This window comes from Loxodonta africana, chromosome 1 (assembly GCF_030014295.1).
Source record: "Loxodonta africana isolate mLoxAfr1 chromosome 1, mLoxAfr1.hap2, whole genome shotgun sequence".
NCBI classification, from domain to species: Eukaryota; Metazoa; Chordata; class Mammalia; order Proboscidea; family Elephantidae; genus Loxodonta; species Loxodonta africana.
In genome coordinates, this window is record NC_087342.1 from 198,815,817 (window position 1) to 198,959,995 (window position 144,179).

A 144,179-nucleotide genomic window follows, 5' to 3' on the forward strand; every position below is an offset into this window, starting at 1 on the left:
AATGCTTGAGAGATGGCCTTTGATTTTCCAGATGTCAGTCACTCCTTACACTCAGCTCTCAGAATATCCTAGGTGTGACTCTATTATGCATATTGACTTGGGTTTTATTTTTTTGTTTGTCCTACTCTTCCCCCTCTTCCACATGACTAAGAGACATCGAGGGAAGTATTCTTTTATTTCTCTTTGTAGTCCCAAGGCCTATGGTTTAGCATACTTGGAGGCCAAAATATTGAATTGAAGGATTCATTACTAAATGGATGAATGAATTAGTCAGTATAAATGGAGAGCATCCCAAGTTAACTACTTTAAAGTGGACAACATCCACTTTATATATGTGAAATATTCAGTCTCATTATTTACATTTGCATATATCCATGTGGTTTTTGTGGGTTATATCCATGTAATCAAAATTGAGCTGAAAATTAACTGGTTTTGTATAAATTTTCTTGGTCACTAGAATAAACCCCAGGTATTGCAAAGCCTCAGTTGAAAGCCAGTGCTTACCTCGCGACAGGCAAGTCTTACTTTACTATACACTGTGGTTTTCCCAAGTGATGAGCAAGGATATGTAAAAGTTGTAGAATCAAAGGTGCAAAACACAAACAAAAACCACCAAGAATTATAGCCTACTATTTTTTTTTATTTGTGCCCTAGTTCAAAAAACAAGGCTTATTGAACTATTTCAGACTGCAATAAAATATTTGATATTTGCTAACCTTGGTGGTGTAGTGGTTAAGAGCTACTGCTGCTAACCAAAAGGCTGGCAGTTTGAATCCACTCCTTGGAAACTCTACGGGGCAGTTCTACTCTATCCTATAGGGTCGCTATGAGTCAGAATCGACTGGAAGGCAATGGGTTTGTTTTTAATCAAGTATCAGGAGTCCGGTGGCACAAGTGGTCAGCTGTGGTGGATAATCAAAAGGTTGCTGGTTCTAACCCAGCCAGCCACTCTGCAGAACAAAAGTCCTGCCAATCTGCTTCCATTAAGGTAACCACCAAGAAAACCCTGTGGAGCTGTTCTACTCTGCAGCACATGGGATTGCCATATGTCAGGGGCCACTGGATCACAGGTAACAACTGAGTATAAGGGTCAACCTCAGGACAGAACAACACCCATACTTTGAAATTTTCAATATGGAAAGTCTAAAAGAATATGCAGACATATTAAAACAAACTAAACCAGTTGCGGTCACGTAGATCCTGACTCATGGCGACCCCATGTGTGTCAGAGTATCACTGTGCCCCACAGAGTTCGCAGAGGCCGATTTTTCCAAAGTAGATCACCTGGTCTTTTTCTTAAGCACCTATGAGTGGACTCGAAATTCCAACCTTTTGTTTAGCAGTGACAAAAACCACACAAAACTGTGGAAAACTAAATATCCATTATACGTGCGCATGTGTGTAGGTGCTTGTAAAACCATGTATTTTAAGGTTGACTATTCCCCTTTCAGGGCAGGGTAGGTAATGGGTACCAGAGCTTTGAGGAACTCTTGTATGTACATACCTAGGAGAAAAAGAAAATCGCCTCCTCCCCCACCCCCCACTTGACCTTACGGTTCATTTCCAATTCCATCCAGACAACACCCAGGTCCGTCCCAGAACTCCACTCTCGACTGGTCTCCCGCCTTTTAGAAGCTGGAACAGCATCCCGCGGCTGCATCCTTCCCCTTCTCCTCCTCGCCACTTTATTTTGGGGCCACATGATCTCATGCCCTCTGCAGACCACACTCTGCAAGTCCAGTCCAGTCCAGTTCAGCCCGCGCTGCAAGGCCACGCAGGGCGATTCCTGCAATGTGCGCACGGCGGGAGGGGAAGGCTTTGGGTGAAGTAAAGACACGCCCACGTCAAGGACCAAAATAACCAACACGCAGAGTGCCCGAAATCAGACAGGAAGGCAAATAATCCGGGGCGTTGAGTTGCTCTCCCCTCACTTTTGCGCTGGGCGGCGGGAAAGGAGCCAAGGGTCGGCCGGGAGGGGCTCGCGCGGCACGGTGGCGGGGCGGGGCGAGGCGGCGCGGAGCATATTAAAGGCGACGGCGGCGGCAAGGCCAGAGGGACACGATGCAGCGCGACGGCTGCGCAGGGGGCGGGAGCCACAGTGGCGGCGGCGAGGGCTGGCGCGGCCCGGGGGAGGACTCGGCGGGGAACCGCCGCGACGCGAGGCGCAGCAGCCCCGCCGAGACGGCCGGGGATCCGCCGGCGGCCGCGTCCTTGCTGGCCCCGATGGACGTGGGGGAGGAACCGCTGGAGAAGGCGGCGCGCGCCCGCACGGCGAAGGACCCCAACACCTACAAAGTGCTCTCGCTGGTAGGTCGGGCCGGCCCGGCGCCCGGGGAGGGCGGGAGGCGGCGGCCACCTCCTGCCGCGCTGAGCGCGGTCAGCACCTCGGGCCCGGAGAGAGGCAAGCTTTGCCACCTCTTGGCCCGCTCTCTCCCTCCGCTGCAGGCTCATCACCACTGTGCCTGCTTTCCCCCAGCGGAATAGTGTGTCACTCGTTCGCGTTACTCTTGTTTGTATGAAATCGGGCTGTTAAAAATTGCGATCTTTAGAAATACAACTTAAAAAAAAAAAAACTACTCTTTTTTTGTCCAGAGCGTGGAGGGTTTTTAGAGGGAAAAATGACCAACCCGAAAGCAGTGTTTTAGCTTTTTTGGGTGGCTCTGGGTGTCGTGCTGATGACTTGACTTTTATTGACTGATTACAGTTTTAAAAATTTAACAGCTCATTAAGTTTTGTTAGGTACATTAGAAGGCACTTTTTCGATTGGCTTAGTTTAGGAATTTCTTTGTAGCTGTCCAGAAATTCCATCAATACTCACATAATGTAAATGTGAAGAAGCGTTTATGATTCTTTGCCCACTCTTTCAACCGCAGGCTAGGGTTATTTATTGCTAACGAATCTACCTATTATTCCTCTGTTATGACGGTTGCAGGAACCACAGTCAACTTTGTGAAATATCGGCGATGTTTTTCATTCTAAATCTGTGGAGCAGAGTACTGGACCGAATCAGAAGACCTGGGTTCTTGATTTCATGGCCATTATTAATTTCATGGCTATAATTAATTAGCCTACATAACTCAGTTTCCTCAAACCTCGCTTTCTTCTGTGGTAAAATAGGGACAGCAGCAGCTCCATTACATATGACAAAGGGTTATTGTAAGCATCAAGTGGAACAATGCATGTGGGAAAGTCATTGAAAACTGCAGGGAGACGAAGTTATTTTGACTGTATTGAAGTCACAGATTTCTAAGTATATATATAAAAAAAAAGTATAGCACACCCTAAAATATATTGTCAATTAAATATGAGTGAACAATACTGTGTAAAGAATATTTTTTTCTGTTTTTTTAGATTTCTCCTTTTGTAAGTATTTTCATTTTCCCTATATTTTGGAGGTGTTATAAGATCAATCAAGGATGGTTGTTGTTAGTTGCCATCAGGGCTTCAAACTGGGTCTTTTTGGCTCAAACCCGTGATGAGAATTTGCATTTTGAACAAGTTCCCAGGTGATGGTAATGCTGCTGATTAGGGACCAACTCTGAGAATCACTCAAAAAAAGCAAACTAAACTTCTTGCCATCGAGTTGATTCTGACTCATAGTGACCTTATAGGACAGAGTAGAACGGCCACGTAGGGTTTCCAAGGTGGTAAATCCTTATGAAAGCAGACTGCCACATCTTTCTCTGCAGAGTGGCTGGTGGGTTCGAACCCCCAACTTTTTGGTTAAGAGCTGAGCGATAAAGCACTGTACCACCAAGTATTCTTACTAGTAGAGCAGTGGTTCTCAAAATTTTTTATACATGAGAATCACCTGGGGATCTTGTTAAAATGTAAATTCTGATTCAGCACAGTGGTTAAGAGCTTAGCTGCTAACCAAAAGGTCAGGAGTTCAAATCCACTAGCTGTTCCTTGGAAACTCCATGGGGCAGTTCTACTCTGTCCTTAAGGGTCGCTATGTGTCCAAATCAGGTCTTTGGACCACAGGTTTTTGGTTTGGTTATATCTGGGTGGAAATGCAAATACTCAGCAGGGGTTTAAGTTGGCACGAACTAGTTAGAAGCCCCATTCCAAATAGCCTCTTTCCTTTCATACATGCTTTCTAATATCAGTGTTCTAGCCTTGTTGAATCACTTGTAGGGGAACAATCCCAACTCACTAGTATAAAATGCGCTTGACCAGCACAGGTCAAGCAGAGGACAAAGCAGCTGCTGTGAGCCCACCTGAAGCAAGAAGTGTCAAATGGAAGCCTGCATCTATGAGGAGTAATTTTACTAAAAAAAGAAAAAAAGGAACAGAGGAAGGGAGAAAAAAAGAAACTGAATCAGATCAAGTTTCTAGATCCACGACCAATTTACTGAAAATACAGAGGACAGAGGAACAGGTTAAATGACACTGTAAGGTTGAAACCAGCAAAATTCAGACTGTGGGAAATCATATATAACAACCAACCAAGTTTCAGCTAATAAATAGCAAGGAAAAAAATAGAGATGGAGGAAAACTCTAGCTTAATAGCCTTCAAAGACGTATCAACCAATAATATGTGTGAATCTTAATTGAATCTTGATTCAGATTCAATTAGAAATGCGAATACCAGCATGGTGCAATAGGTTTTCTTTTATATGGCCTTTCTGATCCTGTGTTCGTAATTTCTGCAAAATGGTTGGTCAACTGCAATCTTGCAAAGAAGTTATCAGTTTACTATCCACATAAGCAGTTAAAAGGGACTGGTCATTTTACTATCTGCATGAGAGACTTGCAAATCCAACCAGTGGAATTGGTCTGTTAGGACCCACCAGTTTAGGAAAGCCATGCTCTGAAATTGACAAGGAGTTTCCCAATATAAATGGCCAGTCTCAGAGGGTTTTTTGAGGACCTCCTGATCAACAAGAGCCTTAGCAAGCACACATCCTTTGGACCCAGAATCCCTGTGCTGAGAACTTCCTAAACCCAAATAAGAGAGCCATCATAAGGGTCAAGGGCTGTGACACTGAGCTGATAACACTAAAGACCAAGAAAGATGGTGGCAAGCACAGCAGAGCAAGCAAGCACAACACTACTGCAAACACAGCAGTACTGTGTAGCAGAGAAATGGCAACAACGGTACAGGTGGCAGTGGTACAAGCAGCAGGACCCATGAGGACCCATGAGACCAGCAGACTGTGGTGGTGAGTGAGTCAGCCCATAGAGCAGAGCTGGGTACCTCCAGCCAGGAGGTCACCAACAGAGCAGAGGCTTGGGCATACACTGTACAGCTGTTGCTCATAAAAGTTTTGCCTGGAGAGCTGTTGTAATGCCATCCTCACCTTGGTTTTGGCCCAGGGTTGTCCTGAAGCCACTAGTTGACAGCTGGACTAGCAAGTACCGGGGGCCAGACCCATCCAAGGAAAGTCACAGAGAAAAACAGAGAGGATCCACAGCCATGCCACACTCACCCGACACAAACTGATGATGCACCTGCTGAGAGAGAAAGAGACATCTGCTGACACTTGGTCCATGGCATGCCCACTCAGTGACACAAAAATGGACATGGGTAACTTGGGAAGGTTGAGCCGGTCCCGTTTTAGACATAAGTGGGTTCCTCTTCTATGATGCTAAGCGGGTACTTATAGGGGTGTTGGGGACTCATTCACCTCAAGTCTTTTCCTGTTGTTTATTGTTTGTTTTCTATAAGTAATCTGTTCTTGTTTGCTGTTTACCTTCTATAAATAATAACAACAGCTTTCAGTTGCCAACACTGTGTGCTTGTGTGTGCAACCCAAACAGATAGGATAGTAGAGTCCTCATCCCAGCAGTCTTATTGCTGCTTGTCATTTTGAGGCAACAGCTTAACCAGCAATTGGATATTTGATGATATTAAGAAACTGGTCTTCAGCAACTAGAAAGGTTAGATAGGAAGCTTAGAGGGCAGTGGGTTTATGTTAATGTGGGCGGATCATTTCAGAAAAGGAGGGTGAGAATGACTGTACAACTTGAAAAACATAATCAACGTCAGTAAATTGTATATGTAGAAATTGTTGGATTGATGGATGTTCCGCTGTGTATATTTTCGACAACAAAATTAATTATATAAAAAAAAAATGGTCTTAAAAATTTCAAATGTGATGATGATATTGCAGTTATGTTTACAAAAGAGTGCTTCTATAGAAACATAAGTGATGAAATTAAAAAAAAAACAAACCTTATAAATAACCTGTAAATATGGTATATCTGTGAGCTGCTGGGATATAACACTAGGCTTCAGGGAACCTGGAAATCTGTTTATGAGCAATGAGTCATGAAGTCTAGGAGGGAACTAGAAAGAACTTCCTTCCACCTGTTACTGAGGGCCTAGCATGCCAGACACTGATTAATGGAATTCATGAACTATGACTCTTGAGAGTGACCCAAAGGTCAGTCTTCATAAAGGGATAGGTGGATAATGAATGACTAGGACTCCGAACTGGTTCGTTTCAGTTCATTCCAGTGTTTTACTAGTGGTTCTCAAAATTGGTCCCTAACCAGCAGTATTAGCATTGCCTGAGAAATAGTTAAAAACCATTGCCTTTGAGTCAATTCTGACTCATAGCGACCCTACAGGACAGAGTAGAACTGCCCCATAGGGTTTTCCAGGGAGTGCCTGGTGGTTCGAACTGCTGACCTTTTGGTTAGCTGCCGTAGCACTTAACCACTATGCCACCAGGGTTTCCGAGAAATTGTTAGAAATGCAAATTCTCAGCAGGGGTTCTAAATCTAAGAGATGGTATTATCCCCTTGTGGCACAGTGGTTAAAATGATCTGCTGCTAACTGAAAGGTCAGCGGTTCAAACCTGTCAGCGGTTGAAACCCACCAGCGTTTCAAACCCGTCGGTGGCTCTATGGTAGTCTGCTTCCATAGGGATTTACAGCCTCAGAAACCCTACGGGGTCACTATAAGCCAGAATTAACTCCACGGCAGTGGGTTAGTTAAAAGTAAGCCTAAGGTTCAGAGTGCCCCAAACCACGTAATGTTTGTATCTCAAGATATTTTTTGCATCATATATCACTTTATTGAGTCTAGAACACATAATATTGATGAGAACTTTTTTTTTTTAGTTTTTGTCTGAGGTTTTCTTTTTTTTTTTCTTAATGGAAAATCTTAGCTTTTTCAACATGATCAGTTAAATTATTTAGTATCAGCACCTTCAAGTGTTTAGCACATTATGAGGTATTCAGTAATTATACATTGAATCTCTATGTCACTCCAATGTAAAATCATTTCAAAAGATGCCTAAGGTGTTGAGAAGTTTACCATTTGCTAAATTCAGTTTTCAAATCATTCCTATTCATTTACCTCAAGGTCCTCAATAAGTATCAGTAAAGGTGTGCTTTTGGAGTGGGCATTGCAGCCTTTGACTCCTGCAGTCAGCTGTTTGAATAGCATTCTTTTAGATTCTGATGATGTAAATCTGGGAATTCAACACAGAAGCGTCCTAGAACCGACTTCCACAAGTAGGACTATCTTAGTCACCTAGTGCTGCCGTAACAGAAATACCACAGGTGGATGGCTTTAACAATGAGAAATGTATTTTCTCACAGTTTAGTAGGTTACAAGTCCAAATTCAGAGCACCGGCTCCAGGGGAAGGCTTTCTCTCTCTGTTGGCTCTGGAGGAAGGTCCTTGTCCTCGGTTTTCCCCTGGTCGAGGGGCTTCTCAGGCACAGGGACCCTGGGTCCAAAGGACACACTCTGCTCCCTGAGCTGCATTCTTGGTAGTATGAGGTCCCCCAACTCTCTGCTGGCTTCCGTTTCCTTTTATCCCTTGAGAGAGAAAAGGTGGTACAGGCCACACCCCAGGGAAACTCCCTTTACGTTGGTTCAAGGAGGTGACCTGAGTAAGGGTGGTGTTACAATCCCACCCTAATCCTTTTACCATAAAATTAAAATCACAAAATGGAGGACAACCACACAATACTGGGAATCATGGCCTAACCAAGTTGATACATATTTTTTGGGGACACAATTCAATCCATGACAAGGACAATCGGGAATATTTTATAATTCCATTAGGTGGATTTTTTTGCTGTTGTAGCACATATTAGAAAGAATGCTTTAAGTCTTTTGATGGAATACTGTAGAACATTAATATTTAAGTAAACACCAAACTCATTTGCTATGTCAGTGAAACTGTTATTTAATGATTTAATGACTAAACTGGGAGTGACCCTCTACCTCTTCCTTATTCTTCTTTTACCTGCTTCAGTACACTCCTTTCCCCAGACCTTTCCCAAATGATATGCTTCCTAAAGGAAGTGTCTCGAAAATGAACTTAACGATTGTCATCAAAGAGTCTGGAACATGTCTTCTTGAGAGAGGTGGCAATTATGCGATTTCTTTTTCAGGTTAAACAGCAGCTTTTCATAAAGCTGAAGTAGTGGATTGGACTAACTGCCTCCTGGGATTGGGATTAGGGCAGGTTTACTTTTTTTTACCACTGAGGTGGTCCTCAGCCACACAGGTTTTTTTTTTTTTTTTTGCCTCCAAATCTACAAGGGTAAGTCTAAGAATTGCCTTGCAGAAAGATAATAAATCACTGGAAACATGATAGCTACACTTTTTTTCTGAAATTTTCTGTTAAACCTAATTCATGTAGGCCTGTCAGAGTAGACGAAGATGAGAAGATCCTACCTTGCCCTTGCTTCTCTGCTGTATAGTGTTTAATCCTGGGGGAAGACTGGCAGGCTGTGTTTTAGAGGCTTTTGATCCTGGGCTCTGGAAATGCTCATGCCTAGGAATACCAGAGTGTGGAAAACACCAAGGGGGTAAAATACAAAGATTGTTCTCTATATGCATAAGTAGATATGTTCAATGCAGGATGCCTTTCCTTGGCTGCAAATGAGGTGTTGGAATAAAATGTAGACGTATACTGTGGCTGGACTTGCCAATTTATTTGAAATGTCCTTGTTCCCTGGCATAGTTTTAAAGAAGTGGGAAATTTTCAACCATATTGCAATACAGCTCTTTAGTTGTTATTAGTTGCCATAGAGTCAGTTCCAACTCATAGCCACCCAGTCCACAACAGAACAAAACACTGCCACATTCTGTGCCATCCTCACAATTGTTGCTATGCTTGAGCCCATTGTTGCTATGCTTGAGCCCACTGTTGCAACGACTGTGTCAGTTCATCTTGTTGAGGGTCTTTCTCTTTTTCACTGAGCCTCTACTTTACCAAGCATGATGTCCTTCTCCAGGGACTGATCCCTCCTGACAACATGTCCAAGGTATGTGAGACACAGTCTCGCCACGCTTGCTTCCAAGGAACATTCTGGTTTTACTTCTTCCAAGACAGATTTGTTCATTCTTTTGGCAATCCATGGTATATTTGGTATTCTTTGCCAACACCACAATTCAAAGACGTCAATTCTTCTGTCTTCCTTATTCATTGTCCAGCTTTCGCATGCATATGAGGTGATTGAAAACTCCATGGCTTGGGTCAGGTGCATCTTAGTTTTCAAGGTGACATCTTTGCTTTTCAACACTTTAAAAAGGTCCTTTGCAGCAGATTTGCCCAATTCAATGCGTTTTTTGATTTCTTGACTGCTGCTTCCATGGCTGGTGATTGTGGATGCAAGTAAAATGAAATCCTTGACAACCTCAATCTTTTCTCCATTTATCATGGTGTTGCTCATTGGTCCAGTTGTGAGGATTTTCGTTTTCTTTATGTTGAGGTGTAATCCATACTGAAGGCTGTGGTCTTTGGTCTTCATCGGTAAGTGCTTCAAGTCCTCTTCACTTTCAGCAAGCAATGTTGTGTCATCTGCATAACGCAGGTTGTTAATGAGCCTTCCTCCAATCCTGATGCCCCGTTCTTCTTCATATAGTCCAGCTTCTCAGATTATTTGCTCAGCCTTCAGATTGAATAGGTATGGTGAAAAGTTAGAACCCTGATGCAAACTTTTTCTGACTTTAAACCATGCGGTATACCCTTGTTCTATTTGAATGGCTGCCTCTTGATCCATGTACAGATTCTACATGAACACAATTAAGTGTTTTGGAATTCCCATTCTTTGCAATGTTATTCATAATTTGTTGTGATTACGTGGTTGAATGCCTTTGCATAGTCAGTAAAACACTGGTAAACATCCTTCTGGTATTCTCTGCTTTCAGTCAGGATCCAGCTGACATCAGCAATGATATCCCTGGTTCCACGTACTCTTCTAAATCCAGCTTGAATTTCTGGCGGTTCCCTGTTGATACACTGCTGTAGCCACTTTTGAATGATCTTCAGCAAAACGTTGCTTGTATGGGATATTAATGATATTGTTCAATAATTTCCACATTTGGTTGGATCACCTTTCTTGGGAATAGGCATAAATATGGATCTCTTCCAGTTGGTTGGCCAGTTCCCTAGTTAGTGCTGCTAGAGAATTATTTTGTGTGTTTGTGAGCCTCTGCTGTACTTATGAATATGTATACCTACCTATGTATGTATAAAAGGGTTTTGTGTGTGGGTACTTGTCATTGAAGACTACTATCAGCTTTTGATGAAAGATTTTTTTGAAAAAGGCAGAAGTTGGCCATGTTTATATGAAATTCGGGTGGCAACCCATTATCTTATTTCTAGAATATAGCATGGAAAATATTCCAGATAGCCCTTTGCCCTTAATCAGACTTGGGACTGACATTGCTGTTTGGTTTATAAAATTTAATATTTGTCCAGCCAGAGTTAAGTATTTTATTTCAAAATAGTTAAAGCACGCTAGAGGCCAGAGAAGTCTCCTGTTTTTCCCTTATGATGTTTGTCTGACATGTTCTAATAAAATGCATCAATGATTTCTAGGAACCCAAAGTACTGTTGTGGTCACTGCTGGACCTGCTGTAGTGCTGACACTCAGTGCCAGCTTTTGGTTGAATGAATGAATGAGCTGCATTTTTAGTTAGATTGAGTCACACTTTGACTTGGAAAAGGCAAGATGGGAAGATTGCATCCACAACCACAGACCCATATGGCCAGTTGAAGGTTAGGAATCCAAATTGGATGCACTAATAGAGATGACACTTGAGTATAAATTCAGGCCTAAGATCAAAACTGCGGTATCTGCTTATAGGGAGATGGAAGAGGTAATGAACTATTGCAGAAAGTTCCCAATTAGTGCCAGCATGCCTAAGAAGAGGCCAAACAGGGCCTCCGTCACAACTAGAATTCAGGATCAGGAATCCAGCCACTGAGTACACTTAGTGGATCAGAGTGTAGCCACTGGGTACAATCAGGAATCTAGTCACTCAGGGACAAACAACCCAAGTGTGGCCATCCTGCAGGTACGAATGAGAGTCTCCTTCACTCACTAAAGTCCTCTTCTGTTTTAGTGACTTTGCTTTCACACTCCAAATACAGACAGTCCTTGTAACTCTTGTAGGGAACTGTTTTCTCCAGTACTGCGTTCTATTACAGTAAAGCCTGTGAATGATGTAAGGCAGAAACCTGTCAGAGAAGGAAAACTCAAATATTTTCCTCTGATAGCGATAGAGAAGTGGTAAGACTGCACAATGTCAAAGGTGGAAAACTTGTGAGACTCGGAAAAATGAGTCCCACAGAGTTCCAGTTCTCACAGGTTTCACTGTATGTCTTTTATTCTGCCTCAGGTCATGTTCTGGTCTTTTCTCTAGTTCATCATTTATATCTCAGTTATTCCCACTCCAAGCAGTCCCTTTCTCACACAGTTACCCTTTTAAACCCTTTCTTTCTATTCTGCTTGTTCACTTAACTCTGGCCACTTAGTTTTGCCATCTCCTGCTGTCACTGCCCTGGTGGTGCAATGGGTAAGCACTTGGCTGCTGACTGAAAGAATAGCAGTTTGAATTCACCCAGCAGCTGTGTGGGAGAAAGATATGGCAATCTGCTTCTGTAAAGATTACAGCCCAGAAAACCCAATGGGGCAGTTCTCCTCTGTCACATGGGGTTGCTATGAGCTGAAGTCAACTTGTCAGCACCTCACTGTATTCTAATCATGACTCAAGAGAATCTATAGCTGCATAAGAGACCTTATGCACTCTGTATAATAAAGAACCATTGACCTTCTTAGATTCTTTATGGAAATTTTTATCTAAAAGCTTCTCATCTTTCTCCATTTAACTCTTTTTTTCCCTCAGGCATCAATATTAAAGGTAGATGAAAATTGTTTTGTATTCAGTTTTTTGTTTTTGAGTTTGATGAATACCATTGTAAAATATTTCTGTGATAAAAAAAATAGCATATGTATTTCATCCATATTATGGACTTTATGGGAGCCCTGGTGGCACAGTAGTTAAGAGCTCAGCTATTAAAGAAAAGGTCAGCAGTTCGAATCTACCAGCTGCTCCTTGGAAACACTATTAGCAGTTCTGCACTGTCCTATAGGGTCACTATGAGTCAGAATCAACTTGGTGGCAACTGGTTTGGTTTGGTTTGGTATGGTATGGGCTTTATAGATAAGCCAAAGAACTTAATCACAATTCATAATATTTTTTTGCTAAGGGAAGAGTCATTTCAAGTTCCAAACAACTTAGGAACAAATAAGGTTTTGGAATACAACTTGTAATTAAAGGTTTGACTTTGGTTAAAATTAACATGCCTCCATCAACTGTAAAATATTCCCCAAACATCAAAAACAAGACAAACAAGAAGTCTTAGTAAGTCAGCTGAAGGTAGAACAGAGATTACTCTTCTGAACCTAAATCCTATGCAACAAGAACTGATACTCAGAACACTGACTCAACACGAAGATTCTTTGCATCAATTAAGATATAAGTACGTATTTACCAAGAAAGTGTAATAATACATTTAGGAGAGCTTTTTGAAAGAGTGACCAGAATGTTCAGTTAAATATTAACTAGATACTATATTCCCTGAGAATTTTAGTTATCTGAGGTTCAAGCAGAAGAATTAAAACAACATCTACTATGCTTTATTTTCTACTCCTTTGCTTTTTGGAAGAAGATTTGGTAGAAAAGGTGGTAAAAGTTTACATGATTGTAAGCAGTCACACAGCACTTTGCAGTTTTATAAAGCATTTTCCCACATAGCTTACCTGATCTTCAAGAACTCTGAAATAGGAAAGCATGGTGACATTCAGTCTTACTTTATAGATAAGGAAACTGAGGCTCAGAGGGGTTCAATCAAGTTTCTCAAACATTAGCATGCATAAGAATCACCTGAGGACTTGTTAGAGCTATAGATTCCTGGGCTCCAATCCCAGAGAAAGGAGCCCTGGTGACTCAGTGGTTAAGACTCAGTTCCTAACCAAAAGGTCAGTGGTTTGAACCCACCAGCTATTCATGGGAGAAAATTGTGGCAGTTTGCTTCTGTAAAGATTACAGCCTTGGCCTTGGAAACTGTATGGGGCAGTTTTACCATGTCCTATAACCAAGAGGTTGGCAGTTCGAATCCGCCAGGTGCTCCTTGGAAACCCTATCGGGCAGTTCTACTCTGTCCTGAAGGGTCGCTATGAGTCAGAATCGACTCGAGGGCAGTTGGTTGGTATAGGGTTGCTATGAGTTGGAATTGACTCAGCAACAATGGGTTTGGTTTTTAATCCCAGAGGTTATGATTTAGAAGATGTGGAATAGAACCAATAAATTTACATTTTTCACAAACATCTGAGGTCATTCGGAAGTAGGTAGTTCGTTTACCGCACTTTGAGAAGCAGTGGGTTAAATTTATAGATAAAAGTCACACCATTAGTAAGTAGGAAACGGTGATAACTGAAATTTAGGATTTTTAACTACAGATTTTTATTCTGGACTAATGCCATCCCATCCATTTTCCTTCTCCATGATGACTAAATGTTACATTCTGATTCACCAAGCTTGGCATGCCATTGGGTTTCCATTTCTCCTTTGCCCACTCCAATATAAAAAATACATAATTTGAACCAAAAATATTTCTAGTGGAGTGACACCAGAGATCACATATATAAATCAGATATAATATGTGTCTTTTGGTAGTTCAATAATTTCCCTGGTGGAAGCCCAAAATAGTGTACTTTTTTTTTTCCTCTCAGTGTGAAGTCAGTATGTTGTAATTGTGAGCTTCTAAAAAAAAAAAAAAATTTTTTTTTTTTTTTTTAACGTAGGCAGCCATGGGAAAGTGGCTTTCTTCTTCTTAATTGAGGTTTTCTTCTTGCTGCATTTTTAAAAGTAATAGAATAGAGAAATAGGGAGTCATGATAGGAAGGTCATTTTGGAGGGAGTGAATTTTTTCAAGTATATCTCAAATTAATGAATCGATAATTTTCTCCCCCTGTGTTAGGATTTTACACGTTGAACTGGCAAACATTCTGTCACAGGTGTGATTTAGGAGTCTTAAAGATCATTTTATTTTGGTTTTCAGGAGAGTATTCCTGAGAAAGTAGCTTATCCCCAAGACTGCTTCTTTTCCCTTGGAAAGCTTTTTGGCATTAAGAAGCATCTGGGGCCTTAATTCGCCACTTGGGGACTTGTGGTCGCTTACAGAGGGAGAACTGAACAGAATCTCAAGTAGTTTTTTATGATGCTATTATGCAGCAAAATGAACACAACTATCATTATGAGATTTTTGTTCCCAATGCAGTCCCATATTGTTTCTGAGTATCTTTAAGTGATTTTGGATTAAAAAAAAAAAAAAATGTTCATAAGCAAAATACAACATGGGTAGAACAAAGCTTCAGCCAAACTCTTTTAAGATACCAGTTCTCAGAGTAAGGTCTGTGGATACCTGGGAGACTCTTAGGTTCCTTTCAGGGGGAATGTGGAGCCGAAACTATTTTAATAACAATACTAAGATCTTGGGTGGGTTCAAACCACTCACTTTCAAGCAGCCAAGTGCTGAACTATTTGTGCTGCCAGAGCTCCACGGGAGAAAGAGCTGGCGATCTGCTTCTGTAAAGATTATAGCCAAGAAAACCCAATGGGAAAGTTCTGTTTGTCTCATGGAGTCACTATAAGTCAAAACTGACTTGTCTGCATCCATCAATAACAACCCTAAGATACGTCGACATTACACTGATGATATAAAAACAATGGTGGGTAAAACTGTTGATGTCTTACCAGGAATCAAGGCAGTGGCATTAAACTCTGCAAGTCGCCATGCACTTAGAATTAAAAAAAGCTAGTTTCACTAAAAGAACATTCTTTTTTATTTTTTTAATTGACCTTTAGAGGAAGATTTACAGAACAAATTAGTTTCTCATCAAACCGTTAGTACACACGTTGTTGTATGACAATGGTTAAGAACCCCACGACATGTCAACACTCTCTCTTCTCAACCCTGGGTTCCCTATTACCAACTTTCCTGTTCCCTACTGCCTTCCAGTCCCTGCCCCAGGGCTGGCATACCCTTTAGTCTTCTTTTGTTAAAAGAACATTCTTGGCAAAGCAGATATTATTAAACTCAACCCTGATTACTCACCTTTTAATATTCTGAGTGACAAAATTGGAAGTATACGAATATAGCATATCAGCCGCCTACTGAAGTACCATTTTCTTAAGAAAAAGCAGTTGTGTGAATGTTTGAATTATTAGCTGAAGTAGCTGGGTTTTTGTTTGTTTGCGCGGAACACTATTTTTATTTGAAAGAATGGCTGACAAACTGTGGTTAATCAGACTTACAGATTTGGCACATATTTTTTCAAAAATGAATGATGTCACCTTGTCACTTTAAGGAAAACAAATGAAGGTGTCTGTTGCTTATGATAAAATCTGAGCTTTCAAGAAAAAATTAGCTAGAAAACTTGTATCTGCCATTGTGAGCTTAACAGCTTCATAATCCTTAAAGATTTTTCCAGTGAAACAGGTGGAGATATTAATGTGATTTTTTGGTATTGTGAGATGACTTGTGTCAGCATTTGGAAGATAGGCATAACTCAGTGAACCAATATTTTCCAGATGACCAGTGATGTTGCAAAATTGTGCTTGGGTATAAGTTTCCATTCACAATGCAAGGAAGACTAATGGATTTTAATAAAAGAGTATAAAAAGTTCAATAATACAGTTTTAAATTTCGTGTTGCAGTCTACCTTTAAGGAACTACCGCTTGTCAAATTTTGGTGTAGTCTTAAAGAAGAATGTCCACAATTACCTGAAATTGGAGTCTAAAGCAATTTTTAAGAGTATAAAAGGACCTTGAGACTACAATTGTGTCTTTATTTTTGTATGGTATTTTATAGATTTTAAAATACTTCTACACCTACCACCTCTTTTGATCCAAATCACAGTTCTGCCATTATCCTCACATTAGCAATGAAAACATCATGGTTCAGAGAAATTTTGCAGAATTTCCAAGATCATTAAAACTAATAATTCTGTTAATCTCATCACTATAGTTTATCACAGCATAGCTTTGAAGTTAGATTTGCCTCAAGTCCTGGTACTGTTGCTTAGCTGTCTGAACATAGACAAATAACTTGTTTCTTGAGTATCAGCTTTTACAACTATAAAACAGATGACAAAGACCGTATTAGAGGCTTCTTGGGAGAATTAGTTTAGATAATGTATGTTGGTATTGGGTGCTGTCTAGTTGATTCCAACTCTTAACAACCCTATTTGACAGAGTAGAACTGCACCATAGACTTTTCTCGGTTGTAATCTTTACGGAAGCGGATCACGAAGTTTTTCGCTTGTGGGGCTGCTGAGTGGATTTGAACCACCAACCTTTCAGCTAGCAGCCGAGTATTTAATTGTGGTGCCCCTAGGGCTCCTTAGATAATATATATAAAAGCTTATCATGGTGTTATATAGTGTGTGCTGAATAAGTAGTCATTTTTCTTGTTATTTGTGGTAAACTTTAGTGTAACTGAATTTTTTTTTCTCCTACTCAGAAGATTATATCCCTGCTAATCACACTGTGGTTTGCAGACCAGAAGTACCACCATCATCCCATGGGAACTTGTAAGAAATACAGATTCTTGGGCCCCATCTCAGCCTACCAAACCAGAATCTGCATTCTCTCAAGATCTGCAAGGGATTTGTCTGCACGTTAAAGTTTGAGAAGCAGTATTGCTTAAGGCTATGAGGTGGTACAGAGTTCCAGTCAACCTTTTCTCTGCCATTGACTTCATATACGATATGATTAAAAAAAAAAATTACTAAATGTTCCTCAGTAACCTCAACTGTAGTGGCTTTGGGCTGAAATAGTGGTACTGCTGCTTGTGTTTAGCCCTTTTCCTTCCTTAGACTCAGAAGTACATTAATAAAAGCCTTATTGCTCTTGTTAAGTATACAGAACATTACATATTTGTTACCTCCCTTCACCTGTACGGTTTCTGCCTTTCAGATGCTTATCTGTGCTCTCATTTTTTTTTTTCTTTCACTGTAATTGCCTTTACCTTAGTCTGCCTCAGCTTGTCCTTTAATTGCTTTTTATTGCTCTCAGCTATGCCAGTCTTCTGTCTTTGCAGTAATCTGATACTGTTCAGGTACTATTTCTAATCCAGCTATTTATCAGTCAGACTGTCACTGCAGATTGTCTACATCACACATCAATAGAACTCATCAATTCAAAGTTTCCACTCCTGCACCTTCTCCACAATCAACAATATACTTGACACAAAACCAAAACAAAGGAGTCTTATTCCAGGGCCTTTTCAGGTGCTGTTGAATCAGGTTACATGTCCTTGGCACAGAGTTTATTCCATAATACTTCATCGTCCAAACACATTGGCTTCCTACAAACTGCCACCCATCATCATGTAAGAATCTTCCAGAGACTAGCAAACAGGTGAGTGAAATATATTCAGGTGGGAAAAGTGTGGGTTAAGGAGCTGGAGGAATAGACTATGTTGATTTTATCTGTTCTTGGATTAACCAGGGAAAAAAGTACAGAACAACCTTACTTATACACTATTTATTTACCTTAATAAGCAACTAAAAGAAAGTAAGTGTGAAGAATGTTGACATATAAAGGAACATATATACATTTGTCATCTCTTAAAAACTTTCAAAGAAAAAGAAACATTGATCTTTCTGGAAGATTCAGGCAAAGGTCTTGAGAGACAGACAGTCAGGTGAAGAGTCCTAAAGTTGGAGCCACAGGAATTATTTGCCTTGTGACCTTTGAACAATCAGTTCCCTTCTCTGGCTTTCAGTTTCCTTTTCAGAGGATTGAATAAGGTGTGTGTAAAAAAAGCATGGTAGTGGTGTCTGACCTCCTCTACTTCACAAGGAGGAAGGAGAATCAAGATCAACAGTCAACGTTAATTCCTATGAGGCAGAGAGATCAGACATACCTACTCTGTCTCCAACCTTTCTACCAATTCTAATACCATCCATCCCTCCCATGGTACTCTACTCCTCTGCTAGGTTTGATAATTCGTTGCAGTGGCCACACAGAACTCACAGACAATACTCACGAGTATAGGGTTTATTTGGGAAATAACAGGTTACAATTTAGGATCACAAACAATTCAGGATACAGTTCTTCGATCAGGACAGCCTCTTCTCAGCCATGCTGACAGACAGGCCTCTCTTGGCCCCTCAGCCAGGCCTTTGCCCTGCTCAGACAAGTGTTATGTATCTCTTTAGCTCCACTGATAAGTGCCCAGATATACTCCACTCTTCTAGTTAGCCTTGGCCCAAAGGCGCTCAGCTGTCACTCAATAGGTCTTTGAGCCTAGCTCTGCCAGGTGATTGGAAGCACCCTACTCCACCAGCAAGCCTCCTGCCCAAAGGTGCTCAGCTCTCTTGCTCCATGGGCTGGGAAGCATACCACGCCTTCTCCTGCTGGTCTTCTGTTTCTGCTGCCTCTGCTGCCACTGTTTGTCTGCCTGTACTTCTTGCTGTCTCCAGAATTATAGTTCTCTCTGCCTGCTGGGTCTAGGAGGTCTCAGCACAGGGATCTCAGGTCCACTCCTAGCTCTTCTGTCTGGTGGTATGAGGTCCCCCCTTCCTGCCTTTGGAATGACTCATTTTAAGCCTAGCGCGGTGGCAAAACTGACCAATCCTCTTGATAGGTTCCATACTCTCACCTTCTTTGCATAGTCCCACCTCCACTAGAATGCTGTGCACCTTATTGGTATTATTACTAAGCCTTCTAATCCCCTTGGTGGATCACAAGCACCTTATTTGCATAGTCCACCCAATCTTTTCGTGGGAGTTAGCCAAGTTTTGGTGGGAGTTGGCTAAGACCATGGCTAGAAAGGCCATATAAAAATTATCTGTCATACCACAGTGTGCTTAAAATATTTGTTTAGATAGCTTACAATATTTTCTGCTTGTTTTAAAAATACTACACATTGCAGAAAATAAAACCAAAGAAGGGTGAAGAAGAAAATAAAATTTGTTTCTTATTATCTGCTATTGCTGTTCATTCTGTTGTACATAGGGTTGCTGTGAGTCAGAACTAACAACAAGAACATTTTTTTAAATTTCTTTCTAGGACTTTTCTGTGTGTGTATCACTTATTTTTTAACAAACATGGGATCATGCTGATATAGTGATACAGTGTTCTATATCTTTTTTGGAATCCCTGGGTAATGCAAATGCTTAACACTCTTGGCTGCTAACCAAAAGGTTGGAGGTTTGAATCCACCCAGAGGCACCTTGGAAGAAAGGGCTGGTCATCTACTTCCAAAAAATCAACCATCGAAAACCTTATGGAGCACAATCCTACTCTGACACACAAGGGGTTGCCATGATTCGGAATCGACTCAATGGGAATTGGTCTGCTATATCCTTTTATGATTTTACATTCCATTATAGGATTTTACCATTGCTAGACAGCTTTCACTGTGCCTTTCATGAATAGGATTTTAAGATTTTTATTTTAGTACTCTTTTTACCCTTATTCCAAGGGGTAATCTTTGAAACCATCCCTACTGGTACCTTGTATGTATAATCAGCCCCCAGGAATTTTTTGATGTTTTTTAGGTCACACTTTCTGTTTTATTTGTCATTGCTCAGCTCCATCTCCATGTCTAAACCTTTTTATTATAGTTAGATTATTAGTTTTCCTAAAATAATGACATCACAGCATTGTGGTCCTGCTCAGAATTTTCCAGAGATGGCCATGACATAGGTGGGAAGATGTGTACTCCTAAGCCCAACCCCTTTTTTAGCCTGTTTTCTCATCACTTGATAATAGCAGACCTTATCATTTGAGGGCTTAACATCCATTCATAGACATCCTGAAGGCCAGTAACATGTATGTGTAGCCATCTACTGGTTAATATTTGTCAAGCACTTGAGTGGAGCCTTGCACATAGTAAGTGCTATATGTTTATTAAATACATGCCTTTATTGAGAGTTTACTATTTATCACACCCTGTGCTAAGCGCTTTGTCTCCTTTAACCCTTTCATGTCCTGTGGCATATATACACCAGTGTTACATTTTCTGCCATTGGCGGTTTATTGGCAGGCATTTGAGCCACTTCAGAACATTCTGATGTCGTGGCAGATACTGGTTCAACTGACTAAAAAACAATGAAGTTGGTCTGCCCCACATTTGAGCATTGAGAGCCATTTGTATGAGGGGATGCTTCCCAGAGGAGTGACTGTGTGAAACTTTTGTGTCTTTTGGCTTCCGTACAGTAAGATAAGGCTTGCAAGTATGTTTGCTATTTCTTTTGTGTTACTAGGAAAGTATGGTTACTGGCATTCAGAAGTATTTAAGCAAATGAGTTATTTTTTGGGAAAAAACAGTGATTCACTTCCTGGACCATGGGACTGGTAGGTCCTGCACGTGTGGTGTGCTTCGTGGAACATGGTACCGATATGGCCCACTCTAAATCAAACTGATAACAATTATGTGCAGCAAGTACAGTGTTTATTTAGTATTTTGTGTGTGTGTTTATGTATTTTTGGGAAATTGAGTAAGATATTTTATGGCTCAAGTGTAACCAGGAAGTGCGATGCACCATCAGACCGATATGTCCCCTGCATGTGATGTGCTTTACGGAACATGGGACTGATATATCTTGCTGTCAGTTGGTACCTCATTAAAAAAAAAAGAAAAAACTACCAACAAATATTGATTCAGCATCCATTCCATTAGTGAAAAAACAGCATCACCAAAAAAAATTAATTACCCATGAAAGGGTTAATTGGCACAATTCTATGAGATAGAAAGGAACAAAGCTGTTGGCTGCTGAGTGACCCTGGTCAGGCACCTACACCCCAGTGGGTCTCTGTGGTTCTGTATGGCGGGTGCAACAGCTTGTCTGCCAACTGGCAGTTCAGGTCCACCCAGAGGAGCCTCAGAAGAAAGACCTGGCAATCTACATCTGAAATATCAGCCATTGAAAACCCTGTGGAGCACAGTCCTACACATGGGGTTGCCATAGATCAGAATTGACTCAGCAGCAACTGGTTTGGCTTGTTTTTTTATATCCTTTATAACAAGGCAGTTCAGAGGGCTAACGTAAGTTCCAGTCACCTTCTGTTCTTATGGTATCTTGCCAATTTAGATTGTTAACAAAGGGGTTCAAGATGCGTATCCCACTCATATGTTCCGTCTATGCTGAAATGTACCTTCCATTACAGTTAGCTCAGATGTGTACTGTTTCTCAGATACATTTTGCACAGGTTATTTCTGTTCTATATATTAGGGGTGATCTTTTCACTTCTCTTTATTTCACCCAACACCAGGCATCTCTGGGATATAACTCAATTCATCCTCCCACACAAAACATTCCTCAGCTGCCCCTTGGCCTGACCTGCCCTATCCCCGAACCACTCAGTTACCACTTTATCATACGGAGATTGTAAGAGTCAATGGTTAGAGGCCAGACTCTGAACCAGACTGCTGGGGTTTGAATCCAGTCTTTGTCACTAGCTGCTATGTGACTTTGGGCAAGTCACTAAACTTCTCTATGCCTTAGTTTCCTCAGTTGTAAATTGGGGATAATAATAGTAGCTAGCTCATAGGTTTGTTATGAGGGTTAAATCAACAAATACTTGTAAACTAATTAGAAGAGTGCCTGATAGGTAGTAGATACTAGCTTAGGGTTAATTATTATTTTTATGGTTAGCAATTTATTCAACAAATATTTAAAGAGTTCCTACTGTGAGCACAGAGCCATGGTGGCACGGTGGTTATGAGCTATGGCGAGCTGTGACTGACTGCTAACCAAAATATTGGCAGTTCAAATCTACCAGGAGCTCCTTGGAAACCCTATGGAGCATCTCTACTCTGTCCTGTAGGGTTGCTATGAGTCAAAGTTGACTTGACGGCCACAAGTTTGGTTTTTTTGACTGTGAGCACAGTCCTTCGCTAGAGCCTGAGGGCTAAATGGTTGGGGGGTGAAGAGGGGCAAAGACTTACTTTCTCTTCTCATGGACCGTCTCCATGGGGACCAGATATTTATCAAAGAATCACACAAGGATATCTCAAGTTGCAGCTGTGAGCTGCACACAAGGCTGTGAGAGATTGCTGTCAAGTCGATTCTGACTCACAGTGACCCTATAGGACAGAGTAGAACTTCTCCCTAGGGCTTCCAAGCCTGTAATCTTTACAGAACCAGACTGCCCTATCTTTCTCCCATGGAGCAGCTGGTGGGTTTGAACCAAAGACCTTTCCGTTAGCAGTGGAGCACTTAACTGCTGTGACAGAGTAATGAGGGGGTATTGACCTTGTCCTGGAGGTCTGAGAAAGCATCCCTGAGGAAGTGAGAGGCAAGCAGAAGAGAATTCTGAGGGGAGCAAGCAGCATGAGCAAAGACTGTGGGGGGTGGGAGGTAGCATGGTCAACCCCAGAACAGCCAGAAGGTGAGAAGGCCAGGGTGGCTGGAATGCAGAGAGCTGGGTGGTGTGTGATGCCTGCAGAGACTGGAAAGGCCCGTCAGAAACCGTGCCCAGGCAGGGGCTTGCAGACCAGTTTAGGGACTTTTGGTTTTGTTTTAAGAGCAATTGGAAATCACAGAAGTCTTTTTCTTTTCTTTTTTTCGTGGCGCGATCTGATGTACATTTTGGAAAGCCCATTTTAGCTTTAATGGCAGGAACCAATTGAAGGGGCAGGATGGGTACAAAAAAAAAAAAAAAAAAAAGGATGGGTGTACCTAGAAAAATCACACTGTCTTTTTTTCCTTTATTTAATAGACTTGATTTTTTAGAAGAGGTTTAGGTTTAAAGAGAAATCGTGTAGAAAATACAGAGTTCCCGTATGCCTCCTTAGCCCCTTGCACAGTTTCTCCTACCATTAATATCTTGCATTCGTGGGGTACATTTGTTTCAGTTGATGAGCCAATATTGGTACATTATTATAAACTAAAGTCCATAGCTTACATTAGGGTTCAGTCTTTGTGTTGTACAGTCCTGTGGACTAGGTTTTTTTTTTAACTTAACCATTTCATAGCTATTTTTTCTTTTGTACTAGCTTTTAAGTTCTTAGAACTGCTCTGTCGAATACAGTAGCCACTAGCCAGGCATGGCTGTTTAAAATTAAAATTCATATTAATTAAAGTTAAATAAAATTATAGATTTAGTTCCTCAGTCACACTAGCTGCATTTCAAGTTCTCAACAGCTGTATGTGGGTAGTTGCTACTGTACTGGACAGCACAGATATATAGAACATTTTTATCCTCTTAGAAACTTGCATTGGATAGCTTGTTAGATGCTATTAAGTCACTTCCTACTCATAGCGACTGCATATATAACAGAACGAAAAGTTGCCCAGTCCTGCGCCATCCTCACAATTGTTGTTGCTATGTTTGAGCCCATTACTGCAGCCACTGTGTCCATCTATCTCGTTGAGGGTCTTCCTTTTTTTCACTGACCTTCTACTTTACCCTGATAGCAAAGTGGTTAAGAGCTATGGTTGCTAACCAAAAGATTGGCGGTTTGAATGCCCTGAGTGCTCCTTGGAAACCCTGTGGGGCAGTTCTGCTTTGTCCTATGGGGTCTCTATGAGTCAGAATCGACTCAACAGCAGCAGGTTTGTTTTTTTGTTTTTTTTGGTTTTCTTTACTTTACCTAGCGCGATTGGATAAGTAGGATGTCTTAAAGCCAGGATATCATAGTATTTTCTGTTTTTATAGTTTTTTCTGCATCTGTTGATGAAAATGTACATAGCATTTGTTCAAGAAACCTTTGCTAAATGAACAAAAAGGGCTAAGTTGTGAATATTCTTATAAATATAATTTTAAGATTCCTTATCCAAATGAGTAAGTGTAATTACATCAACTTAAACCTAAACATATGTATTAAAAGGTGACATATTTCTAAGATTATGTTCCCTACCAAATTATAAACCCATGTATCCATTACCAGTTTTTTTGAATTCTGTCTTTAAGTTGCAACTATAATGGTGATTGAGTAACCACTGACAGAAAGTAAATGTTTGTATCTCCCTGTTATCCCATTTCTTGTCCTCAGGAAGAATTGCTAAAAATCCCCTGTAGACTTGTCTTTTGTTATCTGTTTCCACTGAATCCATTTTTCAAGAATAAATACAATGTGCTTTAATCACTATGTTCCAAAAATTATTTCAGAAAAAATGAAGTAGAAACAAATCCTACAAACATAACTGCACACAAGGTTCTTTCCACCTTTTGTTTTTCCTGTCTGACCTACTACCTGCCTAGGCAAGATACCTGCCTAGGCGAGAAATACCATGTCTTTTGGATAAGACCCATGGGGCTTTACCTTTTAGTCCATCTCTTTTGTCTTGTGCCTGAGGGTAGGAAGGGCTGTCCTGTGCAATAAATAGAGTGCTTTTCCTTCCCTTTCTGTCATATGAGCTTAACTAATACACACGCACACACGTACACATGTATCTAAAATCACTGAATACTACTTTTGCAGGTAGAAAGTGGGCTTTTGATTAAATACTCTGGTTTTATAGTATCAAGAATAGTGGTGAACCTATAGGGAAAAAAAGAAAGATGAAGAAATAGGGCAAGAAGAATCTAAAAGCCTGAAGCTTGTAGTGCCAGAAAGTACTAAACCAAATCCAGACACTTTGCCATTGAGTCGATTCCAGCTCGTAGCGACCCTATAGGACAGAGGGTTTGAACCACTGACCTTTCAGTTAGCAGCTGAGCACTTAACCACTGTGTTACCGGGGCTCCTTGCCAGAAAGTAAGGAAGTACAAAATACACACAGTTTTTTTCATTTTCTAACTTAGAAAGTGGACTTACATAAACCTTTGTTCCTAAACTCTGTTCTTTTACCAAAGGAAGAATAGTATGCACCATACCACTCCCATCTCCATGCCGTTGTCTTTATGAGCTATTTTGCAGTCATTTCCCTTCTTCCGTGTAGAAATGAAGAACCAGGCCATTACCTCTGAATGAGGCAGGCCAGTCTTGCATTTTAGGCAGTGCCAACTCTTAGATCCTTCTTTGACCATTTAAGGTGAAAATTATTTAGGAATAAAAACTGGGAAAAAGAGAAAGAAGAGCATTTTCACCCATTTGGTTCTGGAGGCCATTGCGGTTCGTACTATTAATATGATAAATTGATCTCTCTCCAGCATCTGTTCATCTGATTTACAAACTCAAAAGTCTCTTGTGGTTTTTGTTGGCCAGGAATTCGGGAAAGGCTTGGCTAGGCGCATCTGGTTCAAGGTCTGTCATGCAGTTGCAGCCAGATGGTGGCTGGAGTTAGAACAGCAGGGGGATGGAGCAGGGGAATGAATGGTCTCCATTCATGGGATAGTTTGGGCTTCCTCATAGTGTGGTAACCTTAGAGCAAACTGCTTCCATTGGGCTGAAGGTTTTAAAAGCGATTATTACAGTGTTAGATCTACCTAATTTTAAAATAATTGCATTGTATTTTATATTGTTTGGATTTACCATACTGTGTTATATTTACTCAGTCACTTATTAACAGATATTTAGGTTATTTGCAAGTTTTTGCTATTAGAAACAGTGTTGCACTAAATAAATCTCTTTTGTGTGCATACCTTTGTGTATTTATGTCAACATTCTATCAGGTAAATAGTAGAGTTGGAACTGCAGGACTAGAGGATATGAGTATTTTAAATTTCCCTGGATTCATCTAAATGACCTTTTAGCAAGGTGTATCAACTTATATTTCCATGAAAACGGTATGAAATTGCCTGTTTTTCTTTACTCCTTTGTCAACACTTGAAATTATCAATCTTTTTAATGTTTATCAATTTATTGGCTAGAGAAAAAAGGGACTCTTCTGATTTGCAATTGTTTGATTTTTAATGGAGGTGAATATCATATTTTTACTAGCTGTTTTTATTTCCTTAGCTGGTTTATTTTAATGTTTTAAAAATATGAGGTTTTTTTTTGCTTGATTTTTATGCATGTATATCTGTTATAGAAATTAATCTTTTGTCATATGTTGAAAATGTTTCATCCCAGTTTAACTCTCCTTCATTCTCCTTCCTGATTTTACTTGTAATAGGTTTCCTTTTTTTTGACAGAAATTCCTAATTTTCATGGACTCAAATTTATCAACTTTTCCACTATAATTTCTAGATTTTGTGCTGTGTTTGTAAAGGTGTCCACCACCTCAAAATTATAAAAAATATTTGCCCATATTTCCTTCTGGTTATTTCATTTTATACCTTTAAATATCTATTCTGTCATTTTACATCATCATTAGGCAAGAGAGAGAAATATAGTTTACAGATCCTTTCTTCAAGGTCTCTTTTGTCAGTTGATTAATTTTTTTAAGAGGTTGATTTAAATCAAAAGATTTTTTTTTTGGAAGCCACAAAATAGTAAATTATCGCTAAGGCTCATTGTACTATTTTGCTATATTAGCAGTCCTATGGAAGACAGAAGACGGGTAAATAAACCATCAGACCAAGAACAGAAGTGTGGAAATTTAAAAATTCTGCGATCACTCATGGGCACAATGAATTTGTGGGCATGAATCTAGTCTTTAGTAGCATAAGGCTGTTTATGACTAATTACGCTGCATTCCTTTTAAGAGCAATACTGCTTTATAGCTGAGGTGTTTTCTGTCACTCAGCTTGTTAATTGGGTGTTTTTCATCTCAAGTTTCAGTGGGGGTATACAGGTCATGAAGCAAAAGTTGTGATCAAAGTTGGGCTTTTACTGAAAACATTACTTTAAACTACTAGGTGGGTGTTTTGTTCTTTGACCTTTAACTTTAGAGAGAAGTAGTTTGTGGAAGCATTTGGTAAGATCAGGGAAAAGTGATTCACTCACTCAGGCAGAAGTTGTAAGTACCGAATATTCTTTCCTTTGAAAATGCTTGACATTTATTGATGTAAAAATAGGTAGACATGATCAGAAAGTGAGATGAAAATCCCTACCCTGGGTAAATCCATTCTCTGGAGGGTCCCCGGAGTGATTCTAAATATGAAGGATATGGAGCCAGGTGAGTTCCTGATACTCTTCCTGTTTAGCCTGGGGAAGTAAGGCTCTAGGGCTGGTATTTTAGGTACTTCTCACGGGAGGGCTAATAATTTATCCTAACAGCCTTTGTTGAACCAAGAATCTTTATATGTACTTATTTGGGTCATAGGACTTAAGAGAGGCAGGTGCAGGATATGATGTTGGAAAGGAGCCAAGTGAAGTGAGGGTCAATTATCAGGGGGAAGTGGCTTCATAGATATTTTAGATTTGCTGGGGACCATAGCACATATCCAGTCTAACCCTTCATTTTACCAGTGAAGGAACTATGTAGATAACGGGACTTTCTCAAGACCACAAAGCTCCAAATGTCACATACATCTTAATTTGGAGATAAAGGAATGAGAATTATTGGTCTCTTTGTAATTAGGCCCTCAATTTTGTCATACTTGTATTTTTAGTTGAAATGTCCATAATTTTAGTGATTTCTTCACAGTTTAATTGGTAGAGTACTAACACTGTGCTTTTTTTAAACTGGCTTTTTATTTTAATATTTCACTTTAACCTTTTTCTTAGTCATCTAGTGCTGCTATAACAGAAGTACCACAAGTAGATAGCCTCAACAAAGAGAAGTGTATTCTCTCACAGTCTAGTAGGCTAGAAGTCCAAATTCAGGGTGTTAGCTTCAGGGGAAGGCTTTCTCTCTCAGCTCTGGAGGAAGGTCCTTGTCATCAATGTTCCCCTGGACTAGGAGTTTTTCCATGCAGTAATCCCAGGTCCAAAGGACATGCTCCGCTCCTGGTAATGCTTTCTTGGTGGTATGAGGTACCCCACTCTCTGCTTGTTTCCCTTTCCTTTTATCTCTCGTAAAATAAAAGGTAGTGCAGGCCACACCCAGGGAAGCTCCTTTACATTGGATCAGAGATGTGACCTGAGCAAGGGTGTTACATCCCACCCTAATCCTCTTTAACCACAGGCAGGGATTATGATTTATAACATACAGGAAAATTATAAAATGGTGGATAACCACGCAATACTGGGAATCATGGCCTAATGAAGTTGACATATTTTTGGGAGACACAATTCAATCCATGACAACCTTCCTTTCAAAAAGTTGTTTTGCAATTATTATTATCAACTCCCGTGGGTTACTAATGTGAACTTTCTTTGAATCTTTCCTTCAAATGCTTAGTTACCAGAATAATTCATTGACAACCGGGAAAGCTATGAAATGGCTGTTTTCTTAAATATCAAAGGTGCCAGAAAACCTTTTTTTGGATAACAATCTGATAGTTTTATGTGCCCAAGGGCCTAGTTCAGTCAAGATGGTACTGTTGTTATTCAAAATATTTGTTTTGCTTTTTTTTTCCCCCCATTATCAGCCACTCTTAACAGATTTTTATTAGGGTGGGGGGATTGTGTTCTCTCTTTCATGTACATAGTGTCATACCCGAATGTTGTAAATGATACAACTGCTATTATCTTTCTTTCTCACTTAAGAAAAAGTTAAAAGCCCAGAGACCTTACGTGACACCTGGGGAACAGTTAAGAGAGCCAGTATTTAAATTAATAATTTAAGGACTTCTGTTTGTGTCTTACTTATACGATTTCCCTTCATTTCTCTTCTGTTCTTTTGAATTAAAGATAGGAGAGAAAGAAGAATGTAAATATCCCGAAGGAGACTATATGGCTTTTCAATGTGAATATAGTCCTCTTTATTCACAACTATTGTTCACTTCAGTGAAGTCCATTAAACTCTGCCTGCTACTGGTTTTTCCCATTTACACTAGATTCATATTGCTATTTCTGACACAAATTAGAAGCAAGGACTGTTTGAAATGGTGTATGCATCCGGCAATTCCACTAATCATTATTGTTAAAAATGTGTTGATGGTGGATTCTTGGAAAGTCAAACAAAGCAGCTGTGGTATATCTTTGAAGCTTGTTTTTGTGGACTTCTGTCTTAACATCTCTCATTTTAAAGCCAATACTTTTCTTTGTATGTTGGTGGAACTGCTGTGCTGGCATTCACAGAGCAGGGGTTCCTTTTATGCACAGGAGTAGGAGTCCCTCTTAGGAAAAGTGCTGTGGCTTGTGATCTTAGCTTGCTTGGAACTCACACGCAGAGCTCCTAGAAGTGGTTCAGCAGCCAGGCCTAAGCAGGTAGTGACAAGTTCCTCCTCACACACATGGATCTTTGCAGAGCCAAAGGAAACACTGGTGTTCCCCTTCTGTTACGTTGCCTTAGCCTTCTGATTGCCGCTCCTAGTACTCTTACAAGCAGTAATTTGATAATAAACAGATCCTGTCCGCCAAAAACAAGAGTGAATTCACTAGCTGCTTTTGAAGTTTTCTGTGTCATTTTGTGTGTGTATTTTAATAAATTTCTAGTTATCGTTTAAAACTTTATAAAATTAGGTTTCCTCTTCTAGCACGTTTCTATCATTTGGTCTTCAATTATGCTAGCTATGCATTGATGTGTATTCACGTAATAATTTCTGTGAATCTTAAACTGAAACTTCTTAATGAGATAATAGGAGTCCCTGGATAGTACAAACAGTTAATGTTCTCACTCAGCCGCTAACCAAAAGGTGGGAGATTTGAGTCCACCCAAAGATGCCTCGGAAGAAAGGCCTGAAGATCTATTTCAGAAAGACCAGTTATTGAAAACCCGGTGGCGCACAGTTCTACTCTGATACACATAGGATTTCCATGAATTGGAAACGCCTTGACAGCAACTGGTTTTATTTTTAATGAGATAATAAGCATTAGTATTTCCATGATTGCTGAAGCTGACATCAATATGAAGATAAAGGCCATTCTGCTGTATGACAGTTATCATATTAGACTTTTCCCTGGCACAGTTATTTCTCTTATTGAATTTGTTGAAATTGAGGACTGGAGAGGCAGTGATATAAAAGATGTATTGTTGAGACTTATTATAAATCAGAAACAAAGTTTTGAAGTCACAATTTAATTCTGTTAGAAATTGTGCATGCTTACGTACTTTGTATGCTATGTATTGTGAATTTATACCTATATTAAAAAGTACAGTTTGTCAGGGATATATCTATTGTGTATTTGTGGTATATTTCCCGTATATACAGCCATATGCAAGGTGATTTTACTTTACTATCTGAAGCTGTGAAGGTGGTCTGAAATTCAAAGATTCTCCAAGGCCCCTGACAGAAGCAGACATTAATCTTTTCTGCAGAAGACACCTTTATCTTAGGCTCAAAGAATCCTGACAATTTTTAACATCAATGAACAGAACACAGTTTAAAAAAAAAAAAAGCACACAAGGAAAAATGACACCATAAGCAAAAAAACAGCAGAAACATCGCACAGCAGAAGCAGACAAGCAAAGACTTCAGGTAATGGCATTGCCAGATAAAGGTTATAAAAGTTTTTACTGTTTTTTGAACAAAATACAGAAGAGAGAATTAGTGAATTAGAAGAAGGATAATTTCTGTGCTACATGCTAGATAATTTCTTCTGACCTATCCTTACAGCTCATGAATTTTGTCTTCAACTGTCTCTTCTGCTCTTAAGCCTAATCACTGAGTTAATTTCATTCACTTTATTTTTCCTTTCCAGAAATTTTGTTTGGCTCTTTTGAAAACTTGCTGGGTCACTTTTCGTAGTTTACTGTTTTCTGCTAATATTCCAGAACACTTAATTGTGCTCATGAGGAACCTTTACATAGATCAAGAGGCAGCTGTTCGGACAGAACAAGGGGATACTGATTGGTTTAAAGTCAGGAAAGGTGTGCGTCAGAGTTGCATGCTTTCACCATACCTATTCAATCTGTATGCTGAGCAAATAATCCGAGAAGCTGGACTATACGAAGAAGAACGGGGCATCAGGATTGGAGAAAGACTTATTAACAACCTTCATTATGCAGATGACACAACCTTGCTTGCTGAAAGTGAAGAGGACTTGAAGCACTTACTAATGAAGATCAAAGACCACAGCCTTCGGTATGGATTGCACCTCAACATAAAGAAAACAAAAATCCTCACAAGTGGATCAATGAGCAACATCATGATAAACGGAGAAAAGATTGAGGTTGTCAAGGATTTCATTTTCCTTGGATCCACAATCAACAGCCATGGAAGCAGCAGTCAAGAAATCAAAAGACACATTGCACTGGGTAAATCTGCTGCAAAGGACCTCTTTAAAGCATTGAAAAGCAAAGATGTCACCTTGTAGACTAAGGTGCGCCTGACCCAAGCCATGGTATTTTCAATCACATCATATGCTTGTGAAAGCTGGACAATGAATAAGGAAGACCAAAGAAGAATTGATGTGTTTGAATTGTGCTGTTGGTTAAGAGTATTGAATATACCATGGACTGCCAAAAGAACGAACAAATCTGTCTTGGAAGCAGTACAGCCAGAATGCTCCTTAAAGGAAGGATGGTGAGACTGCGTCTTACATACTTTGGACATGTTGTTGGGAGGGATCAGTCCCTAGAGAAGGACATCATGCTTTGCAGAGTACAGGGTCAGCGGAAAAGAGGAAGAACCTCAATGAGGTGGATCGACACAGTGGCTGCAACAATGAGCTCAGGTATAACAACGATCGTAAGGATGGCGCAGGACCGGGCACTGTTTCGTTCTGTTGTGCATAGGGTTGCTATGAGTCGGAACCGACTCGAAGGCATCTAACAACAACAACAATAGCTAATATTATTCATCCTTACTTATTTTTTATTTGGGTACTGTTTGAAGAAAAGAGAATTTTCTAGAACTGATCAGAGACCCCAATTTTCAGATTCAAGAAAGTCCCTGAATCTTAAGCAGAATAAATAAAAGAAGTATACACCTACAAACAACAGAATAAAACTGCAAGGCAAAGATAATGATAAAAATCTTAAAAGGTATTAGAAAAAAATAAGACTAGTTTCCTTAAAAAGTATGACAGGCTAGCAGCTGAATTCTCAATAGCAATAATTAAAGGATAAGATAATGCTATGATATCTTCACTGTGCAGAAAGAAAATAATTGCCAAACTGGGACTGTATTCTGAGCAGAAATACCCTTCAAAAATGAGAACAAAATCAAGATGTGTGTAGACTAACAAATACTGAGAGTCTGCCATCAAAAAAATATTAAAAGATGCAGTTTAGACAGAAAGAAACTGATTCTAGATGAAAGGTGAGATGTAAGAAAGAAAAAGTAATCATAAAGTGGCTATGTATTTTGGTAATTCTAAATGAACTTATGAAACAACAATAATGTCTTAAGGGTTTTAAAAGTTAGAATAAAAATGACATTAAAAGAGAAGAAAGTTGAAAAACAATAAACTAAGCATCCATATCAACAACTTAGGAAAAAAAAATAATAGAAAATTTAGAAAGTCGAAAGAAGGAGAAAATAAAAATAAGACCAGAAATTACTGAAATGAAAAGTAAGCATACAAAAGAGAGGAATGACAAAGCAAAAAGTAGGTTCTTTGAAAAGATAAGATTGCTCTTTGTGGTCCTGATTAAGAAAAAAAGAAAGAAGGGACAAATAATATTAAGAATTAAAAAGGAATAGAATTACAGATGCTGCAGACATTAAAAAGATAACAAGGGACTACTATAAACAACTTTATACCAATATATTTGAAAATGTAGATGAAATTAAAAATTCTAAGAAAAATACAGTTTTTGAAAACTAACTCAAGAAAAACTGAAAATCTGAGTAATTCTATAACTAGTGAAGAGATTGAACTAGAAACCAATAAACTTCCTCTACAGACCTCTCTAGACCCAGATAGTTTCACCAGTTAGTTTTACAAACCTACAAGGAAAATATAACCCCAGTTGTCTACATTCATCCTGCTCATTTTAGGAGGTTAGCATAGCCTTTCTCTGTAAGAACTTCTTTTTGTTGTTATTGTTCTAGAATTTAGCAATCATATGAATAAACCCAAAACCAAACCCACCGCTGTCAAGTCAATTCCGACTCATAGCAACCCCATGGGACAAAGTAGAATTGCCTCATAGAGTTTCCAAGGAGCACCTGGTGGATTTGAACTGCTGACCTTTTTGGTTAGCAGCCATAGCTCTTAACCACTATGCCACCAGGGTTGCCATCATATGAATAAGTATGAGTTTTCTTTGATTTATTATTCTGGGCATTTGATAATGGGGTTTTTCAGTGTGAAGACTTGTATGTTCCTTCAGCTCTGGAAAATTTTCTGGTATTATTTCTTTGATAGTTTCTTTCCTATCATTTTTTTCTCTTTTTGGTTCTCCTGTTAGTAAGAGGTTGTGCTTCCTAATTATTTTTTTACCTCTCATATATTAATTTTATTTTTTTTTTGGTGTTTTATGTTCTAGAAGATTTTCTGAATTCTACTTTTTAATTTTATGTTTTTAATTCCAGTAACCCTGTTTATAATATACAAGAAAACAAGAGTTCTGATTTATACTATTTTTTTTTCCCCATAACATCTTGTTCTTGATTTATGGATACAATGCTTTCTTGAATCCTATTGAGAATACTGTGTAGAGGTTGGTTTGTTTTTAATATTCTTTCTCTTCCCCGCAAGGTCTTTTTTCCCTCTCTGTTCATGTTATACTTTTTCTCTTTGTTGATCTCATACTGTAGCTTGCATCAAATGTCTGGTGAATCATAGCTGATCATTTATATTTAAGAATGATGGGTTAAATAGGTTGAATAGAGCTTTGAGTATTCAGGAAGAATTTGTTTATTGGACACTTTAAAGTAAGTAGGCAAGGGAGGGAGCTTTCTCTTATGCTGAGAAGCTCTAAAATGCCCAAATGAGGAAGAATTTATTTTGGGATACTTATACCCATTAGTGTCCATAGTACTCCTGTATACTAATTCCAAAAATACAGAAGTCCATTGTGGAAACTTCAGAAAATAAAGGTAAATACCAAGTAAATAGCAAAAATTACTTAAAATCTCATCAGCCAGTGTTTTATGTTACACATCATATATATTTTATTTATATTTGTTATATATATAATATATAAATATACTTATATTTTATTTATGGAATATATATGGTATGTAACATAAAACTGGGAGCATACTGCCAATGCTGCTTTATAATTTGCTGTTTTTACTCAACGATATGTCATTTTCCCATGTCATTAATTTAAATTATCATTAAATTAATTTAAATTATCATTGTTACTGGGTGTGTAGTGTTCAGCTATATTTTCTTTAGCCATTTTACTATTGTTGAACATATATATATGTATGTCTACTTTTTATACTATTATAAATAATACTGCAATGTACATATATCTAAATATTCATATTCAATTTTTTACTTTGGGATAAACTAGAAGTATAATTTTTTAGTCAAAGAATATGCATATTTTAAGGTGTTTCTTCAGAGTTTATCTACAGCTTTTTATACCCAAAGTGTTTGGATCAGTCTATGGCTACACTTTGTTAAGTATGCAACATAAATCTGTAGTAATCTCTAATATATAAGTTGGTGCTTACATGGCTCCTCTTTTCAGTAGCATGGGATCGAAAGCCACTGCATAGATATAACTAAAATGTCCAGTACATCATTCGTTGCAAAATAATATCTTGCCTTTCTATTACATCTTTCTGACAGATTTTTCTTTATCACTGTGTGCTTTTCAACTATTGTTGCTAACAGATTTCTGCAGAATTTAAACCAAAGTTATGAGAGAAAAATGTCAGTACACTGGTTTATGGCATTTCTTTTTTTAACAGCAAATAAAAGAATGACCTGTAGTTTGATTAAACGTTGATGAGGTTATATTTTCCTTTGGAAAAACCTATACTAGGCTCAGTCCTCTTAGTGAGCTAAATATTCCTAATCAAAAAAACCAAGCCCGTTGCTGTCGAGTCAATTCTGACTCATAGTGACCCTACAGGACAGAGTAGAACTGCCCCATAGGGTTTCCAGGGAGTGCCTGGTGGTTCGAACTGCTGACCTTTTGGTTAGCAGCCATAGCACTTAACTGCTATGCCACCAGAGTTTCCAGTATCCCTAATAGGAGCTGTCATTTACTATGCCCAAGTCACCCACTTATCTAGCCACTTCTGTACATTATGCCCCATACTCATGTCAACTTTGTGAGGAGAGTATTATCACCACCTTATAGATGGAAGCGAGGCTTATTGCGGATATGTGATGTTCCCAGGTCATACAGCTGTTGGTTGTCCAGAAATCACTAGAATGTAAGGCCCATGAGAGCAGGGACTGAAATCTTATGTTCATTATTGTATCCCAGCACTAGATAGCGCTTGACATGTGGTAGGCTCTCAAGAAATATTTGTTGAATGCTGAATAAATGCATTAACAGAGTTGGGATTTGGACCCTTATCATTTTGAATCTGAAGTTCTTCCCACTAGACAGATGTCAGCACCTTCAGGGTTTTAGTGTTTCACTTAGAGGTTGAGGGGTTTGCCCCTAAGTCATGTGCTTGTTCAGTGCTTGGTGTCTCTTGTCTCTCTTTTCATTTGATTGGTTATATAAGAGACTTCACCTAAAATTTCCCTGCAGTTTGGGGGAACTCCTTCAAGTCAAACGTAACTAAATGATACTCAGTGTGTCAGCAGCCTGCATGAGTGAATTTAGGAACTTCTTTTTTTTTTTTTAGAAAAGGTTCTAACTCCTACTTTGAACTTCGGAATGCTTAAAAGTTCATCAAGAACCTGAGTCTCCCTTTCAATCTGTTGTGGAAGTTTCTAACCATTGGTTTTATTGTATTAAAATCTAACCCCCATCCTTTAGGAAGGAAAATCCCTCAAGACTCCCAAAACTGCATTGGTCTGAGTTCTCGCAATGTTTTTCAGGAAACGTGCAGCTTTGGTTAAAGGTCAGAGGCCTGATAGACAATGTGGTCAGCTAGTTCATCTCCACATCGGATGGATTTTATGTTCTGTTATATTTGAATACCGAGGTCGATTCAGCAATCTATCATTTCCTATTTTTTTAAGTGTATATTTATTGTAAAACCCACCAAAACCAAACCCACTGCCGTCGAGTCGATTCCGACTCTTAGCGTCCCTATAGCACAGAGTAGAACTGCCCCATAGAGTTTCCAAGGAGCGCCTGGAGGATTTGAACTGCTAAAGTTTTGGTTAGCAGCCGTAGCACTTAACTACTATGCCACCACTGTTTCCATATTTATTGTAAGCATCCTTTATCTGTAGCACAAAAGTACCTAACGTTTTGATGCCTTTGTAGTATTCAGACTGACTTTGTCAACTCATGTGAAGAAAAGCAGAGGATTTATGGCATTCCCCAAAATTATGTTTAATTAAATCACAGCATACTGGTTTTCAATTCAGTGATTATTTGTTTAATGTCTGCTATGCTGGACATGGAGACTTCAGAGATGAATAAGTAAATCCAAGCCTCCCTGGAACTCAGTCAAATGAGAGACAGACAAATAAACAAATCCAATGAAGCATAGTCAAAAACTGTCATCTTTTGGGGTGTGGAAAGATTTAGAGGAGTACAGAGCATCCCTTGGGAGAAGAGAGGCAGGCAAGTTCAAGCCCTGGTTTCTCACTTGGACTCATACCACAGCCTTCCACATGTTGCCAAAGGGATCTTTCTAGAATTTATAAATTCAGCCTTATCACTTCCATATTTAACTGCCTCAGTAGCTCCCCACTTGGCTGCTTGTAAGACCTCAGTCCCCTCCCTTCATTCTGGCCCATTCCTTTTACTCACTGCCACATAATAACTTTGTGGTCTTTGGCAAGTTACTCATCTCTCTGTGGCTCAGATTCTTTAATTGGGTTAATCAGGGTCAATCATAGTTGACCTATTTCATAACGTTGTTCCGAGAGTTAAATGATTTACATCAGCTCTTAGAAAAGTGTCTAGCACTTAGTGAGTGCTATGTAAGTGATTGCTATTATTGTTGTTATTCTCTCTTTCCCAGACTGGAGTCTTCCCTGGCTTTGCATGAAGCACCATTACATTTATTGCCATTACTAAGTGGCTTAATACTTAGGTTGTCTCTCACTATTCCATATCTTTGTCATCAACAAATGGCATCATTCCAGGGTTGCCATTGTCCTTATTAAATTCTGAGATTAGGGCTTTCACCACAGAATCTTTTTTTTTTTTTTTTTAATTTCTCACAAATTTAATATCGTGCATATTACAGACACTCAAACATTTGCTTATTGATTGAGGGGGAAATCCCTTTTTCTCCACATTTCTCTTTAGGAAATGCTTCGTTTTTGTTTCTCTGTAAAGGCTTTGTAACCATTCTCTCCTTTTTCTGCTCTCCACTGTGCTGTTAGCACGTTGACATTTTTTACAAATTTCTGATGTAGCTCTTGTGCAGTTCCATTGTAATCATTTATTTGGATGTCTATCCCCTTCTCTGCTCTCTATAAGAGCAGAGGTTGCTTCATTTGTATCTATGGCCTTTTCCACAGGAATTGTACACAGATAACACTCGTATTTGAGTGAATGTTTGATAAAGAACCACACACATTACTTTAATGTCACAGTATTTGAGGGAATTGGTGAGAAAAAAAAAATAAGTCATTTCTTTGTATCTATTTCTTTTGGCTCACTAAATATCTGTCATGGATTGAATTGTGCCCCCTTTAGTAAGTGTATCGATTTGGCTAGGCTATGATTCCCAGTATTATGTGATTGTCTACCATTTACTAGACTGTGAGAGAGTAAATTCCTCTTTGTTAAAGTCATCCACTTGTGGTATTTCTGTTATAGCCACACTGGATAACCAAGACAATGTCTAAGAAAGAGCTAAGGTTTTGAGGATTCTGACTAAACAGGAAATCCCAAATAAATACTCTTTTTAAGTAGAAGGAAAATAGCCCAACAATTTTTGTTTTCCTTATATGTCTCCTAGCTTCATGTTTTCAAAGGTAAATTTTTTTTTTTTATAATTTCAGGAAAATACCAAAATATGACAAATAGCTAAATTGTTATCAGAGTTAAAAATGGGTCGTGGCTTTTGACATTTCCAAACTAAACTACCCTGAGAAGAAAATTCAAACTGAATTAAGTTTCACAGCTCTGAAAATTGTTTAAGAGAAATTTTCCACTAAAGATTATTCTGATTGGGTGTTTTGTAATGTACTAGTAGATATATGAAATTTCATTTTTTCATGGGTGTGATTATAGATGAGAAATGATTGTTTCTATTGTCATACTTTTGTTTTGGACAGAGTAGAACTGCCCTATCAGGTTTCCCAGGAGTGGCTGAGTGGATTTGAACTGCTGACCTTTTAGTTAGCAGCCAAGCTCTTAACCACTGCACCACCAGGGCTCCTTACGTTATCTTATAGAAGGCTGTTGTTGTTAGTTGCCATCGAGTCCATTCTGACTCATGGCGATGCTATGTGTGCTTAGTAGAACTGCTCCATAGGGTTTTCAAGGCTCTGACCTTTTGGAAGCCTGGCCTGTTCAAACCACCAACATTCAGCTAGTAGTTGAGCACCTAACCGTTTGTGCCGCCCAGAGACTCCTTATAAAGGGTCAATCTAAGTAACACCATTTATCAGTGAAGAGGGAAATAAAATCGGCTTGCCTCTTCAGCTGCTTAAGAAGAACATAAAGAGCTTCATATATTATGTGTGTTAAACCAATGGTTACCATTTAAATACTTGTTTACCACCAAATCTTTACATAGTTTTTCTTAAGATGAAACTTATTTGTGACTACCCCTTGGGAACTTATTTGTGACGTGAGAACTGTTAACATGTTCTGTTTTATATTTATTCAGAATAGTAAAGTTACTGGTACTACACCTTCATGACTGAGTGTCTTACAGTAGTGAGGGAATAACCGTTTTTAAGTCAATGTATTTCAGAATATGAATAAACTTCTCTTATTGTGATTTTCATTTAATAGTAAAAGATTAACTCTGATGACTGCACTAGAACTTTTGCATCTTCTTACTTCCAGTAAGTATGTTAAGTCAGTTTCAGGTTTCCACTTTTGGCTTCATTTCCATTCCAAGAGATACAATGGAGGCAGGAGAGAAGTGTGAGCGGGACATATCTCTTTATCTGGCCTACTGATCCATACCTTCATCTTGCTTCCATTCCTCTTTGCATTTTCTTTGATCCAGCCAAAATATTCATTATTATTCATCTGACACAGTCCCTGTGCCTTCCGTCCTGAGTCTCTCTTTATGCCGTCCTTCTTCCGAGAAGTTTGCTCTGCTCTCACCTATCTCCCCTTCCTCCAACTGCCTGCGAATATCATACTGTCGTTCCTCTTTTCAGAGCCCAGCCCGAAGACTTTTCTTTGTGAAGTTCTTTCTGATCTCCCTCTCCCAACTGCCTCAACCAGGGACACTTTCTCCTTCCTCTAAACAACTATAGCACTTTGCAACTGCTTCCTAGAACCTATCAGATATGAGCCATGCATGCTGTTATGGTCACCTTCTCTCACAAAAATAAACCTTTCTGCAGTATCTCTGACTCACTTTCTTCAAAGTATAACATAGCCTTCGTGCATAGTTGGCACTGAATGTGTATTTTGTTGAATTGCCTTGGGAAGTGACATTCCTGAGGGCTATAAAGAAAACGTCATCCCACCAAAAATTAATGAGTACTGTTTCATGGATTATTCTGCTTCTTTGTCATCTAACTCAAAAATGAGAGTTGAGTCATTCTTTTAACAGTCGCACCTATAGCTAGGGGGTAGAGGAAATAATCAGGAGATCTTAAGAGGTAGAAAGACAGAAGTGTGGAGAAAGAAAAATTGCAAAATATTAGAGCTGGAAAGATGGTTAGAAAGCCATATAATGCCACTCTTTACTTTTATAGATGAATAAACTGATACCTAGAAAGCTCAAGTGTCTTGCTCCCATTACACAGCCAGTTAATGGTAAAATTGGAGCTTGTTATCTGGTTGCCTAGGAGGACATGGTTGCATTCATGTTTAGGTATGTATAGTTAAACACTGTTAAAATAGGCTTATGATACTCTTATATTGCCTTTAGTGATTTCGCAAATTGGAAATTTTGAGTCTATAAATAGATTTTCCTCTCTCCTTTCCTTAGTTTTTACAGTTTATCTGACTGATTCATTTACATTAACTAGGAAAATTCTGCAACCTTAACCCTCAAACCCTCCTTTCCTTAGTGTTTACAGTTTATCTGACTGGTTCATTAACTAGGAAAATTCTGGCAACCTTAACCCTCAATAGTATAGAATCATTTGCTAACATTTAAGTGAACTTTTTATTGACATGTAACATGTTGTTAGGTGCCGCCGAGTTGATTCCAACTCACAGCGACCCCGTGTGCAATGGAATGAACCACTGCCCGGTCCTCCTCCATCCTCATAATCATTGTTATGCTTGAGCCCATTGTTGCAGCCACTGCATCAGTCCATCTCCTTGAGGGTCTTCCTATTTTTCGCTGACACTCTGCTTTACCAAGCATGATGCCCTTCTCCAGGGACTTATCCCACCTGATAACATGTTCAAAGTATGTGAGACATAGTCTCGTCATCCTTGCTTCTAAAGGGCATTCTGGTTGTACTTCTTCTAAGACAGATTTGTTCGTTCTTTTGACAGTCCATGGTATATTCAGTATTCTTCACCAGCACCACAATTCAGAGGCGTTAATTCTTCTTCCTTATTCATCGTACAGCTTTCTCATGCATATGAGTCGATTGAAAACACCATGGCCGCGGTCAGGCGCACCTTAGTGTTCAAGGTGATATCTTTGCTTTTGAACACTTTAAAGAGGTCTTTTGCAGCAGATTTGCCTAATCCAATGTGTCTTTTGACTTCTTGACTGCTGCTTCCATGGCTGTTGATTGTGGACCCAAATAAAAAGAAATCCTTGACAACTTCAGTCTTTTCTTCATTTATCAAGATGTTGCTTATTAGTCCATTTGTGAGGATTTTTGTTTTCTTTATGTTAGAGTGTAATCCATACTGAAGGCCATGGTCTTTGATCTTCATCAGTAAGTGCTTCAAGTCCTCTTCACTTTCAGCAAGCAAAGTTGTGTCATCTACCTACACAAAAGTGTATAAAATTATAAGGCTACGGCTTGATGAATTTTCACAAAGTGAGCACATCTGTGTGACCCACACCCAGATCAGGAAATAACAACACCAGCAAGTCTAGAAACATTTGAAGAAATAAAAAGATTTTGAAGCTATATAATTTTTTTTTTCTCTCCACAGGTATTGTCGGTCTGTGTGTTAACGACAATCCTTGGTTGTATATTTGGGTTGAAACCAAGCTGTGCCAAAGAAGGTAATTAACATAGTGCGTAGTAGGTGTGTGGGAGCCCTAGTGGCCGAGCGGTTAAGCACGCAGCTGCTAACTGAAAGATCAGTGGTTCAAATCCATTAGCCGCTCTGTGGGAGAAAGATGTGACAGTCTGCTTCTGTAAAGATTTGCAGCCTTGGAAGCCCTGTGAGGGCACTTCTACTCTGTCCTGTAGGGTGGCTATGAATCAGAATCAACTCCACAGCAACAGGCTTGGTTTTGTTTTGTAGAGGAGTGTGTGTGTGTGTGTGTGTGTGCGTGCGTGTGTGTGGAGTAGGGGTTCTGTGTGCTGATACTCAGCCATCTTCAGAATGGGATTGAGATAAGCATCATCCAGTTATCCTATGCGTACTCCATAGATATTGCAAATTTGATATAGGCTTGAGCTTTCTTTTTCTTCTTGTAGCTCTTGTATTAGGAGTCCTGGGTGGTGCAAATGTAAACGGTTAATGTGCTCGGCTGCTAACTAAAAGGTTGGAAGTTCGAGTCCACCCAGAGGCACCTCGGAAGAAAGTCCTGCTGATCTACTTCTGAAAAATCAGCCATTGAAAAATCCTACAGAACACAATTCTACTCTGACACTTATGGGTCGCCATGAGTCGGAATCAACTTGACTGGAACTGGTAGCTCTTGTATTGTTTTAGCCATATAAAATATTATTTACTTGAAAAACTTCATTCCAAAACAAGGAAGGACCATAACAAACAAATTAATTCATTAAATTAAATTAAGAACAAACAAACAAGCAAACATGGCCGACAGGTCCTGGCACTGTGCTCCTGGAACCCTCCCCCACTGATTTCCTCCAGGGTACTCCTTCCCCCAAGGAGTTAATTGCAGAAGCAGCCCTGGAGGTTACTAGGTGACCTATTAGCATCCCTGGGCAACCAGAAACTTATCATTAAGTGCTCATAAGGCTTTTTGAGTTGTGGGCATTGGTGGTTTAAAGCAATACTGGTGTTATTAAACTCCTAGACATTTGTAAGTTTATATTGAGTCCAGAAATCTATCCAGCATTGATGAGATAATAGAAATAATAAAAGTCTGAATCACAGTGAATTGGAGTGGCCATTATGTTTACTCTGAGGTCATTATTTTTCTTTTCTAGCGAAGGCACAGATGGTTTTCCTAGGAAATTCAGTTTTGAAAATTAAATTTTTCTCGTTTAACTATTCTGTAATTGTAATATTAGTAAACATTTTTGGCAACTATTAAGCTACCATTTATTGTTAAAAATGAATGAAATATAGTAGTTTTATGTATTTAGTCAGAAATCTGTTCAGAGCAAGTGTATCTAAGTTTGATAAGATTAAGAAGTTACAAACTTTGGTGTTCAATTACATAGTCTTTTGGCATGAAATAATTCACCCTGAGTTCAATTTGACATTTAAAAAATAAAACTGGAGGATTAAAAACAGCAATTTGTAATTTAAATCTGGCATAAAGATGCATGGTAACTAGTTTATAAAATTACAAGGTGCATATTAATGAGTTCCAAATAATAGGTGTTATTCTAATAGCTTTTTTCCCCGGGTCAAGAAAGTTAGTATTTCTAACCCTAGAGATTCTTGTTTGTCACCCATGTTCTTATAATTGCCTGACTTTCCCAATGCCAAATGAGAGTTAAATTCCGTGGCAGTGTCTTGTTGGGCCAGGAGACCACTGAAGTGAGAACTAAGATTATTCCTTTTTTTTTTTTTTCTGTTGGACTTTCATTATTTTAGGCATAGATTTTTTTTTTTTTAGTCTCACCAGCTTGATTTTCTAATAATGCAATAAAAACCTAGCTTATTCAAGCTATCTAGTAAAGAGCTGCAACAGTTCAATTTTTGTTTTTAATGAAATTATTTTTCTTCTGTATCTACCATATAACAAAAATTATCAATTACCAACTATACTCCAAGTACCTTGCTAGGTACTAGGGATATAGTACACTGGGCAAAATTCACATGAGGTCTTTGTTCTTAAGAATTTTATAGTCGATGGCACTGGGTTAGTGTGAAACAAGGCTATTAAAATCAGTTACAAATGGAATTAATTGATGAGGGGAAGGACAAGATTTTATAACAGCTTAAAAAAAAAGGAAAACAGAGAAGGGGTTAGTAAAGGCTTTTCAGAGGGAGCTGGCTCAATCTGAAGGTGAACTGAAGCTGGCTGAATCTGAAGGTGAATCCAACCAACTGGAACATGCTGGTTGGGTTCTTTGTACCAAGACGGAGAAGGAGATAAGTCAAGTGCTCATTCGCTTTGTGAAATATTCATAGATAGTCACCTTTTCAGTCTTTGCCCACATTTTGAAATTTTAGAGAACTCCACAGCTGCTGAAGCCAACCCTTTCATAACAGAAAATATTCAGAACAAATTCTTAATTCTGACTTTTCTTTACCATTCCACAGATATTTAAGTCTTATCATACCTAGTACAGTTTGTAATAAAAATTGTCTTTTTTCTAACACAAGAGATAAAAATTACAAACTCAGTACGTGAGATTATTTTCTGGTCGTGTCACTTTCTACGTGTATTTGTGAAAAGATTCTTATTTTCTAAAGTAGTATTTGAATGCTGTCTATAGCTAACTTAGGTGTATTAGTTGATGATTGCCTTGTAAATATATAATGATTAGAAACATCTAACTCACTGCTCACTATTTTCAGTGAAAAGTTGCAAAGGTCGCTGCTTTGAGAGGACATTTGGGAACTGTCGCTGTGATGTTGCCTGCGTTGGCCTTGGGAACTGCTGTCTAGATTACCAGGAAACATGTATAGAACCAGGTAATGATCAGGAAAACAGATGGAGTCATGGCCAGAAGGAAAAGATTAAAACAAAATTCTGCAACTTTTAGGCATGTGATTTAGCTAATTCATTTGAGATTTTTTTTTTTAATTTAGCAAGCACACATTTTAACCGTAGTCTTTATATTTCAAACGGTTGCTTAGAGAAGAAATGTCAAATATTTTGCCTTCCTTAAGCATTTTATAGGTAGCAAAATTGTACCTTTTTTTTAACATATGCTGAAAGCCTTGATATTCTAACTGGTATTTGAACTAAGTTCTAAAAGGCTGCTTGATTTACATGAATGTTTTTATTAGTCTTTTAATATTGAATATGGAGGCCCTGGCTGGAGGAAATGGTAAACATGCTCGGCTGCTAACAGAAAGGTGAATGGCTCAAATCCACCCCGAGATGGCTCAGAGGAAAGATCTGATGATCTACTTCTGAAAAATCAACCACTGAAAACCCTGCAGAGCACAGTTCTGCTCTGATACGCATGGGGTCACCATGAGTCGAAATCAACTCAATGGCAGCTAGTAAAACTGGCGATATTGATTATAGGCAAGAGTTCTTAAGTGTTCACATAAACTTTAAAACAAAACCATCAGAGTCTGAAAATTTTCTCAGGACTTTTCTGCAGTGACCTGGAATAATATTTAAATGAGAATCAAACAGATTTAAAATAAAATTCCAGAACCCCGAAAATGGCTAGTGGAAGAAGCCAAGGTCTACATATGAATTATATAACAATAACTATGTGTGTCCAAGTTTTAAAACTATGATATTCTGGGCTTTAGTGAAATAACAACTGTTGATGCCTGCATGGTCCATGTCTGTTAGTTCAGATTAACCTCTGTGGTGACAGATTCTGGGAGTAACTGAGAGTTAGGATGTCATTCATTGCTTCCCATGGATCATGCTCCCGAAGATAGCAATTATGTGTTAAATTTGAACCATAAGATGTATTTTGTTTGGTATTTGTTTCTAGAACATATATGGACTTGCAACAAATTCAGGTGTGGTGAGAAAAGGTTGCCGAGAAGCCGTTGCTCCTGTTCAGACGACTGCAGGGACAAGGGCGACTGCTGCATCAACTACAGCTCTGTGTGTCAAGGTCAAGTTTCCATGGCGTCTTCCTGGGCTTTACCATACATGCTATTGTTTATATTAGGGGTCATATTTATTGGCCAACTATATTAGTCAAGAAATATTTTTAAAAACTTTTTTATTGAAGAAAATTTCACAGACCTGACTAGAGAGACTGAGGCAATGAACCTCGTACCCATCACCCAGCCTAATAATTACTAGGTGTACATGACCAATATTGTCTTATCTGCTGTAGTCATTCACTCTTTTTCCACCATCCCTCATGTTATTTTGCTAATAGCTGCATATTTGACGCTATATTTATGGAAAGATCACTTTTCCAGCCCTGGCTTACGTCTATGTCGTATGCGCCCTCATAGTACATAAGGATCATATCTGCCATGTGTTGAGAGAGTGGATGTGAAATTACTTCAAAAGATTATAGGATATTATGTAAGCTGGTGTTATTGTGTTGTCTTGTCCAGGTGTACAGGGTTCCTTGAAATTCCTTGACAGAACCTGGCCATATCTGAGGGGGAACTAAAATATCAAAGGTTTAATACTAGAAGATTTTGCTGAGTAGATAGGAGGAGGGTTGTAAATTTTGGTTGAAAACATTAAGACTTTGAAAATTGAAAAAGATACTTTCTGGTTCTAACAAATACCATAGTGTTTTTCTGTCTTATATACTCGTTTTTTCCTTCCTCATATCAACTGTTATTTTGAAACAGACTAGCTCCCTTTATTATATTTCCCTAGTATCGTGTCCAGTGTTATCTGTTTATCTGTTAACACATTTTGTTTTTGGAGTCTGTCTTTAATGTGTATCACAAACGTGGGCTTTGGCTTAGATGCTGTTGTTACTGTTATATGTGCTCAGCTTGTTTCATTTCTTGAAAATATTTTAGGTAAGAAAAGTTGGGCAGAAGAAACATGTGAGAGCATTAATGAGCCACAGTGTCCAGCAGGGTAAGATTATATTCTGAGATTAATTTTATAAGAAGTACTTTCATTTTCTCCTGCCACATTGAGAAGATAAAAATAATAACCAATCTTGATTCATTAATCATTATTTTTAGTCAGGTTTGTGCTTGGCACTGGTGGTATAGAGATGATTATGATACAATCCCTACTCTGGAAACTAAAGTTAAAAAGAGAGATCATACATATTGAGTATTTAGTATCACGAGTTTAGGTGGAAGTATTTGTATCTTCCTTCCACCTTTCTGGAAACCGTAGTGGGTGTAGTGGTTAAGTACTACGGCTGCTAACCAAAAAGTCAGCAGTTTGAATCCACCAGGTGCTCCCTGAAAACCCTATGGGGCAGTTGTATTCTGTCCTGTAGGGTTGCTGAGTTTAAATCTACTCGATGGCAACGAGTTTGATTTTGGCTTGGTTCCACCTTTCTGAGAAGGAAGTAGGGATCTTCACTTTCATTTGTAGTTTTGAGAATTGAACTTGCAGCAAATTAAAGCTTCTTTTTATTTTTTATATTTTTGTTCATTTGTTATAATTTTTTTGGATAATCACAATGTGAAAGTATGTTACATAATTTTTATAACTTGTGTATTTTTCCTTTTGTTCTTAAAATATTTCACACCGTATCTTACATAGGAAGTATTTCGTGCAGTACTAACAAAAAAGTTTGTTTGGAATTTAAAGGATGGGAATTTATATGAAGGTCCCAGGTGTGTTTACCTTTGTTCCATCAGAGGTCTTCTATCTCAGATAATTTTAATTATTAAAACTTTAGAAATATATTTTTTCCTCTTTAAAATAATGATTTTCTAAACTATAAAACTTTTTAAAGCTGTCTTTTAGCTTATTTATGTGTGTAATTTAGATTAACTATATAAAATGTTTATTTTTCTCTCCGTTTTGGATGGGAGAGTACCTCTTTGGCATAAAACAATAACAGCAGCAGCAACAACTAAACCCAAATGAAAACAAATTTTAACAGAAGAGCCTTTTTTCAAGGGGGACTTCTCGTGGAGCCTAAACTGTCTTAAGTGTGAAGTTTACTGGAAATCTTAGACCTAGTGAATTTTGAATCTTTCTTTGTCTTTTAAACATTAACTTTTTTTTTCCAGTCATAGTATTGAATCTTTTAGTGAAAAATATAATTCCTCCTCACTTTTCAAGAAGGTCATGATTTAGAACTTGAAATTATTATACCAGTATATTCACCTGAATTGCTTTTATATTTCCTGTTTACTGAATATAAATAAGTTTATACAAACATGGACCATTGAGACTAGAAGCTACTATTTCTGCAGAGTCTCCCAAAGGAGCTGTATTACCAGTACTTAATGGAAATTTTAGAAACATTTTTGTTGGGTTGTTTTTGTGTTTGTGTGAGGGTAAGATGGGAGGAGGTACAGTTGAAAAAGACAAGGAGAGGCAAATATTTACATTCAAGTTTTAAATTATCAGGTAAACTTTGAGCATAACGTTTTTCTCATGATTATCTAATGACGTACAACTTTCCCACTGTCTACCAGCTATCACTAGAAGCTGCAGAATTTCTGGACCATGGCTGTTTTGGTGTAACCATGTAGCAGTTATCCATAGCTGTTCTCTTTCGTTGAGTTCATTATCATACTTTCTTTTTCTTTTTGCCTCTTTCTTTGCTTTTCCACACAGTACACATTAACTGTTTTTTTTGTGTGTGTGTGTGTGAACCCTTACTGTTTTTTCATTTCTAGCTTTGGATCATTTATTTGTTTTTTATATATTTAAATGTGATTTTAGTAACTCTCTCTCAAACTTCTCTATTAAATATTAATATCTTGAATATATTAAACTTATAACTTTTATATAATTTATGAAATATGAGATGCCATTTATTAGATTAGAGACAATTGATACTAGAAACTGATTGTTTAAAACAAATTTATGAGAAAAAAACACAATTTAGACAATGCCGTTTATTAGCATTTGTTTTCCTATGAATTGGCAAAACATTATCATTTACAATGTAGTAGCAAAATACACTGTTCTGGCTTTTGGAATGGCAGGAACCATGAATGACATGCTTTATATGGTGACTATCAAAATGGTATGAGTGCTTAATAAGTATTATTTGGTAAAATGTGAGGCCCTGGTGGTACAGTGGTTAAGAGTTTGGTTGCTAACCAAAAGGTCAGCAGTTTGAACCCACCAACTGCTCCCTGGAAACCCTGTGGGGCAGTTCTGGTCTGTCTTGTAGGGTCGCTATGAGTCGGAATCGACTCAATGGCAATGAGTTTAGTTTTTTGTACTTTATATACATGTAATGTAAAAGCATGCATATGAATATAAATTCATGTAAAATATCCTTTCTGAATATGCTTGCTGATTTTGTTAGTTTACTTTAGATTATGTACCAGTCTCAGTGGAAAATCTTTACTGGACCTGTGTGAAAGAAAGAGAAATTCTTCCTTGGATGTGTCTCTTTTTTTCTTCCAAAAAAAAATTTTTTTTTTTCTTCCTCATTACCTAGGTTTGAAATGCCTCCTACCCTTCTATTTTCTTTGGATGGTTTCAGAGCAGAATATTTACACACTTGGGGTGGACTTCTTCCTGTTATTAGCAAACTAAGTGAGTAACTTCAGAGTTTACTATTGGTCTGTGATGGTTTCAATGACCTAGACTAGGGAGACAGTCCTTTTTGGAAAAGTACTGGCAGAATTGAACTGTTTTACCAAACTACCCTGTTGCAACCCTATAGTTGAACCTGATAATAAGGAAATAGTCTTTAATATTGTAATTACTCTGAAGCTGTTTTTTAAATACCTCTTTTTTTTTAAGATAATACAGTTATCTTAGGATTTTTGTTTTTTGGCTATGTATATATATTTTTACTCTTTCTTACAATTTTGATTCTTCAAGAAAAATCATTTATTTATAAGTATTCTGTTTTAAAAATACGATTTCAAAAACTTAAAGGCGTTTTTGATGTGATACTAATACTATAGTCATAGAATACTTGCCTGCTAGTTATTACAGTATCATTCTAATTTCTTTATCTCAAAGCCTTTATTGAATTTTCTGTTCTTGATACAGTAGTGTTCTTTTCCTAGTATTCATGCCAAAGTTTAAAATTACATTAACAATCACCATTATGAATATCAGTTGTACAATCATTGTTATTCAAAGAGGACAAAATCATATATGAATGTAAAAACTATAGAAATTTAAGAACTAGTTTTTAATTATTTTCGTGACCACAGACTTAATCCTCTGCCTGAAAGAAAACAGGTTTTATAAGTAATCGTTTAACATAAAAAATGGGTAGCAAACAACTTGGATGGGCAAGGCTCTGTCCTTAGCAGCCGTGTACATGGGTTTTAAAGTTTGAATTCAGCCATTTGTTACCATTCAGAGGAAAGCTTGTCTCACTCCATCCTGAGTTCGGAATTAAGGATGTTTAGGTACCTATATATGTGGGTTATATGAAGTTTAAGAGAAGTCAATACACAATGAACTTAAGCCCTTGCTTTGGGTAATTAGGGAATGTAGCCTGTAATTTTGAACTGTTAGGAAGGCCAAACCAAATCCCTTGCCGTCCAGTGGATTCTGACTTGTAGTGACCATATAAGACAGAATAGAACTGCCCCATAGGGTTTCAAGGCTGTTATCTTTACGGAAGCACACTGCCACATCTTTCTCCTGTGGAGTGCCTGGTGGGTTCTAACTGTTGACCTTTCAGTTAGCAACTGAGTGCTTAACCACTGTGCCACCAGGGCTCCTTGTTATAAAGGCAGTGATATATATATATATATATATATATATATATATATATATATATATATATATATATATATATATATATATATATATATACATGCCAGCCCAAGGAACATATTTTTTAGGCAATGAGGTATTGAATTGCTGGGATCATTAGTGATGTGTTCCTTCCTCAATAGTAGCGGCAGGAGAAGAGTAGCCTGACAGCATGGCTAAATCAGCAGGACATAGGAACAGTCTGCCTTCTGTGCTTACTCTAAATTGAAGCCAAAGATGCCTTTTGTTTTTGAAACAGTGATGACTTTATCCAGGTGTTGCTCGTTCTAGATTTATGGTCTGGAACACTATCACCCCAGCAACTGCTTCACCCTTGTGTTAATTTTGCAGTTTTTTTTTTTTTAAACTATTTTTTGTAATTTAGGTGGTTAAGCAGTTGGCTGCTAACTAAAAAGTCAGTGGTTCAAACCCACCAGGCGCCCTATGGCAGAAAGATGTGGCGGTCTGCTTCTGTAAAGATTTTACAGTCTTGGAAAACCTGTGGGGCAGTTCTACGCTGTCCTATAGGGTCACTGTGAGTTGGAATTTACTCAGTGGCAATGAGTTTGGTTTGGGTTTGTTGTAAATTTAGGTATGTGACCATCAAATAGTATCAAAAGGTATCTAGCAAGCATTGTTATTACAACTTGTCCATCTTGACCTTGATGTTCTTGTTAAGTATGAGGTGATAGGTTAATTGGCTTAATTATTTTGTTAAAAGTCATTCTGACCGACAGTGAATACTTCTTTAATATCGAATTTGAATTCACAATGTTGTTTTATAAATTACCTTGAATTTTTATATGGTTATAAATCCCTCTTGGGCTAATAACATAGTTTTGCAAGATTTAGACTTCTGTGCTACTAAAGCTAAATGAGTTAACAGATTCTCAGATGTATTTAATAACAATATTTTTTTGTCCCCCTAGAAAACTGTGGAACATACACTAAAAACATGAGACCAGCATATCCAACAAAAACTTTTCCCAATCACTACAGCATTGTCACAGTAAGCTATACATTTCAACTTTTCTGTGTTTGTAGAGGACTCCCTAGGTGCTGCAAATGGTTAAGCACTCAGCTGCTAGCTGAAAAGTTGGCAGTTCAAACATACTCAGAGGCCTCTTCAAAGGCAGACCTGGTAATCTGCTTCCAAAGAGTCACACCCTTGAAAACCCTATGGAGCAGCTCTACTCTGCACACATGGGGTCGCCATGAGTTGAAATTGACTTAATAGCAACTAACAACACAACATGTTCATAGAATGAGATGTAACTAACATTTCTAGAGGGAATAATTAGGTTTCAGATCAGAAAAAGTATCTTCCTTTCCAATGTGTAGTGATGTGAGGAGACCTAGGTTCTGATCTTTGCTCTGCCACTAACTAGCTGTGACCTTGGAAAGTCACTTAACCTTCTATGGCTCAGTTTTCTCATTTTTGAAAGGAGGTAAACTAAAGATCCCTAAAATGGCTTCTTGGTTTGTTTTAGTTTTAAGAATCTCTGAATCTCGTGTCCTGTTTTTTTCTCACTTGTTTTATAGCTTTCTTCATCTGAGCCAAAAACCTGTCCCAGGCTCACGTGCTTTCCAGTCGTCTTTCGGTCATCTGAAGCAAGCCACTATGCCTGGCTGCACATAGGATTACAGCCCTGTTTTTGTTTCAGTCACAGTTTCCAGATTTAATTTGAATCCAGGAAAAAGACTTTATTAAGCCTAGTGCTGAAGCCAGAAAATTAGTACTTTAGCTTATATTGATCCAAGCTAGTCTCAGACCCAACCAAAAAGGAGTTCGTTCTGCAGAAATGCTTTATCCAGCGATGAAAAAAAGATGTCTTTTTTTTTTTTTCTCCAAAATTTGGAAGGTTGCCTATTCATATAGACTTTCACCCATGCCATTGCCAATCTATTTTCTCCTGTTACATAATTTAGAACACAAATACTACGTAATCTTTTGAGTAGTTGTGTTTAAATAATGCTCTTTGCTCTTCTCTCCTTAAACTTCACTGTCATTACTTGTAGCTGCTGTTCTCAGTTCCTCTTTGACCATTTTTTTATTCTGTGACTTCATATTAAAAAAAAAATTCATAACTTGCATAAAACCTGTTATTTTATATTTTTTAGGGACTTTATCCAGAATCACATGGCATAATTGACAATAAAATGTACGATCCCAAAATGAATGCTTCCTTTGCACTTAAAAGTAAAGAGAAATTTAATCCTGAGTGGTACAAAGGAGAACCAGTGAGTTCTTTGTTTGTTGGTTTTAGCTCTTAAAATGGTTTCTTTTATTATTTTCATTAAACTACCGGATTCCGGGGCTTTTAATAACCTAGCTCACTTACTGTGTCTATGGCTATCCTTTTATAAATGGAGACGAATGCTGCTAAGTCTTAGGTACAGTTTGTAGGTGTGTGTCATTAGAATGGTTCATTTCAGAGCTGGGCTGGGGTTGTGCTGAGCCATTTTTCTTTTCTGCTCCGTTTCCCTTTGTATTAGTAGCATATAGCAGTAGTCTAGGGAGAATAGTTTTAGTCTGCAGGAGGCTAATTTGTTTCTAGAGGAGGTAAGCCTTGATTTCATTTGTGTGTGTTAACTCAGAAGGTTCTCTGTCATTGTGTTTAGATGTATTATCCTTTTTATTTTTTAAAGCTGCCACAATAATTATATAGGGACTATTTGGGTAGTCTTGATATTCATCTTAGAATGAAAAAGAGCATAAAGCTTAAGACTGTAGGTTATAAATTCCAAACCTCAGCTCTGACACTTAGAACTGTGTGACTGAGCAAATTATTCTCTCTGTGCCTCAGTTTTCTCATATCTACACTGTAAATAATACTATTGACTACCTCATAGGGTTACTGTGAGGATTATGTAAGTTGATAAGGTAGGATGCTTAGAGGAATACCATTTATTATACTGTGCTTGGCAATAATAAGTGCTTAATTAAGCGAGTTGCATAAGCACAAATGTCAGTTAATTAAAGACACGTGTTTTGTGAATTTTTCTTTTTTCAAGGAAACCTACTAATTAGTGGTATAACTCTAGAAGTGACAGGAGTTGCCAACTGACTTATATCCATCTTTTTTAGATTAATCTCTGATTATTTAATTTATTTTTGCTGCTGTTCAAAAGTCATTCCTTCTGACTTGACTATCGTAGTCTAACTGCTCAAACTTATTAACATTAAGAACATTCTGTCACTTGAAAGGAGTGTATTGGTATTGGATGAACACACATTTTCCTAAGAGATGAATGGTTGTATTTAATTTAGTGACTTTCCTTCCTTGTCTTCCCCAGATCTGGCTCACAGCTAAGTATCAAGGCCTCAAATCTGGCACGTTTTTTTGGCCAGGATCAGATGTGCAAATTCATGGAATTCTCCCAGACATCTATAAAATATACAATGGGTATGTGTACATGTACTTTTTCCAGGGGATCTATCATGTAGACCTGCTTATTTTTATCTCACCTTCTCCCTTTTATCAAGTGATTTGTTGGCTGAAAAGTGAAAACTGTCAGAATAAGAGCTCAAAGAGTTTTGGATAGATTACAGACACTAAAACTGGACAAGTGTTCTCTAGAGGTTTTCTGGAAAGCTCTGACAACATGCTGGGGCTTGTGTTCTGATCTTTGGGCAGAAATAAAGAATGACATCCTGATAAAGAAGAGGACTGAGAAGGAGGCATGTCATATTTTAACCCTAGGAAGAAAAAGATAAGCTAAGAGAAAGAGCAGGTAGAAGTATTTAAGAGGACAAAATTACTTTAATAAATATGTTTTCTAATGTGAGAAACTGATTAAAATAATAACCTGCTTATGATATTCAAAATCCATGATGTATTACTAAACATACGTGTGTGTGTGTGTATAAGACTCCCTTTGGCTAATTTTAATAAGACCATAAAATAATTTTATTTATTTTATACTTCGAAATTCCCATTGCAAAATAATTTCTCTTACAACAATGTGTTTGGGGGAGGAGGGAACAGAAAAGATCATAAATACCAGAAAATCAATGCATAGCAATTTTCCTTGGTAATCTTATGCTATTATTTAGTCTCAACAGTCCCATGAGCAGAGTATAGTGCCTCTTCTCCACCTTATTATTTTCCTTTTTTTAAATTCTCTGGATGCTAAAAAAAAGGTTTTATGTGCCATGCAGTATTCTAAAAAATCCCGTTGCCATCGAGTCGATCCCAACTCATAGCAACCCTATAGGACAGAGTAGAACTGCCCCATAGGGTTCCAAGGAGCACCTGGTGGATTCGAACTGCTGACCTTTTGGTTAGCAGCCATAGCTCTTAACCACTACGCCACCAGGGTTTCCATGCAGTATACTAACCAAACCCACTGCCCTCGAGTCGATTCCGACTCATAGTGACCCTATAGGACAGAGTAGAACTGCACCATAGAGTTTCCAAGGAGCACCTGGTGGATTTGAACTGCTGACCTCTTGGTTAGCAGCCATAGCACTTAGCCGCTATGCCACCAGGGTTTCCTGCAGTATATTAAGGTATGGTAAATTCAAAAATTAGTGATATATGGTCTCAGCCTCTCAAGGTCTGTTAGGGAACACAGCTAACTAAACTTGGGCAGATAACTCTGATGGAAGTGTGTAAACAAAGATCTGTGCCCAGAGGAAGGTGTAGTTAATTTGCTGAGGAAGCGTGGTTTGGGGAGATGTCTGCTCATCAGGGACTACTTCCCGATTTTACTATGAGCCATCGATGGATGAGTTCTTCATGAAGTATCCCTCATGAAGTATTAACACATGGGTTATTCATGTGGTATGCAATGGGTGTTCTCAGGTACATGAGAATGTCCTAAAGTATAGTATAGGAAGCAATTTTTAAAACTTGTTTCCAAGTTTTATGTGTGAAGCTTAACTTTTGTTTCTACGTTGGGATAAGAAATCTAATTTTGCAAATAAAACTCTTACACTGCTTCAATACAGTTGATGCACTGAATTGCTTTTAGTTTCTCTTAATGCTATTTTCAGTAAGAAAAGCATTAATGTTTTAAATACAAACCAACAGTTGTCACAGATTTGTTTTATTTTGTTTATCCTTAATTTTAGTTCTGTACCATTTGAAGAGAGAATTTTAGCTGTTCTTAAGTGGCTGCAGCTTCCTAAAGACGAAAGGTATGTAGATAATTAATTTCTAACTTAAATACTCTGTGGTCTTCTGGAAATTACACAATATTTTAAAAGACTACAAGACTTTTACTATCACCTATGGTATTTTATGTCCGAATGAAATCCTTTGTGAACTATTTATTACAGCTACCTTTTGAAGAGTTTCAAACTTCTGAATTAGTTTCTGAAGCTCTGGTGGCCCAGTGGTTAAGTGCTATGGCTGCTAACCAAAAGATCGGCAGTTCGAATCCACCAGTTGCACCTTGGAAACCCTATGGGGCAGTTCTACTCTGTCCTATAGGATGGCTATGAGTCCTTACCTCAGTGTTGTAAAATTTTTAGTTACTATCAATTGTTGAATTATTCTTTCCATTCTGTTTTTCAATGTGTTCGTAAAATATTACATTTTGATACTGTTTGATTTAGACCACACTTTTACACTCTGTATTTAGAAGAACCAGATTCTTCAGGTCATTCATATGGACCAGTCAGCAGTGAAGTAAGTACATTTTTATCAATAATTATTCCATTAAACCTGGTATCATATAACTGAATCCTGCTTTGAAGCAGGTTTCTAGACCATTCTATAAGATTCCATGATTTCTAGAAAGAGCGAATGTTAAGCACAGTTTTACTAATCCAAAGGATATACTTTAATCAAAATAAGGGCGAAGAGATTATTTTGTTTTCACTTTCCACATTGCTAAATCGAACTGATGGTGGATTAAATTCTCTGTATTTTCTATACTATCCTATTTCTCTTATGCATTCCATAGCCCTCTACCTTAGCCTAAAAATGAAATGCTTTTGGAGAATTCTATTTCTATTTTATTCTAGATCTATTATCCACTCCATGTTTCCCTACCTTAGCCTAAAATATAAATGCTTTTTGAGAATTTTGTAAATGGAATTTTGTAAGACTCCAAATTTCTGTGAAAACATAAGGTAATGTGTCAAATAGCCAAAAGATACTCCTATGAAATCTCCTCCTCCGGAAGCATGTCTCTGACCATTGGAGACCACGCTTACAACAGAGCTTGAGCATCAAAGCATTGGAGATTTTATCAAAAACATAGAGAAATTCATATAATCATTGTTTTATTGAGTTCTTACTAGAAAACTAGAGCTAGAAAAAAAAATTCATGGACTAATGTTCTCAGGGTAATATTTTGTTTGACCTGATATTCCTCCAGAAATTTGGCCAACTCCTGACTATGTAATCTGCATAATACTTTAGAACAGCAAATAATGCTTTCGATTTTCTTGTTTGTGGCCATATTTTTTTATTTTTTATTTTTTATATTGAAGCACAGGAAGCATCAGAACAGAGAATGGTTTGGCTTCTTTCCTCTTCTAAGCTGACTTTCCTTCTAACTTAACATTTTGCCTATGACCTAGATATGAAAAGAAACAATAAGTAAGGATCTATGAATATTGTTGGTTAAAATGAAAAGGAGAAGAGGTATTGCCAGGGTCCCTAATCTTAGAATCCTTGTCTGGTTATCTTTAGCCCCAAATATTACAAGGGATATAAGACTAGCAAACTAAGTGAGTTCTAGAAAAATAGTCTCACTTCCAAATTCCTGTCATGATACTCTCCTATCCTATGATCCCAGGCTACATGGTTTGTGACCTCCAGAACTCTAACATTGGTTATAAACTAGAGCCTGGCCTGGCCTGTCTACTATGAGCCCTGTTTTGCAGGTACTACTTGGTCTAAAAGGACATTGTGTTTGTGTAGGGTCAGCGAAAAAGAGGGAAACCCTCAATGAGATACATTGACACAATTAGCCACAACATATCAAAAGATCATGAAGATGGTACAGGACCAGGCAGTGTTTTGTCCTTTGACACAAAATGTGATCATAAGTTGGAGCCAAATGGATGGCAACTAACAACAATTTGGTCTAAAATAGTAGCATAAGCAGGAGAGAGAAGAGAGAAAAAGTATGCTCGTTTTTCTCACTTGAATCCCAAAACCTGTTGCCGTCAATTCTGACTCATAGTGACCCTATAGGATAGGGTAGAACTGCCCCATAGGGTTTCTAATGCTGTAAATTTTGCAGAAGAGATTGCCACATCTTTCTTCTGCAGAGCAGCTAGCAAGTTTGAACCACCAACCTTTCGGTTAGCAGCCAAGTGCTTAACCACTGTGCCACCAGGACTCCTTTTTTGAATCCAAAACAGCTGGCTAAACCATCTTCCTGTTGTTTCCTTTGATGTACCCTAGATTTGCCTCCTTTAAAGAGTGCGTACTGCATGGTCGCCATTACCTCAAGTAAAAGAAAGCGAAGAGAGAGACAAGTTATCTATTTTTACACTTTGTGTTTTTTTTTCCATCAAAATATATCTCCCACAAGTCTGATGCAGCTAGAAGCGCCATTGTGCCCTTGATTCGACTCTGTTCTTTAAACAGGCATGCTCTTTCCTAAAGGTGGGATGGGGAAGATGTGGGGCCAGCAATGTGGCTGTGTCATAATTGGTCAAAGGGAAAAGATTTTTGTAGCTGTTATCTTGGTTTGAACAATCGGTCAGCTGCCGGTGTAATTTTTTATCCCTTCATTAAAGTCACTGACAAAAAGGAGCCCTGGTGGTGCAGTGCTTAAGTGCTCAGCTGCTAACTGAAAGGCCGGCTGTTTGTACCCACCAGCAGCTCCATGGAAGAAAGATGTGGCAGTCTGCTTCCATAAAGAGTACAGCCTTGGAAACCCTCTGGGGGCAGTTCTACTCTGTCCTATAGGGTTGCTATTAGTGGGAACCAACTGGACAGCAATGGGTTAACTCTGACATTTAAGACCTATGTCAACATCAATTTGGCTACAATTGAATTCTAAGAATAATTTTGAAAAACAGTTATCTGGTGAGAATCAGTACAATAACATTGCAGGGATGTTTTCCATCCACGGAGTCTAGGCTTTATGATGTGCTTTCTTTGTCTTATTTTGATGTTTTGGACCTGTATGTAAACACTTGTTGTTAGGTGCCGTTGAGTCAGTTCTGACTCATAGAGACTCTTACTTACTCTTACTCCGTACAATTTTGGCACTATTTATCATTCCGGTTCACCTATTTTATGGCTTTTTCCTGTTATTGTTTGGTATCAGGTCATACATGTTTCAAAATCAGTGCTGCCTTTTCTAATTCACTAAAGATTTTCCAAGGTACCTGCTTCCGGACTCGTCTTTATTCAAGTTTGAACCAGTTACTTTTCAAATCATGTTCGATTTATGGACTCTGTTAAACTCCAGTATGACTGACACATCAAAACTCAGCTTGTCTTAACACTTAAAATTTCCCGTTCATGTTGCTTGGTTATCTTTGAGTAAGACTGTATTGGAACAGATTATTTCCTATTTCAGTGTGATCCACTGACTATTACTTGAAGATTAATCAGATTTGACACGTTAAAGAAAACACATGCAGAATTGCACATGAATTTTCCTCAGGTGGTTTTGAAGAGAGAGAGGAAAAGATAAATGCCAGAAAACTGATTTGCAAAACCATTCGCTTTCTCTGTCCTTGTGATATTTATATGCAGAATACACGTGGTTTGAAAGGAGATACTGGCCTGTACTTACAGGAGTTCTAATTTAAGAAATTAAGTACATAGAACTGTCAGAGGCATTTCATGAATAATTTAATGTTTTTGAAAATTAGGAAACATTTTGTCTACATAGTAAACATACTGTATCAGAAAGCACAAGAAAAAATTATAGAAAATGAAGTCATAATTAAATTAGGTATACATTCATTTCTGTCCCAACATGCTGGATTTGAGAGAGTGTTATTTCTGTATAAGTTGAGTCTGGTTTCAGTAGTAGCATTCTGAGACCTCAGGAAGGGAGAGCTAATCAGATCAGATAACATTATTCCCGAGAGTTAAGATTGAGCATATACAGAATTTGGGCCTTTTCGTTTGTTAATGATCAGCAGTTATTTTATGCCCCTCATGTCTTAACTGACCTATCTTAGCCCAGTGTGAATGAGTTCACCATAGTATTCACACCCACTGAACTTTTTTTCTTTTTTAACAGATAACTTTACATAGAAATAACCATTAGCGTGGAAGACATCACATGAGATTGCTTCTGTTTCTTAGGTCATCAAAGCATTGCAGAGAGTCGACAACATGGTCGGCATGCTGATGGATGGTCTGAAGGAGCTGGACTTGCATAGATGCCTGAACTTCATTCTCATCTCAGATCATGGTACTTTGAATTTGCATCATGTACCTGTCTGGTTAAATGGTACCACTTCCCCACCCCCAACAAACAAAAAGAACAGGTTTATTTGATTATTGTTTCGTTATCCCCTCTGAATGGTGTAGTTAATTCTCTCCAGTGTAATGTAATTACATTGTTCTTTTCAATATAGTGTAATTATGTTGGAAAGAATTTACATACAAAATTACATATAAAATTAGATGTAATGTATTTACATTCTTATAAAATATAATTTCATTTAAAATAGAACCTTGTAGAAGCCTTTAGGAAAAATTCCATAAACTATAAAATACAAAGGAAACACAGAATTCACCTAAGAGCTTACCAACCACAATGAACCTATCTTCTTATTTGGGAAAGGCTTATACCAGGAATTTGAATCGTTTAGAAAAAATTTTTTTTCGAAATTGTATTTTGATAAATCTAACTATTTTAGATTTATTTTGAACAGACTATTGTACACCTCTTCAATTCTTTTAGGATAATAAATCTAACTTTAAAGGCAGTATATATTAATTTTGACACTATTTGGTTTTCATTTTACTTACGGTAATCTTTGTAACACATGTCCGTGTGCAGCTTTGAGACTACGGAAGTGCTGGGTATACAACAAAGTAGAACGAAGGTTCTTATTCCGTTTCTTTGTTTGTTGTAGTAGTCTCCTTCAGAAATCATTACTGATAGCTTTTTCCAGAAGTAGTCCTAACAAGTTATATCCCAAAAAAGCTCTACTCCTGGAATGAGACTGGAAGTATTTATTCTCCCAGCTATTTTCCTAGGTGATTTGGGGAAATATTCAGTCTTTGGGCTTTTATATTAGTCTAAAACTATGATAAGACATGTGTCCTCACTCATATACATATGTTGTCATTTATAAATAAAAAGCATTAAGTTAATTTTGAGTGGAGGAAAGGGAAAAGGTTTTGAAAAAGATAAAAGATCTAGGTGAAAATCTGTGTCTTACTTATTAGGTGCTTATCTAGCATAAGCGCTGAACACATGTCTTTTGGATTAAATTCTGGAAGGTAAAAGCAATTCTGTTCTACATGTTAAATTTTTTACTTAAAGTTGTAACATGTTTTGGGATTTTTCCTCTAGGTATGGAACAAGGCAGTTGTAAGAAATATATATACCTGAATAAATATTTGGGGGATGTTAAAAACGTTAAAGTTATTTACGGACCTGCAGCTCGATTGAGACCCTCTGATGTCCCAGATAAATACTATTCATGTAAGTAAATCTTACCCTAACTTTGAACATGATTACCTTCAGGATACACTTCTCTAAATCATTATGTCTGTAAGCTAAAGGGAATCAGTTAAATTTAATTTCCTCTTCATGATTAAATCTTCATCCAAGGGGATTTTATGGGATTGGATGTGAGGATACGAGTCAAACCACTTATCTATTTGTTATTTATGGGCTCAGCATCATACTTGATAAGCCTAGTAAAATTTTATGTTGTAACGTATATTTTACTTGTTTTAGGTTCAAGATTACTTGTGCTAGGAAAACAGATCTGAGGAAAATTCAGCTATGTTTTATTCAAGTTTGATGAGTTGATGACACACCTTTAAAATAACTTACAGCTGTTTTAGAATAATACTCTGTTAGAAGGAGGAAAGTTGGCAGAGATGATTAGTTCTATAAGCAATTGATTCTTGTCTTCAGAAATGACTTCCTGATGCCATTCCAAAAAACAAAAACAATGTATCTTTTAAACAGGGAAGAAGAAATTTCACATTTTCCGTGACCACAGGTGGACTCCAAACTGCCAAGATTTTTTAAAATTATTCATCCTTTTTCTTTTATTTTTATTGTGCTTTAAGTGAAAATTTACGAATCAAGTCACCCTCTCATACAAAAATTTATATACACCTTGCTGTGTATTCCTAGTTGCTCTCCCCCTAATGAGACAGCACACTCCTTCTCTTCATCCTATATTCCCGTGTCCATTCAGCCCCCTCTGCCTTCTCATCTCCTCTCCAGACAGGAGCTGCCCACATAGTCTCAAGTGTCTGCTTGAGCCAAGAAGCTCACTCCTCACCAGTATCATTTTCTGTCTTATATTCCAGTCCAATCCCTGTCTGAAGAGTTGGCTTTGAGAATGGTTCCAGTCTTGGGCTAAGAGAAGGTCTGGGAACCATGACTTTCAGGGTCCTTCTGGTCTCAGTCAGACCATTAAGTCTGGTCTTTTTATGAGAATTTGAGGTCTGCATCCCACTGCTCTCCTGCCCCATCAGGGATTCTCTGTTGTGTTCCCTGTCAGGGCAGTCATTGGTTGTAGCTGGGCACCATCTAGTTCTTCTGGTCTCAGGCTGATGTAGTCTCTGATTTAGATGGCCCTTTCTGTCTCTTGGGCTCATAAATACATTGTGTCTTTGGTGTTCTTCATTCTTCTTTGCTCCAGGTGGGTTGAGACCAATTGATGTATGTTAGATGGCCACTTGCTAGTGTTTACGACTCCAGATGCCGCTCACCAAAGTGAGATGCAGAATGTTTTCTTAATAGATTTTATTATGCCAGTTGACCTAGATGTCCCCTGAAACCATGGTCCCAGGACCCCCGCCCCTACTACTCTGGCCTTCAAAGCATTCGGTTTATTCAGGAAACTTCTTTGCTTTTGGTTTAGTCCAGTTGTGCTGACCTCTCCTGTATTGTGTGTTGTCTTTCCCTTCACCTAAAATAGTTCTTAACTACTATCTAATTAGTAAATACTCCTTTCCCTCCCTCCCTCCCTCCCCCCTCTCATAACCATCAAAGAATATTTTCTTCTGTGTTTAAACTATTTCTTGACTTCTTATAATAGTGGTCTCATACAATATTTCTCCTTTTGTAACTGACTTATTTCACTCAGCATAATGCCTTCCAGATCTCTCCATGTTATGAAATGTTTCATGGATTCATCACTGTTCTTAATCGATGCATAGTATTCCATTGTGTGAATATACCATAACTTATTTATCCATTCATCTGTTGATAGACACCTTAGTTGTTTCCATCTTTTTGCTTTTGTAAACAGTGCTGCAATGAACATGGGTGTGCATGTATCTGTTTGTCGTAAAGGCTCTTATTTCTCTAGGATATATTCCTAAGAGTGGGATTGCTGGATCGTATCATAGTTCTATATCTAGCTTTTTAAGAAAGTGCCAAATTGATTTCCAAAGTGGTTGTACCATTTTACATTCCCATCAGCAGTGTATAAGTGTTCCAGTCTCTCCACAACCTCTCCAATATTTATTATTTTGTGTTTTTTTGATTAATGCCAGCCTTGCTGGAGTGAGATGGAAACTCACTGTAGTTTTAATTTGCATTTCTGTGCTGACTAATGATTGTGAGCCTTTCCTCATCTTCATTCTTTTTCAAATAAAGCCAATTTTAATAATTATTCCCACCTCTGCTACCCCTCTTTTTGAGTACCACCCTCGGTAAATTTCAGATAAAAAAAAAATACTTAGGGTAAATCTTGTTTATCTTTTTGTTGCAATTAACTTTGAAACAGAAGGAGAAAATAGTTTTTCACAACAGTTACCAGGATTGTTTTAGGTTTGGGCGCTGCAGTTCTATACATTTTAATAGATGCTACTGAGTGTTCATGAGAAGAAATAGACTTTACCACAGGGAAGTGGTTATGCACATATGTTAGCATAGTGATACAAAGCGCAGGCTTCAGATGCACAATGACAAGTTTTAATTAGTTTTTTTCTTTTTCTTTAATTTATAAAAGTAGTACCTGATTGTTATAAAATTTATCTATTACAAAAACTATAGAGGCAATGGCAATCCCCAGACATGTTTGGGATAGAAGTGCCTAAGCTTTAGCCACTGTCTTACCTCAATTAGGCCCTTAAAACCAAAAACCAAACCCATTGCCATCAAGTTGATTCCAACTCATAACAAACCTTTGGGACAGAGTAGAGCGGCCTCGTAGGGTTTCCAAGGCTGTAAATCTTTGCCGAAGCAGATTGCCACATCTTTCTCCTATAGAGTGACTGTTGAGTTCAAACTGCTGACCTTTTGGTTAGCAGCTCAGTGCTTAACCACTGCACCACCAGGGGTCCTTAATTAGGACCTTAGGTTTCCCAAATAAAAAAAAAAGCTGTGTATCAACAGCCACTTATCTTCATAAAAAAAAATATATGTATATATAATATGAATATATATTCTTTTGTCTGGATAATTTTCTCAAATTTGTGTAAAATGTGGCTAAAAGTCTTTAGATAATTGAACTGTTATTATTTTGCATTGCAAAGTACACTAAGTAAAACTGTGGGCTTGCTATTTAAATTTAGTTTTAAAACTAGCCTCCTTGCTCTTACTTCTCAGTTCCCATGTGCCCTTCTTATCTGGAAATTCTGGAACTATCATAGAATATTGCAATATATAAAGTAAAAAAGTAGAAGTTTCCCATCTTAAGCACCCCTCCTTCACAACCCCGTTCACTTTTCTTGAGACAACCACTGTTAAGTTTGGGATGTGTCTTTCCAGGTGTTTTCTGTGCGTATGTAAAACACATTTTTATTTTTAACCAGTGAAATCATTAAATCTAGATAAATAGATGGATAGCTGGGTAAATATTTTGGGTGGATGGACAGATGGATGGATGGATGGATAGGCAGATAGCCAGATGAATGGAAGGATGGTTAGACAGTTGGTTAGAGGGCTAGATGGACAGATATGTAGATGAACAGATGGTTGGACAGATGTTCTGTAACTTGCCTTTTTTTCGAACAATATGACACTATTTCCTGGATATCACTGCAGTGTGGTACCTTAAGACCTGGTTCATTCCTTTCAATGGCTAATATATAATGATTTAAATGAGCTGTTTGAAACCTGCTTTGGTATTTAAATATAGGGTTTGAGTTTAACTTAGCATCTTTTGTTATTTTAATTTCTAATTAGAGCATACTGTCAACTCTTCATTCTTATGTTTGTTCCCCTTCAGTTAATTATGAAAGCGTTGCCAGAAACCTCTCTGTGAGTATTCTTATTTTGCCATTATCAAATTATTGTTGGTTTCATATATATATTTTAAAAAAAGTTCTTGAGTATCTGTTTTGGGGATTGTAGGATTAAAATTTTTGAGTTTTACGACAACATTTGGAGTCCTGGTGGTGCAGTGGTTAAGAGCTCGGCTACTAAGCAAAAGGTTGGCTGTTCGAATCCACCAGCCACTCCCTGGAAACCATATGGGGCAGTTCTACTATGTCCTGTAGGGTCACTGAGTTGGAATCAACTTTACGGCAACCAGTTTTGGGGGGCAACATTTTAATTTTAATGCTCTATCGTTCTTAAAGATCTTTAAGGACATATCCCAAAAGAAAATATTTATTGGCATTGTAAAATTTGTGTTACATAAAATTTTTTTTAATAGAAGAAATGCATAGCTGTACCTCTATAAACACTATTAGCATTTTGATTTATTTCCTTCCAGTCTTTTTTTTTTTTGCCTATTTTTTAAAATAAGATTTTTGTTTTCCTGCTGAATTATCTATGCTACATTTTTTTACTTCATACATTTTTAGTATTGAAGGAAATTCTTAGAATGGTAGTTATAAGAGTGTTTGCAAGTAGGATCATCAGTAACTTGAATATAATCTATCGACACAGTCTGAGAGTCCTGGAGCTTTTATGCAGTTATAATGATGACTTCCTGTAAAAATTTTTAATTTTTTTTTTTATAAAAATTCAATTTGTACATTATGTAAGTAATAAGAGCTCATAGTTATTTTTACATCTGTGACCTGTTGGGCATGTTGATAAAATGTTTGTGAGAGAGAAGTTTAGAAAATATATACATTTTTGTAAAAATGTTTCTCTACAAATGCCTCTTTGTCTTTCACGATTTCAGTGCCGGGAACCAAATCAGCACTTCAAACCTTACTTAAAACAATTCCTACCCAAGCGTTTGCACTTTGCCAAAAGCAACAGGATTGAGCCTTTAACATTCTATTTGGATCCTCAGTGGCAACTTGCATTGTAAGTTCTGACATTCTTCGAGGTAAACATAGCCTAATCTATTAGTAATTGAGGGAGACAGTTGGACCCTTCCTAGCAATGTGAAATCTGCACAAATGTGATTCTCTTTACTCTAACCTGGGATTTCTCAACTTCAGCCTATTTACATTTTGGGCCAGATAATTATTTGTCAGGGAGGCTGTCCTGTGCATTGTGGGATATTTGACAGAATCTCTGGCTTCTACCCACTAGATGAAGGTAGCAACCTCCTCCATTTGTGACAACCAAAAATGCCTTTAGACATTGCCAAATGTCTCCTGAAGCACAGAAGAGCGTTGCCCTCACCGGAAAACCATTCTTCTGTCCTGTGACATAGTGATTTTTTTTTTCTTATGCACCATATTTATGTGTTACCACTTGTCATTGTATCCTTTCTGTACATTACAGCTATGTCTAATAATACCTTCAAAATACTACTTCCAAAGTCCAGCAAATAATTGGCAAAAAATGCTTCACTTTATAATAATGAGCAATTATCTTCATTATATACACAGTCTTTTTTTTCCCATTCTCCTTATACTAATCTATCAGTAAACTTTAATTTATTGCTGTGTTTGGTAAATTATTTGGGTGGTTAATATTAATATCTCATCTCAAAACCTGATCATTAACTTTTGATGGTTGCCAGAAGGAAATTATGGTAAATGTCCCTGTGAAACAGAAACTGTACCGTGAACCAGAATTCAGTCAAAAGAAATGCACTGTCTCTGCTTTTGCTGGGAACTGTGTTTTTAGTGGTTGGAAGAAGAATGAGAAAGAAAGATCAGTCCTTACCCCTCATGGAGAGCATCTTAGGCTGGGTTCTCTAGAGAAGCAAAACCACTAAAGCGTATAAATATGTATAGAGAGAAATTTATATCAAGGAAACTGCTCACGTGATTGGAAAGGCTGGAACATCCCAAGTCTATGGACCAGGATAGAGGCTTCTCCTGACTCATGTAGTCACAGGGGCTGGCGAACCCAAGATCGGCAGGTTGGAGAGCAGGGCTCTTGTTCGCGGGTTGTGAAGATCAACAAATCCCAAGATTGGCAGGAAAGACTGCAAGGCTTCTCCTGATTCATGTAGCTGCAGAGGCTGGTGAACCCAAGATCAGCAGGTTGGTGAGCAGGGCTCTTGCTTACAGGCTGTGAAGATGGACAGATCCCAAGATTGGCAGATAAGCTGCTAGCTCAAGTCCCGAGAATTGGAGGTCAGATGAATAGGAGGCAGCTGCAGGATCCAGAGAGGGCAAAAGCCAGAATGTCCACTTATATCTGGATGAAGGCCACATGTCCAGGGAAATACCCTTTCAACTGATTGGTTGCTCACAGCACATCCCATCATGAGGGTGATCACGTGTAAACACCGAGCATCATGGCCCAGCCAAGCTGACACACAATCTTAACTTTCACAGAGAGTGAATATGTCAAGAATATCTGCTATGTTCCAAGCATTTCCATAGGCTATTTATTTTTTACAAACAACCCAACATGACAAAATTGAAACCAGGAGGGGATCGTTAAATTATCTAATTGCCTAATAATTAAATTGACTAATTGCAACTAGTAAATAACAATGAGAGTTCAAAACCAGTTCTGACTCAGTGCTAGTGGTTTTCTCCCTCTATACCACTAGCACTGTGTCAACTATAGTTGATTTGTCTAATAAATAAAATATAGAGGTAACCCCTTAATACTTTCTAAAGCCAGGTACTTTTATTTACCTTTTTGTTGGTTTGTTTAACAAAATAGTTATTTATGCATTACTAGTGGATATAATTTCATGGTTATCAATTATGTCTTCTGAATGGACTTTACATTGTTAATTGATATATGTCAAAATTAGGAATCCTTCAGAAAGGAAATACTGTGGAGGCGGATTTCATGGCTCTGATAACTTATTTTCAAATATGCAAGTGAGTAAATTTATACTTTTTAAAAAAATGATATGTAAAGTTTTAGACTTAAAAATACAGACTATGATTTTATTCTTTGAGTATAAATTAATGAAGCATATACCTTCATAGGGTTTCTTTTCTTTGGACATTAAAGCAATAGAATTTTTGTTAAATTTTATATTCATGTTTCCCAAATAAGGAGCCCTGGTGACCCAGTAGTTAACACACTTGGCTGCTAATCTAAAAGTCAGTGGTTTGAACCCATCAGCTGCTCCATGGGAGAAAGATATGGCAGTCTGCTTCCATAAAGATTTACAGCCTTGGAAACCCTATGGGGGGCAGTTCTACTCTGTCCTATAGGGTCACTATGAGTCTGAATTGACTCGAGGGCAGTGGGTTTGGTTTGGGTTTCCTGAACATGTGACTTGTAACATACTTCTGAATAAATTAATAATTATGTCGTACATATTTGTGCTCCATTATGATGAATATTGATTGCTCCACAGTAAATGAAAGCCAGTGACTTAATAGTTGAGAAGATATCACACCTATGTCCTGAAAGAAGATAATAGCTTACATTTACATAACAATTTAAATTTTTCAAATTACATTCACAGTAATAATCTAATTCGACCCCTACAAGTACTGTATGAAGTGGACAAGGTGAAATTTATATCCCATTTCATTAATGCAAAAAGATTTTGTCATCCATTCTGTTGTGAGTGTCAAGTCAAGAACTCTAGTAAAGCTAAGAGAAAGATCCTAGATTTCCTGTGAGTCCGAATTGACTTGACGGCACACAACCATAACAATAGTATCTGTAACAGGGTTTAAACAATAGCCTACAAAGTACATTGGTCATAGTAGTTTTCTCTTTATCTCAATATAACAAGTATATATATATATATATATATATATATGTATATGTATATGTTATGTGCGTATGTATGTATACACATAATTTTAGACCAACTAAATATGTAACTGAAATTGACTGATAAATTGTTACTTTTGGGCAAATCTAGGCCATTTTTATTGGTTATGGACCTGGATTCAAGCATGGCATTGAAGTTGATCCCTTTGAAAATATTGAACTCTACAACCTAATGTGTGGTAAGTGTGAACAGAAGACTTTTATCATTTCTGAAAACAGAGGTGGAATAGGATTATCACATGGTGGGCCCCTTGTGGAGACAGCAATGAGGACAGATCCTCACATTTTCACCTTTCTTCTTCCTAACGTAGAGTCACTGAAAAAACACTCAAAACGTATCTTATTACTTATCTGTTTCTCGTACTAGACTGCAGACTACTCAAGTACAACACCTACAGCTTGTATGGTGGTCTGTATGTCGCCAGGGCCTAGCACTATGTCAGGCCCTGGGTTTAATTATGACAATTGAGTCAGAGCAGTAGAGAAAACCAGAGAAAAATGTTTGGGTGGAGCAAAAGGTGGACAAAGCAGGTGAAACATCTGGTAACAACAATAGCGTGACTAGGATGGCAATGTCAGGGTTGTAGAAATGTAGGAGGACCCATTAGGAATATTCTCAGCTTACTCTGTTTGGCTGGTACTGATATGGAGAATATACAAAGCCATAAATATGTCCTAAATATAATTCTTTTAGTGGGAGCCTATGTACTTTAAATGAATTAATATACCCTAAAGCACTTTTTTTTTAGCACTTAAATCAGTGTCTGCAACATAGTAAGTGCTTTGGTTCATGAATGCTTCCTTTTATTATTATTAAGAGCACAGGCTTTAGACACAGACAAACCTGGTTTTGAATCCTAGGGCAAGGCACTGATTACTCACATGCGAAATCTTCTTTTTTTTTTTTTTTTCCATTCCCACTCCTTCCCTCCCTTGTAATCATCAAAGATTGTTTCTTTTTGTATATAAACCTTTTCATGAGTTTTTACAGTAGTGGTCTCATACAGTATTTGGTCTTTTGCGACTGACTTATTTCACTTAGCATAATGTCTTCCAGATGCATCCATGTTATGTGATGCTTCACAGATTCATCGTTGTTCTTTAGCGTTGCTTAATACTCCATTGTATGTATGTACCACCGTTTGTTTATCCATTTATCTGTTGATGGGCATTTAGGTTGTTTCCACCTTTTTGCTGTTATGAACAGTGCTGCAGTGAACATGGGTGTACATGTATCTATTCATGTGACAATTCTTATTTCTCTGGGATATATTTCTAGGAGTGGGGCTGCTGGATCATATGGTATTTCTATATCTAGCTTTCTAAGGAAGCACCATATTGTTTTCCAAAATGGTTGTATCATTTTGCATTCCCACCAGCAGTACATAAGAGGTCCTATCTCTCCGCAGTGTCTCCAACATTCGTTATTTTGTTTTATTGATTCATGCCAGTAATGCCGGGGGGTGAGATGGTATCTCATTGTGGTTTTGATTTGCATTTCTCTGATGGCTAGAGATCGTGAGCATTTCCTCATGTGTCTCTTGGCTGCTTGAATGTCTTCTTTGGTGAAGTGTCTATTCATTTCCTTTGTTCATCTTTTAATTGGATTATTTATCTTTTTGTTGTAGAGGTGTTAGATTTTCTTGTAGATTTTAGAGATTAGACCTTTGTCTGATTTGTAATAGCGAAAAATTTTTTCCCAGTCTGTAGGTTCTCTTTTTATTCTTTTGGTGAAGTTTTTTCATGAGCATAAGTGTTTAATTTTGAGAAGATTCCAGTTATCTAGCTTATTCTTTAGAGCTTGTGTGTTGTTAGTTGTGATTTGTATCCTGTTAATGCCGTGTATTAGGGCCTCTAGCATTGATCCTATTTTTTCTTCTATGAACTTCATAGTTTTTGGCTTTATATTTAGGTCTTTGATCCATTTTGAGTTAGTTTTTGTATATGGTGTGAGGTATGGGCCCTGTTTCATTTTTTTTGCAGATGGACATCCAGTTTTGCCAGCACCATTTGTTAAAAAAGACTGTCTTTTCCCCTATTTGGTGTACTTTGGGCCCTTTTGAAGATCAGGTGAACGTAGGTGGATGGATTTACATCTGGGTTCTCAATTCTGTTCCATTGGTCAACGTATCTGTCATTGTACCAGTACCAGGCTGTTTTGACTACCGTAGCTGTATAGTAGGTTCTGAGGTCATGTAGTGTGAGTCCTCCTACTTTATTCTTCTTTTTCAGTAATGCTTTAATTATCCAGGGCCTCTACCCTTTCCATATAAAGTTAATGATAAGTTTTTCCATCTCTTCAAAGAATGTTGTTGGTATTTGGATCGGTATTGCATTGTATTTGTAAATCGCTTTGGGTAGAATTGTCATTTTCACAGTATTGAATCCACCTATCTGTGAGCGTGGTATGTATTTCCATTTATGTAGCTCTCTTTTGGTTTCTTGCAGTAGTGTTTTGTAGTTTTCTTTTGTATAGGTCTTTTACATCCCCGGTTAGATTTATTCCGAAGTATTTTATTTTTTTTAGGGGCTATGGTATTGTTTTCCTGATTTCCTTTCCATTGTTCTCTTTATTGGTGTATAGGAATCCAACTGATTTTTGTATGTTATCTTGTATGCTGCTACTCTGCCGAATCTATCAGTTCCAGTAGTTTTCTCGTGGAGTCTTTTGAATTTTCTTAGCATCATATCATCCACAAATAGGGACAGTTTAACTTCTTCATTACCAATTTAGATGCCCTTTATTTCCGTTTCTTGCCTTATTGCTCTAGCTAAGACTTCCAACACAATGTTAAATAGGAGTGGTGATAAGGGGCATCCTTGTCTTGGTCCTGTTCTCAAGGGGAATGTTTTCAGCCTCTATCCGTTGAGAACGATGTTGGCCATTGGTTTTGCATAGATGCCCTTTATTATGTTGAGAAATTTCCCTTCTATACCTATTTTATTGAGAGTTTTTATCAGGAATGGGTGTCGAACTTCATTGAATGCCTTTTCCGCGCTGATTGAGATGATCATGTGATTCTTTTCCTTCCTTTTATTTATGTGGTGGATTATGTTGACTGGTTTTCTAATGTTGAAGCATCCTTGCATATCTGGAATGAATCCTATTTGGTCATGGTGCATTATTTTTTTGATATGATGCTGAATTCTATTGGTTAAATATTTTGTTGAGAATTTTTGCATCTATATTCATGAGAGATATTGGTTTGTAATTTTCTTTTTTTTGTGTGTCGTTTCTTTGCCTGGTTTTGGTATCAGGGTTATGCTGGCTTCATAGAATGAGTTTGGAAGTATCGCTTCCTTTTCTATGTTCTGAAATAGTTTGAATAGTACTGGTGTAAGCTCTTCTCTGAATGTTTGGTAGAATTCTCCAGTGAAGCCATCTGGGCCAGGGCATTTTTTGGCTGGGGTTTTTTTTTAATTACCTTTTTCAGGCTCTTCTCTTGTTACAGGACTGTTCAGATTTTCAAAGTCATTTTGTGTTAGTTGGAAACCCTGGTGATGTAGTGGTTAAGTGCTATGGCTGCTAACCAAAAGGTCAGCAGTTCAAATCCACCAGGAACTCCTTGGAAACTCTACAGGGCAGTTCTACTCTGTCCTATAGGGTCGCTATGAGTCGGAACTGACTCGATGGCAGTGGGTTTGGTTTTGGTTTTTGTGTTAGTTTGGGTAGGTAGTGTGTCTCTAGAAATTTGTCCATTTCCTCTAGGTTTTCAAATTTGTTAGAGTATAGTTTTTCATAATACTCTGTTATGATCCTTTTTATTTCAGTTGGGTCTGTTGTAACATCCCCATTTCATTTTTTATTTGGGCTATTTGTATCCCGTCCTGCTTTTCTTTTTCAATTTGGCCAGTGGTTTGTCAATTTTGTTGATCTTTTTGAAGAACCAACTTTTGGTTTTGTTGATTTACGTGCAAAATCTTGATGATAAGACTTAACTTATTAAATTATTTTCAGGATTAAATAAGAATATATACTAGTACGTATAGTAAGCAATCAGCAAATGATAACTATATTATATACTTTAAAATTCAGCCATTTGTATAGAATATACAGCATTCATATCAATATTTCCACTAAGAATAGCATAACAAAGATATTCTAAAACTCAGGCAAGTTGTATAATTTTATTTTAATGAGAAAGTAAAGGACTCATATAGATTTGAGTTTAAAAAATAAAAATTAATACTGCATAGCTACTATTTATTTGATTTTAAAACTTCTGAGTAACTCTTTACCATTCTTGGAATTGTGTAGATTTGCTGAATTTGACACCAGCTTCTAATAATGGAACTCATGGCAGTCTTAACCACCTTCTAAAGAATCCTGTTTACACCCCAAAGCACCCCAAAGAAGTCCGCCCCCTGGTACAGTGCCCATTCACAAGAACCAGCAGAGATAACCTTGGCTGCTCATGCAACCACTCTGTAAGTGCTGTCAAGGGGTTAGCCCAGTGTGTGCGGGTTATAATACTCTCAGCATGGCTTGTGCTGTAGAAATATTTCATGGTTAAATTAAAATTTAAGTGTATGTGGGGGAACATATATTTGTTTATAATTCCAGGAACACATGGGGGTCTTTTATTGCTTGTTTTTCCTCTTCCTAATTTTTACATTTTTGCCTCTATTTTTATCCCTTCCTGCTGTGACTTGACTTTGGTGCAGGTTGGAAAAAGTCTAGTTGAGTCCTTGAATATCTTGGATAAGAGAATCCATGCTGTTATCCTTGTAATGAGGTCTTGGACCCATAGTAATCCAATCATAATATTTCTTCTCTATTTTACATTTAGGGGGAAAATATCACTTTTTGGTAGGAAACTGATCTGTGACTCTTTCTTTTTCACTCCTTTCTTAATATATAATTGTTGCAAGAAGATAAAAATGTATGTATGACAAGTTATGAATGAAATTGATAGAATTCATAAAGATGGAAATTTGAGGAGTAGTTTATTTTCAGCTTTCTCATTTGTTTTAGACTTGACTTAGGCTTGTAGAAAGATGGTAGGAGGAAAGATAAGAATTTTAAAGCAGCAATTATATTCTAATTTTTTAGTTACTACAGTTGCTTATAATAACAATTATGTATTTTTACAGCTGTCGTCCCTCACCCTTTATCCTCCTCATTAAAAATAATAATAATAACTTTCAATTATACAAGACTTTTAAATTTTATCTTTGATCTATGTTAGATTAATTCAGCTGTACAAGTTATATGTTACAAAATTAAAACATGCCTCGCAATCCTTAAAATCAGTACTATTCACTCTTTTAGACTTTACCGACTGTGGATATTCAGACACAGTTGAATCTGACCGCAGCAGAAGGTAAGACATGTTTACTCTCAAGCTTGAGATGTGGAAGTAGGGTTTTTATCAACAGTGTGAGCTACAGAGATTTGATTTCTGGGCATTATTTGAGAATAACCATTGAAATTAGGAGTAATGCCTCCATTACTGATGAGATTTCTTTGTTAGACAGTCTAGACTGTTACGGGAAAAAAAAAAGATATTGATGGTGGAAATAATATGTGATATATTTAGTGGAAGCTGAATCACCCTTTATGAACATGATGGTGGTATTTTGAAAATTTGGTGATTTTTTGAAGATTTATAATAGAGTCTCAGATTTCCATGTAAATTACCTGTTAAGTTCCTATCTCACTTGATTCTTATTAATTATAAGAGATTACAGATTGATTTATCATAGTTTATATAAAGTTATCTCTTCATAACTTTTGGAGAAAAATTACAAATATGAGGAAAACTGATGAATTTTTTTAGTTTTCAATTGAATATTCAGTATCATTTTGATATAACCTTCAGTTCTTACATTACTTGGCAGATGTTATTTTTGTTGTTTTTTCCTGCTGGAATAAAAAAGGTGAATTCTGTACTAATACTGATTTGACCTTGGTTTATGTAAAATCCCTGCTCTAACTTAGCATTAGAGAAATCTTTAATGGATCCAGATTGGCAAAGTGTTGTGATTAAGGGCAATACCTTTGGAATTGGATAGATCTGGGTTTGAATATGAGTTTAGGAAAGGTATCCCCATGAAAAAATTATTTAGTCCTCATAAACTGCTATTTCCTCATCTGTAAAATGAGTGTATAGCCTTACTCCATAGGATGATATAAGAATTAAATTAGTTGATGTTCTATGAAGAACTCTACAAAGCGCCTGATCCTTGAAAAAGGGCAATAAAGGGATTCTTCGGTTGTTATACCAAAGATCACGAAGATGGCTCAGGACCAGGCAGTGTTTCATCCTGTAATACATAAGGTTGCCGTCAGTTGGAGCCAACTCCAAGGCAACTAACAACAGCTTATTGCTTCATTCACTTAAGTCCTATAATTGCAGTTCTGGATTTTTGCTTTCTAAATTATACATAAAAAAAAAAAAAAAAATTTTTTTTTTTTTTATCTTCCTGAAAATTTACTTTTTGGACTGTGTCCTGAAGAATAAGTAATTAATGTTAAAAAATTCCTTTTAATGTCATTAAAGTCTAATTAAGAGCAATTTATAGCAATTTCGTGTAGTGTCCTCTTGTGATATCTTGATATTACATTGCTCTTTCAGTATCTTCATAGCCAAAAATTATAGTGAATCCCTTTTGTTTTATTAATTGTTTTTGGTTCTATTTATTGTCATTAATTTTTGTTTTGTTTTTTTAAACTTAAGAATAGTTTTCAGCAGGGTTAAGTAGAGGAAAGGGTTAGATGAGTATATCATTATATAATTTACACTATGTACAATTACTGGTGGTTTCATTTCCCCCCTACAAAGAGAAAATTATTAAGCGTGGCACTTTACCCTATGGAAGACCCAGAGTTCTCCAGAAGAACAGCACTGTCTGTCTTCTTTACCAGCACCAGTTTGTGAGTGGATACAGCCATGACATCCTAATGCCGCTTTGGACGTCCTACACCGTTGGCAGAAATGCAAGTATTTGTCACTCCTTTATCTATGTGTGGCTATTTAAAATTATAATCATTAAGAAAATCATTGAAAGCATAGTGTCTCACTGTTGATCTTGGCTCTGTAATCGGTTCCCCAATTAGAAGAATACCAGGCTGGGAGTCAGGGAAATCAGGTTCATGTTCTAGCTCTGCCACTGACTAGCTGTTTAACTTCTCATGTGAAATAAACAGTGTACAGTAAAGAATTCTCCTTTTTTTCCAGTTTTAATTTATAATTTCATGAAGTCAGTTTACAGGCAGTTACAATTATTCATTTCTAAACATATAGCTGTGTAAACGTAAGAATTTAACTGATTAAGGGATCTCAGTTATTCATTCAGTAAGTATTTTGAGAACATATATTAGTGACTAGAAGTGTATGTGTGCATGTGTGTGTGTGTTTGTAACAGAAAGCTGATTCAGACTTTATTTACTACCCCAGAATTTGAAGACCACAAGTTGATACCAGCAGACACTAAGTTTTCAACTTTCTAAAGAGGACAGCCAATATTTTGCACAGACATCTTCCCTCACTGCTAGCTAGGAATCTGCAGAACTGTTCTACATTAACCAACCACTGCTCCCATCTCTACTAAGGTTATCAGATAAAATACAAATATTGCATGGGCCATACCTATATTAAAAATTATTCATCATTTGTCTGAGATTCAAATTTAACTGGATGACTGCTATTTTTGTTGTTGTTGATATTTTTGGCAACTGTAAACCCTACATCCTAGTTACTAATGAGTTCTCACCAATCAGTGAAAGAAGGGAAAGGTTCGCTGCCTCTTCACTAAGCCAAGTGAATGGGGAGGCTTTCAGAACCTCCCCTTATAGCAGTGGGTGGTAGCTTGGTTTCTTACCAGGTGGTGGATGCTGCTAACTTAGAGCCTTTAGGCTTACGTAGTGCTGTCCTTTGGAGTAGAACATGGTGAGAGTCTTTTGGGAGAGCTTGACTGTATTATCTGGAGTTGGGTGTATACATGAACATAGCGAGTAGGGCCTGCCTCATGCCTAGACATTCCTGATGGTAGACTACTTGCTGGAGCAGCTGTGCAAACTGGTGCTAGTAGGAACTATGAAATCCTGGCCTAGGAAGAGCAGGAAAGGGGTGGGAGGCATACATACCTGAGTTTCCTGAAGTCTTCAGGAGTGAGTGTAGAAGATGACTTATACAGTTTCAATGGTAGTTCTCCTATGGCAGTTCCTGTGATGGAGCTTAGAGATTCGAAGAGGGGACATAAGTTCCTTGTGGCACCAGGAAATCTGGAGTAGGATGAAGCAGGGATTCTGTAAGTATGGTCTTCTGAGTGTAGCTTCATTCTCTGCCAGTCCCAGATGCAAGGTATTTGCCTTTCCTGAGCCATAATTGCTAGGCCTTTGGGTACCTGGAAGTAGGTGAGATGTGAAGCAGTGCCAGGGTGTGGAGTTTTCTCTTCTGTGAAGTTGTTTCTCCTGTGGACAGTTCAAGGCACCAGAGAACCAAGTCAGAATCTAAGGCAAAGACCAAGGGTAGCAAATCCCAGGAAGAACCTGGTATTTTGAGATTTATGGGTCTGTGTAAGAGCCCTGGTGGTGCAGTTGTTAAGAGCTCAGCTGCTAACCAAAAGGTGGACAGTTTGAATCTATCAGCAACTCCCCAGAAACCCTATGGGGCAGTTCTACTCTGTTCTATAGGGTCACTATGAGTTGGAATCGACTTGATGGCAATGGGTTTCAGTTTTTTTTTGGGGGGGGTGGGGGTAGGAGAAACTTACACAGTCCCCTTATAAGTATGAAGGGTCCCGCTAAATCCCCAGAAGTCAGAAGGAGCTGAATCGCTTTCTTGCTCCTGAGACTAGGAAACTTGTGAGTAGGGAATTTTCCTACACATGCCTCAGTTGCCCAAGTCTCAGAGGTTCTTCACTGAAGGAGGTGGCCATTAAAGCTGAGTATCACCACGGCATGGACCACCTGTGGGGAGACCCTTCAGACCAAACCAGGGAGAAGCTGAGAATCCTCTGTACTATCAGAACCAGAGGAATTAGACCTTACAAAGGAGTGGGAGGCAAACATCCCATAATACAGCATTTCTCCCAACCCCAGCCCCTCAGATGTTGTGGTGGAAAGAGAAATCATGAAGAAGGTATGCCTTGAAAGAGGGAAGCGGAGGAAATGAGATTTAGATTTTACATGAATTGCAGTTTTAAACTAGATTGATCAGACTTTCAGAAACTGGAAGGAACTGGCGAGCTATAGGATGCCCTTAAGGAATGGAATAGGGGATTTGAGAGAGTAGCTGAGGGTAGTAGTTGGATTTAAAAAATGAAATTACTGTTAATAGTCACTGAGATCACTAAATACAATGATAGACATATTTGTGTCTACATGTCTGTGTTATTTCTGTTAAAAGTATATGTATTACATACATACACACATGTTCATACATGTATATAAAGTTACTACTTTAAACTTGATTTTTAAATTTTTAAGACTATTTTAATTTCCTTTGAACACCTTTTCATGCAACTTTGTAATATAGAGAAGTTTTCACAATGTTTTGTAGGCTCTTGTCATTTTTTTTTGTCATTTAATACCTTAATTATGGTACTCTTTGATTCTATTTGAATTTTACATTTTCTTATATAATCAGAGTTGTATAAATTCAGTCATCACTACTCTGAAATGTTTACATTGCTATTCAATAGTCCCCCCACCCCCAACTTTTTTTTTTAATTGTGCTTTAGATGAAGGTTTACAGAGCAAATTAATTTCTCATTAAACAATTAATACACGTATTGTTTTGTGACATTGGTTGCCAACCCCACGAAGTGTCGACACTGTCCCCTTCTTGACATTAGGTTCCCTATTACCAGCTTTCCCGTCCTTGCCCCTGGGCTAGTGTGCCCACTTAGTCTCATTTAGTTTAATGGGCCTGTCTAATCTTTGGCTGAAGGGTGAACCTCAGGAGTGACTTCAGTACTGAGTTAAAAGGGTGTCCAGGGGCCATACTCTCTCTCAAGGTTTTTCCAGTCTTTATCAGACCAGTAAATCTGGTCTTTTTTGTGTGTGTGAGTTAGAATTTTGTTCTACATTTTTCTCCTGCTCTGTCCGGGTCCCTCTATTGTGATCCTTGTCAGAGCAGTAGGTAATGGTAGCCAGGCACCATCTAGCTGGGCTGCACTGAGGCTGGTGGTGGCTGTGGTAGTTGTGGTCCATTAGTCCTTTGGACTAACCTTTCCCTTGGGTCTTTGGTTTTCTTCATTCTTCCTTGCTCCAGACAGGGTGGGACCAGTGAAGTATCATCCCAGCTTTTGACTTTCTAGTTGAATACGAAAGATGGACTCAGATCTCTGAAAATCAGTGTTTTCCTATATAAAATTCGCAAATTGTACAGGTAAAAACATTATAAACAAAATTATTACAGCAAAATAGGAAGATATTTCCATATATATATCAAAAGCTTAATAGTCTTAGTGTTGTAAAGAGCTTTTACATTCAGTTAGATAAAAGATGAGTGATTAGTAGAAAAACAGTGAAGGAAATGAATAGACAGCATGAACTCCATAATTTTATGATGCAATCACCTTTAATTATTTATAAAAACAATCTTCTTTTTGTCTCTATACCTGATATCTGATATTTTTGTTTCATTTTGTTCTTTAGGACAGTTTCTCCACACAAAATTTTTCCAACTGTTTTTACCAGGATCTTCGAATTTCCCTTAGTCCTGTCCATAAATGCTCATTTTATAAAAGTAACACTAAATTCAGCTATGGGTTCCTCTCCCCGCCACGTAAGTCTTATTCTTCCTCCCCTACTTCTTCCCTGACCATTCTTTGTTTTTAAATCTATCATACATCCTGGGCCCTTGGATATAGGCTTATTAATTTATTGGTGAAAATTGTGAATTAGAAATATAATTATTAGAAAAAAAATTTAAAGCATCTAAAATGTGAATTTTAGAAAGCTTTTTTTTTTTTTTTTGGAAGGATAGTTCATTTAGCACGAATACCATTGACGGAGCACTCTTCATTTTTTTATCTGCATTTCTTTTAAACAGAACTTGAGAAACTCAGTGAAGTTGAAAGGACACATCAGCGTTCTCAGGAAGGGGATATAACTGCATTGTTCAAAAAGAAAATATAATTTGTCAAAGGATTAGGTGAAGGTGGAGCCTTCAGCATGCTTGCTTTCTCACTGATATGAGGCCTCTAGAGAATGGCTTTTTTGAAACTTAGTGTTCTGTTTTTTTAAGTGGAAAATTTGTATGTTAATGAGGAGACATTTTGAGGCCAGCCTTAAAAGGCAAAAATCAGAGGACTCCAGGTACTCAAATACCCTCAGTATCCAGTCCTGTCCCCAGAGTTAGTGTCTGAGGTCAGAACTTGGCTGTTGCATTATAAAAATAGACGAGGCCCAAGCTTAAAGTTCATACAAAGAAGCCTTGTATAGCATTTCAAAGCAGGCATCCTGTGATGTTTTTTTCTGGATAGTAGGTGTTGTTCTGAAGCCAGATATTCTCTTCTTTGCTCTTCACTATGAAAGAGTTTAAGAAAAGAAGATTGTCACACAAGATATTTTAGATGAAATAAATAAGGTAAAATTTAATACATTTCATTTACAGCTCTTACTCTTTTCAAAGTTTTTGTTTGAGAAATTTATCCTGAAGAAAAGATCTAAATATTTGATTTTTTTTTTTTTTTTTTTTTTTGAGAAACTTGACCAACATATTGCATTTTCCCTTTACCGAATACCTGGGGACGTTTTGCACATTTAAGATGATGCTCAGCTAATTTTTTTTAAACACTCCTCTAATAAACTATCATTTCTAATATTACTTGTTAAGAATGACAAAGCTGTCTTTTTTTTTTTTCTTTATAGAACTAAATAAAGGTTCAAGGCAAATATATTCTGAAGCACTGCTTACCAGTAATGTAGTGCCAATGTACCCGAGTTTTCAAGGTATAAATTTTCAACCCTATATTTGATACTTTCAGTGAATTTCTGTACATATAGTTATAATTTGTATCTAATAGAACTTATGGTCTAAATTAAATTACTGAATATCAAATACATCTTAAAAGTCTGTTTAACTTTGGGAATACTGGTATACCAAACAATTCAAGATTATTATATACTCCAATATCTACATTCTGCTTTGTATTTAAATGTTTATAAACATTTTTTACTCAAAAGCATATAACGTTCTTCCTAAAGTTATCTAGTGAATACAGTCTGCTAATATTTATATTATTTATCAATCTGTTTCCCTATTTAACTATTTGGAAGTTCTTAATAATTGTTTTTATTTTACAATTAATAGATTTTACATCATTATTAATTATTGCAGTCTTTGACTGTTCAGGAATAAATATACATTTACTACTTAAACTGACATACATACAGAATTTCAAAATATAAAGCATAACCAAAAGATTTTTTACTCTAATTTATATCTAGAAATGTGTATATTTCAAAGGGAATATTCAGATATTAGCGATGAACCTGAATAACATGCCTTATTTGCCTTAGTGATGTTATGCTTAAAGATGGTATGTGAGCCCAACTTCATGATGATGTACATGTTCAGGAATGCCTGAAATAGAGTTGAATTCAACATTTGCCTACTAGGTCCTCAAAGGCCAAAGCTGAACAATGGATTTTGGCCTCACATTAAGGCAGAAGCCAAACTTAGTTTATCTCTAATTATTACAAATGATCATTTTGGATCATATTGTTAATTTATTTCACATAACAACATGATACCTTGTCCTTTGAAACTACACTATTCTCCGTTCCCGTTTCAGTTATATGGCACTACATCCATGGCACCCTATTGCAAAGGTATGCTGAAGAAAGAAATGGCGTCAATGTCGTCAGTGGTCCTGTGTTTGACTTTGATTATGATGGACTTTATGATTCCTTGGAGACTCTGAAAAAGTAAGAACATATTTCATTTACTTGTAAAAATGGCTGTCAAATGGAATTACTGTCCAGTTGGGTCAGCAAAACCTTTTTTATCTGGTATCATTCTTATTTACATACGTGACATTTCTGACTACATTGGAACCCCCTGAGATATCTGAATAATTTTGATATTTCTCAGTGTTCAGTTAAATATTTTTTTAGTATATCTCTCTCACTCAACTCAGATGAGTAATTCTTGAGCTGAGTTTAAATGCTATGCATTAAAGAAGCAAGAAACAACTTTGATTTAGTTGAAAATCTGTATATAGGGCTAATTATTACCGTTAATATACTGTCAGTTAGAAGATGAAGAACCATCTGGGGTGGCTACAGACGTTATAGGTCAAAGAATGAGTAGCGTTATACAGCTGTAGTGTCCCAGGCCTAGTGGTCTCTGATGAATGTCGTGGCATTTATCCATCTCTGGCAAGCAGAGAATGATGCAGTAGCCATCTTGAGGAAGTCATCAATGGTGTTGTTTTTATAAAAGAAGAGGAATAGAACGTTTTAGAAACTGGTTGGTTTTTATTAAAATAATAATTTTAAGACTCTCTGAAGCAATTTTGCTACTCAGGCTGCCAAAAAAAAAAGAGAGAGAGAAAGAGATTGAAGCTTTTACTGAGATCTACTCCCTGTCTGAGAACTTTCCAACTTTTCCAGGTTGACTTAGGGGCTACTGTTTATGCATATATCCGTGAGCACATTTTAAACCAAAACCAAACCCGTGGTCATGGAGTTGATTCCGACTTATAGCAACCCTAAAGGACAGAGTAGAACTGCCCTATAGGTTTCCAAGGCTGTCAGTCTTTACTGAAGCAGACTGTCACACCTTTCTCCCATGGAGCAGCTGGTAGGTTCAAACCACTGACCTTTTGGTTAGCAGCCAAGCCCTTAACCACCAGGGCTCCTTGTGAGCATGTTAAAAAAAAAACAAAACTAGTAGTCTGTAAAAATTGCAGTTTTCTTACTGTATCCCTTCAGGCATAAGGGTCCTACATGGCTGCCTCATAGGCTGCAGTGATAGAATGGATAAAGGAGTCTACACTCTTCCTACTCACAGCTTCATGCAGAGTCTTCTCCTTTAATCTGTTTTGCACATTTTAATTCCATATAAGATGGCATTTGAAAAAAGTGATCCTGCCACTTTAAATTGTGGAATGTGCTTGGGGGTGGGGAAGAGGGCGTATTATAAAACGTAACTTTGAGGCCAAAGGAAATAGGAGAATTAAGATGATATAAAGATGTTACTTGGGACATCTTTGATAACATGCAATAAGGGAAAAAATAATAATAATTGGGATACAAAAGAAAAGCCAGTTAAAACAATGGTGAATTCATAGCAACATCTCCTTTCTAAAGGAACTGAAATAAAAATCCTTACCAGTTCTCTTTCTGGCCACTGCCCATACCATAAGTGCATAGAGTTTAAAAGGCCATCAATAATGCATTAACATCTTGGCTGTAGGTGTTAAAAAAGATGTCTCACTTTTTTTTAATATCTACATTCCAGGGTTTTTAGGTAAAACTAAAAAGAAAATTCCAAAGTTCAACAAATTTGTATAGAAAATAAAAATTGTTCAGATTGAATTTGTCCGACTGTCTTCCAATTATCACTGTCTATCAATCTGAGAGAATATATTGAGATATTATGATTATTCACTTTTTATAATAATTGCTAATATATTTAATAATTTTGCTGAATTTTATTTTTAGATATATTAGAAGCATGCCCTACTGAAATAGTCATTAAAAGGAAGGTAGTTACGTCTTTCTTAAAGTGAATACTGGCATATTTTACAGAAACCGCAAACTCATCCGTAATCAAGAAGTTGTGATTCCAACTCATTTCTTCATCGTGCTAACAAGCTGTGAAAATACATCGCAGACTCCCTTGCAGTGTGAAAATTTAGACACATTAGCTTTCATTTTGCCTCACAGGACTGATAACAGTGAGAGCTGTGTGGTAAGTAGCTTTTGTGTATTTACCTTAAACATTGAAAACATAAATGTGTTTATCTGTGTGGTGTGTGTGTGTCTCACATCTGATATTATTGTAGGAAAAACATAACTCTTGAATATACATGCACTTTGAAATTACAAAATGGTTTTTAAATTTGATCCTCTAAGATGATTTACCTTCAGAGAATACCACTCTTGCCATCTGTTAAAGACATTAAAAATTAGATCAGAATGTAAAAACTTAGTGACCTCCTGTGGGTTAGCTACTAAGTTCTAGGTTTATTTACAGTATGAATTTATTCTTGCTTTGAAACTGGATTTATCATTCCAGAGGGATCAGCACTGTCATAAATCAGTTTTTTTTTTAATTTTTATTGTGCTTTAAGTGAAAGTTTACAAATCAAGTCAGTCTGTCTTACAAAAATTTATGTATACCTTGCTATGTACTCCTAGTTGCTCTCCCCCTGATGAGACAGCACACTCCTTCTCTCTACCCTCTATTTTCATGTCTGTTTGGCCAGCTTCTGACCCCCTCTGCCTTCTCATTTCCCCGCCAGACAGGAGCTGCCCACATAGTCTCATTTGTTTACTTGACCCAAGAAGCCTACTCCTTACCAGTATCATTTTCTATCCTATATATAAAAAAAAAAAAAAAAAAAAAAATCCTATAGTCCAGTCCAATTCCTGTCTGAAGAGTTGGCTTTGGAATGGTTCCTGCCTTGGGCTAACAGAAGGTCTGGGGACCATGAACTCTGGAGTCCTTCTAGTCTCAGTTAGACCATTAAGTCTGGTCTTTTTACAAGAATTTGAGATCTTCATCCCACTGCTCTCCTGCTCCCTCAGGGGTTCTCTGTTATGTTCCCTGTCAGGGCATCCATCGGTTGTAGCCGGGCACCATCTAGTTCTTCTGGTCTCAGGCTGACGTAGCCTCTGGTTTATGGGGCCCTTTCTGTCTCTTGGGCCCATAATTACCTTGTGTCTTTGGTGTTCTTCATTCTCCTTTGCTCCAGGTGGGTTGAGACCAACATAAATTAGTTTTAAAGTTGTGGGTAGACAACATTTCAAATGAGTTTTCTGTTTATTAGTTTCTTTTAGAAAGTATGTTTATCCTTAAGTATTTTTTCTTATTCTCTTGTCATTTCAGTATTTGTTTGGAAACAATTGTTTTATATCAGCTTATTTCTCTTTGAACATAAAGACTACTTAAAATTTTAATAATTAAGTTTTTCATTAGGTGAGCCACAATATTTTTCTTTTAGAGTGATTCCTACATTTTTTAGCTTTTTTTTTTTTTTTTTTCCTTTTTTTCCATTGACGTTACATAAAGTCACTCTAGACCAGAGTCAGCAAGCAGATTTTGGCTTTCATATCAGTTCCAGTGGATGGGTGGTGGATTCCTGGATCCTGTGGTCAAAAGGATCTTGAGGCCTCATTTGAGCTCAGCGGGAAAGAGTGCTGTGATTGCTCGTTTATTCACTCCTCCATTAATTCATTTACCCCTTCTTTGGTCCAGCCATTTAGTCATATAAAAAAAAAAAAAATTTAGTCATATAGCAAATATTTATTGTGGTACTCTTCTAGAATTGGGGACCCAGCAGTGAACAAAACAGTTAGCGATATCTGCTGTGGGCTGTTTGCCATCCTTGATCTAGTAGTCTTTCTATGTACCAGTCATTGAAAAACTGAAGACATGTCTCTCCTTAATTGTTTTTATGATTAACTTTCTGAACAATTTGACCATTCCTCATAGAATACATGTCCCATCAAGTTATTTTTCCTTATTTTCAGAATTAAATATAGAATAGCAAGATTTCAACTATTTTTATTTGCCTTTTGGGAATCTAACTGCTAAATGATCAACATTTTGGCAACTGTTGGATACATGCCAAGTATTCCCTTTTTTATTGTTTTATCTCATAGCCCTGGTGGCACAGTGGTTAAGAGCTCGGCTGCTAACCAAAAGGCTGGCAGCTAGAACCCACCAGCTCTTCCCTGGAAACCCTATGGGGCAGTTCTACCCTCCTTGAGAGATTAAATTGTTATTAAATGTATCAGAGTTGTGTTCAGCAGAAAATAACAGACAACCCAGTTACAGTGACTTGAGCAAGTAAAGAGTTCCTCATGTAATAGGAACTCCTGAGGTAGACAGTCTAGATATGGCACATTGGGTCAGCAACACCACCAGGCATCCAGACATTTTTTGTCTTTCTGCTACATCACTCTTAGCATGTGACTTTGTTCCACATGGGCTGAAGATGAGCTCTGTTTCTCTACATATCACATGTGCATTCTGTATCCTCCCCCCCAAAAAAGCAAGGCAGCAAAAGGCTTATGCTTAAATCTCTTTGACCAATATGGTGTTAAGTGCTGTGAGTTAGGCATTGAGTTCCTTTTCCATCTCTACCATTCCAAAAGCTGTTGTACCAGTATCTATCAAATTCTATAATAGCAATGGACCTAGAAGGCACAAACTATTGAATTAGAACTGGAGAGAGGATTATTTGAAAGTATATCACACATACTTAGCAATTGAATGTCAACAGTCAGTTAGTTATCCTTGTTTCATCCCTGCAGTAGTGTCTAAGGATTAGTTGAATATTGTCCTGAGAGAACAGATGCTTTGTGTGCATATTTTATCTACCTCCATGAAAGTTGGAACAGTTGACAAATTATCTACTGGCCAGACAGTCTGCTGAGTCAAGGCTGTTCTCCTTAGAGAAAGAGTAAGAGCTCCTACAGAGAAGGAAACTGCATGGGGTAGTAGTATTGGATAGTGGGTGATTGGAGGTTAATGGGAAAATGGAGTTTATCTATTTCCCAACTATGTGAAAAGTCTGTATTCAACATTTTCAATGAATAATGTTCCAAAGGACCATGAACCTTTATTGAAGTTTGTCTTTAAAGAACAGTCAAACAATCATAGCCTGCTAACTGGTAGATACTTTCTTCATCTGACTTTCTCCAGTGGCCTTTTTCAGAGAAACTTATACTACCACATGCATGTATGATTTCTGTCCCTCTTACCTGCTTTGTCCATTATCTTTGCATTTGCCAGAGTATCTGCCTTTAATTCCTTTCTGATTTCAAGTCATCTAAGACTCTACTACCTTGCCAGAAATGAAATTGTGTTTTACCACTTCCCCGAACCCATTGTTTTTTAATTGTGCTTTAAGCAAAAGCTTACAAATCAAATCAGCCTCTCATACAAAAACTTACACACCTTGCTATGTACTCCTAGCTGTTCTCTCCCTAATGAGACAGCACACTTCTCCTGTCCACCATGTATTTCCTGTGTCCATTCAGCCAGCTCCTGTCCCCCTCTGCCTTCTCATCTCCCCTCCAGACAGAGGCTGCTCACATAGTCTCATGTGTCTACTTTAGCCAAGAAGCTCACTCCTCACCAGCATCATTTTCTGTCCTATAGGCCAGTCCAATCCCTGTCTGAAGAGTTGGCTTTGGGAATGGTTCTAGTCTTGGGCTAAGAGAAGGTCTGGGAACCATGACTTCCAGGGTCCTTCTGGTCTCAGACCATTAAGTCTGGTCTTTTTATGAGAATTTGAGGTCTGCATCCCACTACTCTCCTGCTCCATCAGGGATTCTCTGTTGTGTTCCCTGTCAGGGCAGTCATCAGTGATAGTGGGGCACCATCTAGTTCTTCTGGTCTCAGCCTGACGTGGTCTCTGGTTTATGTGGCCCTTTCTGTCTCTTGGGGTCATCTTTACCTTATATCTTTGGTATTCTTCATTCTCCTTTGCTCCAGGTGGGTTGAGACTAATTGATGCATCTTAGATCGCCACTTGCTAGTTTTTAAGACCCCAGACTCCAGTCACCAAAAATGGGATGCTGAATGCCCAAACCCATTCTTTATGCAACTGAGCAAATAACTCATTCTGATGAGAACTAGTGTTTGTATAGTGCATTTGCACACATTTATTACATTTTAATCCTCAAAGCAACCCTATAAAAAGGGTGCTCATAAGGGAATCCAGATTCGGATGTTAAATAATTGGCCCCAGTTTACCTGGTAAAGTAGTGGTAGAACCCAAGATTTGAATCTAAGTTTCTTCATGTGAATTCTCATATCCTTTCTACCATGCTATGTGGCTTCTGAGTGTCAACATTTTTTTAACCCTACACTCTTCTGTATATACTAGGTCGTCTTTCCTTGACCAAGATTTGATATATCTAATTAAGCAAATACGATGGTGACCTGCTCAAGAGCAGGAACTATGCTAACAAATTTTCTATTATCTGATACTTGGGAGCCAAAGTATCATAGCTGATTACTTAAAGCGGGGAGATGGAGAGCTTGGAACTGATTGTTTTCCAATGATTTTTCTTTATTTCCCATTCTCCTAGCATGGGAAGCATGAATCCTTATGGGTTGAAGAGTTGATGAAGTTACACAGAGCACGGATCACAGATGTTGAGCACATCACTGGACTCAGCTTTTATCAAGAAAGAAAAGAGCCGGTTTCAGACGTTTTAAAGTTGAAAACACATTTGTCAACTTTCAGCCAAGAAGACTAATTTTTTTTTAATTCTAAAAATACAACGTAAATCTTTTTTAAAGAAGCTTATATTTTGTACAATCCTCTGTTCACACTATCGCGTTGTTTGGAAGCTGTCAAACAGAGTTAGAACTGGGAATCCTCTGTGATACGTACATCTCAGGGAAACTTGTGGACTCAGCTCAGCAGTAAGAGTGTTCCTATTCAGTCTCGCACATATTTGAATGTGTAAGAATCGTATGCGTTGTCCACATTTTCTGGAATAAAGATAGACCATACCTAAAGCTGCTCTTCTGCTTCTCTTAAAGGGAGAAGTAGGTATGAACATTCTTGGGACACCAGATATTTGAATCTTAATAAACTTTTATGGAGCTGGCAAACAGTAGACCAATGAATAGGACTGGAGTAGTTCATGTTACGTTAGTATCTTCACAAGAATTTAAAAATCATTCTGGATTCCTTTTAACTTAAGTTTTCATTGCTTTTAATTTTAGTCAAAAAATTAATGGAAGCACAAATATTTCTGAGATCCTATTTCTCTTTTGTGCATACTGCCTTAAGAGCCAAAATATTAATCATGTGTTAGTTTTCATTGTGATTGGGTTTCTTCAGATTGAATAGCTCTAACAAGTTAAACTTTCAGGGATGATCTGTGAATTGAATATATCTACCTGATAGAACATTTTATTCTACCTTTGTACAAAAAAGAAAGAAAAACATTCCCATGCCGCTCACTGGCAATTCACATAGGTTGAAAATAGCTCCAAAGTGATTATTTAGACTATTAAAAACATGTGTTATCTTCGTGAAACTTCAAAGAACTTGTCAGCACATATAAGGTGGCATTTTTTATCAAGCTCTTAAGGACATTTCTTCTGTGTACAAAAATGACCCCGCTAGCAGCAGAGCTGTCCTGTGTTGAGCTGTTCATTTTGAAATTCCATAGATTTGGAGGACATGTCACCATCACTTCACATCTGTTGTTCAGGTATATTCTTTAAATCACGCACAGACACATGCTTGACTCTACTTACAACATCTTGTTGCCATTGTTAGTTGCCATTGAGTGGATACAATAAAACATCTTAGCAAAGCTTAATTAATGGATAGATACCACTTCCCTTTGTTATACACCAAAAATACAAAGATGAACAGGTTACAGTGTCTGTCTTTCAGGGCTTACAGTCTTGGGGAGACAGAGGGGACAGCAGAAATGTAAATGATCCCTGAAGAGTGGTGAATGTTAAAATGGAACTTTGGGCAAGGGCCAGGGAGCACTGAGGAGAAGCTTGGTGCTTCTTGGCAGTAACAGCAGTAGCTTTCCAGAGGTGGTGGTGTTTGGGATAAGACTTGAAGGATGAATTGGAGATTTTTGGATGAACAAGGTAAGGAAAGGGCCTTCTATCATCTCTTGAATGGATACATTTTGGCATTTTTCCATGTACTGCAACTTATTTTCTACAAGTGTCACAATGTTGAACTTAATGTACAACTACTTCACTACTTCATTTTTCTTGCTTTGTTATAATCTCTTGTTCTTAAAAGAAATGTCAGAACATAAATGTTATGTTGCCTCTTTAAAGGAGAGAGTATACATATCTCCTCCTACTTAACTTTCTTTTTCTCAGCTGCTTTTATAGAGTATTCTTTTTTTTCTTTTCTTGAAAGAGACCCTCCAATCAGTATTTCATCAGTTTGAAACATGTGACTGATCTCCATCCCCCAATTTGAATGGTAAATTTGCAGGACCATCTATGGAAATGTCTTTACCCTGCTTTCTACAACTGAGGCTATACTTTGCTTTTCAAATGCAAACTGAAACCTTAATCCGTAAATTTGCTGCTGTGCCTCAGTTCAATACTTCTTAAATAAGATAATTAACTTCCGTAGAAAATTTCATGCTAGTCAGTTCATTCATGGCGGAGCAGAGAACCAGATGGAACTTCTAAATATTCCCAAGAAAAGCGCAGAGTTTAGGGGGAAGAAGGCAACTGTTAATGTTCCAGCAGGGTAAGTAGGTAAGTGGGGTCCCAAGGACTGTAAGGCAGTTTGGTCTGATCCTGTTCAAAGAGATAAGAGGGGTATGGAGCTAAAACCATCCACCCCTCCAGGAGAGGCTGTCACCCCCCTAGGCTTTTCTCTGCTGATAGCCACAACAATAGCTGCCCTGCTCTGTGGGAATATGCTTATCTATAATAGGAACTGGCGTTTGACCTTTGAAGCTAAGCATTGTGATTACACTTCGTGCTGAAGCTTATTACAGGAATTTGATGTGTGGGTGCTTTCATAAGTATTAAATAAAATTTTATCATGGCTACAATTCAAGGACATTTTCCCTGGTTTTTGGCCAGTCTGAATACTGTAAGGGGGAAAAAAAATCTATAAAAAAAAAAAAAAATAGGTGTCTCCAAACTAAGAAATGTGGGTATATAAACAAAATAAATGTGGGTTTACAAATAAAACTTATGTATACAGAAGCTTGGCTGCTTTCCTTTGTGGATATGTTTGTAGAGGGATGGGGAGTGGAGGGTAGTGTTTCTCCAGGGATATGATACTGAGTCCAAGGGTTGTTGACTATTAACCACGGCTGTATTCTTGGAAGGAGAAAAAAGATCCAAAGTTCATTTCAGGTTCACAGTAAACATCCATTTCTGATCTGTGACCTATATCCTTGTTTGGGGTATTTTAATTACATTTAATCAGACTTCTAGGTAAAAGCAAGCGCCAGTCATATATAAATATCCCTCCAGTATTTAGACTGGTCCAAAACCAGAGGGAAAGTTTCCCACTTGTAACCTCCATAGATGCTTCCAATGTGAAATTTTTGTTTTCACCCTCACCATTATGTATACATCGTGATTGGTAAAGAAAAAATAAAAATGTTTACTAGAAAGCATATCCATGCCAGAAATCATCGATCCATAAAATATGCTTCAGCCTACTAGAAGTGGCAAGATCTCTGGAGTAGGTATTATACCCATAGTATAGCAGAAGGAAGCAACATAAAAGAAGCCAGTTTCATCCCACCCAAACCCCAGTTTTAAACCCCACTTTTCTCTGAAATTGAACTTTATGCTTGTCTATAAATCCTCAATTCGAAGGGCAATTTGAGGATTTTAATAAAAATAACTTCATTGAAAAGTCATTTCTGATTTCATGCCATGACAGATTCACAACTCAGAACAAATCCTACCTTTCAGAGTAGAGATAAAAAACAATATCCAGGAAATAAGATTTTTACATATCTTGATAATTTTTCCCCCAATGCCTAGGAATTTTCATTATCAACATTTTCTTATGCATACTCTTTAAAGGCATTGTGATATAAAGGAAATGAAACAGGGGTCTCAGAATTGAAAGTTTTCTGGTATGAACTTCTGAGAGATGTTTTTAAATGAGACTGAGATATCCTGAGTCCAGATATCCTGAGTCCTCATTGCTCAAATTTTCATAACTTTTAAAATCTCACTCAGGTGACACTGACAAATTTGGATTCTCTATCTTGGGTTATGTTATATCTTAACACACTTTTTTTTATATACTACTTTTTTTATTGTGCTTTATGTGAAAGTTTACAAATCAAGTCAGTCTCTCATACAAAAATTTGTATACACTACTAATTGCTCTCCCTCTGAAGAGACAGCACACTCCTTCCCTCTACTTTTTCTCTTTGTGTTGGCCAGCTTCTGACCCCCTCTGCCCTCTCTCCTCCAGACAGGAGATGCCAAGATAGTCTCGTGTCTCCTTGATCCAAGAAGCTCATTTTTCACGAGCATCTTTTTCTTATCCCATTGTCCAGTCCAATCCCTGTCTGAAGAGTTGGCATTGGGAATGGTTCCTGTCTTGGTCTGGGGACCATGACCACCAGGGTCCTTCTAGTCTCAGTCAGACCATTAAGTCTGGTCTTTTTACCTGAATTTGGGTCTGCATCCCACTGCTCTACTGCTCCCTCAGGGGTTCTCTGTTGTGTTCCCCGTCAGGGCAGTCATCGATTGTAGCAGGGCACCATCTAGTTCTTCGGGTCTCAGGCTGATGAAGTCTCTGGTTTATGTGGCCTTTCTGTCTCCTTGGCTCATTATTACCTTGTGTCTTTGGTGTTCTTCAGTCTCCTTTGCTCCAGATGGGTTGAGACCAATTGATGCATCTTAGATGGCTGCTTGCTAGCATTTAAGGTCCCAGATGCCACTCTCCAAAGTGAGATGGAGAATGTTTTCTTAATAGATTGTATCATGCCATTTGACTTCCATGTCCCCCGAAACCATGGTCCCAAAACTCCCACCCCTGCTACACTGGCCTTTGAAGCGTTCAGTTTATTCAGGAAACTTCTTTGCTTTTGGTTTAGTCCAGGTGTGCTGATCTCCCCTGTACTGTGTGTTGTCTTTCCCATCACCTAAAATAGTTCTTATCTACTATCTAATTAGTGAAAAGCCCTCTCCTTCTCTCCCTCCCCTCTCTTGTAACCATCAAACAGTATTTTCTTCTCTGTTTAAACTATTTTTCAAGTTCTTATAATAGTGGTCTTATACAATATTTGTCCTTTTGCAACTGATTAATTTCACTTAGCATAATGCCTTCCAGATCCCTCCAGGTTATGAAGTGTTTCACAGATTTATTACTGTTCTTTTTTGATGTGTAGTATTCCGCTGTGTGAATATACCATAATTTATTTACCATTCATCCATTGATGAGCACCTTGGTTGCTTCCATCTTTTTGCTATTGTAAAAAAGTGCTGCAATGAACATGGGTGGCATATTATGTTCGCGTAAAGGCTCTTATTTCTCTAGGATATATTCCAAGGAGTGGGACTACTGGATCGTATGGTAGTTCTATCTCTAGCTTTTTAAAAACCAAAAACCAAACCCAGTGCCGTCAAGTCGATTCTGACTCATAGCGACCCTATAGGACAGAGTAGAACTGCCCCATAGAGTTTCCAAGGAGCACCTGGCGGATTCGAACTGCTGACCCTTTGGTTAGCAGCCATAGTGCTTAACCACTATGCCATCAGGATTTCCACCCAGCTTTTTTTTTAAGGAAGCGCCAAATTGATTTCCAAAGTGGTTGTACCATTTTACATTCCCACCAGCAGTGTATAAGTACTCCAGTCTCTCCACAACCTCTCTAACATTTATTATTTTGTGTTTCATGTTTGTGGATTAATGCCAGCATTGTTGGAATGAGATGGGATCTAATTGTAGTTTTGATTTGCATTTCCCTAATGGCTAATGATGGTCAACATTTCCCCATGTATCTGTTAGCTACCTGAATGTCTTCTTTAGTGAAGTGCCTGTTCATCTCCTTTGCCCATTTTTCAGTTGTGTTATTTGTCTTTTTGTAGTTGAGTTTTTGCAGTATCGTGTAGATTTTAGAGATCGGGCACTGATGGGAAATACAGCTAAAAACTTTTTCCCAGTCTGTAGATAATGTTTTCACTCTTTTGGTGAGGTCTTTGGATGAGCATAGGTGTTTGATTTTTAGGAACTCCCAGTTATCTTGTTTCTCTTCTGCATTGCTAGTAATGTTTAGTACACAGGTTATGCCATGTATTAGGGCTCCTAACATTGTCCTTATTTTTTCTTCCATGATCTTTATTGTTTTAGATTTTGTATTTAGGTCTTTGATCCATTTTGAGTTCGTTTTTGTGCATGGTGTGAGGTATGGATCTTGTTTCAGTTTTTTTGCAGATGGATATCCAGTTACGCCAGCACTATTTGTTAAAAAGACTGTCTTTTGCCCCATTTAACTGACTTTGGGCCTTTGTCAAATATCAGCTGCTTATATGTGGGTGAATTTATGTCTGGATTCTCAGTTCTGTTCCAATGGTCTATGTATCTGTTTTTGTACCAGTACCAACTGATTTTTGTATGTTTATCTTGTATCTTGATACTCTGCTGAACTCTTCTATTAGTTTCAGTAGTTTTCTTAGGATTCCTTAGGGTTTTCTATGTATAAGATCATGTCATCTGCAGATGAGATACTTTTACTTCTTCCTCTCCAATCTGGATGCCCTTTCTTTCTTTATCTAGTCTAATTGCTCTGGCACAATGTTTAATCAGAGTGGTGATAAAGGGCATCCTTGTCTGGTTCCCGATCTCAAGGGGAATGTTTTCAGACTCCCTCCATTTAGGATGATGTTGGCTATTGGCTTTGTATAAATACCCTTTATTATGTTGAGGAATCCTCCTTCTAGTCCTATTTTGCTGAGAGTTTTTATCATGAATGGGTGTTGGACTTTGTCAAATGCCTTTTCTGCATCAATTTATAAAATCGTGTGACTCTTGTCTTTTGTTTTATTAATATGATGGACTACATTAATTGTTTTTCTAATGTTGAACCATCCCTGCATACCTGGTATGAATCCCACTTGGTCATGCTGAATTATTTTTTTGATATATTGTTGAGTTCTATTGGCTAGAATTTTGTGGAGGATTTTTGCATCTAAGTTTATGAGGGATATAGGTCTGTAATTTTCTTTCTTTTTTTTTTTTTTTTTGGTTTCTTTACCTGGTTTTGTATCAGGGATATGGTGGCTTCATAGAATGAGTTTGAGAGTATTCCATCCTTTTCTATGCTCTGAAATACCTTTAGTAGTAGTGGTGTTACCTCTTCTCTGAAAGTTTGGAAGAACTCTTCAGTGAAGCCGTCTGGACCAGGGCTTTTGTTTTTGGAAGTTTTTTGATTACCTTTTCAATCTCTTCTTTTGTTATGGGTCTATTTAATTGTTCTACCTCTGTGTTAGTTTAGGTAGGTAGTGTGTTTCTAGGAATTCATCCATTTCTTCTAGGTTTTCAAATTTGTTACAGTACGATTTTTCATAGTAATCTGATATGATTCTTCTAATTTCAGTTGAGTCTGTTGTAATATCACCCATCTCATTTCTTATTCAGGTTATTTGCTTCCTTTCCTGTTTTCTTTCGTCAGTTTGGCCCATGGTTTATCAGTTTTGTTAATGTTTTCAAAGAACCAGCTTTCAGCCTTGTTAATTCTTTCAATTGGTTTTCTGTTTCCTGTTTCATTTAATTCTGCTCTAGTTTTAGTATTTGCTTTCTTCTGGTGTCTGAGGGTTTCTTTTGTTGCTCGCTTTCTGTTTGTTCAAGTTGTAGTGATAATTCTTTGATTTTGGCCCTTCTTTTTGTATGTGTGCATTTATTAATATGAAGTGACCTCTGAGCACTGCTTTCGCTGTGTCCCAAAGGTTCTAATAGGAAGTGTTTTCATTCTCATTGGATTCTATAAATTTCTTTATTCCGTCCTTAATGTCTTCTGTAACCCAGTCTTTTTTGAGCACGGTATTGTTCAGTTTCCAAGTGTTTGATTTCTTTTCCCTATTTTTCTGTTATTGATTTCTACTTTTATGGCCTTATGGCCAGAGAAGATGCTTTATAATATTTCAGCGTTTTGGATTCTGCTAAGGCTTTGTGACCTAGCATGTGATTTATTCTAGAGAATGTTCCATTTGCATTAGAAAAGAAAGTATATTTGACTGCTGTTGGGTGGAGTGTTCTGTGTATGTCTTTGAGGTCAAGTGGTTGATTGTGGTGTTTAGATCATCCGTGTCTTTATTGAGCTTCTTTCTGGAGGTACTGTCCTTCACTGAAAGTGGTGTGTTGAAGTCTCCTACTATAATTATGGAGCTGTCTATCTCACTTTTCAATGCTGATAGGGTTTATGTATTTTAAGGCAGCCCAGTCATTGGGTGCATAAATATTTAATATGGTTTTATATCCTGGTATATTGTCACTTTAATCATTATATAGTGTCCTTCCTTATCCTTTGTGGTGGATTTAACTTTAAAGTGTATTTTGTCATAAATTAATATTGCCACTCCTGCTCTTTTTTGATTGTTGTTTGCTTGATATATTTTTTTTCCATCCTTTGAGTTTTTGTTTTTGTATCTAAGTCTAAGGTGTATCTCTTGTTGGCAGCATATAGATGGATCATGTTTTTTTTTATCCATTCTGCCATTCTTTGTCTCTTTATTGCTGCGTTTAGTCCACTTACATTCAGTGTAATTATGGATAGGTATGAATTTAGTGCTGTCATTTTGATGTCTTTTTTTGTGTGTTGTTGAAAGTTTCTTTTTCCCACTTAATTTTTTGTGCTGAGTAGTTTTTTTTATATATATTGTCTTTTCCTCTTATTCCTTGTTGTTGATTTTGTTTCTGCTGAGTCTCTATTTTTTTCTTGTATTTTATTTTGATGAGTAGGATAGTTCGTCTCCTTTGTGGTTACCTTAATATTTACCCCAACTTTTCTAAATTTAAACCTAACTTTTATTTGTTTATATTGCCTTGTCTTTCTCTCCATACGAAAGATCTATGACTTCATTTCTTAGTCCCTCTTTATTGTTTTAACGCTATCTTCTTTTACATAATAGCATCTCTGTTTCCCTGTTTTGAGCATTTTTTTTAATCTTGATTTATTTTTGTGATTTACCTGTCTGGGTTGACATCTGATTGCTCTGTCCAGTATTCTAGTCTTGGGTTGATACCTGATATTATTGATTTCTAACCAAAGAACTCCCTTTAGTATTTATTGTAGTTTTGGTTTGGTTTTTATGAATTCCCTAAACTTCTGTTTATCTGGAAATATCCTAATTTCACCTTCATATTTAAGAGACAGTTTTGCTGGACGTATGATCCTTGGCCAGCAATTTTTTTCCTTCAATGCTTTATATAAGTCATCCCATTGCCTTCTTGCCGCCATGTTTTCTGCTGGGTAGTCTGAGCTCATTCTTATTGGCTCTACTTTGTAGGTGACTTTTCTTTTATCCCTAGCTGCTCTTAAAATTCTTTCTTTATGGTTTTGGCAAGTTTGATTATAATATGTCTTGGTGACTTTCTTTTCACATCTACCTTATGTGGAGTTCGGTGAGCATCTTGGATAGATATCTTCTCATCTTTAACAATATCAGGCAAGTTTTCTGCCAACAAATCTTAAACAATTCTCTCTGTGTTTTCTCTTATCGCTGCCTATTCTGGTACTCCAATCACTCATAGGTTATTTCTTTTGATAGAGTCTCACATGATTCTTAGGGTTTCTTCATTTTTTTTTTAATTCTTTTATCTGATTTTTCTTCAAATATATTAGTGCCAAGTGATTTATCTTCAAGTTCAGAAATTCTGGCTTCTACTTGCTAAATTCTGCTCCTCTGACTTTCTATTGAGTTGTCTACTTCTGTAATTTTATTGTTAATCTTCTGAATTTCTGATTGCTGTCTGTCTATGGGTTCTTCCATCTTATTAAATTTTTCATAATGTTCCTGAATAACCTTTTTTATTTCTTCAACTGCTTTGTCTGTGTGTTCCTTGACTTGTTCTGTGTATTGCCTGATTTCCTTCCTGATGTCTTGAAGGGTTCTGTGTATTAATCTTTTGTATTCTGCATCTGGTAATTCTAGGAAGGCACTTTCATCTAGAGGATCCCTTTATTCTTTGTTTTGAGAGCTTGTTGAGGTGATCATGGTCTGTTTCTTCATGTGATTTGATATTTACTGTTGTCTCCGAGCCATCTATAAGTTATTGTATTAGTTTATTTTATATTTACTTACTGTATCCTAGCTTCTTGGTTTGTTTTGTTTTGATATGCCCATATTGGTTGCTGGAGTGAGCTGGCCTGATTATTTTCACCTTTGAAGCTCTGATGTCCTGTCACCAGATGGCTAGAGCTTTTATCAGGTATATCAGTCTAGAAGTCCATTCACTTTTCTTGTATGGATTCAGCTCAGGTGTCCAGGTAGCTGGTCATCAAGTGTGTGGTACAAGCCCTGTCCTACAGTCTTAGAGGGGTGGGGTGATTGGTGTAGGTACACGTATCTGGTTGCAGCAGGGGGTCACTCTCTGAACAAGGCAGTGGGCTGAGAATCATCCCCCAAGGGTCTCTGAGGAAAGAGCATCCCTCTCCCCTAGAGTATACAGGTGGGTGGGTTCTGCAGATGGACCATGGGCACCTAGAGTTTTTGGTTGTAAGGATTGGGAGGTACCAGTTATCCTTGGATCCCTTTCTGGCCTGGCTGGGTGATCTGAGTGGGGCCACCAGTCCTTAGGCCCCTGATGTGGGTAGGTGAGAACCCTGTTTAATAGGCAAAGTGGTGTCAAACATCAAACACCCACCTCTCCACCATACAGCTGAAACAGTTGTAGTCTGCCAACAAGGGCCTCTCCTGAAATAGGCCCGCACAGGTCCATGCAGGGGGAAAAGGTGCTCAAAGTCCACAGACTGTTCACGCCTGGACAGAAGCCACTTCTGTCCTGAACTCCCCAGGTTAGTGGAGCTGCCAAATTATCTTTTACCCCAATTGTGAGTTTATTCCTTCTTCAAGGCCGAGAGGATGGCTTTAGGAGCTCAACAGGGCCTATCTCAGGCTCAGGGAAATCAACAGTCACTGAAGTCAGCTTGGAGGGTGGGGGCGGGGGTGGGCACGGTAAAATATGCGCAAGTACTTAGCTTTTGCCGAGAGCTCCATTGTTCTCTGGTTCCGGAGGTGTGAGTAGGCTGTGCAGCTGTCTGCTTCTCCCTGAGGAAACTGTGGCTGAAGGCTACCACTAGCCCACCGCAGCCGCCCCTGGGAATGGTACCTGAGGGCTCCTGGTGATTCAGGTCCAGCACCACCTGTCTGCTTCTGAACTGTCTCTTCCTCCCGTTACTGCTCAGTCTGTTTTCTAAGTTTGCCTTTGATGTTCAGGGCTCTTAGCTTGTCATAAATACAATTGTTTCACTTGTTTTTTCAGGTCTTTGTTGTAAGAGGGCTCACCGGAATCACCTGTCTATTCCACCATCTTGGCCCTGCCTCCTTGACACAATTTCAATGTTTTTGTTTTGAAGAGCTAACTCACTTCTACTTAGGTTCAAACAGAAACCTGGTGGTAAACCTGTGGGGCTTTTGTTTACTTGTTTCTTTGTTTAAGTTATCAACACCGTTTTACTTAATAGCATACATTAAGACATTGAGACCAGATTAGATCAGATCAGGGGTGGCAATAGATTTCAACCCTGTGCTTACTGTGTATGTCAGGGTATTAGACATTAGGGATACATTCAGGAACAAGACAGATGGGATGCCTGCCCTCTTGGTGCTGTTAAAACAAAAATCATATTAAGCCAATAATAGAAATTGAAGTTTATGGGATATATGATTTGCAAATTGGGGTTACATTTTCACTAGAGTGTTAGAACTGTTCCAAAGATGAGAAGAACATCCAAAATTCTTGTACCAGATCTTACTGGCATTGCCATGAAAAAGGGTGGGAACAGAACTGATAAATTTGTAGTCAGGAAGGATTTTCATACAGTATTGGCTTGAGGAACAATTAAAATCATTACTGATTTTCTCTAAACATGGCTCCCAGGCTGACCCTTGGAATCTGTTTCCTGAAACTGTCCATTGTTGGACTCAAATGTGGCTTTTAGGAACTGGTTTTTTCAAGGCTCAATGTCCAAAAGGACACCTAAGGGCAATGGACTATGTGGGTTACCCCAGCTTCCATGAAAACCAGAAAACTGGATTCTTGGAAAATTAAAACTCTTTCATCAGTGCTTAGGCATACAAATTCGACCTTTATTTCAAGGTCCAGTCTGAGGCCTATGTCCTTATGACACCAGTCCTTTTCTCTGTGTCCCTAAAATACTCTTAGACATTGAAGATAATGGACAGCACATGCCCTCAGCTGCTCATTGCTATGTAATTGCAATGCATTTGTGTGTGTGTAGTGCAAATCATTGTTATATGACCTATACGATGTTTTCAAATGGCATTGTGGCCTACTAAGAAATTGTACCCAGATCCCAGGCACCAGATTCAAGTGGCACAGCTTCATAAAAGGCAGTTCATACAACCATAGAAGGAAATAAAAGATAACCAGGCTGCAATTTCAGGGGCAGTGAAGTTACGGGTATAAGAAGCTTCTACTTGGGGCTTCCAGGGTCCTGGCAGGATCTTGTCCTAAGCAAAAGAACATTGTTACCAGAAACCACATAAGGAAATTAGAAAGTCCTAAGCAACTGCACTACCCAAACTTTCGCAGCCTGTGGTTCTCTGTTAACTTTGCTGAGATTGTATCCTTTGAGCTTATTCCTGAAAAATGTAACTTTGGTAAGATTTATGCATCAGGGCAGACTACCAGGACCTCAACTCAATTCTTTGTGGTGGTAGCTCTCATTTGGCTTTTAGTATATGTTTTCTAGTATTGATAGATTCCTTTTGATGTACTTATTGCCTTGTCTCCAAAGTCATCTATCATAAAGAATAGAAATCATCTTTATAGCCACCATTTCTAGCATAGTGCCTGACACAAAGGACTTGCTCAATAAAAAATGTTCAAATGAGTGCAAACCAATGGGACAGCCCCATGAAAACATCCATTTATAGATTGCTAAAGAGTCACAGGTGACAGAAATGAGGCTAGAGGACAATCACACAGAAATCAATTATTCTTTACTTCCTCAGTTTCTAAATGCCAAAGGGCATTTTTAATGGCATATTTACAAGAAGGAATTCATTCATAAATATCTTTTTACTGCACCAAGCAGAATATAAATAAATAATAAATATGCTACTGGGTAGAAACCTGAGGTTCTTGCTTGGTATGACCCATATTGGCCAATAAACGAGAGACCAAGGTGGGAGAACAGGAAAGACACCTTCATTGTACTAAGAAAGGAGTCAGTTGGAGCTGCTGCTGCCAAGACTGCTCACTAAGGGTGGGCAGGCAAGTTACTTTTGAAAGGGTTTACAGGTAAGGAGTTCATACAAGCTACGTCAGCAACATTCTTAATCATACTATGCAGGCGCAATGGGGTTTACATATAACCTCCAAGCAAAAGTAGGATTCAGATGCAAAGCCGGGGGCTGGGGGAGGAAGCCCAGCAAAGGAAACAGGGTTTTTAATATAGCACTGTGGGGGCTGTCTCACTCTTGCCACTTGTTTTTGGACATTGGTCATTCAAGACCAGTGTCCATTTTGAAATATAGCCCGGCTCAGAATTGTTTGGTGTATTTTCAGGGAGGGGCAAATATTGGACCTAGGCCTTTCATTGTGGCTACTGACCTTTTGTTTGTTTATAACTGATTGTTTACTAAATATTAAAAGAAAAAGAGTGGCTTTTATGCCCTGTTTAGTGAATGTCTTCCTAAAAGATGATCTTTTTTTTTTTTTTCAGTTTGTCTTAGCTATTGTCTTTATACCTCAGGGCCCAGTTGATGTGTCTTTATGAGTCTTTGTGAGTCCAGCTCCAGCTGGGTCACATTCTTTATGCTCAAAGACAGGGAATAATTGCTCCAATATTATCTCCTAAATCATTTTTCCTTTTTATTAGAGATTGGAGTTAACACATTGATGATTAATACATGGACTTAGTTGAGCCCTTTGATGGCAGCCATGGTAGGCTTTTTATTTATTTATTTATTTATTGCACTTTAGATGAAGGTTTAGAGAACAAACTAGTTTCTCATTAAACAGTTAGTACAAATATTGTTTTATGATGTCAACACTCTCCCTTCTCAACCCTGGGTTCCCCATTACCAGCTTTCCTGTTCCTCCTGCCTTCTATTCCTTACCCCTGGGCTGGTGTGCCCCTTTAATCTTGTTTTATTTTATGGGCCTGTCCAATCCTTGGCTGAAGGGTGAACCTCAGAAATGACTTCATTACTGAGCTGAAAGTGTGTGCTGGGGCCACACTCCCAGGGTTTCTCCAGTCTCTGTCAGGCCAACAAGTCTCGACTTTCTTTTTCTTAGGATTTTGTTCTATATTTTTCTCCAGCTCTATCCAGGATCCTCTATTGTGAGCCTTGTCAGAGCAGTCAGTGGTGGTAGCCAGGCACCATCTAGTTATACTGGACTTGATCTGGTGGAGGCTGTGGTAGATGTGGTCCATTAGTCCTCTGAACTAACCTTTCCCTTGTATCTTTAGTTTTCTTCATTCTTCCTTATACCTGAAGGGGTGAGACCAGTGGAGTATCCTAGATGGCCACTCACAGGCTTTTAAGACCCCAGATGCTACTCACCAAAGTAGAATGTAGAATATTTTCTTTATAAACTGTTATATATAGTTTCTTTATAAACTACACCAATTGAGCTAGGTTTTCCCTGAGACTATGGTCCCCACAGCCCTCAGCCCAGCAATTCAGTCCCTCAGGGAGTTTGTATGTATCTATGGAGCTCCATGCTTTTGCCTTACACAAGTTGTGCTGGCTTCCCCAGTACTGTGTACTGTCTTACCCTTCACCAAAGTTACCACTTATCTACTGTCTATTTAGTGTTTTTCATGGCAGGATCTTTAAAATCACAGTGCTGGTTTACCACTGGATACTACCTGGTTTTTCACCAGGATCTTAAGTAAGAGCGATGTTCTTTGCTGAAGTGAGCAGACTCAATGTACACCAACATTTTAGCCCGAGGCCTTCTTTTGCCTTCTAAGTGTGTAAGACAATAGAAAATACATTTTATTATGCCTAAACCCTGGTGGCGTAGTGGTTAAGTGCTACAGCTGCTAACCAAAGGGTCGACAGTTTGAACCTGCCAGGCGCTTCTTGGAAACTCTGTGGTGCAGTTCTACTCTGTCCTATAGGGTCGCTATGGGTTGGAATCGACTCGATGGCACTGGGTTTGGTTTTTGGTTTTTTAATACTATCAGGATTCAGACTAAGAATATTACTATTCCTTGCAATAGTGATCTAACCCATGTACTTATTCCTGATGGTAACCAGCCAAATAAATCTGGTGTTTGCAAGGGTTTTACAGTGTGTAACCAAGTAGCTTGTAGTCTAATTCTATGTATGCCTTGTTCTACTTGTATTAATTATACAAATGCAACAAGAGGTAACTAGGAGGTAGAATAGAAACACTAACAATAATATTAGGCCAATTGTCTGAAATAACCAATGAAATCATGACCCTGAGTTCTTTGAACCAAGGAAAGAAATCTCATGAGGTGTTTTTCTGTACATAAGTAGCATCAGTAATGGCTTTCCATGTGCCTCAGCTGCAACTACAGTCTGCAAAACCTTAGACTGAGTATTACTATAGACACAGCAATATTTATCTATCAAGGCACAAACATTCCTTGAGAGAACTAATAGGAAATCTAATCCTGTTCTATTTTGAAAAATCATGGCTCAGACTTCAGACACTTACCTGGTTATGATAGTTACAACTTTGCTAAGTTTACCAACAAGAACGTCTAATTTAAGAGTTGTAATATATAAACCCATTAGTTAGATAATTTAAGAGAAAGGAAAATGTTTTCCTATATCCAGAAAGCAGGACCTTAAAACCTCAGCAATATTCCCACATAAAACACATAGTTTCCTTTCATTTACTTGGCCTTATGTAGTTAATTTCTGTTCCATGTAATTCTGGATGAGCTGCAGTCTGTGAACCCGTTGGTTTCTCCATAGGAGTTCTGGACTTTTATTTAGCCTATTCACTGTCCTTTTCACAAGTCCAATATAGTCCATCTTTTTGCTGAGATATTTTGGTCAAATGTTTTCAGCAAATCAGCAAAGTAAAAACTTATTCGCAGATGACAAAACTTAATATGGCCATGATTAATTTGTAAAAATAATACTTTTATAGTGAAAGAACTGATAGAAATTAATTACAAGTATAGCATGAAGGCCAAATAAAATCAGTTAAAAAAAAAAACTTTAGATAAAAATATTTTTAAATAAAACCATTGGAACAATGATGAATCTGTAAAACATCTCATAACATGGATGAATCTGGAGGACATTATGCTGAGCGAAATAAGTTAATCGCAAAAGGACAAATACTATATGAGACCACGACTGTAAAAACTCATGAAGAGGTTTACTTACAAAAAGAAAAACAATCTTTGATGGTTACAGGGAGAGAAGGGGTAGGAATGGAAAAACACTTAACAGATAATAGATGTGGCAACTTTGGTGAGGGGTAAGACAGTACACAATACTGGGGAAGCCAGCATAACCTGTACAAGGCAAGCTCATGGTAGCTCTGTAGACACATCCAAACTCCCTGAGGGATTGAATTGCTGGCCCGGGAGCTATGGGGACCATGACCCAGGGAACATCTAGTTCAAATGGCATAACATAGTTTATAAAGAAAATGTTCTACATTCTACTTTGGTGAGTAGCGTCTAGAGCCTTAAAAGCCTGTGAGTGGCCATCTGGGATATCCCAGTGGTCTCACCTCTTCAGGAGCAAGGAAGAATGAAGAAAACTAAAGACACAAGGGAAAGATTAGTCCAAAGGACTAATGGACCACATCTACCACAGCCTCCACCAGACCGAGTCTAGTACAACTAGATGGTGCCTGGCTACCACCACTGACTGCTCTGGCAGGGGTCACAATAGGGGGTCCTAGACAGAGCTGGAGAAAAATGTAGAACAAAATTCTAACTCAAAAAGAAAGCAAGGCTTGTTGGTCTGACAGAGACTGGAAAAACCCTGAGAGTGTGGCCCCTGCACACCTTGTCAGCTCAGTAGTAATTGACTCTTGAGGTTTACCCTTCAGACAAATATTGAACAGACCCCTGGAACAAAACAAGACTAAAGGGGCACACCAGCCCTGGGGCAGGAACTGGAAGGCAAGAGGGAACAGGAAAGCTGGTAATGGGGAACCCAGGGTTGAGAAAGGAGAGTATTGACATGTCGTGGGGTTGTTAACCAATGTCATACAACAATGTGTGTACTGTTTGATGAGAAACTAGTTTGTTCTGTAAACCTTCATCTAAAGTTCAATATATATATATATATATAAAACCATTAACCATATTTTTTAAAGAGTGTCAGATATAATACATAATAATCTTGAGACATAACACCATATAATCAGGATATACCAAGATTATCAAGTCTCTAAATATCTGAATAATAATAATAATAAAAACTTGGCAGGTAAATGGTGTGATTTACCTAGTCAAACCACTGGCTTTGATAAAGTTGCAACCAAGTTAGCAATTAATAAATAATCATAAAATTATGTCATAATATTATGCATTTGCTATCTAATATTAGGCAAAAACACAACAGGAAATACTAACATAAATTTTAAACCAAAGAGAATCAGGAATTTCTCTTGATTTTGACAATGCGTTCCATGTAATTTATTAAATAAAACTTTTTAGTGCTTTTCTTTTATAAAATTTTTTTGTGGCTTTCCATGAAGTTCCAGAATTGTTAGGAGTTTATTGTGGGCCTCCGAGAAACAACACTAAAGTTTTTTACTCAAAGATCTTAAAGGAAAAACCTTAGCTTTTTTTTTTTTTTCCCTAAAGCTGTGTAGCTTGATTTTCAACTCAGGAATCTTATTCTAATGAAAGACCGAACCTTTGTCTTCGAGGCAGATTACACAAAGAATAAATTAACCCTTCAACTAAAAAATCAAAGAAAATTTTGTCATTTTAACAGCAAGAAGCCCAATTCTTTGTTTTATGTATTATTTAATGATAAACTCCTAAAAATCTCATAAATTAAACCACTGAACTTTAGTCAGACAGATAAGACTTTTGACAATATAAAATAAATTTATTTTTAACCAACCTCTTAAATGTCTTTGTTGCATACCTCTTATAGTGTATCGTTTTAAATGGCAAAAATGAACATGCTCATTAGCAGACCCAAATATACATGCACACACACACACACACACACCCCTTTCCTTGTGGCATAAAAAGCAAAAGTATATAAGCTTAAATTATGACAAATATGTATTAACTCAATTTAGCATCAAGTTACTAAAAAGGTCTTAGAAGTTATTTTAAGACTGTATAACATAAGACATAACTGTTGTTGAAAGTCTGTTTAAACATTCTAAGTTTTCATTCAACTTCTACTATTTCCCATACTTTCCCAATCTAATTTTAGCCCTTAAAGACTTCATCAATAGGCTTTGGAAATCACAAAGTCTCTGCTCAACTGACCGATTCATTGACATGGATATAATCAACCATAAGTGTCTGACTAGGATTGGAAGCATTTTCCCAGGCCACTTCAGGTGTGTCTCATTGGCTTCTTAAAGTTTCCATACAACAGAGAGAACTTGTTTACAGTTCTTTTATGAATAGGATCTGTCATGGGTTGAATTATGTTCCCCCAAAAATGTGTGTAAACATACAAAAAGAAGAAAGAGCCAAAATCAGAGAACTGTCCCTACGACTTGAACAAATAGAAAGTGAGCAACAAAAGAATCCATCAGGCACCAGAAGAAAACAAATAATAAAAATTAGAACTGAACCAAATGAATTAGAGAACAGAAAAACAATTGAAAGAATTAACAAAGCCAAAAGCTGGTTCTTTGAAAAAATTAACAAAATTGATAAACCATTGGCCAGACTGACTAAAGAAATACAGGAAAGGAAACAAATAACCTGAGTAAGAAACGAGATGGGCCACATCACAACAGACCCAAATGAAATTAAAAGAATCATATCAGATTATTATGAAAAATTGTACTCTAACAAATTTGCAAACCTAGAAGAAATGGATGAATTCCTGGAAAAACACTACCTACCTAAACTAACACAATCAGAAGTAGAACAACTAAATAGACCCATAACAAAAAAAGAGCTTGAAATGGTAATCAAAAAACTCCCAACAAAAAAAGAGCCCTGGCCCGGATGGCTTTACTGCAGAGTTCTACCAAATTTTCAGAGAAGAGTTAACACCACTACTACTAAAGATATTTCAAAGCATAGAAAATGACAGAATACTGCCTAACTCATTCTATGAAGCCACCATTTCCCTGATACCAAAACGAGTTAAAGACATCACAAAAAAAGAAAATTACACACCTATATCCCTCATGAACATAGATGCAAAAATCCTCAACAAAATTCTAGCCAATAGAATTCAACAACACATCAAAAAAATAATCCACCATGACCAAGTGGGATTTATACCAGGTATGCAAGGCTGGTTTAATATTAGAAAAACCATTAATGTAATCCACCATATAAATAAAACAAAAGACAAAAACCACATGATCTTATCAACTGATGCAGAAAAGGCATTTGACAAAGTCCAACACCCATTTATGATAAAAACTCTCACCAAAATAGGAATTGAAGGAAATTCCTCAACATAATAAAGGGCATCAATACAAAGCCGACAGCCAACATCACTCTAAATGGAGAGAGCCTGAAAGCATTTCCCTTGAGAACGGGAACCAGACAAGGATGCCCTTTATCACTGCTCTTATTCAACATTGTGCTAGAGGTCCTAGCCAGAGCAATTAGGCTAGACAAAGAAATAAAGGGCACCCGGATTGGCAAGGAGGAAGTAAAATTATCTCTATTTGCAGATGACATGATCTTATACACAGAAAACCCTAAGGAATCTTCCAAAAAACTACTGAAACTAATAGAAGAGTTTGACAGAGTCTCAGCTTATAAGATAAACATACAAAAATCACTTGGATTCCTCTATATCAACAAAACGAACGTTGAAGAGGAAATCACCAAATCAATACCATTCACAGTAGCCCCCAAGAAGATAAAATACTTAGGAATAAATCTTACCAAAGATGTAAAACACCTATATAAAGAAAACTACAAAGCACTACTAAAGAAACTAAAAAGGACCTACTTAAGTGGAAAAACATACCTTGTTCATGGATAGAAAGACTTAACATAGTAAAAATGTCTATACTACCAAAAGCCATCTATACATACAACGCACTTCCGATCCAAATTCCAATGACATTTTTTAATGTGATGGAGAAACAAATCACCAACTTCATATGGAAGGGAAAGAAACCCCGGATAAGCAAAGCATTACTGAAAAAGAAGAAGAAAGTGGGAGGCCTCACTCTACCTGATTTTAGAACCTATTATACAGCCATAGTAGTCAAAACAGCCTGGTACTGGTACAACAACAGGCACATAGACCAATGGAACAGAATTGAGAACCCAGATATAAATCTATCCACATATGAGCAGCTGATACTTGACAAAGGCCCAGTGTCAGTTACTTGGGGAAAAGATAGTCTTTTTAACAAATGGTGCTGGCATAACTGGATATCCATTTGCAAAAAAAATGAAAGAGGACCCATACCTCACACCATGCACAAAAACTAACTCCAAGTGGATCAAAGACCTAAACGTAAAGACTAAAACAATAAAGATCATGGAAGAAAAAATAGGGACAACCTTAGGAGCCCTAATACAAGGCATAAACAGAATACAAAACATTACCAAAAATGACAAAGAGAAACCAGATAACTGGGAGCTCCTAAAAATCAAACACCTATGCTCATCTAAAGACTTCTCCAAAAGAGTAAAAAGACCAGCTACAGATTGGGAAAGAATTTTCAGCTATGACATCTCTGACCAGCGCCTGATCTCTAAAATCTATATAATTCTGTTAAAACTCAATCACAAAAAGACAAACAACCCAATCAAGAAGTGGGCAAAGGATATGAACACACACTTCACTAAAGAAGATATTCAGGCAGCTAACAGATACATGAGAAAATGCTCTTGATCATTAGCCATTAGAGAAATGCAAATTAAAACTACGATGAGATTCCATCTCACACCAACAAGGCTGGCATTAATCCAAAAAACACAAAATAATAAATGTTGGAGAGGCTACGGAGAGATTGGAATTCTTATACACTGCTGGTGGGAATGTAAAATGGTACAACCACTTTGGAAATCTATCTGGCGTTTTCTTAAAAAGTTAGAAATAGAACTACCATACAACCCAGAAATTCCACTCCTCGGAATATACCCTAGGGAAATAAGAGCCTTCACAAGAACAGATATATGCACACCCATGTTCATTGCAGCTCTGTTTACAATAGCAAAAAGCTGGAAGCAACCAAGGTGTCCATCAACGGATGAATGGTTAAATAAATTGTGGTATATTCACACAATGGAATACTACGCATCAATAAAGAACAGTGACGAATCGGTGAAACATTTCATGACATGGAGGAACCTGGAAGGCATTATGCTGAGCGAAATTAGTCAGAGGCAAAAGGACAAATATTGTATAAGACCACTATTATAAGATCCTAAGAAATAGTATAAACTGAGAAGAACAGATACTTTTGTGGTTACGAAGGGGGGAGGGAGGGAGAGTGGGAGAGGGTTATTTACTGATTAGTTAGTAGATGAGAACTACTTTAGGTGAAGGGAAGGACAATACTCAATACAGGGAAGGTCAGCTCAACAGGACTGGACCAAAAGCAAAGAAGTTTCCCGGATAAACTGGATGCTTCAAAGGTCAGCGGAGCAAGGGTGGGGGTTTGGGGACTATGGCTTAAGGGGACTTCTAAGTCAATTGGCAAAATAATTCTATTATGAAAACATTCTGCATCCCACTTTGAAATGAGGCGTCTGGGGTCTTAAATGCTAACAAGCGGCCATCTAAGATGCATCAATTGGTCTCAACCCACCTGGATCAAAGGAGAACGAAGAACACCAAGGTCACACGATAACTATGAGCCCAAGAGACAGAAAGGGCCACATGAACCAGAAACTTACATCATCCTGAGACCAGAAGAACTAGATGGTGCCCGGCCACAACCGATGACTGCCCTGACAGGGAGCACAACAGAGAACCCCTGAGGGAGCAGGAGAACAGTGGGATGCAGACCCCAAATTCTCATAAAAAGACCAGACTTAATGGTCTGACTGAGGCTAGAGGAATCCCGGCGGTCATGGTCCCCAAACCTTCTGTTGGCCCAGGACAGGAACCTTTCCCAGAGACAACTCGTCGGACATGGAAGGGACTGGACAATGGGTAGGAGAGAGATGCTGATTAAGAGTGAGCTACTTGTATCGGGTGGACACTTGAGACTGTGTTGGCATCTCCTGTCTGGAGGGGAGATAGGAGGGTAAAGAGGGTTAGAAGTTGGCAAAATTGTCACGAAAGGAGAGACTGGAAGGGCTGACTCATTAGGGGGAGAGTAAGTGGGAGTAAGGAGTAAGGTGTATATAAGCCTATATGTGACAAATTGACTTGATTTGTAAATGTTCCCTTAAAGCTCAATAAAAATTATTATTAAAAAAAAAAGACTTCTTAAAAAAAAAAAGTGTGTAAAAATTTGACTGGGCCATGATTCCCAGTATTGTGTGGTTGTCCTCCATTTTCTGATCATAATTTTATGTTAAAGAGAATTAGGGTGGGATTGTAACACCCTTACTAAGATCACATCCCTGATCCAATGTAAAGGGAGTTTCCCTGGGGTGTGGCCTGCACGGCCTTTTATCTTACAAGAGATAAAAGGAAACAGAAGGAAGCACAGAGTTGGGGACTTCATACCTCCAAGAAAGAAGCCATGGGAGCAGAGTGTATCCCTTGGACCCAGGGTTCCTGCACAGAGAAGCTCCTAGTCCAGGAAAAGACTGATGAGAAGGACCTTCCTCCAGAGCTGACAGAGAGAGAAAGGCTTCCCCTGGAGCTTATGCCCTGAATTTAGACTTCTAGCCTACTAGGCTGTGAGAAAAGAAATTTCTCTTTATTAAAGCCATCTACTTGTGGTATTTCTCTTATAGCAGCATTAGATGACTAAGACAGGATCCATCCAATTTCTGATAATTATAGTAAGCTTCTTGGAGCTATATGACCTTGGACACTGGGGGGCCTGTGGTTGCCCCACCCTCCCTATTTTTGACTCATGGTAGATGACAAAATTAGGCCATTCTGATTCATTTACATATGTTTAAATTGATCTAGGCATTTTGAAAGGCCAGTAAATACGAAAACCCTTTAACAATTTTTTAAAGGAATCCATTTACTCGGGGCTGGAGGGGTCATCCTAATTCATTTACATATGTTTAAATTGATCTAGCCATCTTGAGAGGTAAAAGATAACTAATTTCCTTTCCTTTTTTACTATTCTCTTGGAGAGCAGTTTTGCTTTATCTTTTTATCTACCCAGTAAATATCAAACCCCTTTAGCAATTTTTTTCTAGGCTTGTCCTATGCCTCCTTTTTTATACTCTGGAAATGTGTTTTATTTTAAGCCAAAATTATCCTTTTTCTTGAAATAAAACACACATCATGTAATGTCTAACCTAAGTTACTTAGAAAGGCTTTGCTTTTATGACTGACTTAAACATAAAGATTTTTAATATAGCTACTAAAAATCTAAATCATAAGACAGACACAGCACACAGTTTTTCTTGGATGAGGAACGAACTGACGTTCTGAGACAGCCTTACAAAAAACAGCAATTCTCAGCCATAACCTCCAACCTGTTACAAGACAGAAACTTAGACACAAACACAATGCTCTAAACCAGAAGAAAGCTCTCAGAACAAAATGAGACAGAAAGACCACATAAACTCACCAAATAATACCACACAAAACAAGGATATGGGGATTCTAGTTTTTTAAAGTGTATATAGCAATTTTTGATAGGATTGACTCAATGTAACAGAAGTAATAAGTTTTAGATAGTTCTATCTTGCCAGAGTCTCTGATGGAGACATGTTAGATCTTTCGACAAAGCCTGAGCATCAAGCAAAGTTTCCCCAAACAGCAAAGACAACACAAATGAAAACTCATTTTCCCAAAATGGTCACTGAAATTCCAAATTACTTCTAGTATACTCAGTTTATAGCATTTTAAAATATGAACCCCAAACCAATGTCTCCGTAGCAGGGGGGAAATCCAGGCTCATTTATCAAAAATGTTAAGCTTTAAGCATTTGGTTTCCTCGTTTTTGAACTTAATTCATTCTGCTGGCTAGAGACTTAGCCTCTTATTTTAGACCTTAAATACACTAGTTCTTCCAACTGCAAAGTGAAGTAGCAACTGAGGATTTCAATTTTAACATTGTGATTCTTTATTGAGAAACTGTATCATAAAACAGGTACTGAGCTACATTTTCTCCCTGCAAATTTTATAAAACAGATCAGGTGCTGCCACTTGTTGTTGTTAGGTGCGTGAAGTTGGTTGTGACTCATAGCGACCCTATGCACAACAGAACAAAACACTGCCCGGTCCTGAGCCATCCTTACAATCGTTGTTATGCTTGAGCTCATTGTTGCAGCCACTGTGTCAATCCACTTCGTTCAGGGTCTTCCTCTTTTCCGCTGACCCTGTACTCTGCCAAGCATGATGTCCTTCTCCAGGGACTGATCCATCCTGACAACATGTCCAAAGTATGTAAGAGGCAGTCTCGCCATCCTTGCCTCTAAGGAGCATTCTGGCCGCACTTCTTCTAAGACAGATTTGTTTGTTCTTTTGGCAGTCCACGGTATATTCAATATTCTTTGCCAACACCACAATTCAAAGGCGTCAACTCTTCTTCGGTCTTCCTTATTCATTGTCCAGCTTTCACATGCATATGATGCAATTGAAAATACCATGGCTTGGGTCAGGCGTACCTTAGTCTTGAGGGTGACATCTTTCCTCTTCAACACTTTGAAGAGGTCCTTTGCAGCAGATTTGCCCAATGCAATGCGTCTTTTGATTTCTTGACTGCTGCTTCCATGGCTGTTGATTGTGGATCCAAATAAAATGAAATCCTTGACAACTTCAATCTTTTCTCTGTTTATCATGATGTTGCTCATTGCTCCAGTTGTGAGGATTTTTGTTTTCTTTATGTTGAGGTGCAGTCCATACTGACGGCTGTGGCCTTCGATCTTCATTAGTAAGTGCTTCAAGTCCTCTTCACTTTCAGCAAGCAAGGTTGTGTCATCTGCATAACGCAGGTTGTTAATGAGTCTTCCTCCAACCCTGATGCCCCATTCCTCTTCATTTGTCCAGCTTCTCAGATTATTTGTTCAGCATACAGATTAAATAGGTATGGCGAAAGAATACAACCCTGGTGCACACCTTTCCTGACTTTAAACCAATCAGTATCCCCTTGTTCTGTCTGAACAACTGCCTCTTGATCTATGTAAAGGTTCCTCATGAGCACAATTAAGTGTTCTGGAATTCGTGTTCTTCGCAATGTTATCCAGAGTTTGTTATGATCCACACAGTCGAATGCCTTTGCATAGTCAATAAAACACAGGTAAGCACCCTTCTGGTATTCTCTGCTTTCAGCCAGGATCCATCTGACATCATCAATGATATCCTTGGTACCACATCCTCTTCTGAAATTGGCCTGAATTTCTGGCAGTTCCCTGTCGATACACTGCTGCAGCCGCTTTTGAATGATCTTCAGCAAAATTTTGCCTGCATGTGGTATTAACGATATTATTCTATAATTTCCACATTTGGTTGGATCACCTTTCTTGGGGATAGGCATAAATATGGATCTCTTCCAGTCAGTTGGCCAGGAAGCTGTCTTCCATATTTCTTGGCATAGATGAGTGAGCACCTCCAGCACTGTATCTATTTGTGGAAACATCTCAATTGATATTCCATCAATTCCTGGAGCCTTGTTTTTTGCCAATGCCTTCACAGCAGCTTGGACTTCTTCCTTCAGTGCCATCAGTCCTGATCATATGCCACCTCTTGAAATGGCTGAATATCGGCTAATTCTTTTTGGTATAATGACCCTGTGTATTCCTTCCATCTTCTTTTGATGCTTCCTGCGTTGTTTAATATTTTCCCCATGGAATCCTTCACTATTGCAACTCCAGGCTTGAATTTTTTCTTCAGTTCTTTCAGCTTGAGAAATGCCGAGGGTGTTCTTCCCTTTTGGTTTTCCATCTCCAGCTCTTTGCACATGTCATTATAATATTTTACTTTGTCTTCTCGAGAGGCCCTTTGAAATCTTCTGTTCAGTTCTTTTACTTCATCAATTCTTTGTTTTGTTTTAGCTGCTCGACACTCAAGAGCAAGTTTCAGAGTCTCCTCTGACATTCATCTTGGTCTTTTCTTTCTTTCCTGTCTTTTCAGTGACCTCTTGCTTTCTTCATGGATGATGTCCTTGATGTCATTCCACAGCTCATTTGGTCTGCGGTCACTAGTGTTCAATGTGTCAAATCTATTCTTGAGATGGTCTCTAAATTCAGGTGGGATATACTCAAAGTCATATTTTGGCTCTCATGGACTTTCTCTGATTTTCTTCAGTTTCAGCTTAAACTTGCACATGAGCAATTGATGGTCTGTTCCACAGCTGGCCCCTGGCCTTGTTCCGACTGACGATATTGAGCTTTTCCATCGTCTCTTTCCACAGATGTAGTCAATTTGATTTCTGTGTATTCCGTCTGGCGAGGTCCATGTGTATAGTTGCCGTTTATGTTGGTGAAAGAAGGTATTTGCAATGACGAAGTCATTGGTCTTGCAAAATTCTATCATTTAATCTCCAGCATTGTTTCTATCACCAAGGCCATATTTCCAACTACTGATCCTTCTTCTTTGTTTCCAGCTTTCACATTCCAATCGCCAGTAATTATCAATGCATCTTGATTGCATGTTCGATCAATTTCAGGCTGCAGCTGATAAAAATCTTCTATTTCTTCATCTTTGGCCCTAGGGGTTGGTGAGTATTTGAATAATAGTCATATTAATTGGTCTTCCTTGCAGGTGTGTGGATATTATCCTATCACTGACAGCGTTGTACTTCAGGATAGATCTTGAAACATTCTTTTGATAATGAATGCAACTCCATTCCTCTTCGAGTTGTCATTCTCAGCATAGTAAACTATATGATTGTCTGATTCAAAATGGCCAATACCAGTCCATTTCAGCTCACTAATTCTTAGGATATCGATGTTTATGCATTCCATTTCATTTTTGACAATTTCCAATTTTCCTAGATTCAAACTTCTTACGTTCCAGGTTCCGATTATTAATGGATGTTTGTAGCTGTTTCTTCTCATTTTGAGTCATGCCACATCAGCAAATGAAGGTCCCGAAAGCTTGATTCCATCCACGTCATTAAGGTCGACTCTACTTTGAGGAGGCATCTCTTCCCCAGTCATCTTTTGAGTGCCTTCCAACCTGAGGGGCTCATCTTCCAGCACTATATCAGACAATGTTCCACTGCTATTCATAAGTTTTTCACTGGCTAATGCTTTTCAAACGTAGACTGCTGGGTCCTTCTTCCTAGTCTGCTTAGTCTGGAAGCTCAGCTGAAACCTGTCCTCCATGGGTGACCCTGCTGGTATCTGAACACCGGTGGCATAGCTTCCAGCATCACAGCAACATGCAAGCCCCCACTGTATGACAAACTGACAGACATGTGGGCGAAAAGCATATATTTAAAGAGGCAAAATTAGGAAAGGGGAAAACATGCTGCCAGAGTCATGTCTGTCTGAGTCTGTTTCCAGTTCTTAAGGATGCATCTCAGTGAGCTGCATCCCGGGATTCCTTGAATGTTCCCCATTCTGTGGATGCACACATTTACACACTCACACAACCTAATCCGGTGCACCAACTTGACAGGTAACTGAGCCTTTTATGCCCTCAGCAGTCAGTTCCTCCCACTTTCTCACTTTTGGGACTCTTCTAAGGCCTTACCTAGGAATTACTCTCTTACTTACCAAATAGCCTCAGATTCCTAATGCCCTCAACAGTCAATTTCTCCTGCTTCTGGGGACTCTTTTTTTTTTTTTTTTTTAATAATTTTTATTGTGGTTTAAGTGAAAGTTTACAAATCAAGTCAGTCTCTCACACAAAAACCCATATACACCTTGCTACACACTCCCAATTACTCTCCCCCGAATGAAACAGCCTGCTCTCTCCCTCCACTCTCTCTTTTCATGTCCTTTTCGCCAGGTTCTAACCCCTCCACCCTCTCATCTCCCCTCCAGGCAGGAGATGCCAACATAGTCTCAAGTGTCCACCTGATCCAAGAAGCTCACTCCTCACCAGCATCCCTCTCCAACCCATTGTCCAGTCCAATCCATGTCTGAAGAGTTGGCTTCAGGAATGGTTCCTGTCCTGGGCCAACAGGAGGTCTGGGGGCAATGACCGCTGGGGTCCTTCCAGTCTCAGTGAGACCATTAAGTCTGGTCTTATGAGAATTTGGGGTCTGCATCCCACTGCTCTCCTGCTCCCTCAGGGGTTCTCTGTTCTGTTCCCTGTCAGGGCAGTCATCGGTTGTAGCCAGGCACCATCTAGTTCTGGTCTCAGGATGATGTAGTCACTGGTTCATGTGGCCCTTTCTATCTCTTGGGCTTGTAATCACCTTGTGTCCTTGGTATTCTTCATTCTCCTTTGGTCCAGGTGGGTTGAGACCAACTGATGCATCTTAGATGGCTGCTTGCTACGTTTAAGATCCCAGATGCCACTCTTCAAAGTGGGATGCAGAATGTATTCTTAATAGATTTTATTATGCCAATTGACTTAGATGTCCCCTGAAACCATGGTCCCCAGACCCCTGCCCCTGCTACGCTGGCCTTTGAAGCATTCAGTTTATTCAGGAAACTTCTTTGCTTTTGGTTTAGTCCAATTGTGCTGTCCCCCCTCCCCCTGTATTGTGTGCTGTCTTTCCCTTCACATATAGTAGTTCTTATCTGCTATCTAATTCGTGAATACCCCCTCCCACCCTACCTCCCTCCCCCATCTCGTAACCACAAAAGAATGTTTTCTTCTCAGTTTAAACTATTTCTCAAGTTCTTCTAATAGTGGTCTTATACAATATTTGTCCTTTTGCAACTGACTAATTTCACTCAGCATAATGCCTTCCAGGTTCCTCCATGTTATGAAATGTTTCACAGATTCATCACTGTACTTTACTGGTGTGTGGTATCCCATTGTGTGAATATACCATAATTTATTTATCCACTAATCTGTTGATGGGCACCTTGGTTGCTTCCATCTTTTTGCTATTGTAAACAGTGCTGCAATAAACATGGCTGTGCATATATCTTGTTCCTGTAAAGGCTCTTATTTCTCTAGGATATATTCCAAGGAGTGGGAATGCTGGATCTTATGGTAGTTCGATTTCTAGCTTTTTAAGGAAGCACCAAATCGATCTCCAAAGTTGTTGTACCGTTTGACATTCCCACCAGCAGTGTATAAGTGTTCCAATCTCTCCACAGCCTCTCCAACATTTATTAGTTTGTGTTTTTTGGAGTAAGATGAAATCTCATTGTATTTTTGCCCGGCATTTCTCTAATGGCTAATGATCGTGAACATTTCCTCATATATCTGTTAGCTACCTGAATGTCTTCTTTAGTGAAGTGTCTATTCATATCTTTTGCCCATTTTTTAATTGGGTTATTTGTGTTTTTGTAGTTGAGTTCTTGCAGTATCATGTAGATTTTAGAGATCAGGTGCTGATCAGAAATGTCATAGCTAAAAACTTTTTCCCAGTCTGTAGGTAGTCTTTTTACTCTTTTTGTGAAGTCTTTGGATGAGCATCTGATTTTTATGAGCTCCCAGTTATCTAGTTTTTCTTCTACGTTATAATGTTTTGTATACTGTACATGCCATGTATTAGGGCTCCTAACGTTGTTCCTATTTTTTCTTCCGTGATCTTTATCATTATAAAAAAAAATTTATTTATTTATTTATTTTTTTTCATTATAGATTTTATATTTAGGTCTTTGATCCACTTTGAGTTAGTTTTTGTGCATGGAGTGAGGTATGGGTCTTGTTTCATTTTTTTGCAGGGGGATATCCAGTTATGCCAGCACCATTTGTTAAAAAGACTGTCTTTTCACCATTTAACTGTTTTGGGACCTTTGTCAAATATCAGCTGGTCATATGTGGATGGATTTATGTCTGGATTCTCAATTCTGTTCCATTGGTCCATGTTATCTCTTGTTGTACCAGTACCAGGCTGTTTTGACTAAAATCAGGTAAAGTAAGGCCTCCCACTTTGTTCTTCTTTTCAGTAATGCCTTATTTATCTGGGGCCTCTTTCCCTTCCATATGAAATTGGTGATTTGTTTCTCCATCTCATTAAAGAATGTCCTTGGGATTTGGATCGGAATTGCATTAAATGTATAGATCGCTTTTGGTAGAATAGACATTTTTATAATGTTAAGTCTTCCTATCCATGAGCAAGGTATGTTCTTCCACTTGTGTAAGTCTCTTTTGGTTTCTTGTGCAAGTGTACTGTAGTTTTCTTTGTGTAAGTCTTTTACATCTTTGGTAATATTTATTCCTAAGTATTTTATCTTCTTGGGGGCTACTGTAAATGCCATTGATTTGGTGATTTCCTCTTCAATGTTCTTTTTATTGGTGTAGAGGAATCCAACTGATTTTTTTTTTATCTTGTATCCTAATACTCTGCTGAACTCTTCTATTAGTTTCAGTAGTTTTCTGGAGGGTTCCTTAGGGTTTTCTGTGTATAAAATCATGTCATCTGCAAATAGAGATACTTTGACTTCTTCCTTGCCAATCTGGATGCCCTTTATTTCTTTATCTAGCCTAATTGCTCTAGCTAGGACTTCCAGCACAATGTTGAATCAGAGTGGTGATAAAGGGCATCCTTGCCTGGTTCCCAATCTCAATGGGAATGTTTTCAGGCTCACTCCATTTAGGATGATGTTGGCTATTGGCTTTGTATAAATACTCTTTATTATGCTGAGGAATTTTCCTTCTATTCCTATTTTGCTGAGAGTTTTTATCAGGAAAGAGTGTTGGACTTTGTCAAATGCCTTTTCTGCATCAATTGATAAAATCATGTGATTCTTGTCTTTTGTTTTATTTATGTGGTGGATTACATTAATGTTGAACCATCCCTGCATACCTGGTATGAATCTCTCTTGGTCATGCTGAATTATTTTTTTGATATGTTGTTGAGTTCTATTGGCTGGAATTTTGTTGAGGATTTTTGCATCTAAGGTCATGAGGCATATAGGTCTGTAATTTTCTTTTTTTGTGGTGTCTTTAGCTGGTTTTGGTATCAGGGTTATGGTGGCTTCATAGAATGAGTTTGGTAGTATTCCATCCTTTTCTATGCTCTGAAATACCTTTAGTAGTAGTGGTGTTACCTCTTCTCTGAAAGTTTGGTAGAACTCTGCAGTGAAGCTATGCAGATCAGGGCTTATTTCATTGGGAGTTTTTTGATTACCTTTTCAATCTCTTCTTTTGTTCTGGGTCTATAAAGTTGTTCTACCTCTGTGTTAGTTTAGGTAGATAGTGTGTTTCTAGTAATTCATCCATTTCTTCTAGGTTTTCAAATTTTTTGAGTATAGTTTTTCATAGTAATGTGATATGATTCTTTTAATTTCAGTTGGGTCTGTTGTAATATTGCCCATCTCATTTCTTATTCAGGTTATTTGATTCCTCCCCTGTTTTTCTTTTGTCAGTTTGGCGAAGGGTTTATCAATTTTGTTGAGTTTTTTTTTTTTTTTAAAAAAACCCAGCTTTTGGTCTTGTTAATTCTTTCAATTGTCTTTTTGTTTTCTGTTTCATTTAGTTCAGCTCTAATTTTTACTATTTGTTTTCTTCTGGTGCCTGTGGGTTTCTTTTGTTGCTTTCTTTCTATTTGTTCAAGTTGTAGCGATAGTTCTTTGATTTTGGCCCTTTCTTCTTTTTGGATGTGTGCATTTATTGATATAAATTGGCCTCTGAGCACTGCTTATGCTGTGTCCCAAAGGTTCTGATAGGAAGTGTTTTCATTCTCATTGGATTCTATGAATTTCTTTATTCCATCCTTAATGTCTTCTATAATCCAGTCTTTTTTGAGCAGGGTATTGTTCAGTTTCCAAGTGTTTGATTTCTTTTCCCTGCTTTTCCTGTTACTGATTTCCACTTTTATGGCCTTATGGTCAGAGAAGATGCTTTGTAATATTTCATTGTTTTGGATTCTGCTAAGGCTTGCTTTATGACCTAATATGTGGTCTATTGTAGACAATGTTCCATGTGCACTAGAAAAGAAAGTATAGTTGGTTGTTGTTGGGTGGAGTGTTCTGTATATGTCTATGAGGTCAAGTTGGTTGATTGTGGCATTTAGATCTTCCATGTCTTTATTGAGCTTCTTTCTGGATGTCCTGTCCTTCACCAAAAGTGGTGTGTTAAAGTCTCCTACTATTATTGTGAAGCTGTCTATCTCACCTTTTAATGCTGATAGTTTGTTTTATGTATCTTGCAGCCCTATCATTGGGTGCATAAATATATAATATGGTTATATCTTCCTGGTGTATTGCTCCTTTAATCATTATATAGTGTCCTTCCTTATCCTTTCTGATGGGTTTAACTTTAAAGTCTATTTTGTCAGAAATTAGTATTGCCACTCCTGTTCTTTTCTGATTGTTGTTTGCTTGATATAATCCAAGCTTATTTTTTTCCTTCCTTTGAGTTTTAGTGTGTTTGCATCTCTAAGTCTAAGGTGTGTCTCTTGTAGGCAGCATATAGGCGGATCTTGTTTTTTAATCCATTCTGCCACTCTCTGTCTCTTTATTGGTGCATTTCATCCATTTATATTCAGGGTAATTATGGATAGGTAGGAATTTAGTGCTATCATTTTGATGTCTTTTTTTGTGTGTTGACAGCTTCTTTTTCCCACTTGATTTTATGTGCTGAGTAGATTTTCTTTGTATATTGCCCTTTCCTCATATTTGTTGTTGTTGATTTTGTTTCTGCTGAGTCTGTAGTTTTCCCTTGTATTTTATTTTGATGAGTAGGACAGTTTGTCTCCTTTGTGGTTACCTTATTATTTACCCCTATTTTTCTAAATTTATAACTAACTTTTATTTCTTTGTGTAGCCATATCTTCCTCTCCATATGGAAGGTGTATGATTACATTTCTTAGTCCCTCATTATTATTTTAATGTTCTCTTCTTTTATATAATAACATCGCCGTTACTCTGTGTTGGGCTTTTTTTTTTTTTTAATCTTGCTTTTTTTTTTTTTTTGGATTTTCTTGTCTGGGTTGACTTCTGGTTGCTCTGCCCAGTGTTCTATTCTTGGGTTGATACCTGATATTATTGATTTTCTAACCAAAGAACTCCCTTTAGTATTTCTTGTAGTTTTGGTTTGGTTTTTATGAATTCCCTTAACTTGTGTTTATCTGGAAATGTCTTAATTTCACCTTCATATTTAAGAAACAGTTTTGAAGGATATATGATTCTTGGCAGGCAATTTTTTTCCTTCAATTTTTTAAATATGTCATCCCATTGCCTTCTTGCCTGCATGGTTTCTGCTGAGTAATCTGAGTTTATTCTTATTGGCTGTCCCTTATAGGTGACTTTTTTTTATCCCTTGCTGCTCTTATAATTGTCTCTTTATCTTTGGTTTTGGCAAGCTTGATTATAATATGTCTTGGTGACTTTCTTTTAAGATCTACCTTATGTGGAGCTCGATGAGCATCTTAGATAGATATCTTCTCTTCTTTCACAATATCAGGGAAGTTTTCTGCCAACAAATCCTCAACAATTTTTTCTGTATTTTCTGTTATCCCTCCCTGTTCTGGTACTACAATCACTCGTAGGTTATTTCTCTTGATAGAGTCCCACATGATTCTTAAGGTTTCTTCATTTTTTTTTAATTCTTTTATCTGATTTTTCTTCAAATATATTAGTGCCAAGTGATTTATCTTCGAGTTCAGAAATTCTAGCTTCTACTTGCTCAGTTCTGCTCCTCTAACTTTCTATTGAGTTATCTAATTCTGTAATTTTATTGTTAATCTTCTGAATTTCTGATTGCTGTCTATGGATTTTTCCAGCTTATTAAACTTTTCTTTATGTTTCTGAATAATCTTTCTGAGTTCTTCAGTTGCTTTACCTGTGGGTTCCTTGGCTTGTTCTGTGTATTGCCTCATTTCCTTCCTGATGTCTTGAAGGGTTCTGTATATTAAACTTTTGTATTCTGCGTCTGGTAATTCCAGGAATGCACTTTCATCTAAAAGATCCCTGGATTCTTTGTTTTGAGAACCTGTTGAGGTGATCATGGCCTGTTTCTTTATGTGACTTGATATTGACTGTTGTCTCTGAGCCATCTATAAGTTGTTATATTCGTTATCTGTTATTAGCTATTGTATTAGAGTGAGCTAGCTTGATTGTTTTCACCTTTGGAGCTCTGGTGTCCTGTCCCCAGCTGGCTAGAGCTATTATCAGTTATATCAGTCTAGGAGTACATTCAGTTTTCTTGTATGAATTCAGCTTAGGTTTCCAGGTAGCTGATATCAAGTGTGTGGTAAGGCTCTGTCTTACAGTCTTAGAGGGGCAGGGGTGATTGGCGTATATACCCGTATCTGATTGCAGCAGGGGGTCACGCTCTGAACAAGGCAGGGGTCTGAGAACCAACCCCCAAGTGTCTCTGAGGAAAACACGTCTCTGTTTCCTAGAACGTGGTGGGTGGGCTCTGCAGAGGGACCACGGACACCCAAAGTTTTTGTTTTAAGGACTGGGAGGTACCAGTTATCCCTGGACCCCTGTCGCGGGTGGCTGGGCGACCCAAGTGGAGCCACCAGTCCTTAGGTCCCTGTTGTGGGTAGGTGAGGACCTTGTTTAACAGGCAAAGCAATGTTAAACGTCAAACACCCACCTCTCCACCGCACTGCTGAAATGGTTGGAGTTTGCCAACAAGGGCGTATTCTCCCAAAATAGGCCCACACAGGTCCATGCAGAAGGGAAAGGCGTTCACGGCCCATGGATGGTTTATGCTGGACAGGAGCCGCTTCTGTCCTGAGCGCCCCCAGTTAATGGAGCTAGCAAATTATCTTTTCCTCCCAGTTGCAAATTTCTTCCCTCCCCAAGGCCAGGAAGCTGGCTCCAGGTACTCACCATGGTCTATCTCAGGCCTAGGGATTCAGCCGCTGAAGCTGGCTTTGAGGTGGCGCGGGCGGGGACGTGGTAAAATATACGCAAGTACTTAGCTTTTGCCGAGATCGCCCTTCTGCTCCGGTTCCGGAGGTGTGAGTGGGCTGTGTGGCTGGCTGCTTCTCCCTGAGGAAACTGTGGCCCAATGCTAGGACCAGCCTGCCACTGCCACTGCTGCGGCTGCTCTGGGAATGGTGCCTGATGGCTCCCCATGATTCAGGTCTGGCAACTCCTCTCCGCTTCTGAACGGTCTCTTCCTTCCCCTACCCCTCAGTTCACTGTCTAAGCTTGCCTTTGATGCTCAGGGCTCCCAGCTTGTCACAAATATACTCATTCCACTTGTTTTTTCAGGTCTTTGTTGTAAAGAGGGCTCAACGGAAGCATCTGTCTATTCCGCCATCTTGGCTCTGCCTTGGGACTCTTCTTAAGGTACTTACCCTGTTATTTACCAAATAACCTCAGATTCCTAATGCCCTCGATGGCCAATTTCTCCCACTTCTTGAAACTCTTCTAAGGCTTTACCTGGGTACTTACCAAACAACCCAAGCATGTTTTGTGTCTCCCACAGAGCAATCGTTTGGGTCCCAGGGGGATTGGTTTTCAGAGCTGCTCCAAGGTCTCCAGGAGAAATCTCCTGGTGGTGCCAGACATTAGGGCCAGTCTGTTCTTTGATCCACCTCAGGAATCGAGCAGGTGTCTCCTGCCTGGCTTGCCAGAAACATTACTGGGCAAAAACATTGCTCAGCATGACTCATTGGCCAATAAATAAGAGACCAAGGTGGGAGAACAGGAAAAGCACATTTATTTCATTGCATAAGGAAAGGAGTCAGTCAGAGCTGCAGCTGCTAACACTGCTCACCAAAGACTGGCAGGCAAGTTACTTTTAAAAGGGTTTACAAGTGGGGAGTCCATACAAGTAGTATCAGCAACATTCTTAATCATACTATGCAGGTGCAATGCAGTTTACATATAACCTCCAAGCAAAAGCAGGATTTAAAAGCGAAACTGGGGGCTGGGAGAGGAAGCCCAGCAAAGGAAACAGTTTTTAATACAGCACTGTGGTGGAGTCTCAATTATATAAAATTAAAATAAATAAATAAAAGATCTAGAATGCCTTTCAAGGGCCATTCACAGTTATATCATTGACTCCATCCTGTGGAAACTGTGACGCTTGGTGAGCTGAAGAGGAAAGAACGAACTTTTCAGAGTTTTGATATATCAAGTAAAACCCTTTCTTACAAAGCACATAGTGTTTCTCCAGCAGTGAGCTGCTGTCATAAACCTTCACTGGCTAAGATGGAGATCACATGGGAACATCTCTTGGTTCCCACATTTGGCAGCTCCAGAAAACATCCTTTGCTGTGAGGAAAAACACAGCAGCCTGAAACAAAATAAGTAGGTGGTAGCAACTACACTTATGATGACTCACGAGTGTTGGAGTACAACTGTGCTCCATAGGGTTTCCAACGCTTTGCTGTCTAGTTGGTTAGCAGAGGAGCTCTTAACCACTGTGCTCCATAGGATTTCCAATGGCTGACTTTCCAGAAATAGATCCACAGGCCTTTTTTCCTCAGGTACCTGGGATTTTCAGGCAAAATTTGGAAATGGCGATTGGCTTTTATAAGCTGTATATAATCATGTATTCAAAGAAAGAAATGAGATAAAGGGAGAGCTTTTCCATTTAAAAGCAGAATTTAGAAGAAATATAGACACCTCAGAGCTTACACATCCAAAGGAAAAAGAAGTCAATTAAGAATATTTGTGGATGTGGTTCCTGAGGCTTTGAGTGAACCCCAATAAGAGTCATAAAAAATATGCAAAGTTTTAGAGGGAGCTCTATCGTCTTGTACTGAAAAGCACAGAGACTGTTAAAAATGAGTCTTCTGGAATCTCAAATTTCTATAAGCAAGGAGTAGACCAAAAAAGCTCAGCTGCAAACATGAGCCATTTTTTTATGAATAAATGAGTGCCAGAAACACTTGTGGCGTAGTGGTTAAGTGCTATGGCTGCTAACCAAAGGGTCAGCAGTTCGAATCTGCCAGGCGCTCCTTGGAAACTCTATGGGGCAGTTCTACTCTGTCCTATAGGGTCGCTATGAGTCAGAATCGACTTGATGGCACTGGGTTTTTTTTTTGTGTGTGTGAAGTGAGTGCCTCTCAGAGGGCAGGGCCACAGAGCTGAGGAGAACAATGGGTTAGGGAACCACTCCCAGGAAGTACAATCAGATCTTAATCAAGGAACAGTCACTGTCCCTGAATTAGGGGAATTGGCAACCCATGCCCTGCCAGATTTCAGAATTGCTATGAACCTGTAACTGCTTTGAGATTCCCGTTCTTCTCCTTAGTCAACAGGAGTATGTATTGCAGTTATCCTGTCCCAATCCCATTATTGTATGTTGGGTATATGAAGGCAAATAACTTGTTTTTGTTGTCGAAGGATCTCTATATTGAGAGAAGTTACACCTAAGGAGCTGTACCTGAGGAGCTTTATTTGCCTCCAGACATAATGCAGGTCATGAGATTATGGATTTGGAGCCTGATCCTGGAATTGGATAAGATTTTGGGGGTTTGGTGAAGAAAATGAATGTATTTTGCTTGTGAGAGAGATATAAAGTATTGTGGCCAGGGGTCAGATTGGGGAAGATTGTTTGCTAAGGTTCTTGGATGTCCCTTTGCAATGTGACTTTTCCACTAATTCCACCAAGAGGTGAAGTCTATTTTTCCACCCCTTGAATCTGAGATTACCTTGTGACTTGTTTTGACGAATATACTATAGTGGAAGTGATGTCATATGCCCTCATGGAACACTCCTGCAGAGATGTAAGGAATTACAGACTAGACCACTGAATAATGAGAGACTACGGGAAATTTTTTTTTTTTTTTAATGAGGTGCCCTGGTAGCATAGTGGTTAAGAGCTTAGTTACTAACCAAAAGGATGGCAATTTGAATCCAACAGCCACTCCTTGGAAACCCTACGGGGTAGTTCTACTCTGTCCTATACTCAATGAGTTTTTTTTTTTTTTTTTAATGGAGAGCACTAGTGCCACAGTGGTTAAAGCACTCATCTGCTAACCAAAATGTCGGCAGTTCAAACACACCAGCCACTCTGTGGGAGGAAGATGTGGCAGTCTGCTTTCATAAAGGTTAAAACCAAACCAAAACCATTACTGTCTAGTCTATTTTGACTCATAGTCACCCTAGACTACTGAAATCTTTAGAGAAGCAGACTGTCACATCCTTCTCCCATGGAGCAGCTGGTGGGTTTGAACTGGCAACATTTCAGTTAGCAGCTGAGGGCTTAACCACTGCTTGATCAGGGCTCCTCCATGAAGATTTCAACCTCGGAAATCTTATGGCAGAGTTCTATTGTGTCCCACAGGGTCACTATGAATCAAAATTGACCCTATGGCAATGAGTTTATATGGAGAGTGGCCCAGCTGACAGCTAAAACCAAGGCCCCGTACATGGGCAAAAGGTCATCTTAGACTTTTCATCTCTAGTAGAGCTGCCAGATGACTACAGCAGCATGAAATTCAAATCAAACCAAACCCAACTTTGTTATGCAACATTAGATAAACAAGACAACTGCTTTCTATCCCAAAATGGTCAGAAGAGGAAAAAGGTAAAGAATGCAGTCGATTTGCTTTTCTTCATATTTGGGAGAATTGGTGAAAAGAATTGGTATTTTGCAGGATTGAGGGGCAGAGATAGAGGCCAACTTGGAATCTGCTTCTCTCATTCAGAACCTTCTGTATTTTTCAGCAGCTTTCATTTTGTTCCTCCAATTTAGAAGGGTGTAAACCCCTCTTTCTATGTGGAATCTTCTTATAATACAATCTTTCATTTCTAGCCCACTCTGGCCTCCATCCCTTGGATTGCATGGAGGTTGGTGTGGATGAACTTAATTATGGTCTGCTCAGAAAAACATGGCTTGATGCAGTGGTTCTCTAATATTAATGTCAATAAAAATCAGCAAACCTGATTGACAGACAGAATCCTGGACTTCACATTCTGATTCAAGAAACCAAAATAAAACCCATTGCCTCAGGGTAGGTTCCAACTCTTAGCAAGTGACCCTATAGGACAGAGTAGAACTGCCCCATAGGCTTTCCAAGGCTGTAAATCTTTACGGTCTCCTGCAGAGCCAACTGGAACAACTGACTTTTGGTTACCAGCCAAGTGCGTTAACCACTGCACCATCGGGGTTCCTTTCTGATTCAATACATCTTTCTTTTAAATAATCATACTAGATAATTCTGAGACTAGTGGTCTATCCTTTGAGAAGCAAACACACTGCCATCGAGTCTATTCCAACTTATAAAAAACCAAAATCAAACCTATTGCCCTCGAGTCAGTTCTGACTCAAGCAACCCTATAGGACAGAATAAAACTCCCCCATAGGGTTTCCAAGGAGTGCCTGGCAGATTCAAATGGCCAACCTTTTGGTTAGCAGCTGTAACTGTTAACCACTGAGCCACCAGGGCTCCTACTGACAGCAACCCTATAGCACACAGTAGAACTGCCCCGTAGGGCAGAGTGCCACAACTTTCTCCAGAGCAGCTGGTGTGTTCCAACCAATGACATTTTGGTTAGCAGCTGAGCACTTAACCACTGCTCCACCAGGGCTCCTTCCGGGAAATAATAATAAATTTGCTTGTTTCAATTAAGTCGTTAGTGAAACATTCTGAAGATGAGAAGGCTGAACAAAAAATTGAGACACAAGTCATATGTCTGCCTATTGAGCTCATATTTAAAAGGGAATATTGACAGAATAAATGGCAAGTCCTGATTTTAGATGGTGAATTTGCAAGTTTGTCATAAATCAACTTCACTGAAATAATAAATACAACAGTAATAACAATTGTCAGTTAGCAAAATTTTTAACATTATAAACATAGGGCTTGGATAAAACTGAACGTGGACAACCCCTGTAGCCTCAGATGAAGAGCCCTTGTGGCTCAATGGCCAAGAGCTTCGCTGCTAACCAAGGACTGGCAGTTCAATCCTATCAGCAGCTCTGCAGGAGAAAAGACTTGTGATCTGCTCCTGTAAAGATTTTAAAAAACCTAGGAAATCCTATGGGGCAGTTCTACTCTAAACCTAAAGGGTTGCTATGAGTTGGAATAGACTTGCTGGCACACAATAACAATATAGCCTTAAAAAAAAAAAAAATAGCCTTAGGTGAAGTAAAAAAAAAAAAAAAAAAAAATTTTTTTTTGAAGTAGGAACTGTTAAATTCCAACTTCAAACTATGGAGGATGTCTCCCCTTGCTGGTCAATGTTGGAATTGTTCAGTCTTATGAATTAACCAGGACAGCGAGAGTGAGTAATTTCTAGTAAGAGGCTTCCATTATTAAGATGTAGGTGCTTTCATTCACCAGAATATATCCAGTAGTGACATTAAACTCTCATAGCCATTATACGAAGTTATTCATTTATTTATTCTTTCATCTTTTAAGCACTTCATTTGTAAATAGATCACTCATTCTTCAAGCTTTCAGCCCCTCATATGTGCTAGATTCACCACCTGTCTGTCAGTTTGTCAAACTGTGGTTGCTTGAATGTTGCTGTGATGCTGGAAGCTATGCCACTAGTATTTCAATACCAGCAGGGTGACACATGGTGGACAGGTTTCAACTGAGCTTCCAGAGTAAGACAGACTAGGAAGAAGGACCTGACAGTCTACTTCTGAAAAAATTGGCCAGGGAAAACCTTATGAAAAGCAGTGGAACACTGTCTGATATCATGCTGGAAGATGAGCTCCTCAGGTTGGAAGGCACTCAAAAGATGACTGAGGAAGAGTTGCGTCCTCAGAGTAGAGTTGACCTTAACGAAGTAGATGGAGTCAAGCTTTCCAGACTTACATTTGCTGATGTGGCATAACCCCAAATGAGAAGAAACAGTTACAAACATTCATACATCAGAACGTGGAATATACAAAGTATAAATCTAGGAAAATCGAAAGTCTCCAAAAATGAAATGGAACACATAAAGATCAACATCCTAGGCATTAGTGAGCTGAAATGGACTGGTACTGGCCATTAGGAATTGGATATCATATGGTCTACTATGCCAGAAATGACAAGTTGAAGAGGAATGGAGTGACATTCATCTTCAAAAGAACATTTCAGGATCTATCCTGAAGTACAATGGTATCAGTGTTAGGATAACATCCATATATGTCTATGAAGAAGCCATTTAATATGACTATTATCCAAATTTATGTACCAACCATTAATGGCAAAGATGAGAAAATTGAAGATTTTTACCAATTTGTGTGGTCTGAAATTGATCAACCATACAGTCAAGACGGATTGATAATTACTGGTGATTGGAACACAAAAGTTGGAAACGAGAAGGATCTGTATTTGGAAAATATGGCTTTAGTGATAGAAACAACACTGGAGATTGCATGATAGAATTTTACAAGACCAATGACTTATTCACTGCAAATACCTTTTTTAACACATAAACAGCAACTATACACATGGACCTCACTGGATGGAATACACAGGAATCCAACTGATTACATCTGTGGAAAGAGATGATGGAAAAGCTCAATGTCATCAGTCAGATCAAGGACAGGGGCCAACTGTGAAACAGATCATCAATTGCTCATATGCAAGTCCAAGTTGAAGGGCGGCTCCAGAAAGCAAAGTATTATAATGAAACGTACAAAGGCTTGGAGTTAGAAAACCAAAGGGAAGAACAGGCTCAGCATTCTCAAGCTGAAAGAACTGAAGAAAAAATTCAAACCTTGAGCTGCAATATTGAAAGATTCTACGGGGAAAATATTGAATGACTAGAAAGCATCAAAATAAGATGTAAGGAATACACAGACTCACTGTACCAAAAAGAACTGGTCAAGGTTCAACCATTTTAGGAGGTAGCATATGATTAAGAACTGATGGTACTGAAGGAAGACGTTCAAGAAAAACAAGGCTCCAGGGATTGACAGAACACCAACTGAGATGTTTCAACAAACAGATGCAGGACTAAAGGTGCTCACTTACCTATGCCAAGAAATTTGGAGGACGGCTACCTGATCAACCAACTGGAAGAGATACATATTTGTACTCATTCCAATGAAAGGCTATCCAACAGAATGCAGAAATTATCGAACAATGTATTTAATATCACAGGCAAGTAAAATTTTGCTGAAGATTGTTCAAATGTGGCTGCAGCAGTACATACGCAGGGAACTGCCAGAAATTCAAGCCTGATTCAGAAAAGGGCATGGAACCAGGGATATCATTGTTGATGTCAGATGGATCCTGGATGAAAGCAGAGACTCCCCGAAAGATGTTTACTTGTGTTTTATTGACTATGTGAAGGCACTCGGCTGTGTGGATCACAACAAATTATGGATAACATCGCAAAGAATGGGAATTCCAGAACACTCAGTTGTGCTTATGAGGAACCTGTGCATAGATCAGGAGGCAGTCGTTTGAACAGAACAAAGAGATAACGCTTGGTTTAAAGTCAGAAAAGGTGTATACCAGGGTTGTATCTTTTCACCATATTTGTTCAATCTGTGTGCTAAGCAAATAATATGAAGAAGGATTGGAGAAAGACTCATTAACAACCTGCAATATGCAGACAACATAACCTCAGTTGCTAAAAGTGAAGAGGACTTTAAGGACCTACTGATGAAGCTCAAAGACCACAGCCTTCAGTATGGATTGCGCCTCAACATAAAACAAAAATTCCCACAGCTGGACCAATAAGCAATATCATCAGAAAATACTGAAGCTGTCATTTTATTATGCTTCGCAGTCAATGCCCATGGAAGCAGCAGTCAAGAAATCAAATGATGTTTTGCATTGGGCAGGCCTGCTGCAAAAGACCTCTTAAAAGTGTTAAAAAGCAAAAATATCACTTTGAAGACTAAGGTGTGCCTGACTCAAGCCATGGTATTTCCAATCACCTCATATGCATACAAAATGTGTACAATGAAAATAGGAAGATCAAAGGAGAATTGAGGCTTTTGAATTATGGTGTTATTGAAGAATATTGAATATGCCATGGATGGCCAGAAGAACAAACAAATCTGTCTTGGAAGAAATACAGCCAGAATGGTCCTTAGAAGCAAGGATGGCAAGACTTTGTCTAATGTACTTTGGACATGTTATCAGGAGGGACCAGTCTCTGGAGAAGGACTTCGTGCTCAGTAAATTAGAGGATCAGCAAAAAGAGGAGGACCCTGAACAAGGCGGATTGATGCAGTGGCTACAACAGTGGGCTCAAGCATAATGCAGTGTAAATAGATTGCTTTTGTGTGGCCTTTCTCACCATGGTCTTGTAATTCCCACTCAGATTACTGGGTGGCACCGTACATCTATAGTAATTTTAGCCCACAAAGGGGATTGGTCAGTTTTGCCCTCCCGCTGGGTTTGAAATGAGCCACCCCAGAGATGGTAAAAAGAAGATTCTACCACCACCAAAGAATAGCCAGGAGCCGGCACGTCCTTTGGACCTGGGATCCCTGCACTGAGAAGCTCCAGGACCCAGGAGACAGAGAGAGAGGGAACTGCAGAAGTGGCAGCAGAGGCCCAGCAGCAGAGATCCAGAAGCAGAGACTTCACAGCAGAGATCTGGAAGCAGGAGATGGCGCAATGGGCTTCCTGGCCCATGGCGAAAGAAAGCTCAGTGTGGGCAGAGGCTGAGGGCCAAGGAGAGATGTGCCTGCAAACAAGGCTGGAAGGAGGCAGTCCTGATGGAAGAATGGTATCCTGAGTGTTTCTGAACCTGAACTGTAACCTGGTATCTTCCTAATAAACCCCATAATTGTGATTATTGTCTGAGAGTTCTGTGTGGCCTTTGCAAGGAATTATTGAACCCAGCAGAGAAGTAGAGAGTGCCGTGGGAGGGACAATTGGTGTCAGAATTGATAAAGATGGTGGAGAGAGGAGCTTTTCCATCTTCTCTTTCCACAGATGCAGTTGATTTGATTCCTGTGTATTCCATCTAGTGAGGGTCAAGTGTATAGTCGCTGCTTATGTTGATGAAAAAAGGTATTTGCAATGAAGAAATGGTTGGTCTTGCAAAATTCTATCATGTGATTTCCAGTGTCGTCTCTGTTTCCAAGGCCATATTTTCCAACTACTGATCCTTCTCCTTTATTTCTAACTTTCGTGTTCCAATCACCAGTAATTATCAATGCACTTTGGTTGCTTGTTTGATCAATTTCAGACTGCACAAGTTGGTAAAAACTTTAATTTCTTTATCTTTGGCCTTAGTGGTCGGTGCATAAATTTGAATAATAGTCGTATTTACTGGTCTTACTTGTAGGCGTACGCATATTATACTATTACTGACAGCACTGTACTTCAAGATAGATCTCGAAATGTTTTTTTGGTGATGAATGTGACTCCATTCCTCTTCAATTTGTCATTTCCGGCATGGTAGACCATATGATTGTCTGATTCAAAATGGCCAATAGCAGTTCATTTCAGCTCTCTAATGCCTAGGACATCCAGGCTTACGCATTCCATCTCATTTTTGATGGTTTTCAATTTTCATAGATTCATACTTCGTACATTCCACATTCTGATTATTAACAGATATTTGCAGCTGTTTCTTCTCATTTTGAGTCATGCCACATCAGGAAATGAAGGTCCTGAAAGCTTGACTCCATCCACGTCATTAGGGTTGACTCTACTTTGAGGAGGCATCTCTTCCCCAGTCATCTTTTGAGTGCCTTCCAACCTGAGGGGCTCATCTTCCGGCACTATATCAGACAATATACTGCTGCTATTCATAAGGTTTTCACTGGCTAACTCTTTTCAGAAGTAGACTGTCATTTCCTTCTTCCTAGTCTGTCTTAGTCTGGAAGTTCAGCTGAAACCTCCCCTCCATGGGTGACCCTGCTGGTATTTGAATACTGGTGGCATAGCTTCCAGCATCACAGTAACAGGCAAGTCCCCACAGTATGACAAACTGACAGACGCGTGGGGAGGTCATACGTAAGCACAAGAATATATTATCAAAGAGCATTCTCTCTCTCTCTCTCTTTTTCTAGTTCTATTTCTTAAAGCAACTTTTTATTCTGAAATACAGATTCATAAGAAGTTGTAAAGATAGTACAGTGGTTAAGAGCTATGGCTGCTAACCGAAAGGTATACTCAATTGTTACATCTTCAAAACCAGAAAATTGATAGTAGTATAAATTCTGTGCATAGTGCTATGTCGTTTTATCCCAGGTTTAGAATTGGTAAGCGTCACTTCAATCAAGAGATGGAACTACTCTATCACCACAACAATCTCCTTAGTGCTACCACCTCCCTCTAGCATTGCTAACTCCTGGCAACCATGAAGCCTTTCAAAGATGATATTGGTGTGGCAATGTGTTAGACATCTATTAAAGGGACACAGACATGTAAATTAAATGCAGTAAAGAGTCGTGTGATAGAAGTCATCTATGTATAGGCTATATTGTAATTTCAAGAACGTTATATAAATGGTAGTACGTATAGCTTTGGAATTTGCTTTTTTTTTGACTCAGCACACTGCAGTTGAGATCTATCCAAGTTGTTGTGTGCATCAATAGCTTCTTTTTTTTATTGCTGTGTAGTATTCCTTGTATGGATGTACACAGTTTAACTCTTTGCCTATTGTAGGACATTTTGGTTATTTCCAATTTTTGACTATTACATATAATGCTGGTGTGAACAACAGCGTACAAGGTTTTGTGTTAACATATGTTTTCATTTCTCTAGGATAAATGCCCTGAAGTACAATTGCTGGGTTATACCTGTTGTTGTAGTGGTTAAGAGCTATGGCTGCTAATCAAAAAGTCGGCAGTTCAAATCCACCAGGTACTCCTTGGAAACCCTATGAGGCAGTTCTACTCTGTCCTTTAGGGTTACTATGAGTCAGAATCAACTCGACGGCAACGGATTTTTGGGATTTTTTTTTTTGTGTGTGTGTTATAGTAAGGGTGTGTTTCATTTTTTGAGAAACTAGCAGACTATTTTCTGGATTGGCTGTATCATTTTACACCATCACCAGTAATGTATGAAAGATCCAATTTTCTCTGCAACCTTGCCAGCATTTTGTATTGTCACTATTATTAATTTTAGTTGTTTTTGATAGGCTGCAGTGATACCTCATGGTAGTCTTAATTTTTATTTCCTTATTGGCTGATGATGAAATCCTGGTGGTGTAGTGGTTAAGAGATATGGGTGCTAACCAAAAGGTCAGCAGTTGGACTCCACCAGGTGCTTCTTGGAAACCCCATGGGGCAGTTCAACTCTGTCCTATAGGGTTGCTATGAGTTGGAACCTGCTCCACAGCAATGGGTTTAGGTTTTGGTTTTTATTGGTTAATGATGTTGAATATGTTTTCATATGCATATTTGCTGTCTGTAGAACTTCTTTAGTGAAATATCTCCTCATGTCTTTGCCTCGTACTGTTGAGTTTTGAGAGTTCTATGCAAATTATAGGTATGAGTCCTCTATCAGATATATGATTTGCACGTATTTTCCCTATTTGTCTTTTCGTTTCTCTTAGCAGGGTCTTTTGCAGAGCAAAAGTTTTGAATTTTGATACAGTCTAATATTTCTCCCCCACCCCCCATGGAACATGCTTTTGGTGTCAAATCTAAGAAGTCTTTTAAGAATTCTTTACCAAGCCAAGGTCCCAAAGATTTTCTACTGTTTTCTTCTAAAAGTTTTATATTTTTATGAAAAAAAAAGAGAAAAAACCTGAGCATCAGGCTACTATCATTAACATGTCATGATTTTTTGTCATTCAATAAAAAATTCAAATAATACCAGTAAAAGATGGTAAAGAACCTAAACAGACTTTATACTTTTCCATTAATTCAAATTGTCTTTTATTTGTCATTAGATTTTAGTAAGTTTTCATGCCATCATTTGCATTACTATTTATGTTAATATGTTTAATATCTTATTTTCTTCATGTATTCAATTGCTTTAAATAATAGAAAAATTCTAAAAAAATCGAACTGATAGGAAGCAAAAAAAAGTTTTATATATTTATATTTAACACTTGAATCTATGATTTAAAAATTTAAGTTAATTTTTATGTAAGATGTAAAGTTTAGGTTAAGGTTCTTTTTTTTTGTCTATGGATGTCCAATTGCTCTAGCACCAACTGTTGAAAAGGCTGTCTTTTGTCCATTGCTTTGCTTTTGCATCTTTGTCAAAAATCAGTTGGGCATATTTTTGTGGGTCTATTTTCTGGGTTCTCTATTCTGTTCCTTTGGTCTATGTGCCTATCCCTCCACCAATACTACACAGTCTATGTACTGTCACTATATAATAAGTCTTGAAATTAAGTTCTTTTTCAAAATTGTTTTAGTTTTTCTAGTTCCTTTGCCTTTTTATATACATTTTACAATAATCTTGTCCTTATTTACAAAATATCTTGCTGGGATTTTGACAGTAATTGTGATAGCCTGTCCATCTTTTGGGGGAGAATTGCCACCTTTATTCTACTGAGTCTTCTAATCCATAACCATGGTATGTCTCTCCATTTATTTAGAGCTTTAATTTTTTTGATCAATGTGTTATAGTTCTCAATATGTTTTATTAGATTTACTCTCAAATATTTTTGAGGAATTATAAATGATATTGTATTTTTAATATTGGTTTCCACATGTTCATTGCGAGTATATAGAAATACAATTGATTTTTGTATTCTAGAATCTTCCTGAACTCATTTGTTAGTTCTAGGAGGTTATTTTTGTTTGTTTGTTTTTGTAGATTCCTTGGTATTTTCTACCTAGGCAATCATGCCATCTACAAATAGGGACAGTTTTATTTCTCCCCTTCCAATCTGCATGCTTTCCATTACCTTTCTTTGATTTGCACTGGCTAGAATGTCCAGTACCATGTTGAAAAGCAATAGTGAGAGAGGACAGCCTTGCTTTGTTCCCAATCAGAGCAGGGAAATTTTCAGTCTTGCACCATCGAACATGATGTTAGCTATAGTTTGTTTTTTTTTTTTTAAATAGATGTTAGCTTTCTCTTTTGATAGAAATCAAAGTAGCATTATAATTTACTCATCAGCCTAAGATGCAAGAAACACCATTTCATTTAATTTTTCTCAATCAAATTAAATCTTATCATGAGTTGCTATGTTTACGATGAGCATTCAACTTTTTAATAAAAGCAGTAGTTTAAAAATTATTAGAGAGGCGGAGCCAAGATGGCAGAATAGACAGACACTTCCATCGAGCCCTCTTTACAACAAAGACCTGAAAAAGCAAGTGAAATGAGAATATTTATGACAAGCTAGGAGCCCTGAGCATCAAAGGCAAGCTTAGAAAATGAACAGAGGGGCAAGAGGAGGAAGAGACGGTTCAGAAGCAGAGAGGAGTTACCAGACCTGAATACCGGGGAGCCCTCAGGCACCATTCCCAGAGCAGCTGATACTAGCATTCGGCTGCAGTTTCTTCAGCGAGAAGCAGCCAGCCATACAGCCTACTCACACCTCTGGAACCAGAGAAGAATGGCGCTCCTAGTAAAAGCTAAATACTTGCATATATTTTACAAATATTATATGAGACCACTATTATAAGAACTCGAGAAATAGTTTAAACAGAGAAGAAAATATTCTTTGATGGCTACAAGAGTGGGGAGGGAGGGAGGGTGGTAGAGGGGTAATCAGTAATTAGATTGTAGATAAGAACTACTTTAGGTGACAGGAAAGACAATAGACAATACAGGCAAGGTCAGCACAACTGGACTAAACCAAAAGCAAAGAATTTTCCGGAATAAACTGAATGCTTCGAAGGCCAGCGTAGCAGGGGCAGGGATTTTGGGACCATGGTTTCTGGGGACATCTAAGTCAATTGGCTTAATAAAATCTATTAAGAAAACATTCTGCATCCCACCTTGGAGAGAGGCGTCCAGAGTCTTAAACGCTAGCAAGCGGCCATCTAAGATGCATCAATTTGTCTCAACCCACCTTGATCAAAGGAGAATGAAGAACACGAAGGACACAAGGTAATTATGAGCCCAAGAGACAGAAAGGGCCACATAAACCAGAGACTCCATCAGCCTGAAACCAGAAGAGCTAGATGGTGCCCAGCTACAACCAATGACTGCCCTGACAGGGAACACAACAGAGAACCCCTGAGGGAGCAGGAGAGCAGTGGCATGCAGACCCCAAATTCTTGTAAAAAGACCAGACTTAATGGTCTGACTGAGACCAGAAGGACCCCAGTGGTCATGGCCCCCAGACCTTTTTTTGGCTCAGGACAGGAACCATTCCCAAAACCAACTCTTCAGACATGGATTGGACTGGACAATGGATTGGAGAAGGATGCTGGTAAGGAGTGAGCTTCTTGAATCAGGTGGACACTTGAGACTATGTTGGCATCTTCTTCCTGGAGGGGAGATGAGAGGGTAGAGGGGGTTAGAAGTTGGTGAAATGGACAGGAAAAGAGAGAGTGGAGGGAGGGAGCAGGCTGTCTCATTATGGGGAGAGCAATTGGGAGTATGTAGCAAGGTGTATATAAGTTTTTGTGTGAGACACTGGCTTGATTTGTAAACTTCCACTTAAAGCACAATAAATTTTTTTTAAAAAATTATTAGAAAAGTTATAAATAATATACAGAAAAACTTGCATTCCTGGTAAAAGTTTATGATAACAACATTATCATGTTCACAGATAATTTAAAATTTCCTTTTATTGTGATTATATGAGATCACTGGGTGGCAAAAATAGTTTACCATCAACTGCTAACCTAAAAGTTAGAGATTCGAAACCACCCAGGAGTACCACGGAAGAAAAGGCCTAGCGATCTGCTTTTGTTAAGGTGACAGCTAAGAAAACTCTATGGAGCAGTTTTACTCTGTAACACATGAGGTACCCTCTAGTCAGAATCTACTCAATGGCAACTAACAAGAACAGTGATTATATAGAAAGCAGTGGTCATTTTAATAATTAACTGATCAATCACTTAAAAATAATCTTTATGCCTTCTCTTGCATATTTTTTCCCTCATAAAGAAGTTCTCATTTTTGTGAATTAATTAAAGAAAAACAGTCAGCAACAATAGTTGCTCCTTCAAATTATCTTTTATGTAGTAATTGATAAACTATAATCACTTTACAAGAAAAAATTGAGTTGACTCTCATCGTATTGATAGGGTAACATAGATGATAAAAACTTTAAAAATATTATGAGGTCTCAGTGAAATACCACCCTTGGATATTTCAATTTAGGAAATATTTGGAACCCTGGTGGCACAATGTTTAAGAGATCGGTTGCTGTCATGGATTGAATTGTGTTCCCCCAAAATATCTGTCAACTTGGCTGGGCCATGATCCTCAGTATTGTGTGATTGTCTGCAATTTTATGTGCTTGTCTACCATTTTATGTGATTTTTCTATATGTTGTAAGTCCTATCACCATGGTATAATAAAATGGATTAGCGGCGGTTATATTGATAAGGTCTACAAGATTAGGTAGTGTCTTAAACCAATCTCTTTTGAGATAAAAAAGAGAGAAACAAGCAGAGAGATGGGGACCTCATACCACCGAGAAAGCAGTGCCAGGAGGAAAGCGTGTCCTTTGGACCTTAGGTTCCTGCACTGAGATGCTCTCAGACCAAGAGACTGTTGAAGACAAAGACCTTCCTCCAGAGCGGACAAAGACAGAAAGCTTTCCCCTGGAGCTGACAACCTGAATTTGGACTTGTAGCTTACTGGACAGTGAGAGAATAAATTTCTCTTTGTTAAAGCCATCCACTTGTGGTATTTCTGTTATAGCAGCCCTAGATAACTAAGACAGCTAGTAACCAAAAGTTCGGAAGTTCAAATCCATCAGCCACTCCTTGGAAACCTATGAGGCAGTTCTACTCTGTTCTATAGGGTTGCTGTGAGTTGGAATCAGCTCAATGGCAACACGTAAGTAAGTATGATGCTAGAGTTGCCCTAGGACTAGACATACAGCTCAATGGGAATTCCTCGGGAATCACTATCTGTCCATTGGGGTATGCACTGAGAATTCCAAACACTGTGTGGAGCTGCTTGCCAGAGCATCATGTGGGGAAAATTGTCTTCCCTTGGATCTGAAGGGTCAATGAATTCTAGGCCTGTCAGTGGACATCTTTACTAGGACATGTGGAAGCTCTGAGAATGGGCATGTTTCTCTGAACTGTTAGGACTGCCTTTTTTCTACTGGCCTCCACTTTAACAGCAGGCACACCATTGGACAAAGAGCTCGGAAGTTATAACTGCTTAGAGTTGGTTCTTCAAATACAATTCGTCTTTGAGTGCTACATCTCTTCAACCAGCAGGTGGCAGTATGCAATTATTGGAAATACCGTGGCCTCCGTCAGTGTAAACTACTTAAGACTTTTACATCAGGATCACGTCTACAGCAACTAACAATAACAATTTGGAAAAGGTAGCTCCAAGAGCTTATTGTGCATCCTGCTAACCTGAAGTCAGCTTTTAATTTGGATATCAACTGCAACACTTTTATTTAGTGCCTCCAAGCTGGTGAAGCAGTTCACATGGTTTAAGCATAAAACAGAAGTACGGCACAGCTGTTTTAGTCGAATAGGGCCGTGAAGCATGGAGCATAACTTCTCAGGGTCTCCCTCCCCAAATACAGCAGCCCTTTGGGACTTCGAAGATCCTCCTCTGCCTCAGCTTCTCACGGGAGCAACAGACTTGTAATTCTTACTAGTTACCAACACTTGACTCTCTGCCAGTGATTTCAAATTCAACATATTCAAACCAAGCTGTGTTAGGCTGGAGCCAGCCTGTGTCTGCCTGGAAGAGCCAAATGTTAAATTGTCAGAGGTTTTGCGAGCTGATTAACTTCTCACTGGGAGCTCGAGATCGGGCGTGGTAGAGGCATTGACAATGGAAATTATCTAATGCCACAAATTAGGACCCTTTTCCCCTCCAGCTGGTTATTAAATATTTACCAGTATTCGCCTGCTCCAAACACACTTGCTTCCTCCCTTAACAACATCCCTTTCCCTGTCTCCATGTCCTACCAGTCCCCAAACCTCTGATTATGTCAGTCTCCAAAGCCCATTTCTAATTCACTTCCTTTTGCAGTGACCTGAACTTGATATCTCCCTCCCCTAACACACACACACACACACACACACATTCAGACACACACACACACACACACAGAGGACATTAACTCCTCCTACCTGTGGTTTCCCAAAGCACTTTGTTTATGTCACAGGCAGTAAAATATCCTTCCATTTTATTACGAGTGTTTTGCAAAAGTCTAGTGTCTGGACGGTAGACAGTGAGCTCCTTGGGAAGACTTTGAGGCCTGTGTCTGAGACGTTGTGGTAACCTCAGTGGCTACTGTAGATCCTGGCGCATGGTGGATATTGAAATGGTTACGGGTTAGGTTTTAGGTTACTACCACAGAATAATTTTCCAATTTTTTTATGCTTCACTGTCTGACCCCAACGCACTTATTAACATTATTTTTTATTTCTCGTCTTAATTCATCCTGATCTATTTGTTACATGTTCCTCAAACTGTGTGCAAATGTTTAAGCCCTAAACTACTAGCCAAAAGTTTGGTGGCTCGAACACTCCAGGAGATGCCTTGGAGGACAGACCCAGTGATCTGCTTCTCAAAGGTCACAGGCTTGAAAACCCTATGGAGCAGTTTTACTCTGCACACATGGGGTTGCCATGAGTTAGGATTGACTTAATAGCAGCTAACAATAACAACAACTCAAACCACGACCCTTGCTGTGCTCCATATCCACCTCATTTCCACAGAGGCACCTTTCCCTTCAAGGTCTTGCCCAAATGCCATTTCCTCTACAGAGCTATTTTCCCCTTATCCTTTTATTCTGCCACTCTAAGTAACGTGATCACTCAACAGTATGAGTTTTTAAATGTGTCTACTAACTCCTAAACGTCAGTTAAAAGAGGAAACTGAATGAATCCGCTGTGGTTGACTAGACCACAAAGAGGAAAGCTGGAGTTCATGAAGGATATTCTGAGAACCTTGCCAAAGTCACTCCCCTGCCCAGACCAAACAGAGGAGTGCAAATGATGGATAGAGATTTCGGATGTGGGGTCTGGTGAAGGGGAGCTTGGGTTCTGTCTATTTAAAGTGGTTGCTTGTTTGGCAGTGCTCTCTGGAAGTGAGAGGGCTGTTTGTCCTCTCCTACATATCAAAGATGCCCTTCACTCCCTAGAGTCCAGGTCTGTTAGCCTTCCTCATAAAAACATGTTTGGAGAGATATCTCTTGGGAAGGAATTTTGGTTAGAAACTTGAAGAAAGAAAGCCTGACACCTAATTGGGAAGTAAGAGAAACATCGAAGGGAAAGGGCATCAATTTTGAAGTGGAAAGTATCTTGTGAGGAGTGAAAATGGTGGCTTTCAGGTGATGCGTGAGGTGGTTGTGCTGCTGTTTCATTAGCTGACTTCCTGCTGCTCCCCTCGGACTGTCCTCTGAAGGCTGATTGCTGTCATTGATGTTTCTGACCAGGTGGTGTCACTGCTTAGATCACACATTCGAGGAAGACAGGTAGCATATTGAAAAGCAAGAGGTGCTTTGCTTTGGGGAACCTGATCTATCAATCAATTATCAAGAATTTATTGAGCAGCTGCTGTGAGCCCAGAGCAATGAGAGGTATTGGAAAGGGGGATAGAAAGAAATATATGAAGTCACTTTTTGTTTATTTGATTTTTGTTTTGGTGCTTTAGTTAAAGTGGATGGTGATCATCTGCCTGGGAGAACAGCTTAATAAATCAGGGGTTGATTATGTGGAAAATGATTCTATCTTCTGATTTTAACTTCCACTCTTCATCTTCAATTCGATTTTGTACTTTTATTAAATGCATGCTATGTGCTAAGCACTCTGATAGACCGTAAGTACATACACATGAAGATCCTTTTTTTGCTCCAGGAGCTCACTGCCTAGTGCCGGGGGAAACAGATGTGTAAACCTGTAATATCAGTAGGTAATAAGTTACGATAAGTGTGTGTACAAGGCACAATGGGCGCATATAGGAGGGTGTAATCCTCTCTCCCTGGAGGAATCAGAAAAGGCGTTACAGAGGACTTAACATCTTGCTGCTATTCCTTTCTCTTTTAGTCACAAACTTTTTCATCACTAAATACGTAAACCAGCTCCTGGCATCCCTGATCTAGAGAGAGAAAACAAACACACAAGCCTTTGCAATAGGAAAAGAATACCTTTATGTGACAGTTGCTCTTTCCACTAAGCCTGGATATGGCCTCAAAATCCCCTCAACACGGAGCTCGTGGAAGCCACTACCTGTCGTTTTCCATTTGAACAGAGCATAGAGCCATTTATCACCCCCAGTTCCATCCCAAACTGATGTGCTACCCCTCTATTCTGTTCATTCTTGGAGTGTCTCATATTCCTGGTTTTGTCCCCTTACATTCTCTCATGAAAGACTGTTTCAATATTCACTTGTAATTTTGAATTGTGAACTCATCTTAGCCTTTATTTGTGGAAATCTTTACAGCCTGGCTTGGGAATATGTTTCTCCATAGAGGTTTCCAGTTTGCTGTAGTCAGGGACCCTGGCAATATTAGCATCTTGGACTAACTTTTAATTCAGTCTCCTGGCTTGGGAGTTCCCAGGCAACACAGAGAGCTCAACTTCAAGCCTGATGAATAGGCGCATGATTATAAACGCCAGGAGAGATTTTTTCCTATGCAGGCAAATCAAACAACCTGTTTCTCTTTTTGCTAGTGGGTAGATTTGTTCTAGTCTACTGTTCTCACTGAGAGTTTAGGTCAGCAAGTTTTCTGGATTTATTTAGGGTCGGGGCAGTGGAGTGGATGGCAGTATTTTCATCTCCACCTCTTGGGTTCAGGGTTTCATCTCCCATGTTCGTGTGGGTATTAAGATCCCAACCTCTTGGTTACTGGGACCAGAAGTCCCCTTCCCTTCTAGGGTAGCCTCAGTGTTATTTTGCGCTCATAGCTGTAGTTTTAAATTTCTTGTTATTTGAAGGCCCTGTAGAACTTCTCCCTTTTTTTTCTTGAGAGCTCAACAATGAAATTAAAAAAGTGTTGACTATAATTTACCCAGAACATCTAGGTTTGTAGTGGGAAAATTTTTAGGTTATCTACTGCACAGAAACAGAAAGCCAATCCTTAATACCTTACGCCATTCAAGCAGCCCCAACAACCCATAGAAACGTGCCACCACAGAGTGGGGTTCTGTGACAGCTGATACGTAGCTGCCTCTTTGGACCCTTCATAGGTCTTGAAACAGAAGACTGAGTCCTGCCTGACTTTCCTCAGGGCAGAAACAAATAATGTAATACAGCCATGACTCATTACACCCATTTTTTGTCACTTTATTTTTCTGTGCAATCACTTCAAATCCAACCGCCCTTATTAAAAGAGACCAGTGTTTCCCTTTTGAGAACTCACCTCCTAAATTACTCAAGAGCTCCTAGGGATTATTCAGTGCAAAGAGTATCATTCCTCTTCCACACAGACAATTGGAGAGTGGCAATCTACTTCCATAATGATTACAGCCTTGGAAACCCTGTGGGGCAGTTCTACTCTGTCCTATAGGGTCTCTGTGAGTTGGAATCTACAGTAATAGGTTTGATTTGGGGGGAGATTTTCTTCCATGCCCTAGCACAGCTGTGCCAGCCATTGCCACATGGGGTCACTGTTGAACACAAATTCTGCTGATTCCAGGGGCCTGTCATTCAATGCTGCATCTTCAACCTTGCTTGTACCTTGGTTTCCTCAGCAAGGTTATAACTTAGTTCAGTTGCAGATTTTCAGCAATCGTTTACCAAAGTTTTTACAGAGTGGCTGGTCCTGGGGGCCTTTTAGCCTTAGCCAATTGCTATGCCCAACTGGCCATTTCTCCTGGATGCCCCCTGCCTTTCTTTATCACAATAGTGTTTGTTGTTGTTAGCTGCCATCCAGTGGATTTCCACTCATGGCGACCCCATGTGTGCAGAGTAGAACTGCTCCATATGGTTTTCAAGGCTGTGACCTTTTGGAAGCAGATCACCAGGACTGTCTTCCAATGTGCCTCTGGCTAGTAGTCAAGTGCTCAGCCGTTTGCACCACTGAGGGACTCCTGCAGTAGTATTTAGACTGTATAAATTTCTTCCCACGTCATTTTCACGTCTCACTTAATAACAAAAATGATAACTTGCATTGCTATAGTGCCTTGTTGTTGTTAACAGCCATTGAGTCAGCCCCTGGCTCATGGCACTCCCATGCACAACGGGAGGAAATACTACCTGGTACTGTTGCCTGGTCCTGTGTCAACCCCATGATTGGTTGCAGATCAATCATTGTTGTGATTCATAGGGTTTTTGCTGGCTGATTTTCAGAGGTAGATTGCCAGGCCTTTCTTCCCAGTTTAGTGTGGAAGCTCTGATAAAACCTGTTCAGCATCATAGCAACACTCAGGCCTGACAGACGGGTGGAGGCTGTGCATGAGGTACATTGGCTGGGAATTGAACCTGGGCCTCCCGCATGAAAGGAGAAAATTCTACTGCCGAACTACCACTCCCCTTGACATAGTGCCTTACCATTTACCATAATTTATTGATATTCAAAATCCATGCTGTGAAAGAAGCATTATTTTTCCTTCATAAAAAAAATGCATAAATAAACTGAAGCCTGTAAAGAGGAAGTGACTTTCCCAAGCGAATTTTACAAATTAATGGAAGAGCTGGAACCACCATGTGTTTTACACACTACCTCTAGCCACACAATAAGAACTTTGAGGTAAAAGCCAGATATCTCCTATATGTCTACACCCATTCTTGTCCATTTAAGTATAGTTCTCCTCTCTAATATCTGTGACTCTGAGCTAACCGATCTTAATCACCTGGACTCTAGCAGTTGCAAACTCAGCACTAGTGATTTTCCAAGTGTTGTCTATGGACCAGCAGTATCAACATCACCTGGGAACTTGTTAGAAACGCAAATTTCCACAGACGCAAAAGCTCAGGCGAGGATCAACAATCTAGGTTTTAATGAGCCCTCCAGTGATTCTAATGCACAGCAAAGTTTG

At 38.4% G+C, this 144,179-nt stretch overlaps 1 protein-coding gene across 1 annotated transcript; it reads left to right on the forward strand.

The window, feature by feature from the left end:
• The first annotated feature begins 2,061 nt into the window (after positions 1–2,061).
• ENPP1 (ectonucleotide pyrophosphatase/phosphodiesterase 1) lies at positions 2,062–88,025 on the forward strand. The gene is made up of 25 exons (XM_010592283.2): positions 2,062–2,307; positions 41,349–41,421; positions 44,091–44,207; positions 45,197–45,322; positions 46,203–46,263; positions 48,776–48,873; positions 50,988–51,067; positions 52,180–52,299; positions 53,356–53,465; positions 55,136–55,201; positions 55,622–55,694; positions 59,295–59,403; positions 60,517–60,648; positions 64,367–64,398; positions 65,273–65,400; positions 67,265–67,334; positions 68,342–68,429; positions 72,509–72,678; positions 73,523–73,574; positions 75,036–75,190; positions 78,857–78,986; positions 80,075–80,155; positions 81,001–81,133; positions 82,961–83,123; positions 87,479–88,025. The coding sequence occupies exons 1-25, from the start codon at positions 2,062–2,064 to the stop codon at positions 87,647–87,649; spliced, it is 2,784 nt and encodes a 927-aa protein (XP_010590585.2). The 3' UTR covers positions 87,650–88,025.
• Positions 88,026–144,179: the final 56,154 nt, after the last annotated feature.

Coding starts and splice junctions, on each gene's coding strand:
- ENPP1 (XM_010592283.2), top strand. CDS start 2,062: ATGCAGCGCGACGGCTGCGCAGGGGGCGGGAGCCACAGTGGCGGCGGC. Junction 46,264..48,775: donor GAGCCACAGTGTCCAGCAGG/GTAAGATTATAT, acceptor CTCATTACCTAG/GTTTGAAATGCCTCCTACCC. Junction 83,124..87,478: donor ATAACAGTGAGAGCTGTGTG/GTAAGTAGCTTT, acceptor CCATTCTCCTAG/CATGGGAAGCATGAATCCTT.